Here is a 144,179-nt window from a genome sequence, read left to right as displayed (position 1 = left end):
TTTCCCACGGAAATATTAAGTGAGTAAATTCTGGTGTCGATATTATTGCTTCAATAGCGTCTGCACGATGCGCAAGTTTTCTGTATCTTGTCCGAGATATAGTGGCCACTTCGGGAAGGAATGACAATATATTGGCCCTTCCAATGTTGCTCGTGCTAGAAAGTCGGCGATTCCTTTGCTTCTAAGCCACAATGCCAAGTACCCATACTAATTTCAGTAGCTGCAGGTGAAGAGGGACTAGCATATGGAGCGTCTTTAAGGCCACCAATTTTGTTGGCGCCGTAATCAACGTACATACTGACAGGGAAGAAAGCTTACAACTTGCTCTCAGCATGTGGCCAAGAAATGAGTTACTGTTGTTAGTTAATTGATCTATCATCGTTTCTTACAATGCAAAAGTTGTTTGATAAGTATTTTTTGTGCAGTTCAGACCAGACAAGCCGCCCTTTTCTTCGCCAAGGCCAGGGACTTTTCTTTGGTCTGCTTCTATGGATCCGAAGGAGGTGCCAGTGGATCTTTTTTTGTCAATAGAATATAATCTGTTCCAGTGGCTCTAGTACCGACCAATGACACAAGATTTGGATGAAAAAGCCGAAAATCATTCAGGCGGAATCACGGTCAGTGACGGTCCATTTCCAGTCCATAACGGAGGTCCACCAGTTCGGCAGAGGAGGCATACTGTGCTTTTCGCCAGGCCAGTTTGGTGTTCTAGATCCACTGAAGCGCTCTATGTTTGCATCCCAGCCGGTGAGCGCGTTCATACCTTCACAGTTAGCAAGTACCCGAGGCCTAGTGCGTGGCGTCGATGGCAAAATGCCACCCTCCGAAATACTAGAGCTGTTTTCGCCAGGAGGGATATTTCAGTCTCTCGGTGTGGACGGGTGTTTGATAAGAACAAAATATCAACTGAGTCTGTAATTGTGACCTTTGCGGGATCAGTCTAACCATCAGAAATTAAAGCCCGGCCTTCAAGTTACAGAGTAGAACCACTCTCTCCTCATCCGCTAAAATTCAGAAAGTGTTGGCGTTATGGACACACAATGAAAGGCTTTAGGTCAGTGGTCAGATGTAAGGCATGCGGGGAAGGTCAAAATTCTAGCGACTGTCAGAGTAATAAAGATAAGTGTTGCTTATGAAACGAAACTCATGCTGCCGATAACTCTAGTTGTACGGCAAATGTATGTGAATGCAAATTCTAGAGATAGTAGAACGAAGACGGTGTTCACGGAAGGAAGCAGCACTTGAAATACAAGCACGAACACAAGGCTACGCCGGTGTCACAGCTCGTAATATGCCAACAATGGAAGCTCTCTCTGTTCCTATTATGGAAGCAATTGAGAAGCTAGTGGAGAAGGCAAAATAGAGTGCATCGCTGAAAATATTTGTGAGTCCTTGGCTAAAATTCTATCGAACCAGAAGGATCAAATGTTGGGTACAGCGGAAAACAATCTCAATGCACCACCTCACGATAGTGACTCCTCGATGTTTGCAAAGGCGTATGGCTCTGATACGCCACAGCAGGCTACGGAAGCCCTTCACATTCGTGACTCCCCTGAGATTTCAAAGGAGTATTGCTCCGATACGCCACAGCAACCTGCGGAAGCTGCAGATTCAGTAGAGGAATGGAGCGTGTCTCAATGCGAGCTTACCAGGAAAGTGGAGGACTCAGATGAAAGGGAAACGGGTCCCTTATCGATAAAGTGCTCGAGATCCCCTTTGTACAAAAGAGGCATCGCACCTGTCAATTCAAAAACCAAAAAGTACCAGAAGAACACCCTGTCTAGAGCTGATTTTTTAAAAGAAAATATTCTAAGCAAGGCCCTCACTGAGGCTATTTTAGAGCAACAATAAGGTCACTTAGAATCCTTTATTGGAATAGCCGTTCGATTCACTCTGCAGCAACTGATCTTATATATTTAGCATCAAAATTTTCTCCAGATATAGTTGCACTAAAAGAAGCTTGGCTTTCAATGCACCAGTCTTTTCAATTAAATAGATTCAGATCTTTCCGTCAAGACCATCTATAGAAAGGTGGATGTTTGGCATTTTTTATTATTAATAGAATAAGTCTCAGAGCAAAAATTGAGTATAAGCTCATGTCACTTAACAGTGAAATTGTCGCCTTAGAAATGATCTTTCCAGGCTGCATGCATTTTCGGTGGTAAATGCATACTCTCGTAACGATGTAATAGATACTCAATATTTAGACGCTGCAGTGACATCTCGTTATCAAAATAAATTTCTAATAAGCGAATTCAATTCTCATCATACGTGCTGGGGTTTTCGAACTGATCGATGTGGTAAGAGTTTGTGGGAGTGGACAGCGGATAACAACAGCTTGTGTTGCCTGAATTCAAGAACACCTCCTTACATTAGTGATAGGTCTCGTTCAGCCTTAGATTTAAGTTTTTTGAGTTCATCACTCATTAGTTTGTCATGAAGTGCGTGTGATTGTGCAACGAACAGCGATAATTTGCCTGTATTACTCGAGATTGCTTGCCAACATAAAGTTGGCAAGCAACATAAAGTACAAAAGCCATGAGACTAAGTGCACCGATCAAAATAACACATAAAAAGGCAGTATTCGTTGTGTCATTCGCAAAGAGCACAACCCATAGTCCGTAGCAAACCTCGGACTGTCACCGGGATTTCCTAAGAAGAAAGGCAGCTTGCAAAAAACCTATGTATAACCAGTGCCCCCAAAACTGGTCTGATTACAAGTATTACGCTGCAAGTTTTAAACGCACAGTCTCTTTAGCTAAGGAAACAATAAGATAGAAAACATTATGATCACCTTTCAAAACCTAGTAAAAAAGGCGCTGTTCAGAATAATGAGATCAGGTAAAATGTTGTCATCTCCAAATAATATAGGATTTGAGATGATGTCCTTGGAAGAAACAAAGAAATAGTTAGAAATTATAGCGAAAGTATTGGAGTGTAGATTGACATCAACTAAGCCTTACGATCTACAAAAACCAGCGTTAACGATTGAAGTTACTGAAGTTACAGAGGATGAGTTAGCACAAGTGATACAAGGTTTGCACATGTCAGCTCCTGATCCAGATGAAATCACAGCTGCTATGATATAAATATAATCAAAATATCACCATGTTACCTAGTAAACACTGTAAACACGCCACATGGTGACATATCGTAATTATATCAAAATCTACACAGAAATGTGAATATGCTGTAGAGATGGCTAGATGCAGTTTGCATGACCTTAAATGTAAATAAGAGTGCAGCATTAATATGCCCGTTATCAGATCCCATGTCAATTTCCATATGTTATAAACAAGAGCCCATTCCGCTGGTGGAATCTCTTAAATAGTTGGGAGTAATTTTTAATGCCAACCTAAACGAGACTTCTCACCTAGAAAGCATGGCACTAAAGCACAACGCGCCTCAGAAATTCTTCGTAGACTGAGCAGCCGTCGATATGGTCTACGCAGAAGCATAATGGTGATGATATACAAAATGTATATGCGACCAATGCTAGAATTTGGGTGCGTATTGTTCTCAGGTATCCCTGGTTACAAAATAAGGCCTCGGGTTATGCTTCAACGAGAAGCCTTGAGATTGTGTCTAGGACTTCTTAGGTTTGCAACAAAAAATGGTTTGTATCAAGAAGCACAATTACCTACATTGCTCTGCTGTTCAGACGTTTCTGAAATTTTATAGCTATGCGCCAATACGATCTGATTATGCTTTTATCATTGACCCAGACATCTTTTTTTCTTGCCCAGTGGCCACGGTTTCAAACACCTCAGAGTGCTTTTGTCCAGAAACAATTAGGTAAGATAAATGTAAAACTTCGAGATGTGATTGCGGCGAAGCTTACAAATTCAAAACTGAAGATAAAATTCGATAAGATTTTTCCCTCCAAGCTCAAATTACAATTTGTATAGTGTCTTAAATAGCCGAATGAAGGATCATCTTGCACACGAAGAAACGAATAATATTGTATCCACAGATGCTTCAGTAATGGATAAAAAGACAGGTGTAGGTGTATACTCCTGTTCGCTTGACTGGTCTCTTTCATTAGGATTTCCGGATTTCACCCCAGTTTTTGAAGCTGAACTGTTGACAATAATTCTGGCGCTGCGAAAGCTACCTTTGAATGCCGGTAACGAGTTCATAATCACAAAAGAGCAGCCGCTTCGACGTCGTCTTCCTCGGAGCAACCGCGGGTGCTGTCCACGCGCATTACTTCGTCATTCTCTGTCTTCTTTCTCAGCCTTTAGCCGGGACAATATATTTAGCGTCATTTCATGACGTGTCCCTCAATAAAAAAATTGGCCCCGTATCTCCAAGCAATCTGCAAATGTCATCGAAACGAGTCTTTCATGTAGATGGAGTGGAGAAAACATTTATTTGATGTTCTGCGCAAGAAAATCGGTGAATAGTATTCTGGAGGCGCTGCCTTAGAGTGCCTCGAGCGTGCAGCGGACGCAAACGAGCGCCTCAAGTTACGTCACACGTGAGACATGAGCGCCATCTGGCAGTTCTTTTTCGAAAACAAAGCGCTGGCACTGAGGCGGGCGTGCACGCCCGTCTCAAAAGTGATAAGGTGTAGAACGGAAGGCGAGGGGTAGGTGCCACCACCGTGTCATCTTAGCAAGGCATTGGAAACTCGCTTTTTCGTAAAGCGTTGCATAGTAAGCGCAGCGTGATAAGTGCTACAGTCCTTAGAACTACTTATGTATGCCTTTTCTAGTATAATACGAGCCTGCAGCATATGTATGCGTTATTACGGCATCTCAGATATGCGCAATAATTGCTTTGTTATTGAAAATCGCACACGTATGAACGCTGATTCTTGAGCAACATTGGTGGGTCCTGCGGGTGGGGTCGGCCGTTCTAGATATTGGCTGGTGCGGCTGGTGCTGAGTACCCGGTTCACGGTAACTGTGAACATACAGACAAATGTACAGGCAGACAGACAGAGAGACAGACAGAGAGACAGACAGACAGACAGACAGACAGACCAAAGTTTTTGTGGGGAAGGTCCCCAATAAAAACTATCGTCTTTAAAAACATGCAACATGGTCACCTTTCCTTCGCATGCTTCACATAACGTCGATTCTCAGGTACTTGGGGTCTGGCAAATTTTTTCTGTATTTTTTATCGCGCGCGTGACCATTGAGCCCTATTATAGGATGTTATTGGTTGCCTTTCATGCATCTCTTTTGCTCGAGAGTGAAAGCAGCGTTTTTCCCAATATATGTGCGTCTATTTTTTATTGATAAATACCGTTCAAACTGCATAATATCGATTTTTATGTCTGTTTCTGTTTATTCTGTTTGTTTTGATGAAATATGCATGTCATCAGTGTAAAAGTGTAAACAAGTGCATTTTTTTCTTTTCTTTGAGGCCTTTATAATAGTAAGAGTCCTTCCACTGGCGCTGCTGTTTGGGTAGCACGGCCCATGTCAGACAATGTTTGCATTAAACCGTGTCTTTCTGAACAGTTTCAGTGATTGTTCGTAATGAACTGATAAAAAAAACATCTAAATTTGGACTGTAAAAATGAAGTTTTGTTACCTAATTTGACCTGTTCGAAGCTGAGATTCTCGCCATATGGCTGGAAGAGAAAAAAAGGTGCTGCCTTTCTTTTAATTATTCATGTCCTCGCCAAACCCCCAGAGTAGGTGGCACCAATCCACATCGGTCATCATGATCATCATCATCATGATCGTCATCATCATAATCATGCATTGGTTGCACCTGCACGCAAAATAACATTTTCGCCAGCACCGTGTTGCTTTATTCATGCCCGAGGAGATGTTCCAAATGTGGCAGCCGCTTCACCAAAACATGGAGTTTTGGCCAAGCGAGGAGCTGTGCCAGAACTTGAAGAGGCGGCGTACTGGCACGCGAACCATCATGACCATTGAGCTACAAGTTATTTGCGATCTTCGTTCATGGTGCTGAGAGCTTGGTGAGAAGGACAAGTTCAAGCTTAAGTGTTTTCGGCATGGTGTAATGATTGTAGAGGAATGTGACAGAGCAAATTTAAACACAAATTTAGGCTATTTCTTTCTTCTTTTAAGGTATTTTGCGCAGGTAAAGCTGTAACGATGTGATAGATTGCGACAGTCATAGGAAACGAAGTTTACAACTGCTGTTTAGTTTTGTCAAAGGTGATGACACAATTAAAGGGGGGTAGCCTTGTCGTGGTGGTCTAGTGGCTAAGGTACTCGGCTGCTAACCCGCAGGCCACGGGATAGAATTTTTGCGGGCTGCGTTTTCGATGGTGGCCAAAATGCTGTAGGCCCATGTGCTCAGACTTGGGTGCACGTTAAAGAACCTCTGGTAGTCGAAATTTCCGAAACACTCCACTGCAGCGTCTCTCATAATGATAAAGTGGTTTCAGGACGTTAAAACCCACACGTCTATCAATCAGATGAAGGAGGGGTATATTGACCATACTATCTGATCGTGGTGGATCTTTTACTTGAAAAATGACTTGAAGGAATGAAAACCATACATAGTGTTTGCACCACAAAGTCAATGATGTCAATATGCCGACATGTGGTGACAGCCACAATTAAACGTAAAGCGATGAAAGTTGCGCTTGGCATTCGTCGCTACAAAAATGAAGGTGTTGAATCACAATGTTAAGGTTATATTGCATATGGCTTGTTGTATTGCTGTTGCCGGCTTCCTTCTAACCCACAACAAACTATGCACGTGTGTGACACAACCCTTCGGATCACTGCACTGGAGCCCACATACTAAGGCTCAGTGCTCCACGCATTTGTGTCGAGGCTATCTACCTTAGGCCGGGAGTTCAGCGCTGGGACTCGTGGCCAGGGTAGTAAATTCCTGTTTGGCATGCAAATTTAGTTAAGCTTGTGTGTGTCGTGTGTTAGCGCAATAGAGGCGTCAGTCATGGTTATTTATTTATTATTGCGGACGCCTCTCTTGTATTGAAGCGAAGAAAGGTGTTACGAAAGGGCACTGGGTGAAGGAAACAAAAAAAAACAATGTTGTGATTAGTCATATTCGCGGAAAACCGATAAACATAGGCTCATGTTAGATATGGCTGGGCGGATGCCTGTGTTGTCCTCATGCTCATCAACAGTACTGGGAACACACTTGTGGTTCCTCAGGAGTTCTGCAAATTAAATAAGAATTATATCTGGCTTTTTCTAAGGTATCGAACGATTGATATTATTGAACCATGTTGAAGTATCTGGGCAAGCAACTAAAAACGTACTAAAGTTTTTGCTTTCCACCTACCAACTTTGAGCTTGCAACAACTTTCAACTTGCCTAACTCCTTACAAAGATGGTGGATGGCACCCTTCAGCCACAGAAGCTAAATGCAGGAGTTAATAATGTTAGCTGTTTTGCTGAATTGATTACCATCTGTACATTCTGTGTCTGTTACACTATTTATGATATCTGCACAAGCTGTTGTTCACTTTATGCCAGAATATTTCTTGATTTCTTTCCCTGTGTGATCTCCTCTTATTTTCGGCAGCATTTTTAAAAAGTTTGGTACATATTTCGGCAGTCTCAAAGATGAGCGCTTATCTGCCTTTAGCATTCAACATTTACCCAAGTCACCTTTTCTTCCCACTCACTCAAGATTACTAACCTTTCTTTGTTGCCTGATTTAATATGCTGTCTTCTTTTGGGTCAAAATGATGTGTCTGTCACGTACTCTTCCTTCATATGCTTCGTGGTTCTTAACTTCTCAGTTTCTTTGTTGTTCTCCGTATATCAGTACTATCAGGGCACTGTGGTTGCAGAATAAATTTTGTGCTAAGAATCAGCGTTATGAAACCTTTGTCAAAGGCAGAGAGCTTTCGGTGCTATCGGAATACAAGTCGTATAGAAGCAAACTGAATAAGAATTTCAGAGCTGCTAAATCTCAGCATTATGCGGACGTTTTCTTGCGTAGCAGTGGCTGTAACGACGCTCTTTGACGGTAGCTATTCATTCTACTAAACCCTAGATGTAAAAGTGAAGTACCCGACAAAATATTTTGTGGAGGAATTTAAACAAGGGGCTATTCGCTTGCGCATTCCTGCAATAAATATTTTCTTACGCATTCCTAGTTTTGCCGAGTGGCCAAGACAGTGTTTTACGTTTTTCTGTTGGTAGCCATGAAGTTATCACGACATTTCGTAGCCATAAAAACAGCACTTCGTTACACAAAGACGACTTACAGATATCGCCTAATAAACATGTAATGACCTGAATATAGCTCCATTGACTCATTTTAAACGTATCTCGTACGTCGTAAACTTTTTTTTCCAAATGGAAGTTCTAAGGTGATGCCAGTCTTTAAAAAGGCAAAAAGAATAAAGTTGGTAAATATAGGCCAATATCACTGCTCCCTGTTCTCTCTAAGAAATTAGAAAAAGTAATTTTCATGCGTTTATCTACTTCCAATCAGCGACATAACGTTATGAATCCATTGCAACAGGGTTTCAAATAAAATCGATCAACTGAAACTGCGCTTCTAGCACGGTGAAAATTCATTCGACGAAACTTAGAAGAAAGATATCTGGTGTTAGCTCTTTTTATTGACATTAAGAAAGCTTCCGACACCTTGAATCGCAAAATACTGCTTGTTAAGTTAGAAAGCTAAGAGATTTGAGGATGTATCACTGAGCTTGCGAAGTCTTATTTGTCGCGTCGACGTCAGTACGTTAGCGTAAAGGGGCACTCATCAGAAGTATTATGTTTTAACTCAAGTGTTCCAAGGGGAAGAGTACTGGTGCCGTTTTTTTAGTTTATAAAATATTGACATCGTCAATATTCGTGATAACAAATTTTAGTGTCAATTGTGCCGATTCCAGCAGCGTTTTTAAGCAGTCAAAACACAGATGAATAGATATGAAGGGCTAATAAAATTATATTTGCCCTACAAGACTGGTCGAAATTAAATGTGCTAGAAATTAAAGTGGCCAAAACAAAAACAACCATTTTCCGCCCTAGGCGTAGAACTGTATCATCTTGTGAGTCTTTGACTTATGGCTCAAAAAATACAGATATTGTACCAGTAATTAAAAGTCTGAAATGGAATGTGCATATCAATCACGGTTGTTCAGCTGTCTCGCGTTTTGTTGGTCTTTTATACCGCAATGGTTACTTTCTTACAACTGATATGAAGTTGTTGCTCTTTAAATCTTTATGTCGCAACTGAATTGTTGTCAACTTGTATGGGGCACTGGCACATATACAGTCTTGAAAAAAGTTCAACGTTGTACTAAGAAAGGCTTTGCCTAACGTCTACAACTTAGCCAGAGATCATCCTTCCACACAACTCTTCCAAGCTGCTGATAACCCAATGGTTGTCAAAACCTCTAACTAATGCCTTGTTCTTCATTATCAGTATAAAATAAAAAATTTATGCTGGCCGCATTAGCAGAGTTAGCTGAATATTCGTCTTTTTATCCCTCGCAGCTTGAGAAAAAGTTTGGAACAAGGACATTACGCACTAACTATGGGGCCCAGATGCTACGAATAACTTTGCTTCTGTATTGAACCTTTTATCAGAAAACAGTTTTTGTATGTAATCTTGCAGACTGGCGCTGCAAGTTTTTTTGTGAGATAAATGAAATGTCAGTTTTCAGCTTTGTCTTTAATGTAGTAGTCTTTTTTTCTTATTACTTGCATGTAACTGTAGTGCTCTTTCGGTGACTATGTGCAAGAATAACGTATGCTTTCTTGTTCTTGTAATTCCGCGCATCAGTTTCTGTATGCTATCACTGCTTGATGAACCGGCTGCGAAGCCTAGTCAAACTCGCAGGAGCTTTTTCTTGCCATGCTGCTTACTTGCGTAAATGTAAAATAAAATTATTGATCGATTACCACTTTAAACTTAGTGAGCTGATTTGACCCTATGGGCAACATAGCACTCTCCTGAGGTTTTTAATTCACAACCATTCTGATTGAAGATACTTTAACCGGACAAGCAGGCATATATAGATGAACAAAATTTTCAGTGAAATGGGGGCGATACCTGCGGTGGTGTTACGGTACGGTTGCTATTGAAACTGTGCTGTTCGACAGGAAATGACCTGAAATGCACATATTTCAGCATCTTCCTTGGACATATGTACAATTTCTTTTGCTCATTAAACGTACATATATCTGGTTCATTCATTATCACAGAGGGATGCTGTCAGATTCCCGCCCGTTTCTGGGCGTTTTTAGGTAGCATATGCTTTTCAAGCGCCAGCAGACACTGCTGTCCTTCCACCAGTTCAGCAGCAACCACGTGTCTTGTCTGAACTCGCGTTTGATGGACCGGTTGTAGTAGTGGTGGGTGCCTCCCTTGTTTTGGTCTCACTGCTGCACAGAGTGTATGATGCCTTCACACCAGGTACCTGAATCATTCAGCCGAACATTTTGGGGTACTTACTGTTTGTTGGTACAGCACTTCTTAAAGGTACTGTCTACCATCCTGCATTGCTCTCCTGTTTTGAGTCGCAATAAAAATCGTACCATGTGAAGCGTCTAACCTTGCCGTGGTTTTTCTGGAAAGTGCGTAAAAAATTTAAAACAAATTTTCTGTCTGCGTTATGTCTCCTTCCATCGATGGGATGAATGCCCACAACACTGGTTTTCCTTTGCTTCTTCTTCTTCTTCTTCTTCTTCTTCTTCTTCTTCTTCTTCTTCTTCTTCTTCTTCTTCTTCTTCTTCTTCTTCTTCTTCTTCTTCTTCTTCTCCTTCTTCTTCTTCTTCTTCTTCTTCTTCTTCTTCGTCTTCGTCTTATGGCTCTTAAACAATGCAGGGGAATGGCCGAGTGTTAGGCGCATTTTATTTTGTTTCTTCGCTATGCTACTCGTATATGCTAGGGATAGGTTACACAACAAATAGTTACTGAATAATAATGTTCAAATGTTTAAAACAAAGAATAATTTAGCTCGATATTCTTTTAGTGTGACTGATTAATTCCTCTATGGCGTAGTAAATATCCCTGAGACAGTGGCCTAGAGCAGAGGCGCCGAACGATAGAACAACTGATTTGAATATTTCCAGACCCAAGTTTCGAAGAGGTGGTGCTATGAATCTTTTTCCTCAATGACGTATACCAGTGACAGGATGCAAAGTAATGACTGATTGTTTCCTCCTCTTTACAGAAGAGACACAGAGGAGACAATGCTTGACTTGCTTGCCGGTGGTAGTAGAAAACTGAAACCACGTGTGGTTTCGGCAGGCTTTATCAAGTTTGGTTATTATTAAAACAAATACATCAGTGGTTGTTTTAGGCACGCACACACGTTTTTGTTGTTCTCATGAGCGGCGGTGGATGCCATGGTCGTGTTTCTCCGCCATTTGCAGGCGGGCATGCCGGAAAGTGACACACTGCTGGAAGCGCCACCAGGCGCCTATTTCAATGCTTGTAAAAAAGCAAAAGTTTGTCTCTGGCGCAACGTGAAGCTGCCTCAAGCGGAGAAAATACAAATTTAAGGTAAACGTGCTTGTTTTCAAGATAAATAGGCCTACCTGCGCGGATTTTTTATTCTAGATTCATTCATCAGATACCCGCAGCGCCCGAAGGCGTTATAGCAGGGGGTACGATCCTACAAATGGATTCTTAAGATTAGCACAATTCGCTGGTGGGAGGCGCTAGCGGTCACTTTTTATTGACTTTCAATATCAAGTTGAACTTATAATCCTTTTTTTATGCCACAAAACACTGACTTGATGAGCGATCTTTTCATTTGCGCCACAATCAGGAAAAGCTTTCCGGGCGGTAGACAGTCCCTTTAATTAAATTCTGTCTTGCTAGTATTAAGCGAGACCTGCTTCAATGATGAGTGCCTCCATAATGTCAACAAGAATGTACCACTCGGCACTCGTAATTTGTTTTAGCTTTCTCAATCAGATGAATGAGCGACTGACAACCGCAATGCTATTGGTTAATTAATATTCCATTTCTATACTGGTTTTCAGTACACAACGTTGATTTTGTGACACTTTCACATGCTTAGTAACAACTTCATTCGATTCCTAACTATTATGAATGCATGACATTGCGGAAGATGTAGGAAACTGATATCAGCCAGAAAGCTTTTTGCAGAGCTAGTACGATTCTTTGCTTTGAGTCATCATTGCCATTCAAGACTGATGCGGTGCATTGCTTAAATTGCGCAATGTGTTGTGCACATAGGCATGTCTCACATTACAAAATATTTTGAATAGCTCTATGGCCAAAACTTCTCGAAAAAAGCAATACCACTATCCAATAGCAATGATGTGTATTTTACCCGATATTCATCTAAATTGTAGTAATATTTATTCCTAACATTAAAATTTGCTGTATTCTATATTTTACAAGAGCACCAATCAAGCTTAAAAACAGCATGATTGATACAAGTTGTTGTGAAGCAATGTTAAGAATTCATGCAGTAACGGGAAAACTGTCCTGATAATTATATCTGAGGTTTTACGCCCCAAAACTGAGATATGACCGCAAAGTGCTGTAGCGGAGGGCTCCGGAAATTTGTACCATCTGGTGTTCTTTAACGTAGACAGACCTCGCACAGTAGACGGGCCACTGCCACTTCGCCTCAATCGAAATGCAACTGCTACGGGCCGCCATTGAACATTCGATTTTCGGATAAGCAGCCCAGTACGCTAGCCACTGTTTCACAGAGGCGGAAAAGTAAGCCAAAGAATGCACGTTCAACACTGCCTGTTCAAAAGGCGACAGGCAAAGCGCGTGTGTCGTTTTCGTTGCTTTTTTATTGACCCTGAGTTTTCATACTGAAAAAAAAAATGCAAAACGCAAGGACGTTGAGCACTGTGAAATAGGCATCACTTTCGAATAGTGGTACAAACAGAGAAAAAGAAAAAAAACACAAGAACGAGAGCTCTGGCTGTTCACCTTTGTGTGAATTGAGTGCTCCTCATTTATTTTGCTGCTCATTGGTCATATGATTTGTTTCTGTGCTCTTGCTTATGAGCTCAGTTTAGGTTTTCTATGTGTTAACGCCAGTGTACATTATTGATGAGCATGGAAAACCCCGTTGTGCTTCGCCGAGGTAATCGCAGCCCAAGAGGTGTTCGGGCCATCCTCAAAACTCCCCTCCGGCTTGGCACTGATATGGGGCGGGGTGCTCTGACAGATAACAGTGCAAATTTCAACAAACTTTGTGTGTGTGTGTGTTTGTGTGAATGAGTGTGTGTGTGTGTGTGTGTGCGTGTGTGTGTGTGTGTTGATGGCTTGCGTATTTTCATGTAATGCAACTTTGGCACAATAGTAGTGAGCGCGAGCCCTGTACGGCGGCACCGGCGTGTACACCAGCGTTGCCAGTGTGCACTTTTCGCGTCGCCACTCAACGTCACCACTCTGATCACTTCTTCGGCGATTCCAACAATGCTCGCCAGATGGCGCGCCGCTTTACAAGGCGTCAGTTTGGACTGGCACGATGGATGGACGTGTTTTTCGAGGGCTCCCTCTCGACTGCGCAGATAAGTGTATTGCATGTTTTGAGCTTGCTTTTAAAATTAATAGGGCAGTAGTGTGAACCATTATAGATATTATTACATTGCATGGCTTTTGGGGGTGTCAGTCATCTGGTATTTACTTGTTTAGTATGTGTGTTTTTTTCCTCCTGCGACCCCGTGTTTGGGGTGCACGTACACGGAACACGCAAACTTTTGTGCTTGAGCTAATACTTTTTTTGCTTAGGCAAGGGTTCTTCGCACACGGCGTTTGGCACTTACCAAGCGCGACGATTCAGCGAGACCATTGGTGTCAAAAAGAGAAAGTTAAAAATACTGTAAAAGGCTCAGAATGCGTGGTGGGTTTGAACTCGGAGGCTAGTGCAGACGCGTATGCAGAAAAGGCTAACAACAAGTGTAGGCAATGTGAGGTCGAGTGAAAGAAGGAGAAAATGATGGATGAAGAAACAGCTGAAGAGAATCGCTGGGCGGGAGACTGCGTTAGCGACAAAGCAGGAAAAAAAAAACGAGGGCCATGGGAAAAAGGCTTAGGTCAGTCGAAGAGGCAAAAGAGAAGATGAACAAAGAAGCGGCCGATGTGAAGAACCGTATGGCACTGCCATCCAGAACGGCGGAGAAGAAAGAAAAAAAGGTTCGGGAAAAAAAGTTGCTTAATCGGTTGAACGGTCACAAGACCCAACTTCAGCGAAGTAGTCGTAGGGTAGGGAGGGTACAAAGTAGCCGGAGGCACAAGTGCATGCAGCCTCCACCTGCTTAATACTTGAACAGAAATGTTGAATCCCTCAATATCTGTCAGATACACGAGTTTAAGTTGATGCGGAGAAGCAATCAAAGAGATGGTTAAAGGCGACCTGATGGTTTGAGTAGGAACGTTCCCAGGACATTATAGAAGCAGTCATGAGACAGGCGAGTGCAAAACTCACAGATAAACCTCATGCAAAACGCCTCGTGATGATTGCGAGGGGTCTAAACGTAGTCTTAAATCAAGAATCGGCAGGATTAGCGACCATACTGGCGAAAAGAGACCATGACATGCGCGCCGTTTCTCTCAGGTACAGATAGTGATGTGCACGATACCGGAGATACCGGTGCGCGCCGGCAACCTGAAAACAGCGATTAATGATGCAGACGAAGAGATATAGCAGATGAGTTGAAAGAAAGGTTTTGAGGTAGTGAATATAAACGAAGAGGTGCATAGGCGACGTACTTTTCAACGAGACAGAACTCACTTTGATAGGGGCCTAGATAATTAGGTGGGTTCTCGACTCGCAGGACGCGTAGTAGATTTTTGGGTTGCACGTGCACCCTACGGTGTCCAGTTATCTCGTTACTTTGGTGTCCAGAAACGAGGAAAATAACTAGGGGGCTGTTTGACAGGTGGTACTGAGAGATACGATTTCAAAGTGGCACTAATGTCTAGGACACGTAGAGTGCGGGGCAGCGATCGACGTAGGCACGAGGGTCGAGCAAATGGAGATGTAGTGTATATTAACACGCAGGGTGGCAAGATTATGTTGAAGTGGGAAGAGATAGAATAGCTGCTGAAGAACCGAAAGCTGTTGGTATATGGGTGTGTAGAGAGACATCTTAGAAACATGGAACAACCACCTAACAATTCAGACTACGCATGGAATTATTGTAATAGAACAGAAGGCAGCAGAAAGAGGGTGGTATTTGGGAATTTCTTTCTAAAAGTACAGACTGAAAAAAGGTCAAGCAGGAGTGCCGGGAAGATTTATAGCTAAAAGGGAAAGTGGCAGGCCGAATGACGCTCCTGGGTTTTGTGTACTTATGGACAGAAGCAAAAGCCAGATAGGAAAACCAAAAAATGTTGCAGAGCATAGAAAATGGCATTGAAGAATGAGAGGAGAGTGTGAGGTAAATATATTAAGATATATGTACGCACAAATACAAGAGATGAATGCTTATACTGACCAAACAGGCGGAATGCTTATGTATGTGTGTGAAAGGCATGGTTTGATTATTTGCAACAGTACCGAGATGGGCGAAGGGTAGATAACATAGGTGGTGGCAAGGCTGCAGTAGAAGATAGATTACGCAATGATGTCACATAGGACGTATCATCGGCTGAGGGTAATGAATATGGATGAATATGGGTCCAGAAGATTAGGTAGTGATCACAAACGCATCAAACTTAGTTTAATAAGAGAAACGAAAATGTCAATGACATATTTTGAGCAACCACTAGGTAATATTTATTCAGAAAGACAAATAGTAGCAGCCAATGATGTGATTGAGAAAATAATCTCCGAAGACACTGAAACATATTGGAACTGTACAAATCTACCTAGATTGTCTGAGTTAGAGTTTGCTAAAGTATGAATCAAATCAATCGAGAAAACGAGACACAAAGTCAAGTGCTGGGCGAATGAGAAAATTAACCAAACCATAGTAAGACGTCAGGAGGCCTCCAGGGAACACAAATATGCTAAGCAGAAGGGCAAACTGGAAGACGATGTCAAAGAAATGGGATAGCTTTTTGAGTTACAAAAGGGAAGCTTTCAATCTGAGGAGTGAACAGAATAGAAGAAATGGGGCCTAATTAATGGAGGAAGTAAACAAAAAGGAGAGAAAGGCAGCTGTAATGTTTTGAATTGTCTGAATAATTTGAGTATTAAGACATGCATGGAACAGAGTTTTATAACTACAGCAAAAAGCGTCAGATTAAAAGAGGGTGAGGCATTACAATATATAAGAACAACAATGAGAGAAAAATTTAAACACCAGAAAAGCGCTCCTTGTACCATACCAGATGAGGGTGGACTAATTAACGCAGTGGCTCCACTGGGACAACGACAGTGGGAAGGAGCAGAGAAGAGGATTCCTAATAGCATAATAGAGGCCCGGACGGCATCTCAAACATGCTAAATAAGAAACTAGAACCAAATTAAGCAAACATTAGGAGAGGCAGCCCGCAAAGCAATAATGAATGGTGAAGCCCCTTTCGGGTTGAAACTAAGCTGAATGAGCATGATCGATAAAGGAAAGAGGGTTAAAGCTGATATGAAAGAGTACCGTCCTATAACAGTCACATCAGCAGTTCACAGACTGGCGATGGAGATAGTAAAGGAAACACTACAGACATGGGTGGAGAGTTAGGGATTGCTGGGTGAACTCCAAAATGGGTTCCGTGAAAGAAGGAGGTTGGAGGACAATCTATTTTCATTGATGCAGTGTATTGAAATAGCGGAAGAATGAATACAGGCTCATGTGGCTGGCATTTCTAGATAACAAGGGAGCTTAGATGGCGTGATTCAAGAAGACTTAAGAGTACTGGACACACTAGATATGCAAAATGGAATAAATAGTCTTTAAAAGGATATCAATAAAAGTTACAAGGTAGTTATAAAATAAGAAGAACAAGTGTCTGAAGGTATAGAAAACAACGCGGGGTTCATCAGCTATGTCCCTTTTCACCTTTCTTATTTATGCTGTATCTACAGAGACTAGAAACTAAATTAGAAGGAGTCGACTCGACTGCAGCCTCTTTTTTGCCAAGCAAGGGAAACACGTTGAACAGTCATTGCCAGCATTGATGTATGAAGATGATATAATTTAATAGCCTTGAACAAGGAAGATTGGAAGGGATTGATAGAGATCTGCGTAATGTGGGAGGTAGGTTAAATTTGATGTTCAGCAGAGAAAAACTGCCAATCAGGATTTTTAAAAATAACAAAAACTGTGAGACTAAGATAAAAAGATTTTTGCTAGAAATAGTTCATAAATATAAATATTTGGGCGTAGGGATAAATAACGGGACTGAGTACCTAAGGGAGCACGAAATATACGTAATGACTAAGAATAACAGGGAGGCAGCTCTAATGAAAAATAGGGCAGTCTTGAACGACAATATGTATGACGTTGTGAGAGGGATTTGGAAATGTGTCATGGTCTCGGGTTTGACGTTCGGAAATGCGGTCTTGTGCATGCGATCAGAGTTTCAAGCAAGATTGGAAATTAAACAACATGGCATAGGTAGAGTTGCTTTGGGAGCACACGGGAACACCTCAAATCAGGGGGTACAGGGTGACATGAGATGAACATCATTCTAGGTCAGGGATGCTAGCAGCTAGAAAAAGTTTGAGAAGTGACTTAGAAAAATGGGAGAAGAGTGGTCGGCTAGGAAAGTTTTCAACTGCTTGTTCATGGAGAAAGTTCATACTAATGGGAAAGGCGAACTCGAAAATTGTCAAGCATATTTAGACAACAGCAGAATACCAAGCGAAAAGAAAACATCGGTTAAGAAGAAGATGAAGGAAACAGAGAGGAACGTATGGAAGATTGGATTGCTTACGAAATCGTCACTGGAGACCCACCGAACTTTCTCGGGGTTGTTCTCTGCCGTTCTAGGCCAGGATGGGAGTATTGAGGATCAAGACGTACCGAGCCGAATACGAAGACACAGGCACGTTATTTGGTGCATGTGGAGAGGAGGAGGAAAGGGTTGAACATTTGATATTGTTTTTTAGAGGTTCCACTCTGTAGTCCCAGAAAATGATGCAGAATTTTTCAATGCATTGCGATGTAGGGACAGTGCAACCAAAAAAAGAGGTTTTAAACGCGTAGAAGTAGCCAGGAGCAGGTTAACTGAATGGTGGCTACGAACAAGGCGCCAATGGAATTCAATCTTTCAACACATTGTGATAGTACCTAACTTTATGGATAGGTGGCCTTAGCCACCGCCTGATCTAAAGGGAACAGCCAGATACTTCCATCTATCTTATCCATCCGTCGGCCCCCCACACGTGCCTGCTTGCGACTACGTCCACTTCGTTCTCGTTGCGCCGGAGGCACAGCAGTGCTTGACAAGTTTCTACGATGAGTGTCACGCAGGGGTCCTGATATCCTCCCAAGCCCCCTCACGTGGCTGCTGTGAATCCCATTGAAAACCGCCATATAGCTCCACGTTTGTCATTTATGAGCGGTAGGTATTTGACTCCTGGCAGGAGCCAGTACGGCGAAAAGGGGCAGGTGGATAGCGTACCGATCAACGTGGCCAACACTGTGTAGGACCAGCCACAAAACGTGCCCGACAACGCTGCCTTTGGCATACACATCACGTGTCGGCTCAGTAACGAGACTTTCTTTTTTTTACAAAATGGTCTCCCTGAGAAACACCCCATGCCCTTCCGAGCAAGCTCATCTAACATCATTCACTTTGTGGATATGACAGTGATTTTCTTTAACTGTTCTTCTCACTAGTGTTGTTTTTTGTCATCTTTTCTCTTTCTTCCTTTCGCGAGGAGCAGCTCCAGTTTTTGATGATGATGATTGCGGCTCATATGCCCTCTGCGAGATTTTCCAACAAATTATTCATAAGCAAAAGTGAACAAATAGAACTTAAAGACTAGTTATTTACAGAGTCGTGAAAAATAGATCATAGACGCTAATTTAAATACTTGCTAATCACATTATCCTGAGTCATGGAAAAAATTCAGTTAATCGCTAAACAAATGTCCCAGTGGCCGTAATTTTTGCTCTGGTGGTCCCATGCACGGACGTACGGGGAGACGGAAGCAAGAACGAATGGACGAACGGAAGTGCGAATGAACTGACGCATGCTTTGCCCCACTCATCATCATGCCCTCCGTGAATGTGCTGTGATTTTTTATGGACAACGACAATGGTTCTTACTGAATGTCCACTAAACTAAAAACATTAGGAGGAGTATTGACCAGTGTACCCAAATAAAACACAAATATTATTTCAATAATATTTAGTGTCCTTCGAAAATATTTAGAGCAACAGAATTGGGTAGCCTGCTTCGTTTAGACGCTTGCTTTGGGTCTCGAAACTGGACGCCATCTTGTGGTAACACGATTTGGTGATCACAAAATATTTAAAGCAAGTTTTTGGTGGCTGAATTTTAAAGTTGTGACTTAACTTCTTACCAAAAGCAATCGCAATGAACGCACTGGCTTGTACTTAGAGAAAAGCTTTGTCACAATATGCATATTGTGTTTTCATTTTTATTTTATTTAATCGAAACCTGAGAGTAAAAAAGGTTCCAGCAGGGAAGGTAGCCCTTGACGTGCGTTTGCACGCAGGCCAAAGGCTAACTTATATAATTAACAAGAAGATAGGGGGAATTCAGGCAGTTCTTTTTTCCTCTTTGGACAAGTGTTTATGTGTTTTCAGCAGTCTTGAGTTCAGTTGGTGAGTCCGCAATTTTGATCTCAAAAACAAACCTAACAGCTTTTCTTTGTACTGCTTCAAAATTGTTTTGTTACCTTTAGTACAGGGGATCCATAAAACACAAAATAGTTAAAGATTCGATATTTTTTACGTAAAGTAACTAAGCAGTTTATTGTTAAAACGAGAGTTTGCAACATAATGTTTTAGCAAACACAACCTAAAGAAGGCAGTAGAAAGTACGTTGTCTTGATCACATATGAAGCAGCGCACAACGACAGGCAAAAAAGAAATAATAGGAACACCGCTACCTTGTCTATGTGCAACTTCTGAGACAAGTCATTAGGTACTGTTACGTCCAGTTATTTGTGGTTGTTAACATGTTATAGCAATAACGAGCCGATGTTATAACTTAAGTGAATTGTTCCTATTTCTGATGACCACCCCTCACGTAATGTCTCTCGGGACCATTGAGGTACCAATATTTGAATAAATAAATAAATAAAATGAAGAGGTGTCTTCACCTTACAGAAAAATAAACAGTTTATTGTGCGTTCAGTGTCATAGCAAAGTCATTACAACAGCTTAATAGGTGATAAATGCAGGGTATGTTGATTATTACTACTCACGAAAGAGTACACAATCGTGCACCATCAGTCTGATCCGAGTTCCTGGCAGTACTGCGTTTACGACGCCTTTTACAAAAATTGATAAATAGTAGCGGCTTCAGAACACTACTCTGTGGGACACATGATGTTAGCGAAAGAAAGTTCGAATCACTCCCATATATTGAAACACACTGGGAATGTTCTGTTAAATAGTGTTAAATTTAGGCAATCAATTAGTGGGGGGTTAATTTATGACCATGAGTTTTGTATTTAGTTTGTGATGCAAAAATTTAACAAATACCTAACAAAAATAAAGAAACAAGACATTCGTTTGGCCATTTTATTGAAAGTTTGTAAACATGAATGAGCCACTGAGACTCAGTTACGGTTGAGTAGCCATATGTAAAGCCATACTCAAAGTTGTTTGGCGCATTGTTAGAGAAGTGTTTCAACACGCTTTGATAACACATCTTCAACCCTTTTACATTTTGCTGACGGTAATATGATGGAGTGGTATTTTTTTCACAAGTAAATGCTTGCCTTTGTTAAAGATGGGAGCAACATGAGAACTTTTTTAGTCATTGGGTAGTTTTGCATTCAACAGCGAACTTCGAAAAATCGCAATAACAAAGAAAATGACTTTCAAGTAAATGATTGCCTGGCTTAAAAACGGGAACACGAAAAATTTTCCAATCAATGAGTAGTTTTGCACTCAACAACAAACATAGAAAAAGTGCAATAAGAAGAACAGCTACACTTTCTTCATAACGACCAAAAAAATATGAGGGATATTATGCGGACTACACGAATATTGAGTGTTCAACTTCAAAGTTATTGCAAGGACATTAGAATACCAAATAAAGTCCACTTAATTAGTCGGAAAAAGTCTTTGTGGAGGGGTATACCAAGATTCGCATGCTTTGTTTTTTTTTTTTTCTTCTAAAAAGGACGTTTTTAAGAAGCAGCTGGCGACTTTATTTCAACTTCTTGAATGATGCTGATACTGGCGTACCATTTTTTCAGATGTTTTTTTTGCGTTTATATTGAAGATTTGGTGCGTAATACGTTGAGTGTTTTTATCACTCTTTTTAGATTTTGTTGAAATAAATGACCCTATGCAGTGATTGTACTCTTTAGTGAATGTTTCCCACAACCCGTCAACATAACGTTCATTACAATTAGTCATTCTTCACACATTTGGTGTATTTTCACTGGTGATCTGAGAAGGAACAAAGGCTGTCTTCATAGTAGGAACGAAGCTATAGGAGCACTGAATTTTCTGAAACGTTACCTTAGGTGATTGCCACCGCAACTCAGAAAGCAATTGTATTTTACACATACCCGCAATATACTCGACCAGGCTTGCGTAAGCTAGGACCCCTACATCAAGCAACTGGTTCATAACCTTGGAGAAGTGAAAAATAGAGCAGTGTGGTTTGTCAGTGGCAATTATAGAAAAATGCTTAGAATTTCAAAAGTCAAAATAAGTATGGAATGGCCAGCTCTTCAACATTGCCATGGTAACGTCACAATAAAATTTCACCAAAGCATTTGCCATTCTAAAAGAGCAGTAAGCAAGGAATTGTAGTTTCAGCTTTTCAACTTTGTTACCCAAAGCCGATTATCAGCTTCAAATATCTGGGATACCTTTCAAGGGTGACGCTTTAAGCTACTCTCTCTTTGTGAGTACTATAGGAGATTGAAACACCTTGCAATCTTGAGCTGTGGGCTTATACTCAAATGACGCTTTTTTCAAGCTGTCTGAATGTACTGATTTGTGTTTATTTATATGTAATGTACCCTCTCGGCTGTAATTCCCCTTGGTGAAGAGGTACTCAATAAATGAATAAATTGTTAAATAAACAAACAAACAATATATAAAACAACTAGTATTCATGTACTCTTGCCTAATCTTTGCAGCGTAAAGTGGTTGAGCATTTGGGACCGAATGTGTTGGATCAAGGAATGGTAAGAATTTGAAGATGACGATGAGATAGGCCACTTTCAATTGAAATGGTACATTTAAAAATATTGCTACTTAGGAACGCTAACTCTAAATAGCACTAGACCAACGTTGTTTTCGAGTAGGTGTCCTAACCACTTGAACGAGATCGTGAGTAAGCATAATGTCAAAGACCATATTAACATCTTTTTTCGATTAGCGGCTTGTGTTAAAGACTTCCCAATCAACATTAGGCAAGTTGAAATCTTCGATTACAATATTTTACTCTGAAATTGTGTCAAATGTACTTGGAATTTCAGCAAATGATCGGTAGCAGCATCTGGTGTTCACGCGTATAACACAAAGCAGTGAATACAACAAATTATTTCGAGGCACCCACACTGGAGATCAGTTACATCAGCTGAAACAATCGCTTGGAATGAAGCCTTCACAAACATAGCAGCACCTCTACCTTTAATTGTTCATTCTTCGAACGACTCTTTAATTCAGACGAAAAACCTAAATAACGATTATTTCAGTTCGGAACCACATTTAAGTGAGTACATTAATATGCGAGTAGTGTTCAATTAGGTGGCCTCAATAGAATCCTTTTTTTGTTTTTTATGTTTGTGTGGTTATTACGATGCTTTTATTACAATGGTTTGTGCTTTAAAGGAGGAAAACAATAACGTTTTCGTCATCCTCCTCTGGGTGTCATTTCAGCTCTTGTGCCAGAGGGATAGCTCCATACACGTGTCAATATTCAGGAGCGACCAGTTCTTTTTCACAGTTTCGTAGGGTTGCTGCCATTCTGATCTATTTGGCGAAATAAAAGAACTCATTCATTGGATCTAGAAGGGCCGTCATTATTATCCCTCAACTCCTGCTTTGCTTCAGCGTGTAGCCCCGTATATCACGGTGCTTTGTTGGAACATTATTCAGGCATATATATGTTTGCATATTGAGTATATTCTGCATGTGGGCTCATGTTGCCCTTCTTTTGCGCTACATGATCTTATAAACACTTATATTCACATTCGGTCCATTTAGTTGTTTGTAACATATACCCACTGCAAGTATGTATAAAATTTTATATTATTGGGAGAAAGTTCTTTCTAAAAAATTTCATTACGAACAATGACATTGTGCATAAAACTTCTTGAATTACTAACTGAACATATGTTCTATCGTTTTGTTTCAACCTGTGCACCCCAGCGGTGGTACGTAGACGAGAAAGTCGATTGCAGGGCTGTGTTCGCGCGGGGTACAGTGCTCGTTGTGGTAGAAGTTCTCGTAGCTTTTCCGGTTATAATGACGACTGAAAAAGAGTTCGACGAGATCCGCCAGACCACCAACGAGCTTTTATGTGTGGACGCGTTCGCCAGCACACACGAGGCTATTGTTAAACAAGAGGTCACCACGTCGCCGCAGCTTGGTAAGGGTGCTTGGCACATTCAGTGCCCTTGATCTGCTTTATTGGTCTTTTCCACGCGCGGTACAACCAACAAATCTACTAGCGGTGACACACATCTCATAATCCAGCATTGGTGTTTGCTTTTAGAATGATGAAAACGGTGAAAAGCAGTATGACCAATGAGCGATTCGACTACATCAGCAAGTATGACGGTAGATAATTTCACCAATGCGAATTGTGCGTGATGGCGCTTCTGACATAATTGACAAGCTTAAGCTTGCCACTAACACCATCTTTCAGGCAAACGTGTGCCTTGGCTCACACTTACCTTTTCCTGATGCATACTCGTTCGTAGATATTATACACCATTTTAGTGATCTCTGCGCATACACGGGAAAAAATTGTCGAACAAGTTTATGTTTCGTGCTTACTGGACAACTCTTAAAACCTTATAAAACTTCTTGCTGAACCAGTTGGCCCACGCTTATAGATCAAAACGCGAGACGTAGACCAAAAAAGTGTGCTTGTTTTTCTTGCCTCATCCACAACTCTGTGATCTTTCGCACCGTTTCCTAAAATTTCTCTGAAAAGCGCTTCGGGAAAGCACCAACGTGCAAAAATAGGAGTGAATAAGTCATATTTTAGCAAAATGTGCAGCAAGTAAACTGACGTCCAATTGACAACACAAGAATACCGCATTGATAACATTTATAAGAGTCATGCCATTGCAAATTGTACACGCAGGCAAATTAAAGTACAGAAAGAGAGCGTATACATCAATAAAATGCAACAGATCTCAATGAAGCAGGCAAACGCACACACATATACAAAAAGCGATGTCATATCCGAAACGACTGATCACCTACAAACCACTGATTGAGACACCACTCAGAATTGGGGTGCAGAGCATAGAATAACGCCAGTGAGCAGCTCTTCTAGAGTCGAATTTGTCAGGGCTCACGTAATTCAATATTTTTTATATAACCACGACGACATTTGTCCGGCAACGAAAGCAATGACTGAATTAATAAACATGAGCAGGTTTTACAGACTTGCTCGAACACTTGGCTTTAAAAAAGGCAAGAAACTTACTTTTAAAATGCTAGAAATTCAGCAAATAACATACAATAATGAAAAAAATCCACATGAAGGAAAAAATTCGGAAAATCCCACGTGCCTTGAGAATATATGTTATGGAAAGCATGCACATACACGGTAACTGTGTTGTAATTTTTTAGTGAGCAAAACGTTACTAAGGGGTGCTCAAGATGTGTAAAAATTCTCGCACAGACATAACTTAAACAACCACATAAGTTTTCTATCACAAGCTGTTTACAGTTGCGTAGCAATGCCGAAAGCAACACAGGTATTAGCCACACCAGACTCGGTAAGCTGATATAAAGCGCTCCTTCTCACAAGGAACGTAGCCCAGGACACTGCTAATAAACATGCTTAGTTGGATGACAGCTGACTGCAATGCACCCGACGTGATGGCTGTATCGTGAGCAGTACATGTGTAATGTTGATGAAATAGTAAGCTAGAACTGCAACCACAGTTTGTGTTTGACTAACATTAGGGTCCACTTAAAATGTATTTCCGAGACCTTGCCTGGTTCTGTAGTAGAATGCTAGAATTCTATTTCTGCTGAACCAGTGACATTTATTGTTTCCGTTCGTCCCGTCAAATCTTTTTCTTCGTCCGGTCAGCTTTTTCTTAACGCTCAAGCGTTAAATTTGCCTATGTGTGTCGCTGACAGGTAAAGATAGCAAATGAAAGAACTAGTATGCCACCGTAAGCGATTCCTTCACGACACCTCCAGTCGTGGATATCAACCTTCACAGAAAATATCACGTAGACCATTGTGCAAAATGGCACCTATACGTGAGGTTCCTAAACGATGAACGCACCCAGCGACTAGGTATGCCAAGCACGCTTTGCATAGCTTTCTTCGAATCGAAAGTCCCCCGGATAATCAATTAATGTAAAGGAGTTAGATACAACAATTTACTATGCAAAATCCATGAGCAGCCGACAAAAACTCATGGAAAGTACCAATAATTATATTAGTTTTCAAACTCGAGTTCTGTTCTTTCAAAACAGCAGCATGGATTCTCAAAAGTTTCACAATCGCGAAAAAAAAAGACCCGTCGCATATCGCAGCTTTTAAGGCCAAACCTCATAAGCGCGAAAATGCACGCGACAGCGACAAGTGACGCGAAGTAGATCGGCTTCCCGCGATCAGTCACTAGCGCAGGCAAACCTCATTCACGCGACGGCTTCGGCGAGCGAATTCTACTGTTGCTGGCACGAGGCCGTCTATTCGCACCAAGAAAATCGCGTAGCGAGCGGTGTGCAATTTAAAAATAAGATATATTGTTGTGTAATGAAACGGAAAGTGTTTATTATTGCCTTGCAGCATTTTTTATATGCACATGCGTAATAAACATTGCATTATTTCTTGTTGCGCATACGTGACTCGGGCAGGGTCACGTGCACCTATGTAGTCTTTGTCTTTTCTGGTATTTCGCTATTGGCTGCTTGAGCCCAGCACTTCCGGGCGATGAGCGACGGTTTCCAAATCTGGAGAACCGAGCGATCGCGCGAAAACGAGCACGCGACACGTCGAGCGAATGCCCTGTTTCGTCGCTCATAGCGTCGCTCGTTGCTGTCGCGTGCATTTTCACGCTTATGAGGTTTGGCCCTTACGGTGCAACTTGCTGATTGCGTATTTTCAATGTGCCATGACTTCGCATTGCTTCAAGGGCTATTCAGGGAACGAGTAATCTCTGACTGTGCAGAAAACAAGGTGAGACTAACTATAACCGACTGTATGAGTTACAGGAACAAAGAAAACAACATACTGAAGCGCACTTCTTTTGTCAACAAGATCAGCACCATAGGAAGCGACTGGCACGCAAAGAAGCGCTCTACGACATCAGTTCTTATTTCACCATGTAATTTGATCGCTCGACTGCAGCATAACTACACTTTTAAAACAAAATGTTTCCTTATTGATCGTTTGAAACCGACGACTTACACCCTACTCATGCGGGGAAGCATATTTTATGAACACAGCTTGACGGCGTTCGATCGATTGATATGTGGGGTTTAACGTCCCGAAACCACCATATGAATATGAGAGACGCCGTAGTGGAGGGCTCCGGAAATTTCGACCACCTGGGGTTCTTTAACGTGCACCCAAATCTGAGCACACGGGCCTACAACATTTCCACCTTCATCGGAAATGCAGCCGACGCAGCCGGAATTCGAACCCGTGACCTGCGGGTCAGCAGCCGAGTACCTTAGCCACTAGACCACCGCGGCGGGGCAGCTTGACGGCGTTACAGACAAACAAAAGTAAGGATTTACTTGTTACATCTCCAGTCTATCCAGAGCTGCAGTCAGTTCTTCTCTTGGTGCGTTCAAATGGGTGCACTCGTATAGAAGGTGCGCGATAGTTTCTTCGCAGCTGCAGTAAGTGCATGTAGATGAGATGGCCATTTCATTGAGATAGGAGTATGCGTTCGTGAAAGCCACTCCAAGCCACAGGCGGCATAAAAGAGTCTCCTCAGCTCGAGACATCCCTGAGGGAAGACGCAGCTTCAGATCGGGATTCAAGTTAAGCAGTCACGCGTTTGTGAAGTCTGCTGAGTTCCGCTGTAACGGCGTGAGGTGGCGTGCAAGCGAACGAAGTCTTGTAGCTGCGTTGGTTCTTGAGAATGGGATGGCTGTGTATTGTGTACCGTCGTGTGCAGATCTAGTGGCCTCATCTAAGTGATCATTGTCATGGATACCGCAATGGCCTGGCATCCACTGATACACTATGCTGTGCTGTTTCTCGATTGCTTGGTGATGAAGAAGCCTTATTTCAGCTACTAACTGTTTATTAGGTCCTTGGAGACATAGTGACATAAGACATTGAACCTCATGTAGCTGCGACCAAATTCCCGAAGGTTTTTTAACTATAAACTCCAGAGCTGACGTATGGCGGCAAGTTATGCAGCTGTCAATGACGTCAAATGTGACGTCATGAATTTGATTGTGAAGTGCCTCGCGGAAATAACCACCGCTCCTCTTGCGCTTACTGAAGAGCTTACACACACACACACACACACAAACACACACACACACACACACACACAATCACACACACACACACACACACACACGCACACACACACACACACACACACACACACACACACAGTCACTGCAATTAGCATTTCATACGATGTCTCTTTCTTTCTAACCAATGCAACCAAACAAAGGCATGTACTTTGAAAGAAACATTTACTGCTTTGTTTGAGTTTCCTTTAGTAACTAACTATATTTTGCAGTAAAATCTTCAAGATCAGTGGTGATGCGCTGCCGCGGTGGTCTAGTGGCTAAGGTACTCGACTGCTGACCCGCAGGTCATGCGTTCGAATCCCGGCTGTGGCGGCTACATTTCCGATGGAGCGGAAATGCTGTAGCCCCGTGGGCTTAGATTTGGGTGCACGTAAAGAACTCCAGGTGGTAAAAATTTCCGGAGCCCTCCACCACAGCGTCTCCCATAATCATGCGGTAATTTTGGGACGTTAAACCCCACATATCATTCAAGATTTGTGGTGATAAACACACACAGTAGTGTTCAAAGTTATGGAGCCCACTCAAGTATGTGGCAAACAGCACAGCGCCATTTCTAGCGTCTACCAGAGAAACTCAAAAACTTTCGTTGCGCCCGCGATTTTTTTTCTACCTGCCCGACTGCCCTTTACCTCCATTGAAGTACGCACACGACGGGACACCAAAGAAAGTGCTTAGTGTCAATTTTACTATCGCTGCGCCGAGACGAAAATACGTAGCTTGTACCGGGAGCGATCAGTGCGCGCCTCTTCTGGGCCTTCAATGAACGCGTTCCACAGCGTGAGAGGTCGCTGCCCGACACTTGTGTCCAGTTAAGAAACACTGATGCCTATGTGTGCGTGTGAATGTGTGGTGCATTTGTGTTGTAATTATTTTTTGGCTATATGAGCTTGACGGCCGGCAGCCACATGGTCCGTGCAGGGCTTCATAAATTCTGTGGTGCAGAAAGAGCGGGCTGTTTTGCACAAAGGAACGTAAAGTCGCTACTACTGAGAGCATTTAGGAAGGCGGTTTGCGTCTATGCAACATCAGTTCGTTTCCATTTTTTAACACAAAAATGCTTTATGCCAACGCTCACCATGGCACCAATGACGAATTTTTGTGATGAATTTGCCAATGTAAAATACACACTAACAGATCGAAAAAAAAAAAGCCAGGCCTGTGGGGAACGTGCAGCGTAGTAACAGCAAATTATAAGGGCGACGTTTCAGAGCCGTTTCTAAATACTCCATGGAATGCTTCAAGCACATTGCTAGGTACCCACGGCACCATAAATATTCATAAATTGCGCGCGGTAGGCCAGGATTCACAATGCTACTCTTTGACATTCTTCGGAGAAGCGTTGTATCCGCTACACACTTGTTGTACACTTGGTGCCATTTTATTTTGCAGGAGGCTGAAGACGATCAATAAATAGGCGTGAAGTCGGTAGGCGCCACTGTTAATAGGTCATCAAGAGCAAGTTTTCTAATGAGGTCTTGCATTAAACGACCCAGTCGTTACGCAAGTCGTATTGCGTGATGCCTGGCTATTTCTTTGATGTCTTAAAACACTTTATTACTCATATGAACGCGATAGCTTTCCTGACATCAAGCCCGCCTAAGGCCAGTTAAAACTAGTTCCAAGTCCTGGCGTGGCTCAGTGGTATAATACTGGGCTGGTACGCAGTGTACCCGACTTTGAATCTCTCTATGTCATTGGTGTTTTTGTTAGCTGATTTATATGTTCTAGCATGGCTCAGTAGTAAAATACTGGGAAGGCGCGCAGCCGACCCGGGTTGATATTCCATTGTGTCATTAGTGTTTTTATTAACGAAGTTTTGTTTTTGTTCGATACTAGTTATGGACACCGGCGGCGGCGGACAACTACAGCCCCACGCGTAACCCTTGTTATAATCTCATAACAGCATTCACAGTAAAACAAGAAGGGAAACTTGGTCGGGTATCAGCTTGCTCAGACTAAAATGTCGTCGATAGGCGATAATCTTTAGCAGGCCGTAGCACATAAGTAATGATTGCATCCGCGTGAAATATGGCACTGCGTGAGGTATGGACACCATCTGGCCGTGGCATGAGTAAATATGCTGGTGCAGACCCCAACACCACTTCCACGTGGCAGCACCTTATCATCTGCAGAGGGCTTTTTCGTGCATACCATACATTTTCATGGGCCATGGGATCGCATTGTCAGCGTCGAGTATGAAGCAATCTGGTCTCTACAACTACATATCTACGCAATTTCTATTAACGGAACACACTTCCTAACCTATAATTATTCATATTTCTTATCAGATAGGCGTAATATATGCTTTTTGAACGACAATGTTCACAAGTACGAACACACCAACCAGTTTAAGGTGGCTGGGCGGTCAGCAAATGCCTAAACACTGACCGAGTGGCTGAATCATCTGAGAAGTAGACAGAACGGCAGACCTGAATTTCTGCGTCCAAGTATCCCAATAAATACTATTGTCTTTATAAGTCTACGAACCTACGAGTCCTCGCTCCGCAGCGCGCTGCGCGCAGCCACTAAACTATAGAACATACGTTGTTCAACTTGCTGACGGTGACACATTATATACGCCATATACCGTTGGCAGTCCTCGGTGCTTATCAACTTCAACGTGCTTTCGCCATCAGCAGCAAGTTGGTGCGAAGAACGCGCATCGGGCGCAAGCGCTCTAAGGCCGCCGCTCCGCGGGTTGCTTGCGTGTGCGCGCGCTTATCCCGGACTTTGGGCGGTTCGTACAAGTAGCGCTTTCACCGTGAGCTTTCTTTGAAGTTACAGTGGTTAAAGAGTGAGCTAAGGTCAATTCACTTGCTCCTGCGACCCCAATTACGAGTGCATGCCACCGCTCACGCAGCAGTAAGAATTACGTGACATTTTCGCACTCGTCCTGAGCGTACTTCTGCATTAGTTTCATCCGTCTTTCTGTTTGAGCAGAGTGTTTTCGTTATTGAGTGGTGGTAGTTTGTAGATATGAGCACCACTCGGTTTGTATATGCTCATTTCGTGCGTGCTCCCTGATTAAAGCGCGCAATACAAGTTTAGAGCAGCATGAAACGTTAAGCCCCACATATCAATCAAGTTAAGAGTTGCTCGCTGTTCTTCACTTCACATAACCATTTGTTGCTGTAGGATTCATTCATTCGCCCTTCACGTAAAACTACGCACAACAAACGTTCAACATCCTATGTGAAGAGATGTTTCACCATAGTATTATACCGATTCCTAGATTGATTCCACTTTGTTTTGAGTGAAAGAGGTTAATACCATCCATTATAAAAAATGAGGCTTGTTGCTTTTCCTGGCAGTTATCTGGTCATTAGCGTATAAGGTGGCCTGCAACGGTTCGTCTCTGCAGAAAGCAACTAGTGGTTATAAACTGAAGATAATCAAACAGCCACATTGGAATACCCAATTATTATTCTAGTGCGTTCATTCGGTACCAGAAATTTGAATCATTCGTCCCGACAAGGAGGTTCGGCTCGTGGTTCGCAGCAATGTTCAATGAAGCGTTTTTTTTCGTAGATTCCTCTAATCAAAGGAAGTCGAGCAAGTAATACATGTTGGTGAGATGCAATGTGAATAGAAGGACGCGTCCAGACATAAATCCTAATGACTGTTTATTTAAGGTGGTAGCAGCAGCAGGGTCATCGTGCCGACGATGCACTGGAATGGTTAGAGAGACCAGTATCAAGCCAAGCCTGACAGCTTGCGTTTTAAAGATGGTTTTCAGGAGTAGCATATGTGCGCTGCCACGTTTGAACGCGTGATCTAACGGCCTTTTCCTTTCGAGTTCGCCTTCTCCGTCACCGGCAAGCCTGGCGATTTGCGCCCTGCACTCTCGGGTTGAAGGCTAGAAAAGTGAGCGCAGTGGTTACAGGGTTAGGTGTTGACATGGCAGGGAGTACGGTGAGCGCCGGTGTTTTACGTGCTCTCACATCGTCACCCGGCAGCGCAGTGGGCTCGGCAAACTTCTAAGGAGACATATTTCCTTCCTACGCTCGCCCGAGCTCGCATAGTTCGCGCGGCCCATTTCTCGCCGTACACTGCAGTGTGGCCTCCGCCACACACCACTTCTCGGCAGCACCGCCGAGAAAGGCCGCGATGCTTTGGTGTGTGGCGCCATTTAGTTTTGCTTGGAAAAACTATCTGTGTAATATTGTCTAATTTCAACAATAGTGACTTGAGCCTCTGATGAATATACTGTCGCTGCGCTGTACCTTATCGGAAGGGTGTTTCAGAAAGTGGCCGTGCCACACCGAGCTAACCATCGACGAGATGAAGGCTTAGCAGATTTGTGCGCAGTGGTCGACACAAGTGGGATGCTTATATTCATATATATGACGTCGTTTGGTCTGTTATCTCTCATTCGTATTGTGACAGGGTGAGAAACAGGTCAAGCGCTTAACGTACAGTTGTCTTTTTCATCTTTCGAAAGTACCCCGTTTGCTCATGTCAATAATATACCGTATAAATACTTTGTCTAACAGAGAAAACCGGCCCTTGAATTTACAGCTTCCATCACTGTTTCATTCCAGTTACTTTTAAAGTTGTAAGACCTATGTGTGTATGCATTCTTTACTGTTAATACATTTTGCTCGGCGTTTTTCTCTTCACAGATATTGCTGAAGCCAACACAGCTAGCAACCGGGAGGTGACATGCATGGACCCGCTGCTCTTAGGAGCTGATTCTCTGTGTGAGTGGTGTGACCAGTGTTTTGTGATTTTTACTTGCTTTTGTCTCTCTTCGTTCACCAAAACTACAAGTACCCTGCAGGTCAGCGATGTATTTTTCATAACATATCTCAGTTTCATTGTCTCAAAAATTTCAACCAGTATATTTTGCCACATTACTATATTAAACAAGTTCTGCCAAGTTCAAATAAATGAACTGTTCAGTTGTAGGAACCTATTGTTCTCCACGTAAGCGCCAATGAAGCTATGGTGACGCGATTCAGTTTTACGGCCTAAATACATAATGAAGCGGAACAAAACGTGTGGAGAAAGATCCACACAGGACTTGAATAAAAATTTTATTACGGACACTTGACCGGGTAAAACTTTATTCAGTTGTAATATAATTATGTGAAAAACAACTATCTCGAATCACAGCTTTAACAATCGAATAAATTTTAGTGCCGAGATTTTTTCAGTTCTACGAACATAATACATGACATCATTCAATGCATCTGAAGTCATATGTATCACTTCGCTTGAAATATAGTGCCACACCGTTGTTCATGCTAAATAAAGTAAAACATCACGTCATCATTTTTGTCGTTGGTGTGCCACGTTTCTCGTAGAATTTTTCCTTTATAAAAAACAATTACGAATACAGTGTTTGTATCAAAAGTTTGACGCTACTATTATTTTTTCACGCTGAGAAAGCCTACACCGACGATCAAAATCCCCTTCAATTCACTTCTTCAATGATGACATCCTTAGTGAAAGAGCGAGGGCACCATTAACCGAAACAATGCGGACATCTCGTGCTCTCCATGATAAGTTGCTGTTTGGTGCCAAGCTGAACTGCTGCTACAAGCAGTTTAGCAGGAGCGCTGGACAACAAACAGTACAGCACTCCAATAGCTTCTTCCCGCACATGATTTGTTGTTCATGTCACAGAGCTAGAGAACAGCAGTGTTAATTCTAAAGGGCACTTGTTGGTTTTCTTAGTGCACTCGCAAAACTATCACTTCACTGTTCCTCCAAGAAACAGCAGCTGACGTTAGACGCAATGACTTTTTTGCAGTTTGTGACGACTGCAACATCAGTTACCACCGTGAATGTCCTGTACATGGACCAATGGTACATGTCAAGGATACGTATGTAAGCACACTATTTATTTACTTTAACATACTGCAGCCCTGAAATAACATTGCAGGAGGGGAGAAGTACTATAAGGAAACAAGCATAACAAATTGCGCTGAACATTGTTAATTATTAATGTGCAATAAAAATTCGGCAGATACCACGTACCTGGGAATCGACATTATGCGAAGCATGCGGAGTGAAGGTGACTACGTGTTGCATTTTTTTATAAAGTGACACGTCATAAAATGACGCTAATTATATGTGCGAATGTTTCACGCAGAGACATATGTCGAAGAGTTGCAGATGCTTATATAAGAAGTTGTTTTCACTTGCGCAACGATGTCAACTAGAACATGCGTATTAGCAAAACCGGAAGCTGATATGATGCGCTGATGCTCGCGATGATGCTGGCCCTCAGTAGTGCTACATAAATCAACTTCAACGCATGCCATCAAATCACAATTGGCGTAAACCTGACGTGACGGCTCTATCAATGCTGTACATATGTAATGTTTATAAAATTGGGTAGGCAGCACTACAACCACCACTAACGTTTCATGAAGATTAGAGTATACTTAAAAAGTAGTTTTGAGACCTGGCGTAGCTCTGTAGTAGAAATCTTCATTTCCACGAAGAATGCTTTGGTTCGATTCAAGCTAGAACCCTGACATTTATTCTTTGCATTTGTCGGGTTGACGCTACCTATGTCGGGTATTTCTTAACGCTTCCGGTTTAAAATTGCCCATTCTTGTTGTCGTCGTTCCGGGGGTAGATACTAAGTGTCAATCACCTATGTCACATATTCGCATACCAGCGGCACATACCCGCCCAGGAGTATGTGCCACTGCCTGGCGGGAAGTGTTTTACGACGTACGCGACGGGAGTGTTACATTAACCAGGTCCGGACCAGCACGTCATGTTCATCAAACTATCTTGCCCTCCCATGCTAATTTTGGGTCACGCTAAGTTAAGGGGTTGACCACAAGAGCACGCACACGTAAGCGGCTAGATAGATAGATAGATAGATAGATAGATAGATAGATAGATAGATAGATAGATAGATAGATAGATAGATAGATAGATAGATAGATAGATAGATAGATAGATAGATAGATAGATAGATAGATAGATAGATAGATAGATAGATAGATAGATAGATAGATAGATAGATAGATAGATAGATAGATAGATACGCAAAATGTCACCGAAGTTCACTAAAAAATGCATCGCAATCAAAAAGTCATCATATGATGCAGATCGCAAAGACCTAGACAGAGTGATCAACCGACCAACGGACATGGACCGTTGTGCCTGTCCATGACGTGGACTGAACAAACGGTCCACGTCATGTTATCAAAATTAGAATCCGGTCAGGCGGAAATTTTTACAGAGCTTAAGTCTATCAATGCACGACTCACTAACGCTGAACAGACCCCTGCTGACGTTGTTGCACGCACAGTGAAAACCGAGGACCAATGCAAACTATTACCGGACTTGAGGTCAGATGTTGACAATTTGTTGACAACATTCGTGCAGACGTCGGACAGACTTGTTGGCAATCAGGACCGACTAAATGACGCCGAGGACAGGTCGCGTCGCTGCAATCTTGTCTTCTATGGCGTTGAAGAAGGTGAATTGGAATCTTGGGCAGATAACGAAAAACGTGCAACTAATATTTGCAGAGACACTTTGGAACTAACACTGGAATCAAAGGATATTCAAAGAGCTCACGTATCCGCAGAAGCGCCCACAAAAATGTTTGTCCGATAATTGTAAATTACGCATTCTATAAAACTAATGACGATTTGTTATCTAAAGCCTTCACGCTGAAAGGCACAAATATAAGCATATCAGTGGATTGTTGTTCCACAACGCGTTCTGTTCGTTGTGAGCACATTCGCTTTGCTCGCGAACGGAATACGGTCTGCAAATTGCGCTACAAAAAAAACTCATCAATGGGAAAAAGACATACTTCTACGACACTGTTCATAAATTGGTGAAAGAAACGACAAAACGAGGCAGCTAGCAAAAGAAAAATACCACAAAACCATATCTGCCACATTCAGCCCTCTGTAAACCGCCCCAGAATGCCACTATATCTACTACTGACGTCACATACTCAATTCTTTATACTAACATTTGTAGCGTTCTTCCCAAGCGCGTAGAACTATCCGCCGTAATTCAATCAGCTGATTGCGATTTCATCATTCTTACAGAAACATGGCTTTCATCGCATATTGCCGACTCAGATGTTACTCCGTACCTGCCCGGTTTCACTCTTTACCGTAGAGACCACTTACTAAGCTGAAGTGGTGGTGTCCTAATTGGAAAAAAACTTCAATAGGTCACTTCAAAATAGAACTACAAAGTCCCCTAGAGATAACCTTCATAGCTTGCCGAACCTGATCAAACCTCACTATTATCGGAGCGTGCTATCGCCCCCCGAAACCGGATGCTGATTTTTGCATGCAATTAAATGATTCTTTTGACTTTATTTGAAAAAATATTACGCTGCAAATTTATTATTATGCGGCGATTTTAACTACCCTGCTATTGACTGGTGTGATCAGTTAAGTGGAGCCATTGGGAATTCTGGCCAATTCCTAGCTACACTCCAAGATTTTCAATTAATGCAAATAATAACTCAAGCCATGAGGAAGACCACTCACACCACCAACATTCTTGGCTTGATTCTCATGTCCAATCCAAGCTGTATCCAGGCAGTTCATTACCTAAAAAAATTCAGTGATCATAAAGTTATCTTGGCTATTTAACAATCATCAGTTTAGACAGAAGACCAAAGAGGAAGCAAATAAATCTTTATAAAAAGGCAACTATGAAAGATTTACCACTGAACTTGAAGAATTCTATACTTCTTTCGAGCAAGGTTATTGCTACCGCTCAGTAGAACACAACTGGAGGCTACTTTCTGATAAAATTCAGGAAATAACTAACAAGTACGTTCCAATGGTAACTATTCAAAGCAAGCAGTCAGCGCCATGGTTCTCTAACTCAATTAAAAAAGAAATAAGCCGAAAGAAAAGATTGTTCAGGAAAGCAAAGGCAAGAAATGATCAACCCACGTGGCAAGCATATCGAAGTGCAGTAAAGAAGCTTTCAGAAACCATTGGCTCTGCTAAATGACATTTCGAGATAACACTAACAAATATGTAAAAAAAAACCCCAAGCAATTTTGGAAGGCCGTCAACTCATCTCCCCCAATAAGGATAACACTCTGTGACGACAAGAATGATGAACTAACCAATAGTGACATTGCTGTCACACTGAACAAGGCATTTTTTTCAATGTTAACAACAGAAGCAGATATGAACCTTTCCCTCTCCTCACATCCAGTAATTTCAGAGCCAATGCCCCCCCCCCTCCATTCGAATCACACCCAGCGAAATTTTTCACATAGTTGAAAATATGAAACAATCGTCCGCCACCGTACCAGCCGAAATAAACTCCGAAATCTTGAAAAATGTTAAATTTCCTGTCAGTGCCATTTTTGCCTTGCTTTTTGCTCAATCGATATCAGCCGGCTGCTTTCCCACTAAAAGGAAACTACACTACGAAAATGATAACAGATCATCACCTTTGAAATATCGCCCTATCTCAATTACTTACGTTCCATCAAAAGTTATGGAACATATATTTTGCACAAATATCATAAATCACCTTGAGCACAATAACTTCACTTCCATCGCACAGCACGGGTTTGGTAAAGGGCTATCGTGAGAAACACAACTTGCCGCCTTCACCCATGATTTACACGCAAATCTCGACAGCAAAATTAAAACAGGTGTATCTTTGCTCAATTTCGAAAAAGCGTTCGACAAGGTACCCCATCGCTGTCTAATGTACAAACTATCACTGCTAAATCTAGATTCATTTGCATTCAACAGGATAGAAAACTTCCTCAGAACAAGAAAGCAACTTGTCGTAGTAAATGCCACGCAATTTAAAACAACAGCTGTTCTTTCCGGCGTGCCACAAAATACACTACTTGGCCCGCTGCTGTTTCTTATTTATATTAATTATCTGCCTTCCGACATTACTAACAACATACGTCTCTTTGCAGGTGATTGTGTGCTGTATGCTTAAATTACTTGTAACCAAGACCAACTTACGTTGCAATGGGATTTAACTAGTATTGAAAACTGGTGTAAATGATGCCAAATGCCATTAAACGTTTCAAAGTGCAAATTAATGTCTTTTTCACGATGCGCGAGTCCGCTAACTTTTAAATACACTCTTTTAGGGTCGTCTTTACAATCCGCAAAGTCTTATAAGTACCTAAGTGATTATATTGCGAATAATCTCTCCTGGACCATCCACGTAAACAAATTAATCACCTGCGCTACTAGATCTCTTGGGTATCTGCAGCGTACAATTATACTTGCTCCTCTCCACTTAAAATAACAGGCCTATAAAACACTAATCCACCCAAAATTGTAGTATGCAGCCGCCATGTGGGTTCCGCATCGTAAGTACCTAACTGATAGCGTTAAAGCAATTATTAACCATGCCGTTCGATTCATTTCCTCTGGCTACTCAACTTTTACTAGTGTCACAGACCTGAAATGACGCGTAGCACTTTCTCCCCTCAGCCACCACCGGCAGCTTTCGAGACTGGCGTTATTTCACCGGTTTTATCATTATTTATCTGCCAATACTGACATCGTGTTAAAACCGCATGTATCGAGCCGCAGAATAATGAATTACAAGTAACATACCCTCGCCCCCGTACTAACACATTTCCGCAGTCATTTTTTGTGCGCACTACAAAGAAGTGGAACCATTTTCCAGATAATGTTGTTCAATTAAGAAGCCACGACCAGTTCAAGTCGTCGATTACAGCGTCCGGGATGGTGTGATATATTCGTGCCGTTTGTTTGTTTGATGCCCTTCACATTTATGATCGCTATTTCAAGCTCATGTGTCCACTGAATTTTTAATTTTTGTAGGAGTTCTTGACCACACGAATGTGTATTTTTTTCGTAATTATGGAGCTCATGTCACCTTTGTATGCTCGTACCAAGTGTATCTTTTCAACCACCCAAAACGTAATGCCTGCACTGCAGAGGCCCTTGAGGTAATAAAATAAATAACTCAATCAATAAATTGTATAGAAAGAACCAAAAAATGCTATTTCGAAATGCCACCGTACGACGATAAAAAGTAGACTTGTTGAACGCATGGTGATTTCGGGTATAAGAAGGAGTAAGACAAGTGCATAAGACAAGGATATTTATTCTCCATAATGCTCATAACCGCGTGCTTACAGAAAATATTCAAACACCAAGAAGTGCCGAGATTTCGAGAAGTCTTCTCGTACAAATTACGGTGCCCAAATGTGAAGAATTACTTTTTCTCTGTTTCAAATGTTTTAGCACGAATTGATGTTGACATTGATGTATGTTGTATGTCTGGGCTTCTAGCACTTTTCTGATGAATTCTATATCTGGTCTTTCAAATGTGTGGTGGCGTTTCATGAAGTATTCCAAGTGCTTATTTTGTTTCAAATGCTGATGACTCAGCATGTAATGAATGTTTTTTTTTATTTCTTTTTATTCCACAAAATGTGTGTACTGCGACTGCATGACGATGAACTGTAACGGCCTGGGAAGACAACTCAAGCTCTCTCGAGCTCTTTCGTCCCATGCCCTCTGCTCTGTGAAGTACTAAATAAATGAAATGAAAGAAAAGAATGGAAAGACTTATACGAATAAGATTTAATGAAATGTATCGTAGTAAACTGCGCTTTGCCGATGGCATTGCATAGCCAAATAACTAATGAGACAAACTGCAATTCATGATCACTGAATTAGACAAGGGGAACAGTAATGTAGGTATTTAAATGATTATTCAGGAAACGAAAGTAATGTACAACAACATTGGTACAGAACAGTGCTTCGAAATAGGTAGCAGTGCACTTGGAGTTTTAAAAGATTACGTCTGCTTAGGACTTGCAGTATCTGCGGAGACGAACCACGAGATAGAAAAAAAAAGATTGGGCTGGAGCACATTCGACAAGCACTGTCAAATCATGACTGCTAGATTGCCACTATTCCTCAAGAGGAAGTTATATAACAACTGCGTCTTGCCGGTACTTACCTATGTAGCTGAAACCTGGAGGCTTACAAAGAGGGTTCCGCTTAAATTGAAGACGACGCACGAGTGAAAGGAAGATAATTTATGGTTGTAACCTTTAGAGACAAGAAGAGCAGAGTGGATCACGGAAGATACCAGGGGTAGACGATATCATAATTGATATCAAGAAGCATTGTACATTGGCCGGGCATGCAGCGCGTAGGCAGGATAACCCTTGGTCTTTAAGGATAACTGCCTGTAGTCCCAGAGAAGCGACGTGGGTAAGGGAGAGACAGAAAGTTAGTTAAGCAGATGTGATTAGGAAGTTAGTGGGTACAAAGTGGCAGCAGCAAGCACAGGATCGAGTTGACTGGCGGAACGTGGGCAAGGCCTATGACGGGCAGTGAGCGTCGTCAGGCTGATGATTGTGATGATGATGATTTCAAGTGATTGTTTGTCTAGCAGGTGTGATGCACTTGTGTAGTGGGGTGAATCGTGGGGAGGTAATTGAATTGTAAATGAACTTTGAACATTACACGTGATAACAACAAGAGGCACTGGTAAGCTGAAGAGTCGCAAGATGAGAACTAGGTGAAAAATACCTTTAACAACGACGATAAATGAAGCGTATAACTTTCTCCTGAACATATTCTATTTTGTTTATATCAAAAGTTTGCTGTGGGGCTAACACAACAGACCCATATTTTATTATTTGAGCAACGAAAGTTTTCTATATAAGGAGTACATTGCTGTTGTCAATTTTCAATGTCCTTCGGAATCAGCAACAACAATACGAATATTATTATTATATTTTCATATATAATGAATATAATATTTCTAATGTTATATACAGTTTTACGTTCCAGAACAACCCTGCAATAATGAGGCCCGCCATAATGCAGGCATTCAGAAATTTCGACCACCCGTTGTTTTTTGAGCGTGCACTGATATCGTGCTGTACACGGGTGCTTAGGATTTCTCTTCTGTTGAAATGACACTGCCGCAGCCGAGCTCACACCCGAGGCCTTCGAATCAACAGCAGAGCACCGTAACCGCTACACCACAGCGGCGGATCTTCGGAATTGCGGAACACGTGTTACCGTGACACTGTCACATTTTCATTTTTTTATACTAAGGGTGACGCTCAGCATCATTCTTTGCTTTCATAATAGCACCTATATTCGTCGTAAAATTCAATGCAGGACCTTGCGCATGACGCCAACATTGCAGTTTCATAAAATTTGAGTTCTTGCTTTACATTCATATATGTTCCTAATGAATGAAGGGCTGCTGCTGGGTTCAGTGTAATATTGTACTGCTGAATACCGCACAGATGTTTGAACGAGTCACTGAGGTTTCCCAATGTAACTACTCCAGAAGCTCGTAGGCAAACGTGGCCTCTTCATTGGAACCCTACAGGTAACAAGCGTAGAAGCAAGAGCGCATGGTACTGCATCAATCAAAGGGAGCAAAACATATTTACGACCCGATTGGTCCCTGCTGCCTCTTCTGATTCTAACAAAGTAAATACTGCGAAACGGTGACTGACGAAACGCTCGCTTTATAACCGCATAGATTACATCTTATATGCGCCAGTGAAAGGGGACACGGAAAGTTTGCAACGTAGAATGTGCCAACGTAGTATGGCCTACATAATTGTACACAGCAAAGCAAAAAAGCCACTTGGAAGAATTACAGAAGATTGTATTGTTCACGCATTTGTTCTACGGAAATATTTTACTGATACTACCTTTTGTCCTAAATAGACGCGTAAAAAACGTAAAAAGCAGGGAAGCGTCTTTCCAGGACCATTCTCTGTAATTACAATCACCATGTATGAGCGTGTAAAGTAATAAATTTAACGGGGACGAATTCACGCTTTACATTCCTAGGCCGAAAATGGGTGTGCTCAATGAGGGAGCACAGAGCCTTCTGGATCTGTGTGCCAAACATGTCAGTGGACGCTCTTACATTGCCTCAATCTGGGTGACTTCCTAAATCACTGACATCAAGTACCATTGTCAAGAAGTTCATGCAGAGGTCTGTCTACTCCAAGCGGAGATTCTAATTAGTACCTAGGAGTCAATAGCAGATATAGTTTGGAAATCTATTAAATTCATCGTCACCAAGATTACACGTCATAAAACTCGCATTTACCTCATGACGTAGGATAAATGCTCGACTTTTACGGGCGTCAGTGCTCACGAGGAGTTGCGATTATGGTGCATTCTTGTGACCATTTTCTAGCTCCGTTGACTGCTGTCATAATGATTGCCAAAACCAAGCGCTTTGATGTAGTTAGGCTGGTTGTTTTCCAGCACCTCGTACCTACTTAGAGCGTTCTTGTACCTCGGAGTGCTACTGACATCTGATCATATCACCCTTGAGCGTGGTTCGTGCGCAACAGAAGCAGTAACGTGATTGCTATTTTGGTATACGATTGCAAGCTGGGACACAATCTGCTCGAACACTCGTTCTCTGGCTCTGACGAAAAGCAGGCGCCACATTGTTGCAGCCTGAGACAGAGTATGGTGGCATCTGGTCGAATGTTTTATTAGATATAGGTGCGTCTGCCCTGTGCAGAATTCTTCGCCACCTATCAGATGACTGCTGAACCTTGAATGTCACAAATGAATGTTTTTGTGGCAGTCCCTAAAAATCCATCTGCGTTATATTGCGTTTTTTAATGAACCAGTGTCTTTTACAGGTGCCCTACGGAGACCCTCAGCGCGCGAACAAAACCTTGCCAGAAGGGCTGTCTATACGTCGTACCACGCTAAGAGACTCGAAGCACACCGTATTCACGACGAAGCCTCTGTCAGAAAGAACCTTCTTCGGACCCTACGAAGGTGTCCTCATGGATGCAGCGAAAAAGCCGGGAACCGCATTTTCTCGTCAGGTATATAACTACCGACCCCTTAAAGCATTAAACTTCGATGTCTGCGTTTTTTTATTCTTGAATCAAATGTAAATAAGGACGAAAGCTTTCTTCAGATGTCACATCAAATATTCGTGCGTCGTCTGAATTAGATAAATTGGAGGTGAAAATAGCTTGCACGATTTCTTTTTTATGTATACATATATAGTAAAGAAGCGAAACCTAAGCCCTTGCAATAAGCGCGGTAAAAACAACACGACAGTTCTCAGACTGATATGCAATTAATCAAATGCCAGACATTGAAGATACTTTTAACGACATAGTTAGTGAAAAGGGTGAAAAATCTAAAGAAATAACGATAAGCTCCACATTTTTTTCTGGGGGGAATGATCAGGATGCTGCAGAGGTTATTTTAAGAATGATGCACAAGAGCACAGGGGCTAATTGCACAAATCTGATTGATTGATTGATTGATATGTGGGGTTAAACGTCCTGAAACCACCATACGATTATGACAGACACCGTGATGAAGGCTACGGAAATTTTGACCACCCGAGGTTCTTCAAAGAGCGCCTAAATCTGAGCACATGGGCCTACAACATTTCCGCCTCCACCGGAAATGCAGCCGCCGCAGCCGGATTTTGATCCCGCGACCTGCGGGACAGCAGACGAGTACCTTAGCCACTAGACCTCCGCGGTGGGGTAATTGCACAATTCTAAGCCTCCAGAATTGCTATGAATGATCTCCAAAGTACATGCATAGTCACATTTAAATCTTACAAAATATTTATAACGTTAATATGAGAGACAGTGGTAGCTTCAAAAGTTACGTCGTAAGTAACCTGACGTGCGATTATGATTCATAACGATGTAGTTAACACGGTTTTGCCAAGGTAAGTTGTCATAGCATTAATGTGAACACTAAGGTAATTAGCTGAGGTTCCTTCGCACAGTAAAAACTATCTATGTAATGAACAGGAGTGTTACAAATACGTCGTCGAACGTCAAGCAATTATTGTGTTTATGCGATTTAGTGATAAAATTCTTATGTCATGCGTTGCCCTACTTGGTTATAGCATTAAGGACAGCATTATGTGCCGCGAAATCAGTAACTCATATTATTACGCAATAAACTACGCAATCAACGGCATATACCTTGATAAACTATCAAACATCATTCAATGCCAATTTATCCAGTGTTTTTGCGACCATCACGAATATGACTGAAAAAATTTCCACGTGTTTCTGAAAGTTACAAACTCGTCAATGTTGTATGTTTTCGTTGTCAAAAATGTTTTTCCCTCTTTATGAGAGAGTATAGTTTGGCGCTGACTGAGCTAGAGGGCATCAAACAACATTTTTCTAAAGACGTTTTTAGGGTGCACTCCATAAAATAGTATTTGCGGCAAGCTAATGAAGTGATCTAACGGTAAAAGTAATGACTTGCTTAAGGATGTCAAATCTTTGAAAGCTTTTCGCATGGGCAAGATTGAATATAGTTACCGGACTTGGATTTTTTTCGGGAATGTAGTGAGCTCGAGAGACACATATTTAGGCGCTGAAGTTATGGCATATAGTCTAAAGAAATTCTGCACGCAACTTTTTTAGGGACAAGCCCTGTAATCAGCGCCAAAAGACTCCCTTGGTGGTCAAACTAAGAACATGCACAATATTTCATTCGAAAGCCCTATGTATTAGCCTAAAATGGGTGCGCTACTAACAACTATTATTTTTAAACAAGTGAAGTCTTTTTTAATCATGTGTCTTACCAATTGCTCACCGACGTAACTCAAGCAGCATGACGCACTCAAAGGGCAATCTTCAGCGGAAGCCCACTCACCTAATATGTGGACGGCGAACTTGGTGCTCTCTAGAGAGCAATCGAAATAAGAATAGGTTTATCGTCTATACGTTCAACTGTCGACAGAAGTGCACTACAAGAAGTGCGGTCAGTGTAATAACTTCCAGGTGAGCCATAGAGCTTTAGAGATTCAAAGTCACAAATTCTACTTTTCTAGGGAATTATAAAGATTTAGAAAATGTGTTTTCTACACCTAGTAAAACATTTTACATTATTCAGTACAGCAGTATTATAGCACGCTTGTAATAACGTTGATGCTGTACACTAATAAACGCTATTGCGATACAAATGCTTCATCTTTTCTGGCTTTTAGGAGAGCACCCTGCTCCCTGAGACCGAAAGCCTCTCACATGACTACACAAGTGAAAAAGAAGTTTATTTTAGAAACTGGTAGCCGAGCTGATAATCTCATTTGGGTTGTAAGGTAATAATATATATTGTATACTTTGTGACGGCTTGATGGCTCATCTGGGGGCCGTAACCACGGGCTAACCGTGAAGGAAGCAACGAGGAGCTGCTTAATACCCCCCCCCCCCCGCGCGCGCCGTCAATGTATTTTTAGTTGTGCATGTGCATACATATGGGCGCACAAAGAAAAAGAAATACACATATGAATGTAGATAAAGTATGATTGTAATCACTTCCCCATTAACACACCATCCTCACCTGAAAAAATATGTTTGCTATGCTACTGGTCTCCACCCACAGGCCACATTCATTGTAGCGCACCGCTTTCGGCAATGAAACGCAGATGATAACTTCATTTATTTCTTGGTTGCCTTAAAGACAGAACCAAGGTTGCCACCCACAAACCTGATGAGTGGACTTCTGCTGAAGATTGCCCCTGCGAGTGCGTCATGCCGCTTGAGTTCTGTGGAAAAAAAACTGATGGAGATACGATGCCTAATAAATATTTTTCAAGTTTAAAAATATTATCATTTAGTAACTTCCTCTTTTTTAGCTAATACATACGAATTTAGAGTTAGATATTGTGCATATTTTACTCCAACCATTAAGGCAAGTTTTTTACGCTGAATACGAAGCTATCCCCCCCCCCCAAAAAAATGAACATAGTCTTCCCAAAGATAACCCTGATGAGATTCGAAGCCGCAGCGTTGTGCACGGGTGGTGCACGGGTTGAACGATGATAACGCAGGCGCTTCGATTGGCGCTGGAAGATTCGTTTGAAGCGATGGCTGACGTAGGTCTCGTAGGTGGCACGTACGAACGTGTTTTAGCACGATAGGTTAGACGGGCGTTAGGTTTCTCGCACGTGAACCAATGAGTCTGTGGAGAAGCGAGTGGTGGTCGCAGCAGATGTTACGGGCGAACGGACAAGGCGGCAGCTGTGGGTGCCGCTGAGAGCGTGTGGCAGGCGAGGGAGAGAGTGACTTCAGCGCACACTGCGAGGGTAGCTTGACGTCAACGCATAGCAGTGGCATGACCGACTTGGCAACACGCCCACACCTGCAGCTCGCGGAGTGTTCGTAATAAGGGACAGCGTTACATAGGCTAGTTAAAAAGCTGCTTTGTATCAACAAGGAGAATAACTTTTACGGACTCCCTGCTACAGCTTCAGCGTCGAAATGAATATAGTTCGGTAGCATGTCAAACAGGCCACAGCATTTATTTTATTTGTGCAGTTGGAGCTTGGCGAGTTTCCGGAAAGAAATTGGTTATTCGGCATATTATCCAATATTGCTCTTAAGAGAATTCCCTCAAAAATTGATCTACAATATTTTTACGGTTCGATCACTTCATTACATCGCCACAAATACCATTTTATTGATTTAATTCCGAAAACGTCCTTTTGAAAAAAAATTATTGTGTAATGACCTGGAGCTCACTCGGCGCAAAGGCTCTCACAAATAGAGAGGAAAACGTTCGGTATGGGAAATGAACGAGCCGGGCGAGTTTCAAAATTCAAGAAATATGCGCAAACTTTTTCATTCATACTCGTAATGGTTGGAAAAACACTGAATAATTCGGCAAAGATTGACCCAATAACCACTTAAAAATTTTGGTGTGTGAGGAAGAAAAACAAAGTAGTAATGCTACTGATTACGTCACAAAGCACCATAGAGAGCGATGGCACAGATGATGGGTGGTCAAAAGAGTGGAGGAAAACTACAGGTGGCGTATATCGTGATTCAACATGACTGCCAGGGCACTCAACGCCTTCTACTTTAACCTGAGCACACAAAATGAGTTGCATTGGACTAAACCATATTACCGCCCTAAATCGTGGAATGCTCACCACGTAATTTTCTGCCGTTGTGTAAAAGGTCGAATTTCAGCTCCGTGGCCATGCGTCAAATGTAATTTGAGAGATATTCTACGTTCTACAGAAAATAGTGTGAACTAGAATTGACGTGTGTAATGAACCGCGCTTCGAAATACGTGTAGCGTAATAATGACTCGACACTTGAAAAAATATCTGCAACTTCTATTCTACTGCTCGTGCAGCACATCTTCCTTTCTACCGTGTCCTTTTTCTTGTTACCGTCTGTCCTTTCACAGGAGCAACATAGTCCTTATGGTCCAAGGTGACCACAAGGCAGTTCATCATCGACAACTTGCTTCCAGAACTTGCGCCTTCTTAATGAGACATAGATTGCCTAATTGCACTGCATTTACGCATGCAATTATGCAATTGCACTGCAACTAATTGCACTGCATTTACGCATGCAATATCGCTTCTGTGTGGCTGCACCAACATAACTCCGTTCAGCTACACGTGATCACCACGCAGCATACGCAGCTAAAAAATAAAAAAAAGCATACCACACTGGTTCGGAACAATACTTGGGATGGAGTGAGTGGTTGCAAATTGTGAGGTTTACTGGAAAAGGGCAGAAGAGGTTTGTTGCCGATGAGGACTTGTACTTCGGAGGTCGCAGTAGCAATGCCTTCAGAGTTGAGCCGGAAGCCTTCCTGCAGAAGAATTGCTTGTTAGGCAAGTTGGTAGATACATAGGGAACTACAAATGAAGCCACAAAACGTTCAAATAGTAAAAAAAAACAGATGGAGAAAGAGAAACGGAGAACAGATACATGTCAGAGGCGTCTCTTTCTGCTCTTCGCATTTGTTTCTGTAGCCCTGTTTTTTCGGATGTAGACATTTTGTGGCCATCTTGGTAGCTGCCTACAGAAACCATTTCGCCAAGAAACGTCACATGCATCTACCGGAAAGCTCTGCTCAAATCATTCACTTTGTGAATATGGCGGTTATTTTTTTTCTCGGCCTGGTGATGTTCTGTGATCAGCCTTTCCACCGAAGATGCTCTACTTGCCACAAGATTCCCCGCGTTGGCAGGTGAGCACAGGAAATTGTGTACCAGCTGCATAACTTTCGCGTCGTTCTTTATATCTTTAATCTGGGGATAATTGTTGCTGGAAAACAGAGCGCGTGCGGTGAGGCGTCAATCAGAGCATGAAATCTTGACGTGGCGCCATTGTCGCGTATTCAAGACCCGAGCACTACACCAAGAACGTCCCTTTATTACGACAGCTCGTGCCTAACCATTCTTCTTTCTCCTCGGTTATCCTGCTCGTTGTTGCGCGGCCGCGGTCATCTGCAACATACTCCCAAAAGGCCAAGACGATCACGAGGCAGTTTATTCGTGCTGGCTTGCTTCCAGAATGCTTAACTTTTGAACGGGTCGTTTTATGGTGTGTGTTGCATAGCGGCGTCAGTCTGACGCAGCTCTGAAAGAACGGATACGTTGACGAGTCTGTGTCAGCCGGGAATGACCCAGAAAGCGTTTATTGCACGCATGTATATCAGCAAAAGTGGAAATAGAAAGGTAAAAACGAAAAAAATGAAAAATGCCTGGCAAATGCACAAGGACAGTTCGCGCATGACGCCGTAGTTTGATATTGTATTTATAACATTTCTTCCTTCTTATTAACGAAGAACTGCCTTGCGTACTCTTGTGGAGCGACGGAGGGTTGTGTGGTTTGTTGATCTGTCCCGGGTTGAGTGGGCGTTGGGACAGCAGCCGGCGAATGCTGGTCGACATCTGGAAGCACCTCCTGAGGTGAAGCTTCCGCAGCGTCGTCGGGGCTTGCGGATAGCTGCGGGCTGAGGGGCGTTGCAGTCAGACTATGGTCCTTGCTGTTAGTGTCCGGGTTACGTGAGCTAACATTGAGTCATTGGTGGTTAGGTCCTTAAGCTCGCATGTTGTGACTGTCGCTTCATCCAGACTTTAAAAAATACGTACTCTTCAGGTACGGGATCCGTAGCGCGATCTGTGCACGGCAGTGGCAGTATAGCTGCCACTGCATTGCACACTAGCTGCCTTCCATTCGCATTCAGTAGCTGCCTTCCTGAAAAATATTGTAGCTTATAGCGGTAACCACCCAGGTACAGGGCCCACCACTGGATGCGAGCTGCGGCCATGGCAGGCGTCTGGCGGTCGGGTCACAGCAGTCCCAGAAGTGGCTGGTGGTAGATGACCAGGACAAACTCTCGACCTAAGAAATAATCCCGAAATTTAGTAATTCCAAAAGCGAGTGCCACCGTTTCTCGTTCTATTTGAGAACAATTTCTTTCCGCTTTTGTCAAAGTTCTTTACCGGAATCTGACAGACCTGTTAGTGCCTCCGATTGTGTGAAAACGAATGGCGCGTATACCGTGAGCGTATGCATCGCATTCTAACTTGAGTTGTCTCGATGGGTCAAACTGCACCGATACCTCGGATTCTTTAGGACAATGCTTTGACTTGCAAAATTCCGATTCCTGAGACAACGTCCACTGCCATCACGCGTTTTTTTTCAACAGTTGGTACAATAAAAACAACATGTCAGACATGTTCGGCAAAAACGAACGTAGCTCATTCAAGTTTTTGGGACTGGGCGCATTCACGATAGCCTCTGTATTCTTCTCAATTGGGTGAAGGCCAGCTTGATCAATGCAATGCCCAAGATGAGTGACCGATGGCTGGCTATACTTGCACTTATCGCGCCTGAGCTTCACGCCATCCTCTTGTAACCATTTCAACACACTTATTAATCTAGCTCCACAATTGCCCACTGTTTCAGAGACCAGAACGGCATTCAAGTAAGCCTGAACACCTGGTAGGCTAGACAGTATCGTTTAATTTTCCTTTGAAAGATCGCTGGGACTGAATAAATGCCGAAAGGAAGCCTATTGTAACATAACAGGCCTTTATGAGTATTAAGAACGCAAAGCTTCCGAGAGTCATCATACAGAACCACCCGATTATATGCATCCCACAGTTCGAAAGTACTGAACAACTGGCCTCCTCCTAATAAGGCAAAAATAGCCTGAATTACCGGAAGAGGGTACTGCTTCGTTGCACAAGCAGGATTCAGAGTGGCTTTAAAGACTCCACATATTCTGACCGAGCCACCTTTCTTCATAACAGGCACAATAGGTGTCGCCAAATTAGAATGCTTCACTGGTGATATTGATACGCAACAGCCGGCACAGCCTGTTTGGAAGAAACAGAAAAGACGACGTTGGTGGCTGGTTGTTGATGAACTGTCGCCATCTTGTTCGCCGAGCACATTGCATCGTATTTAATTTATTAAGTTACCCGTAACATTATTGGTGGAGGTGGACGACTCCCGTACCTCGATGGAGACGCGCAGCGGTCGCAACACCGGGGACTCTTCGGCTACTTCAACTGCCAGTGCCTCATCCCCACCGGTCTCTCGATCCGAGCCGACAACCTACGTCACCCTGCCACCCCTGCGGGATCCTGGAACTTTCTCCGCTGACGGCACCATCGACGTTGACTCCTGGCTGCACCGGTACGAGCGAGTCAGTGCTACCCACCGCTGGGATCCTACGCTTATGCTGGCCAATGTTGTGTTCGACCTCGACGGCACGCCGCGGACATGGTTCGAAACCAACGAAGCCGAAATCACAAGCTGGGATCTTTTCAAATTGAAGATCCGTGATCTTTTCGGCGATTCATCTGGTCGTCAGCTCGCTGCCAAGCAGACTCTCGCCACTCGCGCCCAGACGTCTACTGAATCGTACGTGTCATACATTCTTGACGTCTTGGCGCTTTGTAGCAAGGTCGACCAGCGCATGTCAGAAGAAGAAAAAGTTAACCATGTCCTAAAAGGGATTGCTGACGATGCCTTCAACCTGCTGGTTTTTATTAATGTCACGAGCATCGACACGATCCTGACAGAATGCCGCCGTCTAGAACAGGCTAAAGCCCGCCGCGTCACCCACGGCATCACGCGCCTACCTAACACAGCTGCTACTTCCTCTTGTGATGACTCCGTCCGCCCAGTTCCCCGATGTGAACACCTCACCCGCATCATTCGTCGTGAGGTCGAGGCAGCCCAACCAGTAGCTACTACATTTCAAACACCTGATCCTTCACCGACCACTATTTCACTGATACAAGCCGTCGTTCGTCAAGAATTATCGAACGTCAGCCTACACCCCATTTAACCAGTCTACTCTGCCGAGCCTTTTTATCGTCGTCCATCCGCTCCTCGATTTGGTACCAACTACTCTCGACAGCGCAATTTGTCCGAATGGCGTACACTGGACGACAAGCCCATATGCTTCAACTGCCGACGTGTCGGTCATATTGCTCGCCACTGCCGCAATCACTGGGCTCCGCCGGCACGCTATGGGCCTCCTACCCAAGCCACTTCTGACCACAAGTCGTCCTCAACGTTTGATTTTGGTTCCCCTATGCCGACCACATCCTCTGATTCTGGCGCACCTCTGACGAGACCTCACTACGCCCGCTCACCATCCCCTGCTCGCCGTCAATCTCGTTCGCCCCCACAACGCCGGCCTGCCTCCCCGACCTATTCGCCGCGACCCCGACCGGAAAACTAGGCAGTGCAGCTTCTGGAGGTGAAGCTGCATTAATGACGACCTCTGCGAAAAATCCTCGTGTAACATTAGCGACCACCCGGAATCTGTTGAACGTTACTTTAGACAATGTACCTGTGCGCGCATTGATCGATACCGGCGCGCATGTGTCCATAATGAGTGCTGCTCTTCGTCGCCGCCTAAAGAAAGTTGTCACACCCGCCTTGAACCGAGCCGTTCGAGTCGCCGACGGGGGAACTGCCGCGATTATTGGCATGTGCTCTGCCCGTGTGACTATCGCCGATAGAAGCACTGCTGTTCTTTTCACCGTTATAGAAAATTGTCCTCATGAAGTAATTCTAGGCATGGATTTTCTAATCGCCCACTCGGCCCTTAGAGATTGTTCAGCTGGCTGTCTTAACCTTGAAATGCCTCTACTTTCTGATCTGACCAACCCACCTCAAAGTCGCCTTTGCTGCATTGATTTCGCACGCCTTCCACCTAACTGTGTCACACATATCGACCTCTTCTCTACACCACCTGTACCTGACGGCGATTACATTGTGGCACCAATTCATACCGTGATGCTTACGCATGGCGTCGCTGTTCCGCACACCATTTTGACAATCGTTGAAAACCGCACATGCCTTCCTATTGTCAATTTCGCCCTCACTGCCCGAATTCTTCCACAAGGTATCTCCCTGGCCGAAATTACTGCTCTACAAGACCATAAGGTTGAACCCTTCAGAGTGGATCATTGCTGCACCTCAGACAATGAACCAACTCTATCACGTTCATCGGGCATCGACGTTGACCACATGGTACCATCAGACCTCGCTCCTGATCGAGGGTAAGCCCTTCGTCACGTCCTGAAGCCCTATAGTGACATTTTCGATTTCGCCAGCACGGCTTTAAGCCGAACGAATGTTGTTACTGATCGCATCAATACCGGTGACGCGAGTCCCATTTACCGACGTCCATACCGTGTTTCCGCGTCCGAGCGCACAGTCATACAACAGGAAGTCGAAAATATGCTTGCAAAAGACATAATCGAATCCTCTTGTAGCCCCTGGGCTTCTCCTGTCGTCCTGATCAGAAAGAACGATGGAACATGGCGCTTTTGTGTAGATTGTAGGCATCTCAACAAAATTACAAAGAAACATGTTTATCCGTTGCCTAGAATCGACGATGCCTTAGATTGCCTTTACGGTGCTACGTATTTTTCCACTATCGACCTTCGATCTGGCTATTGGCAGATCGCTGTGGATGAGATGGACCGTGAAAAGACCGCATTCGTCACTCCTGACGGGCTTTATCACTTCAAAGTTATGTCCTTTGGTCTCTGTAATGCGCCGGCCACATTCGAAAGAATGATGGACTCGTTGCTCCAAGGGTTTAAATGGTCATCCTGCTTATGTTATTTAGACGACGTTATCGTTTTCTCGCCCACATTCGACTCCCATCTCAAGCGTTTATCGGCTATTCTTGAAGTTTTTCGTCGAGCCGGACTTCAACTGAACTCGTCGAAATGCCACTTTGCTCGTCGTCAAATAACCGTATTTGGCCACATCGTCGATGCCACAGGAGTCCGCCCGGATCCCGAGAAAATTCGCGCCGTCACGGACTTTCCTGTTCCGAAGTCAACAAAGGACGTTCGCAGTTTTGTGGGCTTGTGCTCCTACTTTCGACGGTTTGTTAAGGACTTCGCCATCATTGCACGCGCACTCACAAACCTCCTGAAGAAGGACACCCCGTTTTTCTCGGGCGCTGATCAAGCCTCATCTTTTTCCCAGCTCACGACGCTCCTTACAACACCGCCGATTATAGGCCATTTCGATCTGTCAGCTCCAACCGAGGTTCGCGCTGACGCTAGTGGGCATGGCATCGGGGCAATGCTAATGCAACATCAACGCGGACATGAACATGTTATAGCATATGCAAGCCGCCTGCTATCTACAGCCGAGCGCAACTATTCAATCACGGAACGTGAGTGTCTCGCTCTCGTGTGGGCAGTCGCCAAGTTTCGCCCATACTTATACGGGCGTCCATTCCGGGTAGTCACCGACCATCACGCTCTCTGCTGGCTGGCCTCACTCAAGGATCCCACAGGACGCCTCGCTCGTTGGTCCCTACGATTACAGGAATACACGTTCACCGTAACGTACAAAACAGGGCGGTCACACCAAGATGCTGATTGCTTATCACGCTACCCTGTGGAAGAGGCTGCCCATACTGACTCCTTTCCAGACCTTCTGTCTGTGACGCAGCTACTCAACCTTGGCCACGAACAACGCCTGGATGCTTCCCTGCGAACCATCATTGGCAAGCTTGAGTCAAGGCCTCGCGACACATCTCTACAAATGTTCCTGGTAAAAGACGGCATCCTGTATCGCCGTAACCTCGATCCATATGGCCATGACTTGCTCCCCGTCATACCAGCACATCTTCGTGAGACTGTTCTCAACCAACTTCATGACGCTCCTTTGGTGGGCCACTTGGGCGTCGCTCGCACATACGACCGTGTACGTAATCGTTTCTTTTGGCCTGGTCTTGCCCGCTCTGTTCGACGCTACGTCGCCGCTTGTGAGCCCTGCCAGCGCCACAAAAAGCCATCTTCCCTACCAGCTGGATTCCTTCAGCCGATCGACATTCCCATTGAACCTTTTTTTCGAGTTGGCCTCGACCTGCTTGGCCCATTCCCGATCTCCTGCTCAGGCAACAAATGGATCGCTGTCGCCACTGACTATGCGACACGGTACGCTATCACACGAGCACTTCCGACGAGTTGCGCAACCGATGTGGTGGACTTTCTGGTATATGATATTATTTTAGTACATGGAGCTCCACGCCAACTTCTCACTGACCGGGGCCGCACCTTCCTATCAGCTGTCGCTGATGAAATCCTGTGCTCTTGCTCTGCCAAGCACAAGTTTGCCACTTCGTACCATCCGCAAACAAACGGTCTTACGGAGCGCCTCAACCGCACCATAACCGACATGCTTTCTAAATACGTAGCGGCCGACCACCAGGACTGGGACGTTCATTTGCCATTTGTGACGTTCGCATATAATTCGTCCCGTCACGACACTGCCGGCTATTCACCATTCTATCTTCTATACGGCCGAGAACCCGCCCTACCATTTGACACCTTGCTGCCCTCGGTCACGGAGGATGCCGGCGAAGCCATCGCGCGAGCCGACCACGCACGCCAACTCGCCCGCAGAAGCCTGCAGGCTTCACAGGAGCACCAAAAACAGCTCTACGATTCCCATCATCGAAACGTGCACTTTTCACCGGGTTTCCTTGTCCTCCTCCGGTCCCCCACTCGGCGTGTAGGGCTTTCTGAAAAACTGCTGTCACGCTACACTGGACCATACCGCGTCGTTCGCCAGGTGACTGACGTTACATACGAGATCGTTCCAGCCGATTCAACGTCATCATCGTCACCTTCGAGTGACATTGTGCACATAGCTCGACTTAAGCCCTATCACTTTCCTTCTACCGCATCCAAGTTGCTCAAGCACCGAGACGGTGCTTCTACCACTGGGGGGTTATAATACGCAACAGCCGGCACAGCCTGTTTGGAAGAAAGAGAAAAGACGACGTTGGTGGCTGGTTGTTGATGAACTGTCGCCATCTTGTTCGCCGAGCACATTGCATCGTTTTTAATTTATTAAATAAATTACCCGTAACATTATTATACCTACGAACGTTAACCAGTTCAGTTCTTGCAACACTTTGTCATGCAAAGCTTATGGAATGAGTCTCGCCTTACGGAATTCGGTAACAGCTTCATCCTTCTGCAGGAAGCTGGCTGGGGGTCCCTTGATCAACCCCAAGGTTTCTGAAAAAAAAAACATCCTCGTATGTGTTGTGTGGGGCATTGACAATAGATCACGCTCATTGACAATCATTGACAATCACGATCATTGACAATAGATGGTCCGTATGAACAGCCGTCGCCTCGCCTTCCTGTGCCACACGCAATATTGAGGCGCAAACTTTTGCCAGAAGATTGAGCAGGTCACGGCCACACAAGCTTGGTCCAGGGCAATCTAGAACCACAAGCGAGCAATCAACAGAAACGTCGTGGTAAGTCACACGAAGTTGTAGCTCGCCCATCACCGGCAACCTTCCACTGTAGCAGGATAGCTTGACGTGCGAAGGCTTCAAGATGGGCCAGCATTTGCGATGTTATCAAAATGCTGTCGTGATATGACACAAACTGGTGAACCTGTGTCAACTTCCATTGATAAGTTCAAGCCTCCCCAACTAGACGTTCGTCAAGTGGCGGCTCAAGTGAAATTCATGATAATAAGGGCTGCAGCGCGAGCACGAAGGTGCTAGAATAAAAGTGAAACGAAAGGCGAGGCAAGGAAAGCAAAGAAACAACACGCTTTTTGTTTCACTTTTCTTCTTGCACCTTCGTGCTCGCGCTGCAGCTCTTATTATTATGAATTCCAACCAACTAGCCCAAATAGCCGTTCTTCTTCAAGTGAAATCTGCCGCGCTGACGTTAGCATACAGATTTGAACACTATCGCTGGTGTCTTCTTTTGAAGTAGCCTCTCCTACCGCCAAAGCTCTCGCGTGAGGGACACGCTAATGGGCGGCGTCATCTTTACCAATGCGACTTTGACACGCTTTAGCCAGGTGCCCCCTTAAGCTGCAAGCGTAGCATTGTGCATTTTTCCATCTGCAGCTGTTGCTGTCATGCCTCGTACTGCTACACCTACTACACTCCAATCGCTCTTAGCTACCCCTTCATGGTCCCAATGGTAGCTTGTGACTCGCTTCCACATCAAGAACAGGTGTTACATGCACCAACATTGTCCTGGCGTCTTTTTTTGGCAGTTTCAGAGGCCTTCGCAATCAGCTCAGCGTCCCCCAGAGTTAAATCTGTCTTTGGAAGAAGTCGCCTCTGAACAGCACTTCAACGTTAGCCACAGACAATTCGGTCATGAAGTAACCTCTTCAGAGAGCTTCCGAAATGGCAATTGTCTGCAATGTGTCCAAATCCTGAATGGTTTCCCCCTACTGTTGGCAATGGTTGAAAAACTGGAAGCTTTCAGCGATTTCATTACGCTTCGGATCGTGGTAGTTATTTTACACCTTGACTACGTCGTTAGAACTCAAAGTGTTGGGCTTTTCGGGAGCTATCTTTCCCAGCAAGATTTGCATCGTCAATGTGCAAAGTGCAGCTATTAAAAGCGCCTTCTTCTTTGCGCAATCCGAAATAGTATTCGCTTCGAAATACTCCTCAACTTTGATGATGTACGGCTTCCACTTATCTGTGGTGTCGTCGAAGTCCGGAAGCATGTAGGAGGCCATCGTTGTCAGCGGTACGCCTTTCACTGAATGCTTAGCATTGCGTTCCTGCTTGATGACGTGGGTGTTTTCTTGGCTCGTCGCCACTGTTGCATAGCGCCGTCAGTGTGACGCTGCTCTGGAAGAACGGACACGTTGACGAATCCGTGCCAACCGGAAAAAACCAGAAAGTGTTTATAGCACGCATGTATAGAAGCAAAACTGGAAAGGGAAAGGTAAGAACGAATAGATTAAAAAAGCCTGGCGCATGTGCAATGAGAGTTCGCGCATGACGCCGTAGTTTGATACCGTATTTACAACAGTGTGACCTGATGCTATTCGAAGGGTGCAGATGCGTGCATTGCCGTCTCTTTCCAGGTGCACTGACAGAACCTTACCCAGCTTCCATAGTAGCGGACGTGTGCCTTCGTCGTGCACAAGCACCACGTCACCTTCGCAAAGTAGAGGTAGTTTACGACGAGGTGCGTTGTGCGCGGATCGAAGTAGAAGAAGGTAGGACCACCTCCATCGGCTCCATAGCTCCGCTGTAAGACGCTCACGATAGCGCGCGCAACATAGCAGGTGCTCTTTCGTTGATGATATGCCATCACCATTGCTGTCTTCTTGCGGAAGGCACATGAGGCATCTGCCGATCAAGAAGACAGACGGAGTCAGCGGTTGCAGTTCATCAGAGCTGCTATCAAAATACGTAGGAGGTCGGCTGTTTATGACCGCTTCCACTTCGCATAACACCATAGCGAGTTCCTCGGCGTCGGGACTGTTGCGCCCAAGCGACCGTTTCAATGCGTTCTTTGTTGATCTGATGAGACGCTCCCACCAGCCGCCCCACCACGAAGCTCTCTCAGCAATGATCTTCTACGCGATCTTGATGTTGGCCGATTATTCTCGCAGAGCTGGCAGAATCGTCTTGAGAACTCGCGCTGAGCCGTGAACAGACAGCGCGTTATCCGAGTATATAGTGTCCTGGATTCCACGCCGTGAAATAAAACGGTGGAAGGCAAAAAGAGTTGTTGTCGTTGTCATGTTGGTCGTCAATTCCAAATGTATAGCTCGAATGACAGCACAGGAGAACATATGTATGCCTTTTTGCTCGCAGCAGCCGTGTCACGCGTGTAGAGAGGTCCGCAGAAATCCAACCCAACGACTAAGAAAGGACTTGCTTCCGTGATGCGGTCTCGTGGCAATGAAGAAAATGGAGATGTCTTCACGACAGTCTTGTAGTGTTTGTAAGGCAAGCAATTTCTCAGCAGACTTTTAACACTCTGTCGTCCCTTCACAACGCAAAACTTCTCTCGAAGCTCGCAAAGCGTGGCCTCTCCTCCACTATGAAAGATGCATTTATGTGCGGCTGAAACCACAAGATGGGTCTAGGTGTGCATTGCTGCCAGCACGGCTTGACATCAAAAGATTTGGCTAGTTCCCGCAGACGACCTCCAACGCGAAGCAGACCACTTTCGTCCACGAAAAGATGTAATTGAAGAACTGGGCTCGTAGACGGTAGTTAGTTTGCTGCGCGGATCGCCTGAACTTCTTCAGAGAACATTTCTTCTTGGACTCTTTGCAACCAGTAGTGTTCTGCCTTGCGAAGCTCTGCTGTTGTTAACGGTCCGGCTGTAGAACACTGTATTTTTTGACGTATTTGCGGCGTAGCGGTACACCCATCTGGTGTCTCTCAGAAGTCTGTTCCGGTTGCTGTACTTGCGCACAGATAACATAGTGTTCGCAACAAAGCCCGAGGAACACACCGATGTTTGTTCTGGACTTTGTTCGAAGACTGCAAATTTTTCTGTCAATTCAGCGTGCTCAGTAGGCATTGGCTCTCCAGGAACTTAAAGCCAAGTTAGACCATGCCACCACATTCTTTACGCAAGAAGATAGGGTGATGAAACCCCTCTCTCAACCAAGTCAGCGGGATTGTCCTTTCCGCAACAATGGTGCCACTGGGTCGGCGATGTCGGGCTATCAATCTCCGAGATTTAATGACGTGCAAACATTTCTCTTTTGGCGGGCAAGTTCCGATTCCATTGCAATGTCACGAGTGAGTCGGTCAAAAAGTGTACAGGAACAGAGCTTAGCACTGGCACTGTCATCACGTATGCGCACAACCTTGGGCCCACCGCGCATGCCAAGAGCTCTAGACATGGAAGCGAAATATGTTTGAGTGGTGCCACGCTGCTTTTGCTTATGAGGAGCTGAAAGTTGCAGCCACCATTTATTGAAGCTGCGCCCGCACATAGACGCAGCTTCCATACGCTGGGAGACTTGCGTTGCAGAACACGTGCAGTTCGATTGACATCGTCGCATAAGCTGCTTGCAAGAATACGTAACAGTCGACACATTAGAGATTCATGCTATCCAGTTCAGTGCGCCAACTGTTCCTGCTTGCTTGCTTTTGTGGTGGGAGGGCATCGTCCCATGCGCATTTCTTCCTCCACAAGTATGGAAATGGTAGCTTTGCCCTGTGCGAAAATGGGGCTAGGTACCCCAACGAATCATACACTCTTGCTAACGTCTGAAGCATAACGCGCTTGGTTGAAGGCTTGTTCGCAACAGAGTCAGGTGCTTCGCGCACTATGAGATTTATTCTGTCGCCTTCGCGTTGCCAAGGTATACCGAGGACCTTGATTAGAGTGCTCTCTCTGGCTTCCTTTTAAAAAGCAATCTTGTCTCCAAGGAAGATTTTCCGTATGGCATGTGCATTGGAAGCCTGCTTGCGCAATTTCATGCTTGCTTCCAAGATAATCTTGCGCGCTTCATTGTAAACCTTGGCAGCTTTGGCCACACTTGGAAGTCCAACGATAAGGTCATCGACGTAAAAGGCCTTCTCCAGTAACGCTACAGTCTCCGCATATCTTTCTCGACAAAACGCTAGATCGCTATCGTGCTATCGTGCTCGACAAAATGCTAGCAGAAATGGGCCATACGAGCTTCCCAACGCAATCCACGTCATTTTCCACGTCACCCCAGATGGAGATGGATCATTGTACGTGGGCAACCGATCAGTCCAGATGAATCACAGCACATCGCGGTCTTCCGAGTGAATAAGCATCTGCAAGTACGCTTCTTTGATATCCGCGATGAAGACCACCGGGTGACATCGAAAGGTGAGCAGCAGTTGCACAATGTGTACTCCCACCTTCGTACCCTTGAACAAGACATCATTCAGGCAGAAATAGCCAGGCTGCGAGGCAAGCGTCAAACACCACCTAAAGTTTTGGCGTAACCACCTCTCTTCATATGATGGCATTATGATGCATATAATACACATTTTTTCTTCGTAGTGGCTCTTCTTCCTGTTGCTCTGCGTGCTCCTCATTAAAATACGCCTTGATGGCCCCGTCATACGGCTTCAGGAATTCAGGCTGTGGTTTGAACCTATTTAATTGTGCTTCCAGCTGGCGCCCAACCAACTATCGTTGTCACTGCTGGCAAGTATTCCTAGATATTTTAACATTAGTGGCACCTGGTAGCGCCCGTTTAGCTTAATAATTCTTTCTTCAAATAATGCCTCAAGTTCTGGTGGATCATTGCTCGTTTCCTCAGCAGGCGTTTGATCCCCATGACTTCGAGACGACACACCGCAGAAAGATCACAGTCTGGAACAAACTTCATGCTACAGTGCAGGAATAGAGCGCACGTGGATGCTGAACTTCTCTCGCGTTCTATAGTTATCGGAAAGGTTCAGCCGACCTTCGTTTCCACGGCCGTCAGGTTGCTGGTTAAATGATCAACCTTTCCAGTCGCGACTTTCCAGTAAACGTCGGAAGCAAGTAAGACGCTTACTTCCTGTGCGTGCGAGGTGTCAGGATGAAAGTTGTCTGCAGCATCATAGTTCTTGTCACACAATAGTTACAAAACATTAGTACTGAGTGACGGGCTTGTAACTGCACACACTCGGGTACCTCCAAGGTATTCACGGTTATCGCTGTGTCGCTAAGTTGGCCTCGTAGCATGAAGGCTACCCGTCGACTGCGTGTTACTTCGTGGGGCTTCGAGTGGCCAAACGTAACCAAGAAAAGTTCTTCGGTTCCGATAAGCGGGCATCTGGGGTCCTTTGAAACATCTGCTCGGATGAATGTGCACTGAATGCCGCTGTCAACAGAATTCCGCACGAGACGCTTTCGGGACCCGCACTCGATCCAGGTTCGTCCTGAAGAAAAACGGCGTTGATTGCGCTAAGGACGCGTAGGGCTGATGGTACTGAAGGCATGTTAGTGCCTCGCCCGGTGATGCACGGGTCGTCCTGTTTCACTGTTGTAGCGTTTGTACGGGTTGGGGCTGCCTGTGTGAAGGATTCTCAGAGGATAGTGAGGTGTCGTCGGTTGCACCTACTGCTGTTGATGCTGCGCGCACGTCGGCGAAAATGCGCCATGTGGTTTAGCAAGCCGCAACGGTAGCAGCAGTGAGCCGAGCGCAACCAAGCCCATTTTTCCTCAGCCGAGAGTTGAACGTTGCAGTCCGCGATGGTGTGCTGACAACTGCTGCATAAAGGGCACACCTCTTCCGTAACTGTAGCAGACTCGGCAGCAAGTGCGGACTTCACAGGCAAATCTCCCATTGGTGCCGACGGAGGTTAGACCTCTTCAGGCCGCGACTGCGAGAAACCAGACGCCGTTTGTTCTGGCCTGCTTTACTCTCGTACCTCAATCCGAATGCGCAGAAAATTGAGCGATTCGGCAGCCTGGCGAGCTCTCTGTTCAGGTGTTGCGATGCCAGACGTTTTCTGCGGTGCTTCCTGCACCTTCTGGCGGAAAAGAATAACGAGATCAACCGGCAGACATTTTATCAGGACGCGGTTGAGGACCACGATGTACTGGTCAGGTGGGACGCCTAAACCGGTCAACGCGGGGACTCGGAAGTTGACCCTGTCGTAGAGCAGGCGAAGCTTCTCCACGTCTGCCAACGACTTGACCGGCGCTAAGGTGAGCAGGTGGTCAACGTGGTCGTTGACAAGCAAATCGCATCGACCAAATTGATCCGTCAAGATTTTGATCGCGCTGTTGCAATTGTCCTCAGTGAGTCGGATGCCCTCGATTGCTCTTTGAAAGGCGGGACCGGGGGGGGGGGGGGTTCGGCACCAGAAAGATGTCGCGTATTCAAGACCCGAGCCCTACACCAAGAAAGTCCCTTTATTCCGACAGCTCATGTTTAACCATTCTTCTTTCTCCTCGGTTCTTCCGCTCATGGTCGCGCGGCCGTAATCATCCGCAGCAACCATTTTCGTTGATGACTGCACGATTAGGCGTGTAATAGACATCCTCTTGTGGTTGTACTTCAAATCACCTTCTATGTTTTTCCTAAGCTAAACTCCACTGCGGTTTTCATGCCACAGAGTACCACAAACGTTGGGGTTGTTCTTGAACTTCTTGAATGGCGCTTGCAGATAGCTTTTCAAGTTTCAAGTTTCAAGTTCATTTTTCAGTAATTAGAACTGAAAAAGGAACAGCATACAAAGCTAAAAGTATCTCTGGAACTTGAGTCTCCAGCTGCCTTTTATTCCGCCCTTACATGTCAGCTAGGCTCGCTTCGAGCGTCTGAAATAAAAGTGAAGCCTAACCGACCAAATATGTTTTATTTTAGGAGCTTGCCCGGCAAACATCTATTGCTCTCGGTTTTTCCTTCAGTAGCTGCCGGCGTGTGCAGCGGTGTAGCTACTGTGTGAGTTTATGTGACTGCTGCTCAGGTCACTTTTCAGGTGATTCGAACAATGCTCACTAGATTGAGCGCTGCCACCCAAAGCATCAGTGTTTGATGGCCCACGGGCTCGCCACTTTGAAGTGGCTTTGAAAGAAAGCGAAGCGAAGAGAAAAGTGTGGTGTCCTAACTGTCTCTGTCTCAGGAGGTCGCCTCTACAATGCCACTCGGGGGATAAGTAAAGAGCAGAGAAAGGAATGTGGAAGACAGCAGAAAATTGGAAGGCATAGGTGGTGTTTGGTTTGGCCACGCGTGAACGCACATCACATCCAAGCCAGGAGGAGTGAACAAATTGCCCGATATCTGCATGTTACACTGCAAATGTCGTCGAATGACGATAGCGTTGCGTCTGGAGAGAGTGAACAAAACGTTTCTTTGATGTTCTGCGCGCGAAAATCGGTTATTGTTATTCTGGAGGCACCGCGTTGAAGTGCCTCGAGTGTGCTGTGGAGGTGAACGAGCGCATCGTCATAACACACGTGAGACATGAGCGTTAACGGGTAGATGTTTTGAAAAACGAAGCGCGCGGCGTGCGCACCCGTCTCGTAGGTGATAAAGTGTAGAGCGGAAGGTGACGGGTAGGTGCCACCACCGTGTAGTGTTAGCAAAGCGTTCGAAACACTTGCCTTCCGGTGCTAGCGTTGCACGGCCAGTGCAGCGTGCTCAACTATACACTTGTTAGAATTACTTACGTATGCCTTTCTAGTGAAAGCCCACACACATAATATTGACGTGTGGTTATGTTGCCTCAGATATGTCAATAATTGCTTTTTGATTAACAATTGCACAAGTATGAACGCTGAATTTTGAGCAATATTGGTGGGCACTGCGGATGGGGTTAGCCGTTTGGGGTATCGTCTGGGGCCTTTTAGGGTACCGTTAAGGGTGAACTAACAGACAAGTGTACAGACAGACAGACCAAAATTTTTGCATTGAAAATCCCCAAGAAAGACTATCGTCTATAAAAAACCATTAGGCTGACCGGCACGGCGAGGAGATTCCCGCGGCTAGGCCCACTTTGTCCTCGTCGTTTGGTAGACATGGTAGCGCGTAAGAAGTTTCTACGATTACTGTTATGCGTGATTACTGGTATCCTCACATACACCTTCACCCACCTCCTATCAACCCCATTGAAGAACGCTTGACAGCTCCATGAGCGTCAGCCATTGGTCTCGCGGCAGCGGCCAGCATGATATAAAGGGGCAGGTGGTTAACGTGCTGGTAGACGTGGCCGAGACTGTGCAGTGGCGGCTTCAGAACGTGCCCAACAACCCTGCCTTCGATGTACACATCATGCGCCAGCTCGTTAACAAGCCTTCCCACAAAATCGATGCTTGACATAGGGGGTGTAATGTCCCAAAACCACCACATAATTCTGAGAGATGCTGTAGTGAACAGCTCTGGAAATTTCGACCACCTAGGGTTCTTTAACAAGCACCCATATCTGAGCACATGGGCCTACAGCTTTTTCGCCTCCATCGACAATGCAGCCCCCGCAGCTGGAAGCCTTCCTACAAAAGAGTTGCTTGTTGGACAAGTTAGTACATACTTAGTTAACAACAAACGAAGTCATAAATTTTCAAAATTGAAAAAACCCAAGCTGCAGAGAAAGAGACATAGAGCATATAAGTGGCAGAGGCATCTCTGCTTGCTGTTTCTGCACTTTTCTTTTTTTTCCGACTTCAACAATTTGTAGCTTCATTTGTAGCTCCCTACATATACTGTCATGCTAATAAACGTCCCGTGCACGTCGCAGCAAACTCCACTCAGGTCATTGACCTTGCGGATACGGTGGTGATTTTATTTTCAACCTGCTGACGTGCTTTCACCAGCCTCCCCACCAATGGTGCTCTACCTACTACAAAATTTTACGGGACGGCTGGTTAGCACTGGCAGAAGCGTAGCAGCTGCATATCTTCCGCGGTGATCTTTGTATTGTTCACCTTGGAATCATTATTGCTGGCAAGACAGAACACGCACTTGAAGGGTCGATCACAGCACGAAGCCCTGACATGACAGCATCTTCGTGAATGAGTGCATGATGAGGCATGAAATTATTATTTTCTTGTGGCTGTTGCACTTCAAATCACCTCCTCTGTTTCTTGCGTTGCAAGAAACGCCGGAGGTGATTTGTGTTTCACAGTATGTAGCTCCTGGGCCACTGGGCCAGAAGTCAGCTGGGCACTGCGGAACTTACCGCAGTGACGTCCGCGGCATGGTACCACAAGGGTTTTGTCTGTTCCTTGAACCTGTTTATTGGCGCCTGCAGGTAGCTTTTTATCGCTGCCTGAATGTATCTCTGGAACTTTGGTCTTCAGCGGCACTCTGTTCTGCCAATATAAGTCGACTATGCGCACTTCAAGCGTCTGAAATGCAAGTGTGTAAATAAATGACGACTCCGTCCAAATAAATGACGACTGCGATAACGTTGAGACGTCTTGTCGCAGAAGAATCGCCGTCAGAAAGGTAAAGCGGGCAGCAGTTCATGAAAAGAGCGCTCGTAGGGGAGCTTCCTGCGAGTGCTACTGTCCCTTGAGTGGTTCGTCTAAACGTAGTTTCGATTGCCGTTATTTCACTGAATAAGCATCCAATACTTCCAGTAAAAAACCTTCTAATACATGTCAGAACCATGAAATATGGTCTTTTTTTCGGGTGCCCACATCGAAAAAAGGTGCTCTGCAACGTCTGAGTTATCTCGCAGATGACCGAAGACAGTGCTGCTGAGTGGCGGCCTTGTGATCGTTTACACTTCAGGTACCTCCAAGGCTTTCACGGTCTCTGCTATCTCGCTACGCTGGCCATGAAGCGTCAAAGCTACGCGTCTGCTGCGCACTAAATTGCGGTGCTTTGAGAAGTTGCATGCTATTAGCGAAAGTTCGTCGGTTCAATTAATGGGTCCTCTGAGTTGCTTTGTCATATCCGCAAAAATAAATGTGCGCTGGCTGCTGGTGTGGAGAAGATTGCGTAGGAGACACCTTCGTGACCAACGTTTAACCTTCACTCGCCCTGTTGAGGGGGACTGGGTAGATTCCGCTCAGAGCCGCTGGACCAGATGTCACCGGAGGCGTGTTTGTACTTCACCCGGTGACGCGTGGTGCGTCCTGACTCTCTGTCTTCGTGAATGTATGAGTTGGGGCAGCTGGCTAGAACAACTCACAAAAGATCACAAAATGTCGACGATAGCACTTTCTACAGATTACGTACCACACACATCGGCAAAAACATGGCACGTGATTTGTTCTACAGCAGCAGTGGCAGCATTCAGCAGGGTGAAAGCAAGCCATTTTTTCATCCGCTCACTCGTCCTGTTGCAGGCGGACTGCGTAGATTTCGCTCAGAGCCACTCGGCCAGAAGTCACTGGAGGCGTGTATCTATCTGGCCCGGTGACCCGTGGCTTGTCCTAACTCACTGTCTTCGTGAATGTATGAGATGGTGCAGCTGGCTGGAGCAACTCGTAAATGATCAATAAATGTTGACGATGACACTTTCTACACATAGCATATCACCCACGTCGAGAAAAACATGCCACCTGATTACTTTTGCGGCAGCAGTAGCAACGTTGAGCAGTGCGCTCGCGAGTCTTTTTTCATTCGCCATGAGCTGAACGTTGCATTCAGCGATGATGTGGCCGCAATCATTCGACCAAGGTCAAGCTTTTTTCGTAACTGTAGTAGACTCAGCAGCAAGTGCGGACAACGTTGGTAGATAGCTTTCTGGCGCTGAAGAGGTTTGGACGTCTTGTTCGAGCAGCAAATGCGAGAAATTTGACACCGTTTGTCTTAGCCTGCCTTTCTCCTTTATCTCAATCTAGATACTTAGGAAACTATTCTTGTAGCCTCGCGAGCTTTCTGTTCTGAGGCTCGCGAGAGCGCACGTATCGTGCAGCGCTTCCTTCGCCTTCTGGTGGCTGAGTATTGCGAGGTCATCCAACAGGCACTTCAGTAGTGCGTAGTTGAGGACAATGTTGTACTGTTAAGGTGATATGCCCAAACTGATTAATGTTCAGGCTCTTTACGGGAGCTTGTCGTAAAGCTGGCAAAGTTGCTCAGAATCTGCTGAAAATTTGATTGGTTCGAAAACAAGTGGTTGGTCGACATGCTCGTTAATGAGAGCAATTGCATTGACCCAATTGCTCAGTCAATCTCTTGCGCATAATGTCGTGTTTGCTTTTTGTCAGTCGATGGCTTTCTGGGCTCAACCGCTGAAATGTGAGAGCAAGTTTTGAACTTCTGAATCTGCACAACTTCTTTATTTAGGTGCACCATGGCACCACGTGATGCTAGAATGACGACCGATCACGTAGAGTGCCGCAAATGCAGCAATCTGTAGCTTCAACCAGACTACTCTGCGATGACCTGGCACGGTTTCTTGATTAGGAGTCACATCTGTTATCCGAGGTAAACAGCCACTATCCACGTTCTGTGCTGAGCTGCTGTGCGTAGGCAATTATTGATGTAGCCTCCGACCTCACAGTACATGTTGTTGTCGCTTTGTTGGCAGTCTCTCGGAGAAAAACCTGTGTTCGGGACAATAAGTTGGCAAACTCGCTTATGAGTCGGCTCACTAAGACTCACTGAGACTCAGATCGAGGCTTGAATTTGAATGAGTCCGCCAGAGTTATACTTAGGTAATCGTTAAGGGACTCAGAGTCTGAGTGAGTCCGATGGAGATGCACCTTGGTTGGCCTGAGTCCGAGTGAGTCCCATTGAGGAAACTTTGGTGAGTCTGAGTCTGAGTGAGTCCGGTTCTTGAAAATATTGGCGGGTCCCTACCTGAGTCCGACAGAGTCATATCTTCGTACGTGTAAACAAGTGAGACCACATGCAAGAAATTTCTGCTAGTATGAGAGCGATTGAGTGTGGTTGGCAAAAATAATCATAAATCTGAGTTCGAGTGAGATTGCTTCAGTATGAATTTGGGTACACTTGGTCCTAGCAAGCCCTATGCGGAAAATAAAACTGTCAGTTTGTCCATAGCTCTAGATTTTTTTCTGGGGAGGTCCTTGACGAACTTCGCTTATATCTTTAGCTGGCATAAATTTGTGTGATAACTATTTATAACTTATTTAAAGACACGGAATCAAATAGCACCACACATTGAACCAATAAGTAAGATAATTTTACTAACAAATATTGCCAACATGACTTAAAAGCTAATTCTACATTAACACAATGCGATCTAGAATATTGACGACACCACACCTTCAAAAGTACATGCGATGTATATAGTAAACCTGAGAGACGCACACCTATCACTAGCACGTTTTCCAGTGTATTCGGTGATGGAGCTGATCCCGTTCGCGGAAGGCTGATTTCAAATTTTTAATGAAAAAGTTTTACGAGACATTGGGAATTTCTTTTTGTGAAACCCTTTATATTTTGGTGGTGCAGAAGTAGTTTTTGTGCATTGCACTGGCTCGCTCTTTGGTGTTAGTAGGTGATGTGTTTAGCGAATGTGCCGTTGAGAGTCTGTGGCAAAGTAGAGAAGTATAGTAGTGAAGTAGAGTAACGAAGTAGAAGCGAAGTAGGGAGCGAAGTAGAGCAAAGTAGCGAAGAGAGATACGTAGAGAAGCAAGGTACTAACGACAGGAAAAACTGAAAAATTCTCGGTGATTCTACTATTCTATCTCTAGTATACTTCACAAACGCTACAGATTGTGGTGTTGTCGAAATAAATGAACATATCTGTTCGAGGGCATGGAACTGGGCTGTGCAGAATGTTCTGAATCATCACAAACTGCAAGCCACCTTTATTACCTGATATCATAATGAGCGTTAAGTTTGACGTACTGTAATAATCACAGTGAGTGGAATGCTTGCAAAACTACAAATCAGCAGGATTCGCAAGCATCTAGCGCCCCTTCCCTGTCCTTTGCATTGAACCGCTTGTGTCCTCAGATGCAACTTTCTGTGAATAACCGGGGTGATCGGGAAAGTTATGGACGTTAAACAAGTTATTCACAAGAATAAAATAGACAGGACGGGCGCTTTTGAATGCGTTCTGAAGTCATTATTTTGTGCTTATAATTTCACAATAGCTGCACCACCTCGCTGAATTTCAAGTTATGTTAAAATGTAGCATCGAAATAGACCACCAGCTTTAGTCATCTACTTAGCTACAGAGTAAACAGTGGTTGGGTTGTTTACGGGACAGCGAAAGTTGAAGCAGCCAGGTGTTAAAATGAAACAAAGTATAAGCGCACTGTTGATGCCGTACATGACGCTTTATCACTCGCAAAGCAAATTTATTCGAGCTTTATTGTGGTAAAAACATTCCGTTAACGCTGGGTAATCAATCAGAAGCGTGTGTGATTTCTAATGACATGTTTGAATTCGAGTCTTCAAATGAGATATTACTTTATAATTTTCCCAACATGTCTGCAGTTCAGTCGTAAGGAGACAACATAACAGCACCAGTGAATTTGTATTTGTATTTGCATATTCGAACGCCTTTTCAACCAACGCTTTGAAGTGCGAAAGCACTTTTGGTGGTCCCCCCCTCATCATTTTTGTCTTGAAGTCCAAACTGCAAATGCCTTCAGGGCACAGGCGTTCCTCGGGGACAAGTTTATCTATTACCTGTGTTTGGGGTATTTGTACATTCAAAAGAATGCAGGGAGCGTACAAAATAAAGCAATGAGCTTGACACCACGCCATCAGCACTCGCTTGGTGGTCAAACTGCTAGCAGTGTTCTGCCATAGGGCTCTGTTCGCTGTTCTACTGACGGAGGACTTTCATGTGCTTCCGCTTTTTGTTTTCACGGAAATGCTTAATTTCTCCAACGGACGAAGCGGGGTAGTCGGCCTATGGGATCTGGCACACTATAAGCGGCACTTTTTTCGCATGTGCATGGTCTTCGGGCCGAGGAATGAAACTGCCGATGGTGACGGATGGGCTACGAGAAACGTTGACCTTGGCCATGCTCCGTATGTGCTATCGCTGCTGGTGCCTGCAATGTAGGGGGTTGAAATATGTAGTCAAGTTTCCCTATTTATCCTCTTACAGAGCTCTGCGAGTAAAAGTCTCTTTATAGTGTTTGGTGGCATGGTCTCGGGTTATATATTTACTCTGGCTTCCACCACTGTGGTGACGATTAGAGGTTGAATGATCGGTTGGTTGGAGTTTTCTCTCCAGTGTTCTGTATTCTTGCCCGAGAAAAGTGATTTTGAACATTTGTGCTCCTGGGAATGGTCATGGATATGTGCGCATGCGGTTGCTTTTTAAGAAATGCTTCTAGTGTCTCATTTATAAGGCTGGTGGTGTTCGCTAAAACACCTCACTCAAAGCTGTCGAGCCCAAGAAAGAAACCTCATCCGAGGGTCATGACGCATGAGAAGGCTCGGAGGTAGCCCAGCAAGTTGAGAACAGAGGATCCTTCACTTAATGAAGCATTGCCAAAGCCATTGCAGCAACGCTATTCGTTACCACAAAGTCCCCTTCCTGCCGCACATCACATCTTCATCCCTCCAACCCCCTTCCCCGAAACATTGCAAAAAGAGATTCCCCTTGGACGCTCAAAGCTCCCTCGGAGGGAGGGTTGGTTGGGGACCGAGTAAAGGAGAACACGGACGTAAAATATGTTGCAGGTTGTTTTCTTTCTTTCAACAGGTAACTAACGTACGACTTACTCATATATTTTTTGAACAAGCAGCTCATAAAAAAGCACGGTCTAGACTACATAAAAAGATGCCTACACAAGGACTGAGGTGCACTTGATGAATTATTGACCGAAGAACAGGCCTATGTATGATAAAACGCACATGCGTGTTGACCCAGTGAATACAACGAAGACCCGCTGCAAAAAACTTCACAATAACCAGTTACTCATCATTTACCCTTACCTGATTCGAAACTGAGAACAAATAATAGACTTGAAGCATTTTGAAAAAGAAACAGCAGTAAATGGCAGATGACACCCGTCTGTTCCAAGTTACTCGAAGTACTGTTTATTCAACCAAAGACCGCTACACAGATTTGGCGCAGCCGAAGGAGGTCATGTGGATTAAGTTCATCGTAGACCAGATAACATGGCAGCATGTCATGTGCACAGGTTTTGACGTTCAAGGCTAGATGAAAACAGACCTTGATCTTCATGTGAGCTGTGCAGTATTGACTGAGAAAGTGATGAAGTAAACTCCATGGGCCGCGAGCAGCTTTTTCAGATAGAATCTGTGAACATGGCACTGAGTCTACAGGCACTAGAAGAGCTGGTCCTTTAACCTATGCGGTGTAGATGACTCTCGCAAGAGACTGCTGCAGAGGTGGTGAGCCTGCTCATAAACATTATTCAAGAACAGCAGTGACAAATGCTAGAATAGTCAGCTAATGAAAGCACTCGTTCCACATTGAACAGAGCTCCAATAATGCAAAAGCTGGTGGGCCGGATATTTTCGAAAAAAGCGCCCAAAGCCCTCAACAATAGATGTTACTTTGTGATTATGCATTGCAGAACATTAAGTGGCTATCATACGGCAATAAATTTCAAACCTTGCGCCATTATCTTGATGCCACCATAATAATTTGTATGAATTGGTACTGTTTTACAAGAAACATTTTGTTTGAAGCAACGAAAATTGTTTTTGCTGCATTTGAAGTTAGTGCTATGCAAAGCAGGGATGATGTGCTAACTTATAAGTACGAATCTCTATCTTTCTTATAATATTACCTGGAGAAACGTTGTCTGCTACACGTAGTGGAGCTTAACTTTTGTACCCTGTCCCATACGGCTACTCGGCCATCCTAGACCGTTTTTTCTCCATCACACTGAGCAGTAAAGAAAGAGGAGTCGGTCACCTGGAGGCAAATTCAAGCCAGCACGTTTTCAAGCTTGCACCCCCTGAGTAAAATGCATCCCTCAGCATACTGTCCTCTCTTTCAGTGGTGCTAAGTGAAAGCCACCCTGAACCACGACACGTGAAAATGTCAGGATAATAGAGCTTTAGTACTAATACAGGATCCCACAGTGGAGTGATGGGAGGAGCTGCTAGACAGCGAGAATCAGGAACCAGGAGCCAAGAACCAGGAACTAGGAGCCAAGTCTGACAACCAGGTCCGCAGAGCGGCTGCTATGAACAAAGCCTTGGACGAAGCCGCCCCCCCCCCCCTCCTCCCGATTCAAGAACCTCGAATTACTCGAAGCTTCTCTGCAAAACTTGTACACTAAAAATAAACAAGTATTCGCCACCACCATCTTCTCGTAGATTGTCTTCCACAAAGTGATGCAAGGGTTATCAAGAGAAATTCGAAGAGAAGTTGCGTTGATGGCCCAAGGACTCTAGAACAGCTTGACAAAAAATTTCGTGAGTGTGAACTCGAGTGAGTCCCCTCAAGAAAAAAGTGTAGTGAGTTGAAGTCCGAGTGAGCCCGGTTGAGAAAAATATTGGTGAGTCGAGTAGGTTTGTCAGAGAGAAATTTAGTTAGACTGAGTGCAAGTGCATCTGCTTTCACACAATTCGGGTGAGTATGAGTCCAAGTGATCCCTAAGCAAAAAGTTTACTTATTGAGGGAGTCTGAGTGAGTTGGGTCTAATTCACGACCTATGCTCGGGACACAGCATAGGCCACCTCTAGGTCATATTCTACCACAGCTTCGAGCTCTTGCTCTTAAGCATGGTCGTCAGTCGCATGGACATTGATTTGTTGAGGTTCTCCAGCTTGGCATTCTTCATCATATAGGCAAAGTTAGTCCATTAGGCGGCGTCGTGAACGGCGAGCTGTAGTTCGTCGGTCAGGAGCGTATTTTCTGCATGATGCTGGCCCAGACGACGCTGCGGTTCTTGCGCAGCCACTCCAATGATGTCATCGAAGCTATAAGTCTTGAAAGGGTGATGACCGGGTTATTTGGGCAGCAAAAAGAACGTTACGCAAAAATTACTGAAGCCCTACAAGAGCTCGACCATTTTTTCTACTGCTCGTGCACCAATTGTTCTTCCTAATTCTCTTCCATGTCCTCTTCCTTATTATGGCCCGTCTGCAATCATCAGCAACAGGACGTACTGAGCCCACCTGGCGAATCACTGACGTAGTAGGCTGCTAGCGAGTCTGGAAATCGTTGCATATTGCGACCGAGTGTAGAGTGATAATATTTATAAAAATTGTGTGCCGTCATCACATTCGTGGTCTTAAACGCGCGATTGCTTCTTAAATGGTATGCAAACACACCTTTTTGGCATTCAATATCCCACTCAAAAGAGCTTGGATCGCTATGAAGCGACCAAATTTCTACACTGTTTGCACTGTTCGTAGATGGTAGTGCTACCAAGCCGATCAAGAGAAAAACACTCGAGGGTTATCAGCTGACGACGCAGTGCTTGCACATGACCATTCAGGTTCTGCCAACACCTGCCATGCAGACAGAACACTATTGTTAGCCATTTTCTTGCTTCAGTGACAATATCCAACACACGTGGGCCTTGCTCTAGCCCGCAAAGCACGTTCTCTGCAAAAATAATGTAATTGTTTTTGTAGTAAAATGTGTCATTGCAAATGCATGGTGATCAGATCTGTAGTAATCTGTATGCAAGACTGCACCGCTTCAGTGTTTGTCATCCTAAGAAGCGGAAGCAGAAGAAAAAAAAGAAGGCACCAACCAGACGCGTCCAAATAGAAAACTCACGCACGCGTGTGCTACGTTTTAGTGTGTCTATTTTTATGTTCTGGGCCTCATTCAGCAATAAGGTGTACGATGTTACGAGGTCTTCTTGGTCAAACTATTTCTGATGTAGTATTATGGTTAAGGTAAGCTTATACATATTAATATATCCTGGGCGCTTCCTAGTTCCAGCCACCCGACCCACCCTTCAGCCAATCAACATGTAGCCAATAAGCATGTAACAAGACTACAAAATCTTCCCCACGAAACGGCCACCCGACCCTAGTGAATACCATCGTGTATGTCATAGATGGTGCCCCTCTTCTTCTTTCCTTTTTCTGAACTGCCCATGATGTCTTGCAGGACACAAAGCACACAACCTGCGTCACACTTCATGAAATTTTGCAGCTGCTGTGTTATTGGTAGAGAGAGAAATGGCAGCCGCCGATGGTGTGGGTCATCGCAAAGTTTATTCATGCGAAACTGGCGCGACATCTGACGACAGAAGCGAGTCATTGCTGCAAAAAAAGTGAAGAGGCACTCGGTGCTCCTAAATTGTACTGTGCAAGTTTAGTCTTTGCCACCATATGAACGATTGTTTTACAAATATACATTCATTTGCCCTAGATCTTGCCCGCAATTGTGATATACTTACACGTGCAACGTGGTGCCGCGTATTTAAAGTCGCTTGGCATCATTGCATTTGTCAAAACAAGTTACATCATGCTCCCACACCCTCCTATTCACTCGCTATCCTCCTACAGACCGCCATGTTGGTTTAATTTTCCTATAGGACGCGAACAAACCAATAGAACAGTGCCAACATTGCCAATCCTCAGATACTGTTGAGCGTAGAACACTTCTCTTGGAGACTGAATGTTCAATCAGTACCTCAAAACAGCAGTCTGAAAACAATGCTCACGCGTGCTTTTACTACGATCAAGCAATATACGTTGCGAAAATGTGACGAACAGTGTTCAGACAGCACAGGTGAAGTTCATTTCACAAGACTGTGATGCAGGCTGTGATTGTGACTCCACGTTTCATCGTTTCGACATTCTCGCATCCACTTGTCGGTAGTCTCTTGGTGTAGACATGACGCTGGCCCAGAACCTAACCAGTGTCATCTTGAAGTGATTGGTGGTGCAGTATACCAACAAGATCCTCATAGCTTGCCTGAGAGTGTAATGAAGATCAAGACAAAAATTTGAAACACATAGTGAACTGTCTATGTTTATTGCTAGGAGCAACATATGTGGTTGACGTTTACTTACATACAGTGAGTTTAATTAAATAAACAGTGGTTTTTAAATAGAACGTAAAGGCTCTACCAACACATCGCTAGCTTTGCCGTACAGCCGCGTACACAGAGTAAATGACCAATGAAGTTTTTGTATCAGTACCATGTTATAACAAAATTATTTTTTATCGTAGACGCGTTTTTCACGAAAATGAGTTCAGCTGCATTTCACACTCTTTGTAGCAACTGAAAGTGAAACACCGCCACACACTTGCTGATGAATTGATCATGATCAAGTGTGCAATAGTTTCGCATTAGTGATAGCTCATTGATGCGAAATAAATGAGCGTTAAGAAACGGGGGTTAAACAAGGTAGTTACACGACAAACGTTCAACTTCTTACGGGGATCGTCGAAGCAACATGAATATTTACAATAGTAACCGGCAAGAGTGACCTTGTTCATGGTATACCCACCCGATCATCTGTTCTTTGCGGATGATCGGATGTACGTTGGTAGCGTGACTTCCTGTTTCAGAACTGGGATCACGCTTGCATAGTGACAGCTAGATATGACAGCGACATAGCAATGTGGCAACATAGGCCGTGGCAGCTCAAGGTTAGGTGCGATTTACACACGTTGAACGTCTGCGGCTGCATCTTGATAAACCAACCTAAGCGTTAGAGCGCTTTTTAGCAATCGAAGTGTCTCATGAAGTGCTACTTCATGAGACACACCCCCCAAAGATGCACACCCCAGGGAATCATTGCCAATGAATATTCTCATCTAAGCCACTCCTAAACACTTTCAGCAAGTTAAGACAGTCCTCTGGCTGCCAGCGCCTTCTCTGCTGGCGCAGAGTGCACCGCTTTGCATAAATAGCCACCTGTTTAATGCACCATATTAGTTTATAACGCAACTTTAAGTGAATACTGTGTAGTAAGAGAGGAAGGAAAAACTGTTACAGTGTGACACTGAGCGAGACGCTGCGCAGTAATGTCATCACTCGATCCCTGTATAAGTGCTTAACGTTGTGCAATAAATAGGCATTGCTGGCCGTAAGTTCTAAACACAAGTCATTACAGACCGCTTGACGTATTTTGTCGACCGACTGTATCCTGCGCCCCAAAACAGCAAAATATAACAATATTGAAGGTTGAAGTAAACTTCACACTATGACGTGACGTGGCTCTGAATTTGATAGCAACATGAACGATTTCAATATAAGTTTTGTAGAGAGACTGACAAACGTCAAAGACAGTATATAAAGGAAAGTGGCACCATTTTATTGACAAATAGCTAGAAAAGCAACTACCAGTCACATCAGAAAATGTACAGCTGGCGGCGTGAGCGAAATGGCAACAAAGAGTGTTAAGCGACACGCAATCACAAAGGTTCAATATTGAAAATCGTCCATAGAAAAAAAAAGCTGCTCTGTGTAAGTACTGCGTCTACGCTAGGGGATTTGCCTACATGAAGCCGAGGGCTTTAGAGCCAACAGGAAAGGTGAACGAGGCGGTGATAAAAAAAAAGTAAGACTACTTGACGATTGAAGGCGAATAAGTTGGCAGAAGTAAAAAAAAAGAACAGGAAAAGTGAGCTGATTCTGGAAATAGGTGCACTGGTTTGAGCTGTGCACTTCTAAAAGTCCTTGATCGGATAATAACTTTAACTGAACTAGTCAACATTAGGTCATCGTGTAATGATAATAATGCGGATGGAATACTGAGCTCGCTTAACCACAGCTCACCATTCCGTTATAAAAGGGGCGTTTTTTCATCGATTCATCTGTGCACGAAAATAGGAAATACTCACACGGTCTCTCAAGCATTTGCCTTATGTAACAGGAAGAATCGCACTATTTCATTTTTCTTGTCATTTGATTGTATTTACGCACCTTCCCTCGACCGAACTATGGCTCTGCCATAGTTTTGCACGACCTCAGAGATCAGAGACATTGCACGCTTGCTGCACCTCATTTGCCTTTGGGTTCCGCTCAGGCATGACCAAAATTAAGATTTCATGACGTTATTGATGACATTCATCACATTGTGATGTCACGGATACGTTTCCACGATGACATCACGGCATCTCATATTTCCGCGATATTTGGCGTCACCAAGACATCACGAGGTGACATCACTCCATATAATGATGATTTTTAACATCACTCGCGTGGACGCATATGGTCTTTTTTGTAATTGACGAAACATTTAGGCTTTCACCTTTATAACTAGAACCAACTGTAATCGGAACCTTTAAACGACTCTACACGCAATGAACGGATGGGAGCTGCCTGAAAAAGAACTATGCATCAGGGTGGCAATATTATGTAACCCTCTATATTGCCAAGCAGATGATTTACATTTTAACCTGATCGATGACAAACAAAACGTGGATACGTTTAAGGAGAAAACGCAAAGACGGCCCCTAGGCAGGTCGGGAAATTCTGAAACTACCCTACAAGTAGGGTAATCACTCTTCGGTTGGCAACACTGCTACTAGCCAGAAGTTGACAGAATCCAAACCCGACTGCTGTGGACGCGTTTGCGATGGATCGGAAAGTTTGTTCTTAGATTTAGGTGCACGTAAAAGAACCTCATGTAGAGAAATTCATGAAGCCATTCACCACTGCGGCCCTCGTAATCATATCGTCATTTGGGACGTAAATCGGCAACAAATATTACTCGAATGTTGTCCTCACAATACTATTTTTTATCACAGGGCATCGATATAGTAAGCATAAATTCGTGTTTCTCCTATATCAGTCCAGCCTATACACTGCTTTATATACTCTTTTGGCTTGTCGGTTGATTGCAGGTAAAAACCAGCGCTGGGCAGACACTACTGGATGGTCGTCCCCTTGCGTGGTCCAACTGGATGCGCTACGTTAACACCGCCACAAGTGAACAACAGCATAACCTCGTGGCCTTTGAGCATTCTGGGGCTCTCTATTACAAGACGTGTAGGGCTGTGGGAGCCTTTGAAGAATTGCTGCTCTTGGACGAAGCAGCCAATCCGGGAAAGGCAAGGGCCTCAGGAGCTCAGAAAAGTGGTAATAAAGTGCTTCAACTCGTGTTCAGTGGGGCCGTTATAGATAACTGCCGGCAATAGCAGCCACATGACATCGGAAACATGCATATTCTACGAGAATGGAGACCCGCATAACAGATAATAATAATTGCTGTGCTATGGCATTTCATTTTGTATATGACAGCAAGTCGCAAAGTAAGAGATGTACCAAAATGTACTCCTCTGACTGTTCACTGAAATGGTAAAAACTTTCATACAATCACTAAACGTCGCAAAGAGGACATGAATATGCCGAAACATTGATGCTAAATCGCGTCCCTTCTGAAATATTTGTAACTATGCGGGTTTTGTCAGAATATCTGGGTTAACCCAATTTATTTAAACTAAGGGGGCAATGCTTTTTGGTATAGGCATATTCATTGCGCGAAGCTCTAAAAAGCAGCTGTGCCCCTATTTCCTTAGGGGTTTTTTGGTACTGCTATGTTTTCAAAAATCTCAAATCGTAGTACCCACGCAGTTAGTCAGGTTGATTGTTATTCCAACAGTGACACACCTGCGCCTGCAACATCTTGCTTGCCCATTTAACCACTTACCATCATAACTACAGGGTGGTGACAACTGAATGCAGATTTCCTGAGCAAGTATATTGAGTCCAATATTTTCTATTCTGCCCCGCCGCGGTGGTCTAGTGGCTAAGGTACTCGGCTGCTGACCGGCAGGTCATGGGTTCGAATCCCGGCTGCATTTCCGATGGATTGATTTGTGGGGTTTAACGTCCCAAAACCACCATTTTGATTATGAGAGACGCCGTAGTGGAGGGCTCCGGAAATTTTGACCACCTGGGGTTCTTTAACGTGCACCCAAATCTGAGTATACAGGCCTACAACATTTCCGTTTCCATCGGAAATGCAGCCGCCGCAGCCGGGAATCAAACCCGCGACCTGTGGGTCAGCAGCCGAGTACCTTAGCCACTAGACCATCGTGGCGGGGCTGCATTTGCGATGGAGGCGGAAATGTTGTAGGCCCGTGTGCTCAGATTTGGGTGTACGTTAAAGAACCCCAGGTGGTCGAAATTTCCGGAGCCCTCCACTATGGCGTCTCTCATAATCATAAGGTGGTTTTGGGACGTTAAACCCCACATATCAATCTAATTTCTCTTCTACATGAACGACTTCATTAGAATTTATGGTCACTGTCGGTACGGTATATAAGCGTGTGATTGATCAATTTTTATATCATAGATGTTATCTGCTGTTACGACATTTTATCAGCATCTAAGCGTGAGTTGCGAAACAAATAAGTGCAATCTGAATGGTTTATTCCACTGAGATGTTCCGAAATAGCATGTCGCCATATAACTCTAGGTCCTTACAAAATCAGCCCTGATCATTCAGTAGAACTACTAAGTTATCGTTATGGAGCACGCGTATTCATCCTAATGAATGCATAAAAACCCAGTAACTAAATTTGGTAAAGCTCGTAATGTGCTGAGTCACTGTCACCAAATTTTTCGGCTAAAAGTAAATATATTACATGCTACGCTTCGGTAATTTCTACTTTTTCTACTGCAAACTAGTGCAGACAAACGGTTCACTTATACAGGAATATACGCTTACGAGCCAAAAATGCGTGCACCATAAGTTTTATAGAGAACGCACGTGTCTAGGAGCATAGGCATGCACTTTTTTGTAAACAACATATTACATATTCGCAGAAATGTTACACCAACAAATTACGAACACTGTAAAGAAGTAATGCAAATGTAAGCAAGAAACACTGAACACTTGAGCTCATCCTTTAAGTACAAATCGCCATAAAAATTTCCTTCTCGCAAGCATAAGAAAATTGAAATGAGCTCAACACACAATGACACTTGTGTCCATAATTAGGTTGACAAACTCAGACAAGCTCATGACGTATTTTGCGCTTAGGAATCCCATGGACTAAAACTCAGCGAAATGTTTCATAGCTGAACTCACTCAAACTCACACTCTGGCAAATTTTGTTGAAACGAAATCACTCTGACTCGCACCAACCAAAACATTCCTCACCAAGATCACTTCGGCTCAGACTCATGATTTGACCTTAGTCTGAGTGAGTCCGCAATGAGTCGACTAACGAGTGTGGTAGCCTAAAATAATCTTTCTCAACCATAGTGTCAAAACTCTTTTAACACCAACATCTCACGTAATAGCTGCTCTTCTTGGTTCTCTTTTATATAGTACCTTCGAATACGAGATATGAGTGCTCATAAACTACCAAGGCGAGTTTATTGAATAGGATGAGCCAACAAAATATATTTATCAAAAACTTTCTTAAAAAGTCTCGCAAGGGGGGGAGGGAGATCAAGGCCCTTCCTATGTGATTCGCGCCTCTGATCAATAACTAATGAAATTGTACATTAAATATACTGCTTTGAAATACCTGTGAGTAGGCACGAGTATAAATGTAAATTTAAGTAAGGGCTGATGCTAATGCTCAATATAAGAAAAAATGAATTGTATTAAACTCCCGTGTCACTTATATGTTAGAAATATGATATGTCTTATTAAAGTATGCAGAAAAACATGTCACCTTGAATAGAACCCTATTATCTACTGCCGCAGTGTCAACATTTAACAACATTTAAAAACTTGCAGAATTAAAATAAGTTGTCGAACTAATGCTTATAGTATCTAGGCAACACGTGCCGTGATGCCATTTCTGTTTGTTTTTTTTATTATTTTATATATTGTTTTGTGTTAAAGTACGCAGTGACCCCGTGACGCGGTTGAACTGTGTGTTGCTGTATGTTGCTTACAAGCGGGTGGCTGGAGCTTTGTCAATCTGACGAAACAGTTTTTTTCTTTGGCAGGCTTTTTTGTTCCCTTGTGCCTGTGGTAGACTAAATAAAACAGATTCAACACTACGTTGGACTGAATGACTCATTGAAATAACTGACCTACCAAGGTAATTACAGACCTAATAAACCCCAAAAGAGCGTGTAAAGTCGTTATATGAAAAATAAATAGAGTTGTGGAGTTTAACGTCCCTAAACTACCATACGATTATGAGAGACGCGGTAGTGAAGAGCTCCGGCAATTTCAACCACCTGGAATTCTTTATTAACACCTAAATCTGAGCACTCGGGCCTACAGCATTATCGCCTTCGTCGAAAATGCAGCCGCTGCAGCCGGGACGACTTGCGGGTCAGCAGCCGACTATCTTTGCCAGTAGACTGATCACATGAGAGATCTGGTGCGAAATCTCTATACAATTTTACATTATCGGCCGTTCACCAGAGCAGATGCTTTCGCACCAATTTTCCTTTACACCTCCTATGTGATACTTAGCCGATATACTCGTTTTCCTCCGAGGCCATTGCGACCTATTGCTGATTTCAATCCTGAATAACGTGTTTTGTGGTATCATCTGTATCTCGAAAGCTACGAAATATTGAAAACGATTGCATGTAACTGTCACAGAACAAATTTGTGTGGAAGTGGAAGACCGAACGTATGTAGCAGGTCACTACATACGTTTTATCGATGCCCCATTTTACTGGGGCATCGATATAGGTAGCTTATAGTGAAATCTTCGAAAACATTTTTTTTGGTGAGCCCATGAAGTAAACTGTCATTTCATATTTCGCCCAAATATAGCTGCTTACAAGTTTACTTTGATTGTGAGATTTTTATAGCAGCGATATTAAAAAACCTGTTTGCGTGTAAAATATACACGCAAACATGTAGCAGTACAGAGGTGTTTCAGCGGCCCACTGACAAACAGTATTTGTGCAAAAGCATGTTGGTCACTTCAACCAGACGTATATGTGAGAGTTTCTGTCAGAGTATTTAGGGTAAACCTCGCTTGCTCAGGATTTGAATAACTAAAAACGTAGCTGCCGCTGCACAGAAAAAAAACACGCAATTTGTTTTCAAAACGAAGTCGATCACTCTGACCAACGCTGTACCAACTGTCACTCACTATATTATTAGAATATATTTATACATTTCTTCCAACACTTCTTTTCACTTTACAATATTCAGACAATGTTAGTTGACGTTTCGCTTGGCGTAAACTTCATGCAATAAATGTCTCCTTTGCACGGTTATATATGTGTTACATCGTAGCAAACGTCTGTGAACGACGGGTTATAGAACTGGTACCTGCCAGTTGAATATATGACTTTTTTAAGATCATGTACAAGTTAATCATGAAACCTAAGTTCTTTTTCGGGATATTGCGATCTATGTGCATAAAACAAAGCACTCAAGTAGGTCTAAAATATCAATTTTCGGGACCATGTCGATTTCTCATGAAATCAGCTGTTTGCGACAAACATGAAAAATACCCCTGTCACACGGGCACCCGCCAAGACCGTATAACTCCCTCGTCCTTACGACAACGAAGATGCGGTCCGCGTCACACGGCCACCCTTACGCAAACGAAGGTAAATGGAGCATTTCGCAAAGGACGATCAACGATCTCCCTTCGTAGCAAAACGAGGTACTCTCGTCCCGAGCGGTCTAGAGGTCAGAGAAAAATTTCGAGCACTAAGTGGCCGCAGTGAAAGAATAATACATTTTGGCAATATTAAACGTTCTTTTGGTACAGTACTCATTCACAACGGGTGTTTGTTTACATATATTTACGCCCGCCAGAGTTCACTTACTCTCAACACTGATGCCCTACACACCGTGCCTCGCGAGTCGGGCCGGCCGGCGCCAGCCGATCAACGTCATTACCAGCGCAATATCGTACCACTTCCTCACGTCGTCCGCTGTGTCAATCATGGCTGAAGAACACAAAATGTGCGCTCACGAGGCAAGGAAGCATAGGAAATTTCGTACCGGGCATGTACACAGGCAACAAAACAACTAAAAGCACAATGTGGCCAGCGTTACTAGCAGCACCGCTACATTTAGCAAATGCGTTTTTATTTGAAATTGTTTTAATGATTTGTTAGTCGCATACCTACTTAATAGTGCTTTTTGTAAAAACCGCACAATGATAATTCTTAAAAAAATCAATAGAGGTGAAATTAGAGTATTTTTCGAAAATCAAACAGCGCTAGCTGAGCCCCCTCGCGGCAACTGTTACAACCTCGTCATTGCCGTGTGACACTGCCGCAACTCCTTCTCCGTTGAACCCCCTAGGGGAGATATACGTTGACGGTGTTCAACGGAGTTTGGTGGTGGCCGTGTGACGGGGGTATAAGAGACCAACGGCGGTTATGGCTGACGTGTGTCTACCTGTTCCACTGGTTCCCCATAGTGTTCGTGTGTCAGCGGTATTAGTGGGCTTTAGGTGACACAGAGGCACACGAATCAAGGGAGCGAGAGAAAAGAAAACTTTTTATTCCTGCAGGAATAACGTTTCACGTTCCACTCCCTTAATGTTTATTGGCTTTTCTTCCTGCCTTAGAATCCCTCTATTTTTCATGATGCCCGAAGTTCTGGTGAGGCATACTCTCGATCAAAAGCACACCTCTAGACCGGCTTTCTCCGGGCTTGGCCACCGGTTCACAAAAAGCCGCTCATAGTAATTGCACATAACCTCGAAGACACGTAACTCGTTGAATTCCATGCCGTGGTCGTTTACAAGGCTAGTGCACTTCCTTTGCACTGGAAATCGCCGACATCGTTCGCATTTTGCCCTCGGAGAAGTGATTTCCTTCCCTCACAAACTAAGCGTAACAGAGAAGGCGTGATAAGAAGTAAACTGGTTCATGCGCTTTCTCTTCGTGCAGGCTGTCAGGTTCGTGTTCCTGCTATAATCCAGTTCCACAAAAAGCATGTCCTTACCGCTTCTTAGAGTAGTATCCATTGATTTCTGCAAGCTTTGTGCCGAGATGGCCCACCTTCCTCACAGTACGTTCGTTATGTTAAAACATTTCTACCTGTGATTTCTGCAAAAAAACCGATTCCAGCCCTGCATTTTTTGCCCATGACTGGCTGGCTAACAGCTGGCCAATGCTGCATTGGAAGAATTTGTTGGGGTGAGCTCTGGAAAAATTGTACCCAGGAGATGCAAAAGTAACGAGTAACGTGACAGCACAGGTTACCAAAAATATTGCGTAAGTTCGTTACCAGTTACAGTCCCGAGGTTATAACGAGGACGTTACTAAGGTACCAATCAAAGTAATTCATTACCGGTAACGGCGTTACATGTAACGCATTACCGCCAACACTGGTAAGTAGGCGAGACTATGAATGTTAGTGCTTATGTGCGTGAGTATTTATGCGAGAGAGCGCTTATGAGAGCGAGCGTGAGTGATAATTTTGAGAATGAACTTGAGTAGCACTCAGTAGTCGTCAGTATGAACGTCAGTGAGTGCTGATGAGTGTGAGTAGGTGCGAGTATGAATAGTGTGAGTGGGCCTGAGGCTGAACGTTAGTACTTATGTGTGTGAGTAAGCGTGAGAACTAACGTGAGTGTGTGCCTGTGAGTGTGCGCAGGCGTGAAAATGAACATGAGTGAGTGCTTACGCATGTGAATATTCGTGAGCGTGAATGTGAGTAACTTGTCATAATTGGGAGTACTCTTGAGTGTGAACGAAAGTGAGTACTGATGAGTGTTTGTAGACATGAATGCGCACTTTAGTGAGCACATAGGATGATGAGTAGGCAAGAGTGTGAATTTGAGTGGCAAGGATAGGAAAACAAAACTGAGTGAGTTAAAAAAGTGGAACCTTGGAGTGCCGATTTGTGCACTGCACAGAGCGTGTAAGAAGTGAAGAAGTGAGTGATGATGAGTGTAACAGTGTGCCCATCCGTCCGTCTGTCTCTCTGTATATTTGTCTGTCTGTATATTTGTCTGTCTGTCTGTCTTTCTGTCTGTCTGTCCGTCTGTTTGTCTGTCTGTCTGTCCGTGCGCTCCTATAGAAACAGAGCACACATTGGACGTCTGAACGGACACTTTTCCCCACTTATCATCATTAACTCCATGAGTATGCTGTGAATTTCTTATAACGGGTCCACCTATCATCTTTATTTGTCAACTATACGTAACCCACCGGTGCCATCGAGTGACAATAATTGCAAGGACATATACACACTACGCCATCTAGTGAGCAATTCATTAGTTAAACGTGCCTACATAGGTACATTCACGTCAAAATCTTCGGTCATCTTTACAAAATCTTTGGTAGTCCGTTCACGTCAAAATCTTCGGTAGTCCACTGGCATAACGTAGCGGAGCAAATGTGTTCAAAAGCAAAGAAAGAACAATGTCCCTTCATACCACAACATTTCTTATAATGGCACCCTTTATCTTCTCTGGCTGGTCCGGTGTAGCTCTTTAGTCTTCCGGCTAAGGGGATGTTCACGTCGAAATCTATGGTCGTCTCTACAGGCTTCTGCTAGCGTAACCCGCCTAAAACGAAAGTGTTCCAAAGAAAGGCGAGCACTTTGATCCATCGTGTCATATTATTTGGTAAAAAGCACCCTTGCTCTTGTATGGTGGTTCAGGTGTGGCTTACCCTTCTTCCTGCTAACGAAATGCTCAGGACAAAGTCTTTATTCAATTCATAGATTTCATTTCACCCTCAAGACCGAAGTATTATGGAAGGGAGTGGTTAACTACACGTAAAAAATAAAACAAAAACAAACCACAGAAGTAGCTAGGGAACACAATCAATAATTGGTCAGTTTAGCCTGGTACTGATATCCCAAATAGTCAAGCAAAACTTTTTGAGGTTCTTCATAGAAACAATAGTGCCAACAAGGTGGTTTATACTTGACATGTCCAGGGAATCAATAATTCGTGACAGGTTCTGGTAAGGCGGTGCGAAATTTCAATCTTATGAACATGATTATTGCGAGAAGAAGTTTAAGAAAAAAAATTACAAATCAGGAATTGTATAAATATAATTATGGAATGAATCAAGGCACAAACACTTACGTAGGGAAAAGAGGGGAGGATGTAGTAATCAGTTTTTTTATGAAATTACGCTTGTTGTTACGCTGTGAATGCTGAGAAGAAAAATAGCACAATTATTTGAGAATACTTTAAGCGATTGAATATAGGTTATGGTGAGAGAGTCTGAGATGGATGATGCGTAGTTTAGTTCACTCGTAATGAGTGGTTTATAAAAGATATTTTTCATAAGAAAGAAGCAGAAAAAGTTTGCCGGATATATTCTAACATGCGGGTAGCATTGCTAATTAGCTCGTCAATATATAAAAACTAGCAAAGCATGGAGGTTATGCAGACGCCAAGGTACTTCTAGAATATGATACTTGAGGGGAACAGCACGAAATATGAGACGGAGAGAAAATGAACACACGACACAAGCTCTGACGAACAACTATGTGTAAATTTATTACACCTGTAAATATTGTCACGGGGTCGTGACGTGGCTGAAAACAGGAAACTTTATGTGGGGATTTAAATGTTTATTTGGGCGAACCTGCGCCCTGAAAACGGAAAGTCCGATTACAGTAGCGGTTTTTCGCAGATAGCAGTGAATGGAGCATCGGCCCTCGATCAGCTACCGACAAGCGGCAAAGTGCGTCGGCAGTTATACTCTTGCCATCGATTGTTCTAGCGTTATCACTGGCGGTGACGAGTGTTCCAGAATAATATGTACAGTTCGCGGAGTGAGCGTGATCTTATCGAAATGATCTACTACAGTCCCGAAGCTTCTCAAAACTGCAGGCGTGGTTTGCGCTGAGAATTGTGTAGTGTATTGGGGCAATAACAAACTTGAGGAATGGAACGTGGTATTGCCCCCCTCTGAAAAAGGCATCCTCCCGATGCTTTAACTAAAGATGAAGGTACAACAATTATGCAAGAAAGAACAATAATGAATACGATACAGCATTAATACAAAAACTCTGTTTCAGTTTGTTAACGCGCATGAAACGGCTTGAGGCCCGCGACAGAGACGACTTCAGGTCGCGATCGGCGTCGTTGAGAGTTCGTGATGCCGTTTGGGACAGCCTCGTAATCAAGTGAGCCGAGACGTCGAACAACCCTGTACGGTCCGAAATACCGTCGCAGAAGCTTTTCACTTAGTCCACGTCGGCGTATCGGCGTCCACACCCAAACACGTTCACCGGGCTGGTATTGCACGAAGCGTCGTCGAAGATTGTAACGGCGGCTGTCGGTCGTCTGTTGATTCTTGATACGGAGACGCATGAGTTGTCGGGATTCTTCGGCGCGCTCAAAGTACTTACTCAAATCAAGGTTTTCTTCGTTTGTGACATTGAGTAACACGGCATCGAGTGCCGTTGCCGGGCTCCTTCCGTAAACCGATTTGTATGGAGATATCTGCGTCGTCTCCGGCACCGCCGTGTTGTATGCGAAGGTCACGTACAGAAGAATGGCATCCCACGTCTTGTATTCGACATCGACGTACGAGGCCATTGGTCTGTGGCTGGTACGCTGTCGACTAGCGGTGGTTAGTCTGGCTGTATGCCAAGATTGCTTGAGTTAGGTCAGCAGCAAATGCTGTTCCTCTGTCGGTGATGAGGACCTCTGGGGCGCCGTGATGTATGACAATATTTTCGACGAAGAACTTAGCTACCTCAGATGCACTGCATTTGGGCAGGTCTTTTGTCTCGGCGTAACAAGTGAGGCAGTCGGTAGCTACCACGATCCAGTTGTTTCCGAAAGCCGACGTCGAGAACGGCCCCAGTAGGTACATACCAATCTGCTGGAATGGTCGGCGAGGTGGCTTAATTGGCTGCAAAAGTCCCGCTGGCCCTTTCGGTGCTGTCTTGCGTCGCTGACAGTCCCGGCATGTCCTCACATAACGAGTGACGTCGGTGCTAAGACGTGGCCAGTAGTACCTTTCTTGTATCCTCGGGAGCGTGCGGGAAACATTGAAGTGCCCTGGCGTCGGTTCGTCGCGCAGGGCCTGCAGAAATTATGGCCGCAGAGCTGAAGGCACCACAAGGAGGTACTTGGCTCGGAGCGGTGAGAAGTTTTTCTTTTGGAGAAGGCCACTTCGCAGAAAGAACGACGCCATTGTGCGTTGAATACCTTCGGAACTTCGGCGGTCCTGCCTTCGAGGTATTCTATTAGGGCCTTAAGTTTCCAGTCGGCCCGCTGTCGTCCAGCGAAGTCACCGGAAGATATCGTTCCTAAGAAGTAGTCGTCATCCGGGTCGTCGGGCGGTGGTTGGTCGACAGGCACATGAGAGAGACAGTCGGCGTCGGAGTGTTTCTTGCCGGACTTGTAAACGGCGGTAATGTCATATTCTTGAAGTCTGAGGCTCCATCGTGCGAGGCGACCTGAGGTATCCTTCAAGGTAGTTAGCCAACACAAGGTGTGGTGATCACCCACACCTTTGAAGGGCCTGCCGTAGAGGTAGGGGCGAAATTTCGGCGTACCCCAGATGATGGCTATGCACTCCTTTTCTGTTGTGGAATAATTGGCAGATGATGGCCAGGCACTCATTTTCTGTTGTGGAATAATTGGCTTCTACTTTGAATAGCGATCGGCTGACGTAAATAATAACCCTTTAGAGTCCGTCAGCCCTCTGCACAAAAAGGGCGCCGAGGCCTACGCTGCTTGCGTCAGTGTGTATTTCTGTCTCGGCGAATTCGTCGAAATGGGCAACAAACGCAGGCGTCTGGACGCTCCTGGAAAGCGTGTTCCTGCGACGTTTCTCACTTGAACTCTACGTCGGCCTTGGTAAGGTTAGTCAGTGGATCGGCGATGCGGGCGCAGTTTTTCACGAACCACCTATAGTAGGCGCACAGGCCCAGAAATCGGCACACCGCCTTCTTGTCAGTGGGCGGCGGAAAGTCGGCGATGGCGGCTGTTTTCGTGGATCAAGACGAAATTCAGACTTGCTAATCACGTGCCCCAAGAACAAGAGCTCTTTGTACGCAAATGTGCACTTTTCTGGCTTCAGTGTGAGACTGGATGTCTTGATGGCTTGATGGCTTGAAGTACAGCTTGAAGGCATCGAAGATGCTCGTCGAAACTCGAAAAAAACACTGCGATGTCGTACAAGTACACAAAGAAAGTCTGCCGCTTCAATCCTGCCAGTACCGTATCTATAACGCGTTGAAAAGTTGCAGGCGCTGAGCAAAGACCGAAGGGCATCATATTAAACTCAAAGAGGCCGTCCGGTGTTATAAACGCGATCTTTTCTCTGTTTCGTTCGTCGACTTCGATTTGCTGATAGCCAGTCTTGAGGTTCATTGACGAAGATTACTTGGCGTTATGGAGACGATCAAGTGCGTCGGCTATTCGTGGGAGAGAATACATGTCCTTTCTTGTGATTTTGTTCAGGCGGCGATAATCGACGCAGAAACGTAGGGTGTCATCCTTTTTCTTCACTAACACCACGGGGGACGCCCATGGACTCTTGGACGACTGGAGGATGTCATCCCGCAGGATTTCATCAACTTGTGTCTTTACGGCCTCGCGTTCTCTCCTCTAAACCCAGTACGGACCCTGATAGAGTTGTTTGGCATTTTCCTCAGTTATGATGCGATGTTTCGCGATCGGCAACTGCCGAATTTTTGACGACGACGAAAAGCAATCTTCAAATTGCAGCAGCAGGGTCTTGAGCTGTTCTTGCTTATGGTTGCGAAGGCTGGGATTGACGTCGAAAGCTGAGGGAGGGGCTTGGTTTCTCTGGAAAGGTTCCGCAGAATCGGCGAGGGCGAAAGCACTGGTGGCTTGCACGATTTTTTCGATGTATGCGACCGTCGTTCCTTTGTTCACAAGTTTGTACTCATTGCTGAAATTTGTGACCATAACCGTTGCTTTGCTTTCCCGGAGCTCTGCAATTCCTTTTGTGACGCAAATACTGCGGGTGACCAACAGATGCTGACTGCCTTCAACGACGCCGTATAAGTCAGGTGATTTAGGGGCGCCGACTGAAATAATGACGCTGGAGCGAGGCGGAATGGTAACTTGTTCTTCCAGCACATTCAATGCATGGTTTCCTGACGACGTGCACGGCGGTAGTGCTTCCTCTGTGGATAACGTTATCCACTCTGTTCTAAGGTTGATGACAGCACCATGGAGGCATAAAAAGTCCATTCCAAGGATGACATCTTTCGAGCAATGCTGTATTACTAGGAAGTCTGCAGGATAAATACGGCCGGTAATGGTGATTCTCGCTGTGCAGATTCCTGCAGATAACCTCGGGCTGTGTGGATTTCGGGGCCTTCCCAAGCTGTCCTAACTTTCTTCAACTTCGTGGCGAACGACTCACTAATGACGGAATAGTCGGCTCCAGTATCGACGAGAGCGGTCACACTGTGGCCGTCGATAAGAACGTAGAGGTCGCTAGTTCACCGTCTCGCGTTGAATTAGGCCGTGGCGTGGGGTCACGCCTTCGTCGGCTTGTTCCGCTGCTTCTGTGTTGCGTCGTCAGGTCACCCTCGGTGAGTAAGGTTTCGTCGTCAAGACTTTGCCTTGTTGGCGTGGTGTTCAGAAAGCTCCGTCGCGGCGTCGTCGCCGTCGTTGGAGGATCGTCGGTAGTTCGTCGCACAGCAACCGCACCTCCATTAGTTGCTGCCCTTAGTTTCCTGGATACGGGCTAGGAAACCAGCCCCGCGTTTGGAAAGAGTACTGCCAGTGGTGCGCTGACATGCAGCGGCTGGGTGACGGCGAACGGGAAGGACTTCGTGGTGTCCACTGACTTCCTGTCAGGTAATCGGCGACGTCACGTGGCCATTCCCCAGGCTGCGGACGTGGTGCATTGACGGCCAAGCCACGCAGTCGCATATGTCGGTACTGGCAACGGCCGTTTGTGTATCCGGCCTCACCGCAGCGGTAGCAGAGCGGGTGGTTGTCAGGTGCACGCCAAAAGTCGGTTTTTCTCGTCGCACTCGCTGGCCCACTGGCGAACGGTAGGATGTCGGTCGGGGTGGTGGCGGCGGTGGCGTCTTGCAACGGAAATGCGATGGGGTGGCGTTTTGGAGTGGACGGGGAGGAGCTTTGTGGCGCACTGCAGTGGCGTAGCTCATAGCTTCCGGCTCGGGCAGTGGTGCTTGGGGAATTCTAAGCGATTGCCGAACTTCTTCTCGCACAATGTCGGCGACTGAATCCACTTGAGGCTGCGCCGAAAGCAACAGCTTGCGCAGCTCTTCCCGCACGATCGCTCGGATCGTTTCACGCAGGTCTTCGGAGTTACTGCCTTGAGCAGCAGCGGATTCTGGAATCAGGCGGCGATTGTATTGTCTGGTGCGCATGTCCAGGGTCTTTTCGATAGTGGTCGCTTCGGATACAAACTCTTGGATGGTGTTCGGTGGATTCCTCATAAGCCCCGCGAAGAGCTCCTGTTTGACCTCTCGCATGAGCAAACGAACTCTCTTCTCCTCAAGCATGCCTGGGTCAACGTGACGGAATAGGCGGGTCATCTCTTCTGTGAAAATGGCAACATTTTTGTTTGGCAGCTGAACCCGGGTCTCTAGTAAAGCAGCGGCCCTCTCTTTGCGAGCGACGCTCGCGAACGTTTGCAGGAATGCGCCGCCAAAAACATCCCACGTTTGGAGTGTGGACTCCTGATTCTTGAGCAAGGTCCTTGCGGTGTCTTCCAAATAGAAGAACACATGACTGAGCTTTTCGCCATTGTCCCAGTGGTTGAGGGCGGTCACACAGTCGTATGTGTCTAGCCAGGTCGCCAGGTCTTCTAATGATGACCATGGAAAATTGGTGGTTCCCTGGTTTGATGCATGACGATCGTGGGCTGGGACGCTACGGCTGTCATTGTCGCTGCAGTCGCGGTCATGGCCTTGGTCGTCCGCGCCTTGTCTTGTAGAAGCCCGTACTCCGGTGGTAGACCTTGCTGTCGGCGGCTTGTTCGCTGCTCCTGGTTGGCGTTGGTGTCTTTTCCGCGACGTGGGCTGGGTTCACGGCTTGACGGGGGCGTCCGCTACAATAACGAAGCAGCAACTCCACCAGATGTCACGGGGTCTTGATGTGGCTGACGTTAGGACACTTAATGTTAGGATTTAACTGTTTATATGCGCTAACTTGTGCCCGGTAAACGGAAAGTCCGATTACAGTAGCGGTTTTTCACAGATAGCAGTGAACGGAGCGTCGGCTGTCGATCAACTATCGACAAGCGGCGAAGTGCGTCGGCATTTATACTCTTGCCACCGAATGTTCTAGCGTTATCGCTGGCGGTGACAAGTGTTCCAGAATGATCTGTACAGTTTGCGCAGTGGGCGTCATCTTATCAAAATGATCTACTACAGTCATGAAGCTTCTCGAAAACTGCAGGCGCGGTTTGCGCTGAGAGTTTTGTTGTGTATTAGGGCGATAACAAAGCTTAAGGAATGAAACGTGGCAATATATAGCTGAAAACTAAAATCAAGAATAAAACCATCACACGCACATAAGTATGAAAAGCAATACAAATCTGCCACGAGTCTAAATGTCTAGGATAACCCCTCGAAAACATTATCTTTTTTTCTGTAGGGTGAGTGAAGGCTGACTGACGCGTATCTTTTCTTTCGTCTTGATATGAAAAGCTTCGTTTATTTTGTGCTCTGCTCTGTTACAGTATCTAGAGTTGCATTCATGAAAGAGCGAGCCACTGCCGCACAAGGAACAATTGGTGAAGGTGCTGCTTCTTGAAAACCTGAATTTATTTGTCTGCTCTCATGTGGCCAGTCAAAGAGCGACCGCTGACACCAGTATATATAGTAACAACCCCAGAACAACATTATATCGTTCACTACGTCGCTCACGTTTTCAGCGTACTGCGTCCTGCGTTTCTTGACGCGCACATGCTCCTAGGGATTGTCATCGTTCATATCACTGCAAAGGTGACCAAGCTTACGAGTAGCCGAGAACACAAACTTTATGCCTGCTTTGCTCACAATCTTCTTGAGCGTATGGCTCACACCTTGTACGTAAATGATGACAGAAATCTGTCTTTCATGCGCTGGGCGTGTCTTCGTGACACGTTCCGAAATCTCGCCGAGAGGTGCTGATTGATTCAGGCAGCTAGTCGGTGTAGTTCACAAGGTTTTTTTTAGCTCCTAATTAGCTCAGCGGTTTTCGATAGAAAGTGAACGATGACAATCCCAAGGAGCATGCGTGCGTCAAGAAAGAGAACGCAGTGCGTTGATTGCGTGAGGAACGTAGTGTAGAACATTTTGCTGTCCTGTGGTCGGTCCTATACTTGATTGACACACCGGTCGCTGTTTCGACGACCGCCTGAGAAAGCATGCAAATAATCTCAGAAATTCGACAAGCAGCGCCTTGGCAGCTCATAGCTCTTTGTGCAGCTGCGCTCCACCGTTCGTCTTGTCTAGATGTTAAGGTATGGCTTACTAGTCTTCCAACTAACAGGATGTTCATGTCAAAACTTTTCTTTGTCTTTACCTGCAAGTACTAGTACAACGCATCGGGGGTGAAAATGTCAGTGCCAGAACTATGACCCATCATATCATGTTATTTGTCGTAATGATTTCCTTCCTCCTGTCTGGTTGCGTGGTTGTTTAAGTATGGCTTATTAGTCTTTCTGCTGACGGGATGCTCACGTAAAAATCTACAGTCATCTTTAAAGACATGTCCTAGAATAACGCACTGAAAATGAAAACGTTCATAAGCAAAGCAACAACTACAACCCATCTTACCTTAATATTTGTTATAGCTGCACCCTTCCTCTTATTGCATTGTTCAAAGGTGGCTCACAAGTATTAGTGCTGACGGGGTGTTCGCGTAAAAATTATCGGCCATCTTTCAACAAACCTAGCGAACGTTTACCAATTGAATAATAATGCCTCAAGGTACCACTTGTTTTGTTTTTCTTTCGGATAAGGTGATAACGCTGGACACGTGATAAAAGGAGGAAAAAAATCAACCAGAGATTAATGTGTCGGCTCAGCGAAACGATGTATAAAATATTATTCTTTTCCCAAAATGCAGATACGCTCTGGCCACGTGAGGTATACTCATGCGCAAAATGCGGGGACTGTTTCTCTTCCGAACTGAGCCTCACAAAGCACCATCACCACAGTCATCCAGAGAAACGGCGAGGCGTTCACTGTTGCTCCCAGTGTGACTACTCCACTAGCATAAGGTACATGATCGCAATCTTCAAACCGGACCTAGTCAAATGTTGCCTAAATCGCAGAAAGCTATAGCGGGCATTTATATATCGTTAGCATAGGCTCTAAAGAAATTCAGTTGGGTATATTGCCATAAACGTTCCACATTTACACTCTTGTTTTATTCGGGATTTGCTCACAAAGCTTCTGAGGAATGCTCAATGCGAACTGCACTGCATTGTTCGGGGAGCTTCGCGATAATTTTAAATCATTGTGTTAAGAACGCCTGCAGAATGCTAACACTGCAGATTATCCCAGAGTTTCCGCGACGACAAGTGATAAGCCTGGAATATTGCACGCCGCATGTATACACGCCGACGGGTTTCGACGCTTGTCAGTTGATAAATGGCTGACGCTGTGTTCGCCGCTATCAGTGCCATTTTCTTTTCCTTTAGTGTGACCTTCAATTGCTTGGCCACAATTTTCTTCAAATAAAAAGTTCTCTCTTTGACTTGTCTACTGTTGTCTACGTTGACGTCATGCCCGCGTGATATCCGGTGGAGGTGCTTCCCGGTCAATATACCGTACACCCCCTTCAAGCTGTGAACTTAACCCACGTCCTGAAAATTACACAAACACCCTTTCTGAAAATTGAGCCAGCTGCAGACTGCCGGGCCTACCCTCCGATTCGTACCCTTTTCATAGCAGACACGAGCATACGAGCTACGATGACGAAGCAAGCTCCGCCAAAGACATCTCCGTAACCTACACCTCTCCTGCTTCATTAGCCGAAGGAGCCGCCGAAATTTTGAAGGTCATCGTCCGAAGACCCAGAAAGCTGGTTAAAAGCACATGACCGAGTAGCAGTTTTCAATCATTGAAACAAATTGGAACAATCAAGACAGGATCAGACATGCGTACTTTGCCCTTAAATACGCCGCCAAAACGTGGTTCGAGAACCGAGAGTCAACCCTAACAGTCGGCGACGTTTTCTGAACCCCGTTTTTAGCTGTCTTCGCCAGCGTTGATCGCAAGAGAAGGCCTAAAATCTTCTTTCTCCTGGAAACCCTGAGTTCAATCGTACAACGAATGCATCCTGCTCTTCACGGAAGAAATGGCAATACTCTTCCACCAGGCAGAGCCCGAATTGCCTGGAGATAGGAAAATTTGGTTTCTCACGCGAAGTGTCAATCAAACAGGAACATTTCGTGGGGCTGATGCAGAACCCACCACACAGTGTACTAGAGTTTCTTTCGGAAACGACCACTATCGAGAAGACACCACTGCGCAACCATCAGTACCATTGTCTTTTCACGCCGCAGTTCGCCGATACACAAAAGATCAGCTCAGCCAACTTGCGTGAAACGATCATAGTTATCTTACACGAAGGCCACGCTCACACTTGAAAAGTGAGGAGAAAACGAAAACGCCAGAGCGGCCGGAAAACCAGAACCATGTTCATATTCGTTCTGCCTCGTTCCGCCGCTGCTGCTGTCGCTACCTTGGCAATCATTTTGATTTTGCCTGCATTCTGAGAAGGGAAGTTTGTAATCAAGTTACTAGAACAAAGTAGTTAAATATAGCCTATCCCACGTACAGTTGGAATCAATGATAAGCGAAGCACGAATGAGAAATGTTGATATGTCAGTTTTAAATCAGCACAACGTTACGAAGTGGAGGTAAATGATGCGGTATATGACTTCCGTGTCATGATTATCATGTTTGGATGGGTCATTTACCTTCTTCATCTATTCACGTCACGGGACACTAAATTTAGTATACGTGGAGCTAGCAAAACGGCCGTGAGCACGCTATGAGCGTGGTAAATTGTCATGTTCTTACGTGACATGCGTGTAGAATTATCATGTTTGCACTAGTCATACATTGCGCCATCCATTGAAGTCAAGTAACCAATATTTGGTATGTGTGGAGCAAGCAAAACGGCCACGAGCGCATCATGAAGGGCCAAATATACTGCAATAAAGCGTTGACGTTCGTGCACGCTGGGCACAGAGACGCTACGTTAGCAAAACGCGAGCACTCTATAGTCTGACGCCAGGCGCGACCGGCGTGGCCAGCTTCGGTTGGCGTGGCCTGACGGCAACCGGCGCGAAATTCATGCCGATGCGTTACCCAGACAACACTGCGTCGCCCTCTATTCGTGACAGAGGGACGTCGGATGCGCTGGAACGCAAATGCGTCCAAGCAACGCAGCACGGGGCCGCCTTCGAGTACATGGCGAAACCGGCCCCTGGCATCGCAACGCCGGCGTGACACGGCGAAATGAACGCCGACGAGCACGCACACCACGTCACGCCAAAACGTATTGGCGCCTTGACTGTGGTATGTAGTCATGTTCTCACATGACACGCACCTCATGATTATCATGTTTGCAGCAGTCACATATCTTTGTCATCCATTGACGCGTAATACCAGATTTGGCGTGAGCGAAGCTAGCGAGGCAACCACGAGCGCATCATGGGGGTCGCATGTAGTCATGTTGTGAAATGACACGCATGTCGTGATAATGTTGGAATGTATCATTTCATTATGTCGTCCGTTTGCGTAACGTAGTACTAAGTTTGTACATGTGAAGCTAGCGAAACGACCGCGAGCGAATCATGAGCGTAGCATGTGGACATGTTGTTATGACACGCATCTCATGTTTATCATGTTTGCGCCAGTCACATACCTTCGTCAGCCAATCACGTTCTGTAATACCAAATTTGGTACATGTGATGCTAGCAATACAGCCGCGAGCGCGGCATGATCATGGTATGTAGTCATGTTGTTACATGGCACGCATGTCATAATTTTTATGTTATGGTTTGTTGCTTGTCTTCGCCATGAAATCATGCCACACCAAATTAGTTTTGCTGCAGGCCATGTGAACAAAAGTACTGCAAGAGCTCCAAGACCGTGAAATGTATATCATGACAATCACGACATACATCTCAGGATTTTCATGTTATGACTAGTCAAATATATGTTCATACAGTCATGTTATGTCATACCAAGATTGGTATCGATATCATTAGCGAAACGGCCAGGAGAGCTAAAAGTCGTTGGCGGCTAGATAGATAAATAGATAGGTACGCTCAATGTCGCTGAAGTTTGCTCAGAAACGCTTCGCAATTAAAAAAACAGCTCGCACCTTTTCAAACGTTGTTTCAGGAAATACGACAGCAGAAACACACGAGCGAATGCACTGGCAGCCGAGGCGCGGTTTCAACCGACTGTACACAAAAGCGAAACGTGTTGGGGCATGCCGACTCACTGCCGCTGCACCGTCTACTTCCAGAGCTCTCGGCGATTGTAATTTAAGGCTTCCGATAAATGCGTGCTTGTTGGGGCCATCAAGCTTCGTCGGGATGCACGGGTAGTTTGCGATTTGAGCCTATGTGAGACACCACTGACGCCTGTGCCGCCACGTCGAATCTGTGGCCAGCTGGTTTGGTCACGTGACTTGATCTAGCGCAGCCAAGGCTGTGAAGCGGAAAACAGAAGGCCATTCGCGTGGCGGGAAAATCGGGCTCGGAGCGATTATTGCGCGCCGACAGCGCGGCATGGTTTTCCGGCCGCTTGGGCAGCGAAACGAGCCAGTTTCCGGAGAGTTTTCCGGGCGTCGTTCTCTTCAGGGTCAAGTGTGAGCGCACCCGAAGTGTCAAGGTTGGTGCACAGCGGCGGCTAGCAGTGGTTGCGCGAGCATTTGCAACTGGCGACCAAAAAGCGACTGGTGTTAACACTGGCAGAGGCTGCATGCAAGTGACTGGAAGTCGGAAAACCGGAGATTCACGTCCGGATCTCGTTGTCCGCGAGAACTTGACAGAAAAGTGTTTGCCTTGTTTGCCTTGTGCTTCTGCCGTGCCCACGGTCATTGCTTCTTGCGTACTGTGCCGTTTATGAATGCCTGGTTAACTTATTGTCGTCGTGTGGTGATATTGAGCCTAATCCGGGCCCCACAACAGAAGCAATGCTGAAAACGATTATCAATGATTGATATTCGCGAGCTGAAAGACAGTTCGAGCGCAGTCAAACAATTAAGTAAAACGGTTGATACGCTGACCAGTATCGAAAAAAAAAACTGGACGACCTTTCTCAAACTGTCGCTTCCAACAAAACCAAGGTAGATGACCTACAAAAACAAGTAGACGGGCTGACAAAAAAAAATCGACGACCTTGAAAACCGCAGTCGACGAAATAACTTGCTTATTTTCGGCGTGACAGAAGAGAACGATGCTGATCAGCCTTTTGGTGAACAAGTGGCAAAGGGCATCTTGGAAGACATAATTCAGGTGCCAAATGTCGCCATCGAGCGCATTCACAGGATTGGCAAGCCAGTGGCAAACAAGTGCCAGCCAGTCATTCTGAAGCTAGTTGACGGAAGAGACAAAACTAGGATTTTAAAGAACTGCGGTAATCTAAAAGGCACAGAGTTCAGCATTTCGGAGGATTTTTCGCCTCGAGTTCAACAAATACGAAAAAAGCTATGGGCGAGCGCACGAGAAGAACGGAGTAGTGGAGCAAAAGTTGCTTTGACCTTTGACAAGATCAAAGTTAACGGCAAGCTTTATCGGTGGGATGACTCACTGAACTCAAGGGTTCCGGTAGCTGTGCAGTGACAGCAACACAGCAGCAATCTGGAGCATCAACGAACGCTACCGGCTCCACTTTCTCACGCGGTCCCGTCAACATTTTCTGTAATAAACATGAATGCTCGAAGTGTCGTCAACAAATCGGTCAATCTAGAAAGCGTCCTCATTGCTTATGATCCCGACGTCACAATCCTTACTGAAACATGGCTTCCAAATGACATTCCCGACTCGGCAGTAATTCCCAGCTCTCATGAAATCGTTCGTCACGACCGAGGTGGAAAGGGGGGCGGTGTAGCGATAATGCTGAAAAAGGACATGGATTTTAAGGTTTTGTCGCACGGGACGTGCGTCGAAATGACTTGGATAGTTTTTCGGCATAAAAGTTTGAGCATGCTCATTGGCGCTGTCTACAGGCCGCCCAATTCCGATATAGCGGTACTCGAAGCTTTGCAAAATATTTTGCTCGAACAAAGCAAACGTTATACCCACATTCTTGTAGGAGGTGATTTAAATCTGCCAAAAATAAACTGGGATCACTTTTGCGTTGCAACACCCTGCCAGCACTTCGAATTGCTACTTGATATAGCGTTTTCCTGTAGCATGACGCAACTTGTAAAGACTCCTACGCGTGTCACTGCAGGCACGAGTACGATTCTGGACCTTATTTTTGTTTCTGAGTCTATTTGCAAGTTTAACAACACAATTGAAGTTGTACCAGGTATATCGGACCATGAACTAGTAATATTTAAAACCAACATGTTGTGTACTCCCTCGGCTACCCAAGTATGTAGATTCCTCAATTTTAATACTGCTACGGACGAAAGTATTTCGGACCTCCCAGAGGAGGAGTATGACAAAATTTTTAACAAACATCTTCATAATCGCTGTGACGTTAACCAGCTATGGTTGCACTTTAAGACAACCGATCACAAATGTATAAGTTCGTTCGTTACGGAGAAAGTGAAAAAAATACACGGCCGTAGTCCTTGGATTACGCGCGAAATACTCCATCTAAAACGCAAGATAAAACGCCTGTCACGCTCAAAAACATAACCACGTAGTGCTGCTCTGACGAGCCTCCGCGCCGAACTGCGCAACAAGATTTAAAGCTCCAAATTTCATTTCTTCAACGAAAAAATGCACAACTTTCTCACAACCAATCCAAGAAAATTTTGGATGCACCTCTCCGACAAAAAAGTGAAAGTGACAAAAATTAAAACCAAGGACGCGGACGTGACTGATGCCAGCTGCATAGCGACAGCATTGAACGACTACTTCTCTTCTGTTTTTTTGCGAACGGGTGACACCCCTCCTGATTTCCACGCAAACAATCTCGAACTGCCAGACTTGATTGTAACAGATCAAGGCATCTTGTCAGCTCTACTTCATCTTGACACAAAAAAATCGGCTGGGCCGGATGAAATACCTAATGCTTTTCTTTATCGGTACGCCGAGTGGTGTTCCAAACACTTAGGATTAATATTTAGGGAAAGCCTGTTACAAGGCGAAGTTCCAGTAGATTGGAAGAAGGGTAAATTGGTACCCATTCATGAATCAGGTGATAAATATGACGTGAAAAACTACCGCCCTATTTCGTTGTTATGTACAGCCGGCAAGGTTATGGAACACTTCCTTTTCAAACACTTAAGTTCATTTCTGGAGAGTAACCATTTTTTTCCCCAAATCAACACGGTTTCCGGCAAAGCTTTTCAACCACCACACAGTTAATTCACACTACTGATGACTTTCTAAAAACACTTGACAAAGGCGGACAAATTGATGCGATTTTTTTAGACTTCGAAAAAGCTCTCGACCGAGTTTCCCATTCCCATTTGATGTTTAAAATTCGCCGAATCCTAACCAATGAAAGAATTCTTCGATGGCTTGATAGTTATCTACCCCACCGACACCAACACGTTCGGATAGCAGATAAAAATTCTTCTTCCGCTCCCGTGCATTCTGGGGTACCGCAGGGCTCTGTCCTAGGACCACTTTTATTTTTAGTTTATCTAAATGACATGTCCTCCGAATCTACTGTGCAGTGTCGTTTTTTCGCGGATGACTGCGTTGCGTACCTGCCCATTCAATCAAGAACAGATCACGCCACCCTAAATGAATACTTATCGGTTATTACAGCATGGTGTAACTCCTGGAAAATGAGCCTCAACATAGCAAAGTGCGTCAAGATGACCATAACACGTAAAAAAACCCCTCGGAATTCACTTACATGTTAAACAACACTGCTATAACAACCGTTAACCAGTACAAATACCTTGTTCTGACAATCACTTCTAATTTGAGCTGGAAAACTCATATCGAAGGCATAACATCAGCAGCACTGCGGCGATTGTGGTTTTTAAAGCGTCACATGAGGCACTGCACCAGCAAAACAAAACTAGTCGCATACACTACATTGGTACGCCCATTGTTGGAATATGCTGACGTTGTATGGGATCCTCACACACAAACAGAAATATACTTACTAGAACAAGTCCAAAATAAATCCCTTCGGTTTATTTACCACGCGTACAGTAGACACTTTTCAGTCACTGAACTCCGTAATAGATCCGCTCTTCCCACATTGGAGTCCCGTAGAAAGCTACATCGCTTAAAATTCCTTTATAACATAGTCAACGGACACTCAGGACTCGCCTTTAACACTTACATGCAGTGCAATACATCGCGAAAAACTCGGAACAAGCATGATAACACCATAGTGGTGCCGCTTACAAAAACAAATTCTCGGCGATATTCATTCTTTCCACGAACAATTTCCGACTGGAATGAACTACCTCATGACGTAACCAGCATCGCAGCGCCCGACGCATTCTTATCAGCTGCCACTGCCTGTTTGTAGTAAAAGCTGTCTGGTCGTATGTGCAGATTTCAATTCTTCTAATGCTGTTTTTACACTTCGTGTTAGGAACAAAATTTGGATTGTATTTTCGAGACCGCTCTTGTGTTGCTCCTGTAACCCGAGTATCCATGTTCCACGCAAACCTGTTATGTGGTGATTTTATTTCTGCGCCGTGAAGTGTAGTGTTATATGTGGCTGCAAGTATGAAAGTTTGTATCACTCCTGCCTTGGCCCCCAAGAGGTGGCTGGCAGTATGCAATAAATAAATAAAAATAAAATAAACTTTGAAGACCGGCACCGATCAGCTGATTGCCGTCAGCTGAGTGAGTGGAGCGAACTGTGCGCACCACATTTATCGTTTCCGTCCGTTCTCACACAGCGTTCCGAGCAGCGTGAAGAGGTTCGATTCAAGCGAAGAACAAGAGCTTTTCATGGCGCTGGTGTGTCATGCTGTGGTGTCAGGGCTGGCAGAACAGAAGCCTCCAATGAAAAAAGTATTGGCAGCATATCCATGGAGTGGATGATGGAGAATGGAGCGAAGCATTCGTCCGTCCATTCGTTCTTGCTTCTGTCCGTTCATGCGTCCGTCTGTGTGACCGTCCATGCCTCCATCCACCTGTCTGCGCGTGCGTCTGTTCGTGCGTCCGTCCATGCGTTCTTCCATGCATCTGCCCCTGCGTTCATTCATGCGTCCATCCACGCATCTGTCTGTGTGTCCGTTCGTCCATCTATTCAACACTTCAAGTACCACCATCTCGCTTCTCTTCATCATATACGCCCCCCCCCCCTCCCCGTGGTGGTCTAGTGGCTAAGATACTCGTTTGCTGACCCGCAGGTCCCGAGCTCGAATCCCGGCTGTGGTGGCTGCATTTCCGATGAAGACGGAAATGTTGTAGGCCCATGTACTAAAATTTGGGTGAAGGTTAAAGAACCCCAGGTGGTAGAAATTACTAGAGCCCTCCACTACGGCGTCTCTCATAATCATATGGTAGTTTCGGGATGGTAAACCCCACATATCAATCATCTTTTCATCATATATTCTCCACATAGAAGCACCACCATCCGCACTTTCCAATGATTAAACGGAAGGTGGCACACGCGCACTTTCTTAGGGCTTGCGCTTCGGGTCTACTTCCCACCTTTAACCACTTCGAGTTCATGGTATATACTAATTCACTGAATTCATGGCACTGCGGCTCAACGCTCGCTAAACCTTTCTAAAACTAAGGAGGTTACACCCAGCGGTTATAACCTAGCAACCCTTTCTTGTCAGATAGTGCTCAATGTACATGCCAATGGCTGCTAATGGGGATCGCAGCTTGCGCGTTAACTAAAAGCCAACTGCTCCTGTCTCGCATTCCCCATTAGCAGCCACTGGCTCGTGCATTATTGAGCACTATATTTTACTGTTCAACAACGCACAGAAGAAATCTTTCACCGGCACCACCTTGAAGGTTACAATGTTACACTTGTTATATACTACAACGGCTACGAGGAACGAATGGTTGCCGCTATAAGGGGCTTCGCCCCTAAAGAGCTGGTGGTGGGTGTTACCGTCCCTCCGCTCGCGAAAGTTGCCCAGCCATATAAGCCGCCTGCCTCCCGAGCTACGCTGAGGCGATGAGGAGTATTTCCGAGGGTAGTACGTACTCACAAATGCTCCTATATTTAACTTGACTTGACACAGCCTCCAATGAAGAGCGAACGCGTCTCGAACGCAGCGTTTTTAGTCAGTGCTAAGGCATGAAGCACAAACGCGTTCCAAACGCGCTGAATTGAAGGTGGTGGCAAGTCAAGTTGAAAAAAAAAACAGTTATGAATAAGGGGGAAGATAGTGCACAATCCACCTTCTCCTTACTTTGGCGGTGTTTAGCTTCTTGCGAATGCTACGACGTAAATTTGACACTTTGCTCGAGCTGCTGCGCACCGCCATCTCTAATTCAAGTACACCGTGGGGGCCATGGTGCCAGAGACCCAGAGAAACGCACTCGTTTGTATCTGGCGACACAAGGCCAGCGCGACGAAAAAATACAAGAAAACAAAAACTTGAGCCTGCATATTGTAACGTGCTTGTCAAAACGAAAGACAATGGCAGTTGTGTATGTGCCATGAAGTACAAAGAAATGGATGAAAAAGAACCCTCTTGCGCGTTCTAATTAAAGAACCGACCTGCTTCTGGTGTCTCAATCTGCGGCAAGACATCTGTTTTGACGTCGTGACACTGGTGGAGGTGCTGGAACCTACAACCTGATGCAGGACAGCCTTGCTCGGACCCGTTCACCTAGTACAGAGACTAAGCCCCTCGTCACGACTCCAGTGCACCGATTCAGTCGGCGCCTACTAGGCCTAAGTCCGGAGTCCGCACCTGTTCCGTCTTTTTCCAGCATGGCAGCTCCTACGACATCCACGGTTATCTCGCCATCACAGACCACTCTTTTCTTGCAGTTGACTCTTGAACATTTTCGTGTTCCTGAAGTTTTCCGATGGGAGGAGTACTAGAATGTCGAGGAATGGCTCAAACAGTTCCAACGAGTCGCTGTACCCAACCACCGGAGTATTTCGCACTGAAAGACAGCGCTCACACGTGGTATGAGAACTGTGAGGCTACAATCCAATCTTGGGAAAACTTCTGTCGAAAGCTACTGGCTACATTTTTTAATTCGCACTGACGGGTTCGCGCCCTGCAACTGATTGAGGCCCGCGTGCAAAAGCCAATGAATCAGCCACCATGTACCCAGAGGGTATGATCCGTCTGTTTTGCCGAGCTGACCCTGACATGTACGAAGCGAAGAAGGTGCTTCACCTAATGCAGGGTGTTGAGGAACAAAAGTTTGCAGGCCTCATACGAAATCCGCCTACAACAGTAGATGAATTCATAAGAGAGGTGACTGTCATCGAGGCGCACACTGCAACAACGATGCAGACACTTTGACCGCCTGCCGAACCACACGGCAGTAAGCGCTGCAGCTCAGTACACTGCCGTATGCGAAAGTTCCCTGCGACAAATAATTAAGGAAATACTGCGTGAGGAACTTCGGGCCCTCTGCGTTCCCTCTACCCATCCGCCAGTCGCATCTGTTGCCGAAATCGTCCGCAAGAAGTTGAGGCAAGCCATTACATCACCCGCGCCAAGTCCTGAACCACATCCCGCGAGCTACGCTGATGTGGTCCGTCGCCCTCCACCGACTTTTGTGGCGACGCCCTTCCAGCCACGACCCGCTGCCGGACCTTGGTGGCAACGGGATTCTAAGAGACGACCACCAGTTCGCCGAACTGACTTATGGCGCATGGCCGACCGTCGACCTATTTGCTTTCGCTGCGAAGAACCCAGTCATATTACCCGCCATTGCCATCATGGCGATTCCAGGTTCGGGAACTTTGTTCGTCCCGCTTCTTTGCGCTCCGAAGAGCGTCGTGCCGACGATGCCGATCAACTATCGCCTGGTCAAGCAACCGCACCGCGTCGCTAGCGATCTACATCACTTGCGCGTCACCGTGACTTCCCTCAGAGCTATGCGGACGTCACCAGAGGCCGTTTGCCTAGCTCGTGCCGGGTAAACTAACCGCTGTGACCTTGGGGGGCAATGTTGCCAATTTTTGAGACACTAAAAAGTTCCCCCTATCATCGCAAGAAGGTATGATGACAAAAACGACGAGTACGACGACGAATACAATGACCAATACTAATGCCGATAGAGTTGTTTGTGCTGATCTTAGCGTTCTCAATGACGGGCATCAAGTTACAGCACTGGTCGACACTGGCGCCGACTTCTCAATCATGCGACAAGAGCTCGCCGACTGCCTTAGAAAGGTCAAGATACCGTGGACAGGGCCGCACATAAGGAGTGCTGTTGGTCAGCTGATGACTCTCACGGGTAAATGCACCACTCGAATTCGAATCGGGGATTCTAGCTTCGTGGCCACTTTCGTCTTGTTGCTAGACTGCTGTAAAGAGTTTAATTTTGGGCATGGATTTTCTTCAAAATCTTGGCGCTGTCATCAACATCCCTCAACGTATGGTGAAGTTTTGTCAACATCCGTATGCCGACAACAGCAGCGACGAACCACGCCGCCCTTTGCGAATAGCCGATGATGTGACACTCCCACCGAGATCCTGCTGCCTTGTGTCGGTGTCCAGAGGGTGACCTTGCTATAAAGATATGATAGCGGAGAACATAGTCGCTCTTTTGTTCACTCAAGGCATTTCAATCGCGAGGGGCGTCCTGGCGCTTACTGGTGGACAGACAGAAGTGCTCCTCACAAACTTCAGCAACGAGCGCCGTCAAATCCAGAAGGGTACCGCAAGTGCCTACAACGCCGATGTAGACCAAGCCGGGGATTGTTTTTCTTTGCAACCAGATGACGCGACTGTCCCCGCCTCGACAACTTTGTCGGTGGAGATCTGTTCCACGCTACTGCCCTCTGATAAGAAGCGCCAGTTTCAACCTTTACACCAATTCGACGACTGCTTTTCGCGTACGTCAAAGTTCCAGCAAACACCATTGACCAAGCACCGCATCATTAATGAAGACAACACGCGACTGATTCGGCAAAAGCCCTACTGTGTGGCTCCGAAAAAGCGCGAGGAGATTCAGCAGCAAGTACACAAGATGCTAGTGGATGACGTCATAAACCTTCGAAAAGTCCTTGGGCGTGCCCCATGGTTTTGGTCAAGAAAAAAGACGACAGCTCGTGCTTCTGTATTGATTATCGCAAGTTGAACCAAGTCACAAAGAAAGACGTCTATCCACTGCCCCGCATAGACGGTTCACTCGATTGGCTGCGTCATGCGCGCTATTTCTCTTCAATGAACCTCCGAAGCGGCTACTGGCAGATAGAAGTCGACGAGAGAGATCGTGGAAAAACGGCATTTGTGATGCCCGATGGCCTATACAAATTGCTTGCTTTTGGGTTGTGCTCGGCGCCAGCCACTTTTCAGCGTCTCATGAACACCGTACTATCAGGCCTGAAGTACGGTGTTCTTACCCCCTCCCAATACTGTAGGAAAGCAAATCAGTTCAACCTTGTTAACCTTTCTGATTTTTCATCACCTTTGTTCTCTCTTTTTATTTTTTTTTCATTTCCTGTAGCTGTGTAGTTGAAAAAGATATTATTATTGTGTATCAATAATACCAATGCTCTATAAAATAGTAGAGAACAGAAACACATTTCTTCCACACGTGTGTACTTATAATTTGCTACTTGATAACTTGCTTGCTCGGTAACTTGAAAACTAATGACCAATCAGCTTGACACGAAATTTGCGATCTTCAACTCAGAGCTTTTGTGTAATGAAGCATAAGGATTATGGGCCAACTGCGATTGGAACGGCATTAGGACACTATTTTTTACTTAGTTCATGTCATTTTTTCTAGTTGTACGTGCTGGTACATAAATTTAAGTCAAAGGTGGCACGTCTAGTGTATAAACCACGTACACTTGCTACCTCAAACTGTGATCTCTGAGATATATTCAATGTGGCCCTTTAGGCTGAATTCGGTGTGTGCAAGGGACAAAAATGAGTGATGGAACGATGATGATAGGGACCAAAAATAGTCACGAATTTCTCTGATTGCACATTGCTGACAAAATATTTGTCTCACTTTGTGTTCCCCCACCAAGTCAAAAGAACATTGAAGAACGCATATTTTGTCATGACACTTGAAGTGGGCAAACATGCCATAGAAGAACTGCTGTTTCAATCACTTGAAAACGTTCGCAGTTTGGGCTGTTCAAATGGCAGCTAAGGTGCAGACAGTGGTGAGTGAACACAACTCCCAGAACAACCCAGTGTAGCAAACTGGCATTGCATCAGTTCAATATAGCAAAGAAGCAAAAGTTTATTGTCCGCAGATGCTTTGTAATGTTGGTCTGGCTCAGATCAATCATTATGCACTCTTGCATGGGCATGTGTGCAGGGTTGCCCCGTCAGGAGGGACGACCGACCATCACAGCACCCTCTTCCCTTTTATGACTGTGGAATGGTCTCTTTCTCTGCATAAGGTCAAATACTTGAATAAGTTTTGGGGCTATCGTCTAATCTTTTCCTCTTCTCGAGCAACAAAAAATAGCTTGTAACACAATTTTTGTGTCAAATTATCATAAGCCATCTTCAATAGCTGCAGAACTTGATGCAATAAATACGGGAAGTAATCCAATTCATGTATGGTGAAACAGCATGTAAATTGGCATTACTAGGCCTAAAAGAGTATACGCTAATGTCAAGTGGTGTCTGTAACGCGATTATGAACACCACACTGTACAAGCAACTCTAAATGAATGAAGATGAATGAATGATCTTTATTGCACTCATATCTTATACAATTGAGCACAAACTTAATGGTCCCATAGCCAAAGGCTAGTGCGGGTCCCATTGGAAGTATACATGACTGAAGCTGTGATAGCTCTAATTAAAAACATACAGAAGTAAACAATTCAAATTTGATATCACCATACAAGAAGTAATGTTTATCTGCAAACAAGAGTCACTTGAATTCGATTGAACATAGAAAAAATGGAAAGTACATATCTTTTATTAAACACAAATGTTTGATAATTCGTGGCGTACAGAACTGAAGAATGATACTTGTAGTTGCAAGTATCAATGGTAGTTCTTTTATATAGCTTAATAAAGAGAACAGGGGTATTGAAACATCTTTCAAAGAATACCCTAATTACATGAAGGGCGATATATATACATAATGAAAACTTTCAACCTATAGTATCAGTCAAAACTCAAGCAGAGAAAATTGCTTCAAAGTAGTATTTTTCAAACTATCTGAAAAATTTCTGGGTATTCTTTATATAATGCGGTATGCCATACCAAACTTTCACTCCGGCATATTGTAGTAGACGATTGCTATAGGCGTCCTTTGTGGGTGATATATTGAAGATGTTAAAAGTTTGGTTCCTCGTTTGCGTCGGGTAATACACAGTAATGAAATTGGGAATGGTTCATTGTTCCCAACGACACCGTTAATACATGTAGCTAACTTTAGTTCCCACATAAAATCAAATGGTAAGATCTTTAATCTAGAAAAATGTGGTTTGCTATGTTCGTAGTAAGGTGAGAAAGTAATCGTACGTATAGCACGTTTTAGCAGCCGTCGTATTGGCTGATAAAAGTCATACGTCAAACACCACGACTCTACGCAGTACAGAAGATGGCAGTTAACTAAAGCAAAATACAAAATGCGCAAAATTGTAGTGTCAAAATATTCACGTGCTTGCAAAAGGACGTAACAACTCGAAGCTAGTTTCGAGCTGACTGCTTCTATTTGACTCTGCCAATTAAACAGCTGTCTAAAACAACACCAAGGTAAGTAAAATAATCAGTACATTCCAGGGAGCAATTATTGATGTAGAATTGTATATTATGTGGAGTAGGATTTGTACGGGAGTGTATTAACATAAATTTTATTTTTTGGCATTGATGGTAAGCCTGTTAACTGTAAACTAATCGGCAAGCTTAGCTAGTTCAGTATTCATCTGTTCTTCTATGTCTGACAGACTTTTGCTGGTGATAATTAGGGCAGTATCATCAGCATACATAAGCATCTCGGCAGCTGTTAGTACTAGGGGCAAGTCATTTATGTATAGCAAGTAAAGTAACGGACCTAATACGGAACCTTGTGACACACCTGTTTGAATGGACTGGAGAGAAGAAGTAATGTTACTGATAATTACCATCTGTTGTCGACCTTGAAGGTAATTATAGAAAAAATTCGACATAGTGTTGCGAAAACCATATCTACGTAATTTGTAAAGTAACATGTCATGGTTTAGTGTGTCGAACTCTTTTCTGAGGTCCAGAAAAACCAATGTGGCGAATTTGTTATCTTGGAGGCCAGTATTTAAAGCTTGGCTTAGTATGAGCACTGCTGTTCTTGTAGAGCGCATTGGTCGAAAGCCTTGTTGGTGCGGACATAACACATATTTGCTCAAAAAGGAAAGCATACGTTTCGAAAATATTTTTTCGAAGATATTGTTAACTACACTCAGTACAGAGATCGGGCGGTAGCAAGAAGGATCGGACCTATCTCCTTCTGTGTAAACAGGGGTGACTTTGGCTATCTTGAGTATTTATGGTTATTGACCGGCATATAATGAGTGGTTGAATAGGTTACATGATACTTCTCCAATTAAATCAATGTTCTCTTCTATAACGTGCGCTTGAATCTCTTCGTGACCCGGCGCTTTGATAATTACTAGTTTACTCACAATAAGTAGAATTTCTTTAATATTTATGTTGTTTATAACGAAGCTATTTGATAAGGATGTTGGTTCATACAGCGCTTTGTTATGAATAGACAGCATTTTGGCTAACTAAGGACCAACATTTGTAAAATAAGTATTAAAATAGTTGACAGTGTCCTCAGTGACATTGTCGGGTAGCGTTTTTTAAGCACGAATTGCCCGATTACTTCGTTTATTATTTGGCAAGTTTTGCGCGAGTTACCTGAAGCTTGCTCAATAAGCTTCGAATAATAGTCTTTTTTACATTTACGCGACATGGCTACCGATTTGTTACGAGCAGTTCTGTACTCATGTGCACAATTACTTCGTTCTTGAGTTGCATTTTTGTGCTGATTTTATTTGTGCTAATAAGCAAGAAGCATCTGTTTACTTTAACCAATTTGAGCCTATGAATTTGTGCTCTCCTGGCCTTTTCGTTAACAGGATATATACCAAAATTGGTATGACATAGCATGACTGTGCATCTATTATAAATTTTCGATCATAACATAAATCTATGACAGGTATTGCATGACTACCATGATTATTATACCGTGATCTTGGTGCTCATGTGGTCATTTTCTTACCTTGATATATCACAGAATTGGTATTGCATGACATGAGTGCAGGACTAACATATATGGCCATTTAAACAAAGGAAATTATGTCAAAATTAGCTTTACATGACATTTCTGTATAACGAACATACTGACAGGTGTTCGCATAAAATAATGATAGGCATGTTGTACACGACACGAAATACATGTTACTCTTATGGTGTACTCGCAGCCGTTTTGCTAGCTTGACATATACCAAATTTGCAATTGCATGACGTGAGTGCATGAAAAACATAAACGACAGGGTGTTGCTTGAAGATCATGACATGCATTTTATGACTGCTTACCTGCTTGCTCACGTTGCACTAATGGCAGTTTCACTAGCTTGACATGTAGCAAATTTCATAATGTGTGACAAGGCTTTATTAGGAACGTGATTAACAAGCCCTAACATGGAACGCATGATATGCATGTCGCGTGTGGCCTGAATGACATGACTGTCTTGGTGCACTTCGAGCCGTTTTGTTGTTATGGCTTCGCAAGAGTGCCATATGAACATAAATCATTGGTCATGCATTGTACATGCGATACAATAAGCTTTATTAACTGGATTTATACTAGATTGTACATGCATGTATACATGACAAACATATTCTAAAGAAAGCAGACTAAATGGCACAACTTTGATGACTTCGTTTGTTTACCTCGAAAACAAACAGGCGCTGTATGTATGCTGTAATTGCGTTGAATAACATCGAAGCCCTCCGTGTATGCGATTGATCTTCCAGATTTTGGAATTTTTCTATAGGCTATTGTTATTCGTGCGTCACCTTGATTGTTTAATAGCCGAATATGGTCGTTTATATTTATATAGTTCAGAAATAAATATATATTATAGATATTCCATAGGCAAGCTTGGGTACTGAAAATTGTCTTTTGCTCTGAAAATATTGTCTGCAAAAAATACACACCCATGTGTCTTCCTTAGGTTGAACACCGTACGTTTTTGTGGCACTACAAGGGTCTTTTCATTAGCAGATGCAAATTACATTCTTTCCATATCTGTAGGATTCGTTTTCCTTATGGTCCGCGTGATTCATAAGTAGTTACTGGATCACCATACGGTCCATTCGTGTAACATAAGGATTTCCTGATGTGCCATATGCTTCTTTCTACACTTCCTTACAATATCTATAGGATCCATATCATAGCTTCCGTATAACGGTATGGTCTTTGCAAGTAACTTCAACAGATACCCTTTTGTATCATAAGCTGATTTTCGCACTTTCTTACAACTTTCGTATGCATCCATATACTTCCGTACGAATTCCGTAAATTTTATGCGAAAAGTACACGGAGCTCGTGTAATTTCTGCACAACGGCATACGTTTTTTTAGTAGGGGCATAGATGGTGTGCTGGGTGGACTCCTCAGCACGAAGTATTTTTCATTGATGTACCTGTATACTAGCTATTGGTAAATCAAAGTCGACGAGAGAGATTGAAAAAAGACCGCGTTTGTGACACCAGACGCCCTTTTATAGTGTAGGATCATGCCATTTTGTCTTCTCTCGGCGCTTACCGTGCACCTTGCAGTGCGTTATGGACACCGCGCTGGCTGCATTGAAGTGGCAGACTCGTCTCGTGTAGCAGGATGTCGTCATCGTGTTTTCCTCGACCGTCGACGAGCAACTCCGTGGCCTTTAACTAGTATGTCAAGCTATCTGGACTCATGGACTCATGCAGAAGTGTAAAAGGCGCTGATCCGCCTGCAAGTAACTCTTATTCCTTTGACATGATATCAGCCAGTCTGGAGTTGGCCCTGACCAACGCAAAACATCCTCTGTTAGCGACTCCTCTAGTGCCTCCAGCGTTGAACCTCTGACAAGAAATGAGCAAGTCGATTCCTCAGCCATTGCGCCTATTACAAGCTTTTGTCAAGGGCTTTTCACTGATCGCCGAAGCCACTAACTCACCTCACAAAAAGGGACATTGAATTCAGGTGGAAAACGTCCAAAGATGAAGCATTTCAGGAATTTCAGTGGCACATGCAGACACCGCCGATATTTGCACATTTCGACGAATACGGCGAAACAGAAGTACACACAGATGCAAGCAGCGCAGGGCTCGGAATCGTCCTGGTGCAAGGGACCTATGACTTGGAAAGGATCATAAGTTACGCTAGCTGGTGGGTATCTAAGGCCAGGCACAACTATTCGACAATCGAAAACGAGTGCCTTGCCATTTTCTGGGCAGTGTTAAAGTTTAGTCCTTACCTCTATGTCAGACCGTTCAAAGTTGTGAGTGAACACCTCGCCCTCTATTTCATAGGTAACTTGAAAGATCTCTCTAGTGATCTCATAAATTGAAGCCTAATACCTAAAAAACCGGAAGGAAGCACTTCAAAACACATTGCCTGTCTCGCGCCACTGCTGGTCCTCAATCACAGGATGACCACGTAGACGAGTGCTTTATGGGAACCATATTTTCCGGTGAATTCACCAAGAAACATCAACCCTACCTGGAACTAAGGGTCTGGTAAAGTAGCTGTAGGGCTGTACCAACATTGTTCCAAAACTATTCAGGTGAAGTCTGGTTTCGTTTTTCTTGAAGAACAACGTCCTCGTATAGAAGAACTTAGCTCCAGCCCGAGGAAGCTACGCTACCATTGTACCTTCGGCAATATGACTAAAATTCTTACAAGTCCTGTGCGACTACCTAACGGGAGGTCACCTCGAATTTGCCAACACGCTCGCGAGGATAAAAGAGCAATGCTACATCACTCGTTACGTGAGGACTTCCCGGGACTGTGAACGGTGAAAGACATCGCCGACTAAGCCAACTGGATTTTTCAGCCCATCAAGCCATCTCACCGACTGTCCCAGCAAAGTAGCATGTGTTTTTTTGCTGGGGCCGTTCCCAACGTCGAATTCCAGAAACAAATCAATAGTCGTTGCTACTGACTACGTCACGGCTGAATCAAGACAAGGGCCCTGCCCGAAGGCAGTGCTGCTGAGGTAATAAAGTTCTTCATCCAGAACATCACCATCACGCAGCTCCTGAAGTCCTGAAGCATTTCAAATATGGCGAGCGCGGTTAGCGCTGACAATTACTGACAGTGTAATGGGCTATACTAACCGTGTAACTTGATAAAAAAGCCATGCCTCTGAAAAAAGATAGTCCCGATGCTTTAACAAACGCGGAAGTAAAAAAACAACAATTTGTACGAGCACTGAAGCACAGCAACAACGACAAAAATGCAGTCCTTAGGCTCGTTAACGTGCCTAAAACAGCTTACTTTCTGGTGGAGGTGCGGGGTGTGATTGGAAGCCCCCTTGGTGAAAGTGAATAAAGCCCCGATCCTCAACGATGGTAACCTGGCGAACTGACTCCGGTACACTAGTGTTCAAGCTGCCGCCTTCAAGGAGAGCCGCCTGAATACGCACCCCTCCCCAGTGCTCCAGGAACGCAAGCAGCGGCCACAGACAACGGAACGATGGCTTGCCAGGTGACACAATCGGAACTTATTCTGTCTCCACCGTGCTTGCCTGAGCCCTTCCACGGCGACACGTTCGAAGATGTAGAAGATTGGTTAGAACACTTAGAGCGGGTTTCGAAGACTAACGGCTGGGATGAAGCAAGGAAACGGCGTCCCGTGTACTAGGCATTGGGGGAGGCAGTGAGGACGTGGTAGGAAAACCACGAAGCGTTCATACTGACATGGGAAGAATTTCGACGACAAATAGTAACTACATATGGCAGCATCGGTCGTCAGGAGACGGCGCATATTGCTCTACATTCCGGGAACCAGCGCACGAGCGAAAGCGTTGGCATGTATATTGTGGACAAGTCCCACCTTTTCAAACGCGCTGACCCGAACATGAGAGAAGAGCAAAAACTGCGTCACTTGAACGAATTGTCAAACAGTAGTTATTTGCCGGTTTGGTACACAACCCACCTCGTACAGTTGCCAAATTCCGCACTGAAGCTACCTCCATAGAGCGCGAATTGCAGCAGTGCATCAGTCACTACAGTCATGATATGATTAGTGTTCCTGCGGATGTCCTTTCAGCAAACCTTGCCAGCAGCAGCTAAGGATTGAGGGAAATAGTGCAATCCATTGTAAAGGAAGAGCTCCAGAAGCTGCTGACCCCACAAGTTGCAACGCCAGTTTCATCTCTCACTACCCTGATCAGAGATGAAGTTGGCCACGCCCTTCTACAAGCGGAACCCGAGGCGCAACCTGTTCGACTTGAGCAGCAATTGCAGGAACGCCATGTACTGACTTACGCCGATGCTGGGCGCCAGCCCGCCATGCATGCTGCGTCGTTTGCAGCTCCCAGTGACTACCGACCGGCTTTGCGTGGTTTAAACTATCCAGCTAATTCAAGGCCACGGAAAAGCGGCGTGTAGCACACACCCGACCGGACGCCGCTCTGTTTTCACTGCGGCGAAGCTGCACACCTTTACAGAATGTGCCCATATCCACGAGTTGGTCTCTGTGGGTTTTTCTGCAAACGTACCATGCCCCCGAAAAGCGAAAAGCCCACTGAAATCAAATTTTACTTGTCCGGCCAGCTGTTTCCAACTGCTAGTTTCCAGCATCAGCCTACATCACCAGCCTCTGCTCGCTATCGATCACCAAGCTCTCGACAATTAAGTTCACCTTCTGCTCCTTCAACTTCAACACACCGTAGTTCAAGCAGTCCCCATCAGGAAAACTGAAGCCAGGAACCTCTGGAAACAAGGTCACTGATCTCCGATCAACTGAACATCCTCCGTCGAAGTCCCAGTGCAGCAACGACGAGGGGAACATTACAACTAGGTTAGGTAAAGACTAAATTTCTTCAGACTAACGCGTTACCCTAGATGGGTGTCAGTTTAACGTTTTAGTTGACACAGGTGCTGAATATTCGGTTGTAAGTTACGCTGCCGCAAAGGACTTAAGGAAAGTTCTCACGCCTTGGAGGGGACCCCAAATACGCACGGCTGGGGGTCATCTCAATAGACATCTGGGAAGATGTACCGCAAGAATCGGAATTCAAGGCGCTACTTACGTTGCTGACTTTGTCGTACTTCCGGAATGCTCAAGAGATTCGATACTCGAAATAAATTTTCCGCTAGAACACGGAGCTATAATCAACCTGAATTGATTGATTTGGGGGGTTTAACGTCCCAAAACCACCATTTGATTATGAGAGACGCCGTAGTGGAGGACTCCGGAAATTTTGACCACCTGGGGTTCTTTAACGTGCACCCAAATCTGAGTACACGGGCCTACAACATTTTCGCCTCCATCGGAAATGCAGCCGCTGCAGCCGGGAATTGAACCCGCGACCTGCGGGTCAGCAGCCGAGTACCTTAGCCACTAGACCACCGCGGCGGGACTATAATCAACCTGAAGAATTCTAGTGCCTCTCTTTCGACGAAACTGGCCATAGACACAAATGAGCCAGAGTACACTGCATTACGTGTTATAGATTATGATGTTACCATGCCGCCTCGATGCAGCATAATATTCAGCGCAAGAAATGAAGCATTCGTTGATTTTGAAGCTATAGCGGATGCAAACGTCGAACTATTCCTCAAGAAAGGCATTTGTGTATCTCGATGCATTGTTTAATTACGTAGTGGATGTGCCGATGTATAGATCACGAATTTCGGAAATGAAATTCAGCATGTTGCAAAGGACACTGCTATCGCCTTCCTGCACGGTTTTGAAGCAGTGACGGACTTACGTGGTCTGGTGTCAGGGCCGCTTGCTTAGGAACCTGTGCTAATGTCGTGGCAAGAGTTGCAATCAGCCTAAATCTATCACCAGCCGAAAAGAAAATTATTCAAGAGCTCATAAGAGACTTCGCTGAATGTTTGTCTACTTCGTCAAAAGTACGGCGGAGCCAGGTTGTTAAACAGTGAATATTAACAGATAAAGCTACAAGGCCGGTACACCAATATCCTTACAGAGTATCACCGCAACAACGAAAGATCATAAAAAGCCAAGTGAAAGAGTTGCTGGAAGACAATGTAATACAGCCATCCAATAGTCTGTGGGCGTCGCCTGTGGTCCTTGTGAGTAAAAAGGGCTACACGCTGAGATTCTACGTTGATTACAGAAAGCTGAACAGCATGACCAAGCGGGATATTTACCCTTTGCCACGTATTAATGATACGATGGATGGGCTACGGCGTGAGGTATTTCTCTTCATTTGATTTAAAAAGCGGTTATTGGCAAATTGAAGTGAACGAAAGGGACCATAAAAACTGCTTTCGTAACCCTGGGTGGTCTATATGAGTTGAAAGCACTCCCAGTCGGCCTCTGTTGTGCGCCTGCAACATTCCAGCGTATGATGGACAGCGTCTTTTCAGGCCTCAAATGACAGTCGTGCTTAGTCTACGTGGACGACGTTGAGGTGTTTTCAGTAACCTTTGAATAGCATGTAGAGCGACTATACGTTCGGTACTTCAGGCTATCACTTCAGCCGGCTTGACGAATAAACCGGAAGAATGCCAGTTTGGATTTGAGGAGCTTCGTGTTCTCGGTAAAGTAATCAGTGCTCAAGCTGTTTGCCCACACCCGGACAAGACTGTGGCAGTGGGGCTGTTTCCCAAGCCAAAAGACAAGAAGGAGGTATGCCGATTTTTGGGTTCATGTGCTCATCATTGACGGTTTGTGAAAAATTTCGCCAAAACTGCTGAACCTCCAACAACACTCACGAAAGAGGACGTGCCATTTATTTGGTGCACCGAACAATGCAGTTCTTTCAACTAACTAAAGAAACGTTTGCAAGCCCCACCTATCCTGACCCACTTCGGCAAAACCCCGGATACGGAAGTTCATACAGATCCAACCAATCTGGCCTAGATGCGGTCCTGGTGCAATGGCAAAATAGTAAAGAGAAAGTGATAGAATATGCTAGCCGCACCTTCTCAAAAGCGAAAAAGAAACAACTCTGCGATCGAAAAAGAGTGCTTGGCAGTCATGTGGATGATCATCAAATTCAGGCCATACCTTTACGGCAGGCCGCTCCGTGCCGTAAGCGACCGCCGCCCACATTGTTGGCAGGCGAGCTCAAAAGACGCGTCAGGACAGCTTGCGAGATGGAGTCTGAGGATCCAAGACGGTGAATTTACGGTCGTATAGAGGTCTGGCAGAACGCATGATGATGCTGACTGCTTATCACGTTCACCAGTCGACTCGATTCTTTCAGAAGAAGAGGGCTTCCCACTCCTTTGTGTGATAAAAAAATTGGCAGCATATCCACGGAGTGAATGATGAAGAGTGGGGCGGAGCATTCGTCCGTCCATTCGTTCTTGCTTCCGTTCGTCCATGCGTCCGTCTGTGTGACCGTCCATGTGTCCATCTACCCGTCTGTGAGCGCGTCTGTTCGTGCATCCATCCCTGCGTTCGCCCAGACATCCGCCCCTGCGTCCGTTCATGCGTCTGTCCTTGCATCTGTCTGTGTTTCCATTTCCATCTATTCAACACTCCAAGCACCACCATCTCGCATTTTTTCATCATATATTCCCCATATAGAAGCACCGCCATCCAGCGGACATTCCAAGGACTAAACGAGAGGTGTCACACGCACACTTTCTTACGGCTTGCGCTTCGAGTCTACTTACCACCTTAAACCACCTAGAGTTAATGGTATATACTAGTTCACCGTATTAATGGTACTGCAGCCCAACGCTTGGTAAACCTTTCTAAAACCAAGGAGGTTACGCCCAGCGAGTATAACGTAGCAACCTTTTCCTGTCAGATAGTGCTCAATGTACATGCCAATGACTGCTAATGGAAATGAGAGACAGGAGAATTCGGCTTTTACTTTCTTACGGCTTGCGCTTCGTATCTACTTCCCACCTTTAACCACCTCGAATTCATGGTATATACTAGTTCATTTTATTCATGACACTGCGGCCCAACACTCACTAAACCTTTCTAAAAGTAAGAAGGTTACACCCAGCGAGTATAACGTAGCAACCCTTTCTTATCAGATACTGCTCAGTGTACATGCCAATGGCTGCTAATGGGGATCACAGCGTGCGCGTTAACTAAAAGCCGAATGCTCCTTTTCTAATTCCCCATTAACCGTCATTGTCATGTACATTGAACGCAATTTTTTATTGTTCAACAACGCACAGAAGAAATCTCTCACCGCCATCACCTTGGAGGTCAAAATGTTATACTTGTTACACACTACAACTGCTACGAGGGCCGAACGGGTGCCGCTATACAGAGTTTCGCCCCCAAAACCTCAGAAATCGCCGAGCATCAACGGGCTGTCATGGAACTGCTTCCATTAATAAAGCATCTTGGGGGGCACGACAAACAAGTTCCTCGCGCATTTAACAGAGGGTTATCCTCATTCTGCCTCGGAGATAATGCACTTTACAAGAGCAATTTCTAACACAACAAGGAGAAGCTCTTTTTTGTTGTACCATCAGCCATGAGGCATGAAGTCTTAGAAGCCTGTCATGATGAACCGCCTGTGAGTCACTTCATCAGAAATACTACTCATCAGAAATAAATCTTTATCAGAAATAAATTCATCACAAATATTACTGGCCCAGGTTGCTAGCGTCTGTGAAGCATTCCGTCAAGACTTGTCGCGAGTGTCAAAGGCGCAAAACACCACACTTCAAGACGACCGGCTTTCTCCAGCCTATAGAGCCTCCTGTGACTCCATTTCGACAGGTTGGAATGGACTTCCTAGGACCGTTTCCAATTTCAGCATCAGAAAAAAGGTGGATAAAAGTTGCTTTTGACTACTTGACACGACATGCTGAAGCCGACTGCCTTGAGCGAGGAACGGCAACGGAAGTCGCAAAGTTTTTTGTTCAGAATATTGTACTTCACCGTGGAGCCCCACTCGTAGGGTATGCCGATCAATGAGCAGCGTTCACAGCTAATTTAATGCAGTGCCCAATGACAATGACTAACACCAGTCATAGGAAGACCACGGCATACCATCCCCAAATCAACGGGTTGACAGAACGCCGGAAGCATACCATCGCTGTCATGCTGTCGATGTACGTTGACATTCAGCATTAATTGTGGGACGAAATCTTGCCATACGCAACCTTCGCCTACAATACAGCCGTGCAGGAGACCGTCCGCGTCACACCATTTCAGCTGTTCTACGGTCACACTGTCACTGCGACACTCGATGCCATGTGAAGTTGACGACTTTCTGACCACGACACCGAATACATCAACAGCAAAACAAGGACGCGAGCTGTTACAACCTGCGCCGCAGAAAAGTTCAGTACAACCCAGGCGAGTGAGTGTGCATATGTATACCAATCCAATACTGTGGTCTATCAGAACAGCTCTTTTGTCGATAATTTGGCCCCTGCAAGGTTCTTCGAAGAATTAGTGACCTAAACTACGAAGTCATCGCCGATGGACACATCCGTTAAAAGCGGCAAAATAGTGCAGAAGTCACACACGTCGTTCGTATGAAGGTCTATTATGAGAGGCAATGAAAAAGCTCCCTTTTTTGTTTGCCTCTCTCTATCGCGCATCGGGACGACGCCTATTTTGAAGTGGGAATAATGCCACAGAGACTAATTACACTATCTGATATTATGAAGAATCAGCATCCACAGTCTTGCGCACACTCCTACTTGTGGCTGAACGATTTATGCCTTGTTCACGGGCACGAGCCAGTGTGGATTGGAGCTGCGAAGAAGAAGAAGAAGGCGCGTTGGTGCATGAAGAGTTTTTTGTTTTGGAGCGTTCCAGCAGACTCTTCCATTTTTCTTGCCCATAAATTTAGGGGAAACATTTCGCCCTTATTAAACTAGATTTTGTGTTTCTTTTTTTGACCTGTCACAACATAAATAGCTTGCCGTTTGAACCTTCAAAGGAGTACCCTTCGGTGGCTCAGGTCATTCCACTTTCGACTTCAGTGGGAGATGGACGTGTGATGGCTCGCTCCGTGTGAGGTGCTTCGGCGGCCGCTGCTGACCGCGGTGTTAGGTTTCCTTCTGCCCCATCGGAATACCGGTTTTTGTTGCCTATATTGCCTTCGGGTGACAGTAGGGAACAGTGTGTAATTCTGCATGGTGATTTGAAAAAAAAAGACCATACCGGTTTGGAGACTTTCGGGCCCCGTTAGAAGAAGTGGGACTCATCAAGGCGATCGCTTGCATTGGAGCCTTCTAGATGAATCACATCTGGCTGGTGAAGATGCGAAGCAAGGCTGACAAAGATGCATTACTTAAAACGGGTTGACTCCAAGTCAAGGGTGGCTTCTGTGCTATCATCAACGCTATCCAACATGATGTCACCGTGGAAATCTACTGGGTTGACTTTGCCGTCTAGAATGAGAGCATTCGACAAGCGTTTACTGACTTTGGTGAAGTTCTGATGGTTTCTAAACACAACTAAACCGTCGCGGGCTTTGAACACGCGACATCGATGACGGCGATGGTGCGACTGAAACTGAACGAAGGCGGGTTGCTAGAACACTTGCCCCACCTTTTTAAGTTTGGAGGGGGCACCGTTCTTCTTTTGGCCCCGAGGCGGGCACCGCTTTGCCTAAGGTGTCACATGCAAGGTCATATACGACGACACTGCCAGACTTCCCGCTGTGGTGTATGCCAAGCGTTTGGACATGAAAGTCAAGATTGCGTCAGGAGTTATGCCAGAATTATAAAGACCGCGCTGCCAACAGACGACACCTACGATAATCTAATGGACGCCAAGGAGGCTGAGAAGCTGGCCCCTGGCAGCAATGCCATGGTACCCGCAATGGCAGCAATGCCTTGATTCAGGCAACTGGAGAAGAGACAGCCGACGCGCCAACGAAAGATGGCAAAGACTGAACGAAGGAATGAGGGGAGTGGTCCGCAACAGGAGGCCAGCGGGACATTTAAGAAACGATCGAGGAAAACATGGGTACCAGTGGTGAGATCGCTACACCAGAAGCCAGCGCAAAGTCTCCGGAAGCGACCACGGGACGCGGCAAGCGTAACCAAGTGGAAAGCACGGAGGCCACGTAAAACGCCCGCAACGTCTGTGGGATTGCGTCACGGGCGCTAAGAGTAAAAAATATGCCTTCGAAACCAGGTCGGCGTCATCGTCATCGGTCGAGTTTCGAGACACGGAAGACCCAGGTTTTCCCACTGCACGGTATACGAGACACGGTAAGCGCAGTATTGTAGTTTCATCCTTGTCATCAACATGGCTAGCATGACTGTGCCTTTACGCATTGTTACTCTGAATGTACGTACCACTGAATTTACGCATTGGTTCACTGAATGGCCCTAGAAGATTGTACGTATACTGCTAAATTAAGTGAAGAAAGCGTTGGTTTGATTTGAGATAACCTTAACAAGTACTTTTTTCATGACGTAGCTCTATTTGCGAAGAGTGGCAGTTGCGAACACTTCACACATTTTCAAGGCTCGTGTCATGCACGACTATATCGAGCATATGTTTGTTCTGAGAGAGTACCTTTATGTGACAGCTATAAAGTGTATGCTGTTTTTTTCCAAAGATCATTGCTTAGTCTCGTTTGAGATAGGCCGAAAGCGCAAAAAAAAGGGTTGTATGGGAAACATGGAAACTGAATACTGAAATAGTTACGCACGGAGGGTTTGTAGACAAGACAAAGAAGGAGATTGAGAACTTTCTCAAAAACGCAGAAAGGAGTTCCACGCAAAGATGGGAATTATTTAGGCAAAGGATAAAAATAAAGGCAATAAAGTGTGGTTGTTACATGCAGTATTAAGCTCGAAAACAGGAACGCGATCTACAGGCAGATTCAAATGATTTGGCGAAAATTGAAGCAGATAACCCGATCAACTGCAGGTTGTCAGAAACAAAAGTGAATGTCTTGAAGAGTATAAAGGTAAAGGCACAATTAAACGAGCAAGAGCTGAAAGATACTTCGTGGGTGAAGCCCCGCCAAAACCAGCCTTGTCAGATGAAAAGGCATATGCGCGTGCTCACAACATGCTAGAGATAGAAATGAATTGTAAAATATTGAGAGAACATAAAGATGTCATGAAACCTTTCGACAGCTATTATCAAGACTTGTTTGCTTATCGCGAACCAAAGAATGCGGGTTTTGTCGATGAGTTCTTGAAAGAAATGCCAACAGTTAATGCTGAGGATAGAAATTTATTGTAAATGTATATTAGTATAGGGAAATTTGAAAAGGCTATCGATGATCTTGGCATGAGCAAACTACCTGGTCCAGGTGGCATTCATGTCACCTTTTACAAGGCGTTCAAGGACAATATGGCCACTGCATGGCATGAGGTTTTTCAGAATCTTTAGATAGCGGAACACTGCCTCCATCGTGTAATCGTGCGCACACTGTGCTGATTCCTAAAGTGAAAGATCAACATGTTTTACACAAAGTGACAGGATACAGGCCAATCACGCAAACAAACGTAGATTATAAGGTGTTTATGAAAGTTCTGGCTAGGAGGTTGCAAGCAGTTTTATACAAGTTGGTCGGGCCACGTCAGACTTGCGGCATCAAGCGTAGGAGCGTATTCACGAATATTCAATCCGCCAGGAGCATCTTGCAGTATTGTGACGCTCCACTTCTTAAAGTTCCCATGTTACAAATTGATCTAGCCAAGGCTTTGGACATGGTTCCACACAATATACACTTCACGCTAGCTGAGTACGTTGGTCTTGGTGCGATAATATGTAAAGGTATTAGATTGGCAGACAAAAGTTCAACCACATATTTATTTGTAAATGGAGAACTCTCACAGCGCATGCAATTACTTTTCTCCGTGTGGCAGGAGAGTCCTTGAAGTCCTTTGCTTTTCGCTCTATTTTTGTAACCACTGTGTCAGAAAGTGATTCACCATGCAGGGATTAATGGTATCAGGTTTCAGTCATATGAAGTGCGTGTTTTGGCACAGGCCGACGATATTGCCTTTTTTGCTGTTGATAGAGAGAGTGTCACTTCGTTATTAGAAATCACTCAAACGTTTTGTGACACAAGTGGAAGTTTAATGAACAAAAAGAAAAGCATTGGTTTATGGATGGTAATTGGGACCTGACACCCAGTTCCTTTGAAAATATTCAGTGCCTCACGACACCTAGTCGTTACCTAGGGGTACCATTCGACAGCTATCAATACAGTAGTTTTGGCTTGAAAAGCCTGATGAACTGTGTGCGAGAGCCGAAGGATGCGGTGGTCGTGCCTCATCAATTTTCTCTCGGTCAGCTATATGTAACAAGTTTCTGGTTGCTAAACTTATGTACTTTTTGCAAGTACTTAGTTGTGTGCGTAAGAGCATTCGTATTGTTACGTTGTCACCACGTTGTCTTCTTCTTCCTTTCGGGTGCCATTTCAGCTGTGCCGAAGCGAAGGTTCTATACGCGTATCAGTATAATCCACAGGATATTCACCACTTTCATCTGAAGCTCTACAAGGGAGCGAGCCTCTAGGACGAACTTGTCTCGGCGTGTTAAGCAAGGAGGGCTGTCTTTGTTCCATCTGTTTCTTAACCAAGTAATATCACGTTTCCTGCTGATAAAAGACCAGAGATACTCTTATTTTATGTTCTTCGTTTGAAACAACACTATTACACCGCAGGCCTGACTTAGTATCTTCAGACAGGGGAGAACATCACACCTTGTCACCATTCTTGCGAGAAGTTGTGTTCTCATATCGTTTCTTAAGGGCACGGTTTTCAATAGTTTACCTAACTAATGTGAAAAGAAAGTGCCTTATGAAAGAATTGATACAGAGTGTTTTTCCTGTGCCCCTTTATCGTTCAAAGTATGAAAAATTCAATGGACATGACGCACTAAAGAGAGTGAAAAACATGTGTACACCACCCAATGTTTAAACTTTCTTTTTCACACTTCATACGGGAATCTTGCCAGTAAAAACGTGGCTTGAAAAGAGAGGGATGTATGTACTATCGGAAAGCAGCTGTCTCCTGTGTAACAAACCTCAGACCATTGAACATGTGTTTTGTGATTGTAAGAATGCTATTTTCTTTTGGGACATTTTACAGAGGACATAAAAAAAGATTTACCTCTTCTCCATATAGAATCCGTTTTTTTTGCTATTTGATAGTTCTGTGCTAAATTTGGAGGTTATATCTTTAGTTGGTATTCATTCGGTTTCGCGTAGCCTGAGTATGCTGTCGTACAGACACTGTGATGTGAGAGTTCTATCTGTTAATGAGTGTTTCGTGGAAGCTGCTATCAAAGTTCGAGATATGTATAAAACTACCGACTCTGTTGAAGATGTAATATTTCTGCTTGATGCGTTATCACACATGAAACACCTGTGATGGTGATTGTCAGATTAGCTTGATCTGTAGTCAAGAAGGCAACAAAAAAACCCTTGGGTGGCTTAGTAGTTAGCGCCTCGCATTCACGGCGCAGAGCTCCCATGTTCGATTCCGCACGCTGGAGTCTTTTTCTGGCTTTTTTTTCTTTCTTGCGTTTTCAGATATATAGATACGCATACATATACGGTGCATGACGCGTGCGCCGGAACCGAATGAAGTCAGGGTGTCCATATCATTGCTATCGCAAAAATTAATAATATTGCTGATGTGCATATTAGGCAAATGTGGCAGCAGTATTTACCCAATAAGTGTTTAGAAAAGGCTCTGAAATGCCGCTCTCCAAGCTTTCGCTGCGACTGCGCTGCACCTTACGCGCAGGCCTGTAGGTTTTTGCTGAGTCCGCAACGGCGTTAGACGTAAATTCTCAAAAGCAGTCACCGGGTCCACGAAGCTTCGTCGAAGATGGTATCAGTGGCTGTTGATGGTCTGCTGAACTTTATGCAAAGACGGGTGAGTGACGAGCTTCTCGAGCACGCTGAAGCTAGGTAGTGATGTCGACGTTTTCTTCTTTAGCGTTGTCTGGAAGCATAGTGTTCAGATTTATTGCCTGGCTCCTTCTATGGACCAGCTTGTACGGCGTGTGTGGTACGTTGTTATGCGGCGGTGGCTTGTCTGACTGTAAGTCAGGATTGCCTGAGTCAGGTCAGCAGTAAGCTCTGTATCTTTGTCGGGCATAAGAAATTTTGTGGCGCCGTTTCCAAGGACGATGTTCTCGACAAAATTTTGGCTACCATGGTGGCACTGCTTTTCAGCAGGGCTCTTGTTTCGCTGTAGTGGTTGATGTAGTCAGAAGCTACAAAGATTCGCTTATATCTGCAAGTCGATGTCGGGAACGGCCCCTGGAGGCCCATCTTCATCTTCTGAAACACTCTTTGTGGAAGATCGATTGGCCAGAAAAAACTTGTTGGTAGGGTGCTATGTTCTGTCTCCGGAAGTGTCGACATGACCTCACGTTACGAGTGACGGTGTTAAGGCTGGGCCAGTAGTACCTTCGTCATATCCTTGCGAGCATGCGGAAAACACCAAGGTGTCCTGCCATCGGTTCGCCATGCAGGGCTTGGAGGAATTCTGGCCGCAAAGCTCAAGGCACAACAAGTAGGTACTTGTCTCGAAGAGGTAAGAACTTCTTCATTTGAAGATGGCTGTATCGCAGCAAGAACGACGCAAGTGCCCGCTTGAATGCGTTCGGAACAACCGCGATCCTGCCCCGGAGATATTTTACTAAGCCCCTCAAGCCCGGGTTCAATCTCACTCGTTCGGCAAAGTGGTAAGCTGTTATCGTTCCCTGGTAGCAGTAATAAAGTGCATTGTTGGGCGGTGGTAAATCAACGGGGGCACAATACGCGCAGTCGTTATCAGAGTGTTTTGGTGGGCTAGTAAACGACACTTATGTCATATTCTTGAAGTCTCAGGCTCCATTGTGCGTGTTGACCTGACGGGTCTTTCAAGGTAGCTCGCGAAAGCAAGGAGTGATGGTCCCTCAAAACATTGACGTACCTGCCAGAGGTTGGGGTGAAACTTCGACGTAGCCATATAAAGGCAAGGCACTCTTTGAAATAATTGGCTTCTGCCTTGGATAGCAACCGGCTAGCTAGCTAATAGCTCTCTCCAGTCTGCCAGTCCTCTGCACAAGAACGGTGCCAAGTGCTACAGTGGGTATGTCGGTGTATATTTCTTGGTCGGCAAATTCGTTGAAGTGCGCAAGAAATGCAGGCGTCTGTAGGCGTCGTTTTATGTTGAATTCCAACAGCAGATTGCCAGCGCTGGGCAGGATTGCAAATATAGCACGCAGATCCGAGCCGGATTGATCTCACTAAATCTGCAAATGGAACGCGCGCGTCCTAACGGGATCTCTTGGTGAGTGGAAATTCAGAGTGGAAATTCCAATCCGGAGATTTTGGCGGGCTGAGCATTCTCGCTCCACGGAGCAATCTGTGATCTGTGGTTGCCCTTAATCTGCCATTGCAATGCACAATTCAAGCTCCCAATCCGCCATTGGAATGTGATTGCTTTGGTTAGGGCAGAAAAACTTGATCTGAATCTGCCATTAGAATTCAACATTAGTTCCAGAAATTTCTCCTGCATCAGCGTTTCGCACTTAAACTCTGCGCCACTCTTGGTAAGGTTAGTGAGTGGCTCAGAAATGAAGGTGAAGTTTTCACGAATCGCCTGTCGTAGGCACACAGGACAAGAAATCAGCGTGCTGCCTACTTGTCGGTGAGCGCTGAGGAGATGGCAATGATGGCTGTTTTCTGCAGATCGAAACGAGCTGCAGACCTGCTAATCATGTGCCCAATGAAAAAGAGCTTTTCATACGTGCATCGGCTCTTTTCTGGCTTTAGAATTATCCCGGAGGTCTTGATAGTTTGAAATACTGTTACAAGGCGCCTGAGATGCTCGTCAAAGCTTGAGGATAACACAACGACGACGTTTATGTACACAAGTCAAGTCGCCAGTGCACTCCTGCTAGTACTGTATCCGTAACACGTCGGAAGGTCACAGGCGCCGTGCAAATACCAAAGCCTTGTCGTGGTGGTCTAGTGGCTTAGGTGCTCTGCTGTTTACCGGCAGATCGCGGGATGGAATTCCAGCTGCAGCGGCTACATTATCTGCAGTGGTGAAAAGACTGTAGGCCGGTGGCTCAAATTTGGGTGCATAATAAGGAACTCTAGGTGGTCGAAATTTCCGGAGCCCTCCACATCGGCGTCTCTGATTATTATGTGGTGGTTTCAAGACGTCCAATTTAACATATCAATTGAGCGAATACACAAGGGTTTCAATTTGAACTAGAAGAGGCCGTTTGGTGCTGTAATTGCAGTTTTCACTTGGTCTCTCGGCGACTTTGATTTGCCAATAGCAAGTCTTGAGGTCCATCAAAGAAAAGTAATTCACTTCACCTGTACGTGGAAGAGAGTACACGTCCTTTGAGATTTTCCTCAGGCGGTAACAATTGACACAGACACGTAAGCTTTCATCCTTATTTTTTAATACCACAACAAGAAACACCCAGGACATCTCGGAGGGCTAGATGATGTAATGAAATAGCACTTCGTCGAGTTGCCTCTTTGCGGCCTCATGTTCTTCCGTTGAAATCCTGTACAGACTCTCACAGAGTGGTCTCGGTTTTCTCTGTCAAGATGCATTGTTTCGCGACTGGGGTCTGCCGAATTCAGATAACGACAAAAAGCAATACCTGTATAACAGGAGCAGGGTCTTCAGCTGTTCTTCCTTATGCTTCGGAAAGCGCAAATTCCCGTCGAAAGTTCAGGGAGGGGCTTGGTTCCTCGGAGCTGGTTTAGCAGAGTCAGTGAGAGTGAAAGCACTCGCACCTTTCACCAGTTCCTTGATGTATGCGACCGTCGTGCGTGTATTGACGCGCTTTTGCTCGTTGCATCGATTCAGGAGCATACCTGTTGCTTTGCCATCGCGCAACTCGGTGATTCCTCTTGCGACGCAAATATCGCGGGTGACCAAGAGATGCTTTCACCGATGCTTTCGAGGTCTGCTGATTTCGGAGTGCCGACTAAAATAATGACGCTGGATTGAGGTGGCATGGGGACTTGTTCTTCGAGCTCATTTAAAGCTACTTCTCAGGTGGCGTGCGTGGTGGTAGTGCTTCTTCCGTGGATAGTGTTACCGACTGTGTTGTCACGTCGATGACTGCACCATGGTGCTATAAGAACTCAATACCAAGCACGACAGCTCTCGAGCAATGCTGTGGGACTACGAAGCTTTCGGAATAAATCCGGCTACTAATTATGACGATGGCTGTGCAGAGTTCTGCCTTCATTACAAGGTGATCTCAAGCTGTGCATATTTCGCCACTTTCCCACGCCATCTTAAAATATTTTGCCTCGTGGCGAACGACCCACTGCTGACCGAACAGTCAGCTCCAGTATTGACAAGAGTGGTCACGTTGTATCCTCAGAGAGATTGTCAAGATCACTAGTTCGTTGGCTTGCGTTGACCTATGTCGCGCTGTCGGATCGCGGCTACCTCGGCTTACTGAGCTGTTACTATAGGCTGCAATCTGGTCTTCCGACCACGACGCTTCCACCTCAGGTCTCGGTCCTGCTTGCAGCGTGTCACTATTTGTTCGTGGCCTCTTCGACCACATCGAAGGAGTATTTTAGGTAGTTCGTCATTCAGCAACGGCACATCTGTCGATTGCTGCAGTTATTTTTAGTATTAAAGGCTCGGACATCAGCCTCAAGAAGGGCCGGTGTACTGCGTGCGATGCGGGGACGTGCAGCAGCCGGGCGAGGGCAAAAGAGATGACTCTTACGGTGTCCGCTGAGCTCCGGCAAGAGAACCAGCGATGTCGTACGGCCTATCGACTGGCTCTGGAGCCAGCACATCAATGGCGACACTGCGCAGTCCATCTGATGGTACTGACATCGGCGTTAGGTGTGGCCAGCTTCTCTGCAGTCGTAGTACAGAGGTTGGTGGTCAGGCACGCAACACACCTATTTTCTTCATAGTGTTGCGCGGGCCGGTGAGTGGATAATATGGTAGTAGTGCAAAGTATGTCTGGTGGCGGAACTGCGCCAGCGCGGCCACTTGACGTGAGCGTAAAAAAGCGTAGCGTCGGGCTGCGGCAGCGTAGCCCATGGCATGTTACTGTAGATGTTCATGGGTGCAGATCAACCGGTGCATTTCTTCGCGAACAATGTCAACATTAGAGTCCGCGTGTGGCTGTGATGGGGTAAGAGCTTGCGAATTGCCTCTCATACGACCACTCGCATTGTTTCATGCAGGTCGTCAGAGTCAAAAGCATCAAAAGCTGGGATGTTTGTATCGTTCATCGACTTTACTGGCCGGTTCAGATGCCAGTGACTTTAGACCTCTGATGCTTCCGTCAGAATTCCTGGATGGTCTACAGGGGTTTTATTTCAGTCGAGCGAAGAGTTCTTGGTTGACCGCTCGCATGCGAAAATGAACTTGCTCATTTTGGGCATGTCAGGGTCAGAGTGGCGAAACAGTCGCGTCATTCTTTCAGTGAAGATGGTCACAAATTTCTTTCAGCGTTCTATCCACGTCCTGATACTGATTTTTACAGTCGTATTTTAGTGCGTGCTAATCGCCATAGTTCTAGCAAAGTGGGCTTTTACAGTTTTAAAGGTTGCGGTCTGTCTTTAAAGGAAGCCTAGTGTTATATCTCTTTAAAATAATTTTTTGTGATAGGTTGGCATTTTTTTAATTCGCACTGCGCGCTCTGTTTTGACACAGAGCGCGCAGTCTTTGTGAACATTTTTCAAAGTACTCAATGTATGAGCAAGTATTTCTTCAAGACGAACAGCTTCAATCTCAAAATAAAAAAGTTAACCACGAGTTAACGAAATAAATGAACAATAAAAGATACAAACGTTACGCCACGTAAGTAAACAGCATTTTCACAGAAATAAGAGAAGGCCGGACAGTTTTCTGAAAAAAGGTCTGCCCTGGGGCCACAGCAAGTGATGCACGTGGAAGCTTCACGACATTCCTTTGCCTCCTTCTTGATGAAATTTTCTTTTCCCTTCTTCTGCTCACAGGCCAGCATTGTTCAAGTCAAAACTACGTCTCAGCACTATTCGCATTCCTGTCTTTTGCAAAAAAACAGCAAAAACTGCAGCCACAATCACGACAGCACAACTGAAAGAAAAAAAATGCAGCACCAGGATAGTCATCTCTCCCTTCAACAACACAGAATATACAGCTGATTTTTCGAAAGGGTGCCTTCTCCTTTCTTCCTTTCCTTCACTACAATGTCGCACCTAGTGTTTGTATGGGGTGGCCCCTTAAGGACCGTTCCCACCCTCCGTGTGAATAACATCTGTAAATAAATGTTTTTAGCAGCAGCAGCAGCCTCTGTCTTAGAATGTTAAGCTGGGCTGTCATGTGCGTTACCTCGCTAACCCCCCATTCCACAGAAACGTTGAGTGCTGCACGACTCGTTCTGCCAAGCAACTCCTCTTCTTTATTTTTTTTTTCAAATTCCTCGTTTCTAGTATTGTAAGTTTGTTTCAGCCTTCTCCTTATTTCTACTGAGAGCACCACGTCCCGCGAAAAGTCCAGTATACTTTCATATTAATATCTTAGATGTTACCTATCCAACCAAAATAACGTTTTTACAAGTATGAGTGCATGTATGCGTTCTAAAAGTCTGTACCAAACACAATGCCCTCCCTCAATTCCCTACATTTTTAAAGAACTAACAGTGACTTCAGTTATTCAAGTTTAATTAGTTGAGCTTACATATTGAAATATTTTTACGCAGTAGTATACCTCAGCCTGGCCCTTATTGATATGGAAAGCGGACAAATGTTACCGTTTATGTCTACTGGGAAGACCTAAGATATCTTTTGACCAGTTAGGCTCACCTATAACAAATATACTGTTTCATAGAATCAATCTAGAACTATATATTCTACTGTTGCATATCTAATCAGCACTTTATATATTACAGCTACTTGATTCAACTAGCCGAAGTTATCACGTCGTATATTCAGCCCCAGAAGGACAAGTACAAGAAGGTGAACAACCACAAGCGCTTCTCATGTTCACTCTCTTTATCTCGTCTTTTTTGCGCCACACTTACGCTATGTTGAATAAGCACCAACACGCTCACCTCTCCGTTTAGCTTTACCGAAATTATGTTAAGAAAAAAAACCGGTACTGCAAACGACGCATTATTGAAATTTTGCTGAGTTTTCACTGACATCTTCTTAGACCATCTTATTATTGATCACTTGATTGGTTTGATAACACAAAATTATCTAGTCTTAGCTCTACCTGACAAGGATAACACAGGCAATTCAAAAAAAGCTCATCATTTTCTGCTGCACCAGCAATCACCGGGTCGCTTAACACTCGTGAAACCACAATTCGTCCTTCGCTGCCTGGAACCAACAAACAATTTAGGTTTCCACAGCACCCTTCTGTCAATGACAATATTTTTTACTGCTTGTAGTCGCTTGTGACAATTAGAAGGTGCGCAGAACAATTTTTTTCTCGAACGCGGCCGAACGCTTCGCACAATCGTCATTGCACTGGCTTGATCTGCGCCATGTTGGTTTGTGGGCAACGGCCTCCCGGTGGCGAGGCTGCCTACGTCACTCCTCGAACAGCCAATTAATGCCGCTGAGAGATGAGGCGGAGTGATTGGGGAGTATGCACCGGGACAAAAGTGATGTGCCGTAGGATTTACGAAAAAGCGACAGGAGCCTAATTAGAGGATGGGTCCCGTTTTCCCCCAGTTTCCTTCGTTCGGCGCCCTCCGGAAGAAGACGATGGAAAACGAGAGTATTTGCTCTGGTACAATCCGGTTTGAGAGAGGCCACCGGAGCGAAGCGGGTGCACTATTCCCCGAATCCTCCCAGCTGGGTGTATTATTGTTTACACTGTAGCACTTGCGCCGCATGTTTAATGATATTGAAAGCGGACGGCAACAACCGACACAGAAATACAGTGCTAGGGCCAGCAGCTCGCGCTCGGCGCTTCTCGCTGAAGAGATGGCCAACTACGGAGTATTGTTTTTTTTCCTCCTTACACCGAGATTTTCTCGCTGGTTGGAGTACAAGCTCCAGAATAATCTCAAGTGTTCGCGTCATGCACGCAATCTTACAGAATGATTTAAAATAATTGCGAACCATCTCGAACCCTGAGGAGCAGTATGCGCTCAGCATTCGTGACAGGCGTTATAGGCGAAAACCGAGTGAAACAAAACTGAAAGTAAGAAATGCGCGTGAAGTTAGCCCAGCTGAAAATCTGCCACTTCAAACTAGCCAGTACTGTATCCATAACGCACTGGAAGGTAGCGGGAGCTGGGCGAAAACCAAAAAGCGTGACCTTAAACTCAAAGAGGTCGTATGGTTCTATAAAAGCAATCTTTTCTCATAAAAAACAACGCCAATAACGGTATTGGCGCTGTTTTTTAGTCCGTCCAGGGAATCGTCTATCCAGGGAAGAGGATACACGTCCTACTTTGTGACATACTTTAGGCGACGATAATCGACGCAGAAACATAGGGTTCCATCCTTACTTTCCAGCAACGCCATGGGAGACGCCCCGGATCGATTCTATGGGTGGATTATGACGGTGCGTAGCATTTCATTCATTTTGTCTATTTGTGGCTTTGCGTTTTCGCGTCGAAACTTGATAAGGGCTCTGGCGGATTGGTCGCGTGCTTTCTTCTGTTACAATACGATGTTGCGTGACTGTGGTCTGCCTATTCCTTAATGACGACGAGAAGAAACCCTTGAATTGCAGGATCAGAGCTTTGTGCTGGTTTTGCTTGTTCTTCGGACAACTCAGGTTGACATTTTGATCGGGTAGAGAACGTTTATTCGTCTCGGTAGGTTTCCGAATACGAAAGAAAGCAAAAGAATCTCTAGCGTCAATGAATTCTTCTACGTAGGTGATCATCGTGCCAATGTTGAGGTGCTCATTCATGGCTGAAGTTTGTCTTCACTGCTTTCCCTTTCCCATGCATCAGCTTGACGATGTGTTTTGCAACGCTAATCTAGCGGCTGAAGAACAGATGCTTGATGTCCTCAAGAATGTTTTCAAAGTGTGCGGATGCCTCAGTGCCGACGGAAACGATCATACTTGAGCAAAGTGGAATAGTGTCTTCATCTACGAGTACGATCCATGCGTAATTCTTTGACCTCGTGGGAGTAAGCTGCGAGTTTTTCGTTTAATGTTGTTGACGCAAAACTCACGTCTGCACCATATTGACTTAGTAAGTCCATACCAAGTACGACGTACCTGGAGCAATGTTTAGGACTGCAAAGCTCTCGGGATGAATTTCATGACTCTCACTATGCAGATCCCGGCCAGCGTTATTAGATGACTTCCAAATGTTTGGTTTTTAGGACCTCCCCAAGCTATACTAATTTTCTTCATTTTTTCGGCGAATAATCCAATGATGATAGAATAGTCGGCTCTAGTGTCGACGAGAGCAGTGATGTCGCGGTCATTGAATATTACGTCGAGTTCGCTGGTTCGTCATCGCGCGTTGCATTTGAGTCGTTGCGTTATCTCACGGCTACGTCATTTAGCTCCAATGGTTTCACGTTCTGTTCTCTGACCATTTTCAGTACGTGAAGCTTTGACGTTAGGTCCACGTTGTGGTTGCGTCGGGTTCTTCTGTTTTCAGCGTGGTTTCAATTTAGGCAGTGGAGGATCTTGGGCACCTCGTCGTAGATTAACCCCACTTCCATCGGATGCTACCCGGAGATTTCCGAGTATGGGCTCGGTGATCGGCCCCAAGCAGAGCTCGTACACTGCCTACAATGCAGTGATGCGTAGCGACTTGCTGACGGTGAACAGTGAGGTCGTCGAGGAGCCGACTGCACCCCTGCGAGGTGGTTGGCGATGTCATGTAGTCGCCGACCACGCCGTGGAGGTGGAGCTTTGACGGCGAATCTCCGCATGACCATCTGTCGTTAATGGCAGCGTTGGTAGTTGTGGTCTACCTCCCCAAAGTGGTAGCAGAGCGGGCGGTTGTACTACGTCAAACATCAGCTTTCTAGGAGCATAGCGCTCGTCGGCAGATGGGTGGTGTGGCGTCCACGGGGGTGGTCTTAGATTATGGTGGCCGAAGTGAGGCTGGGCAACGTCTTAATGTGGCCTTGCAGAAGCGTTGCAGCGAACTGCAGTGGCGTAGCTCATAGCTTGTGCTTGAGGCTGCGGTGCTTCTTGGATATCGAGCGATTGCCGAACTTCTTCGGGGACAGTGTCGGCGATCGAATAAACTTTGTGACAAAGGTAATAGCTTGCGCAACTTCGCCTGCATGATCGTTCTGATGGTCTCGCACAGGATGTCGGCTCTGAAGGCGTGGTCTTTGGCGTAGTTGAATAATGAGCGGTGATTTTACTGCGTTGCTCACATCTGAAGCACCCTTTTTATAGTCGTTGCCTCGGGAAGGAATATATTGACAAACCTAGGTGGGTTGCGGACAGGTCCCACAAACAGCTTTTGCATCACTCCTCGCATTAGGAGACGGAGCTTCTTCTCAACCATGGGGGAGTTGGCATGATGAAGCGATTGCGTGATTTCCTCGATGAATATGGTGACGTTTTTTTTTTCGGCACATTTTCTCTCGTTTAACGTCACGGCCCTTTCTTTACGGGCAATGCTCCTCAACATGTCCAAGAATGTGCCTTTACAAAACTCTAGGTTTGCAGTCCTGACTGCCGATTCTCAAGCCAGTCCTTGCCGTGTTTTCCAGGTCGAAATACACGTGACACAACTCTTTCGTCGCTCAGTGATCGAGGGTGACCACTCGGTCGCATGTCTTCAGGGAGGTCCACGTGTCCTCACTAGGCTATTCATTGAAGCTGTGTGCACTTAGGTGGTGGCGAAGCTGCTGTCATAGTTGCTATAATCGTCATCTTGATCTTCGGCATGCGAGTCTTGTACTCCGGTGGTAGATCTTGTTACCTACGGCTTTCTCGCTGGCCGTGGTTGGCGTCGGTGTTTTCTTCACAACGTCGAATTGGCTCATGGTTAGAGTGAGTGTGTGGTACATTGATCCAGAAGCTTTAGAAGCATTGATCGAGAAGAGAATGAGTTCTCTCAATAGGAAGTTTATTAAATCACTGCCCCCTTCCCCTTCTTCATTATCATAGCCATGTGACAGTGTAAAAAATTGACATTCCATGGCATTAGTATATGACGAAAACAAATTACAGGTCGTCACCGAAAATAACTCTACGCATTCGTGTATGCCATGATTAACATAACATGGTCTTAGTGAGTGAGGTGTCATTTCATAGGTTTTATTTGTACCAAAACTGTTACTGCAGGATGTCACTGTACGGATAGTGCAGCGTTGGCAATAAACCACTATCCCCCGCCCATCCCCTTATCACTAGTTAGCATGACAGCCCCGATGTACTCCGCTGTTACTCGTGTCTCACGTGGTTTCAGACTATAAAAAGACCATGTATGAAGGAATCAAGAGTTCAGTTCGTGTTGCCACTACGTTGCGTCACTTCAGTGGCGATGAGCATGGGATCGAGGTCGCCGGCATTTGACGAGGTAGCGAACAGCTGGGATGCCTATCGGATGCGTCTCGAAGCCTACCTTGAAGGCAATGATATCACGGACTCACCAAAGCGTCAGGCACTCTTGGTGCCTCACTCAGTGACAGCGTGGTTCGTGTCAATTCAGGGACGATGCCCGTTGACGCCCATGAACACCCTAACGTACGAAGACGTCTAAAAGGTGTTGGAAGAACACTACAAGCTGCAGGTGAACAAGACTGCGGCAAGTCACGCATTTTTGTGTGGAGGCAAGGAGACAACGAGACGGTCAAAGTTTTGTCGCAGACTTGCAACGTCTCGCAAAAGACTGCAACTTCGGCAACTTTCTGGACAGAATGTTACGTGACCGGACAGTATGCGGCATACGGCATGATGAGGCCAGGCGGTTTCTGCTGACCCAAAGGAAACTGACAGCGCAGGAAGTTGAGGAATTCGCCATGTCGTCAGAAACAGCTGACCGTAACGTCCGGTCTATGAATTATGGAAACGGCGAGAACGAAGCGCGCAACGTGCACCTGGTTCAAAGCGTCGTATCAATGAACAAAATAACAGGCAGTGGGTACGACACATGCGCACCGCGTCAGTCGTGCTGGAAGTGCGGCTCCAACTACTCAGAACACGAATGTCAGCATGTCGGGAAGGTTTGCCACCAGTGCGGCACTAAATGAGACTTGGCTAGGATGTGCCAGCACAGGCGCAGTGGCCGGCAAGGATCGTACGCGCTCAGAGAGCTTTTGGACAGAAAGGACATTAAGGAGGAAATGCTTTTCGCCCTATCTGCCCAGAACAATGTTGACCAGCCAGATACACGGCCCATCGAATGGAGCCTTGTCTGGGGCAGCAGGACACTGCGGAGGCTGATTGACACGAGTTCACCAGTTAGCATGGTTCCAGAAAAGCTCTTCAGCAAAAAACCGTAAGTGGTGGCCAAGACTAGAAAAAACTCCACTTCGGCAATCCTGCTTCCTCGGTCCTCTTCCAGGGGTCGGCAGAGTCGTCATGAACGTCGAATTCGACAAGACTCAAGTGAATAGTTGGCTCGTAATAGTGAATTGTGACGGTCCACTACTGTGCAGCTGAAACAACATTCAGTCTTTCCGTGAAGCTGGCGTGGCACTTTTAGAAGAAAGGGCTCTTCCGAGTGGCTACGTGCTGCAGGCGGGCGTTGACTTAAAAGAGCGGCTGGAAGAGTTCCCAGACTTATTTTAAGATCGGCTCGGCTGGTACAAAGGTCCACCTGTCAAGCTGTACAAGAAAAAAGGGGCCGTGCCTCGGTTTTTGAAGGCCCGCCCGGTGCCCTTGGCGCTTCGCAAAGCAGTATCAGCAGAAATCGACTGCCTCGTGCAGCAAGGTGCCCTAACTACAGTGAGAGTTTCCAAATGGGCTGCTCCCGTCATACGAGTGGTGAAGAAAAATGGAGACATCAGATTGTGCGGTAATTTTAAGCTCACCGTGAATCCAGTCACTCACCTGGAAGAATACCCTTTGCCTAAGGTGGGCGATATTTTTGCCACGCTTCACGGGGGAGAAGTCTTCACTACCCTGGATTTGAGAAATGCCCATAACCAGCTCCCGCTTGATGAAGAAGCGAAGACGATGACTGGTTTGGTCGCCTCATCTTGAGCAAGATAAAAACAGGTTAGAATCTGTGCATAATAAGGCTATACGGTTCGTTTTAACCGTTATGATCGGGACTTCTCCCCGTCTTCACATGCGCATTTGTTGTCACTTCATTCACTGGAACACCGCCGTACACGTGAGAGTATTATCTTGTTGCACAAGATTGTACACGAAATGACCCGCGTTCACGCGCCCTTATCTTTCGCCGATATACCAGCGCGTACAATACGTAGTACAGACGCTTTGAACCTTGTACCCTTCAGGTCTCGTTTGGATTGTTTCAAATTCTCTTTTTTTCCGCGTGTGGTAGAAGTTTGGAACAAGCTTGATGGTGCATTGCGTAGAATGAACACTGTAGAGTTCGGGAAAAATTTTATGTGTTAGTCACATAAATTTGTGCGCACTATTGTTTGTTTCTGTGCTTTCGTTGATTTTTCTGTACCCGCTCCTGCAATGTCCCAGGCATGGGACAGCAGTATTTGTAAATAAATAAAATAAAATAAATAAATAATTCAACACGCACCAGGGCTTGTACTCGTACAACTGACTAGCCTTCGGCATCTCTTCGCCTCCCGCATTGTTCCAGCGGCGCATTGAGTCGTCATTCCGGGACTTGCCAAGAGTACGTGTATACCTAGACGACATCATAATCGCCGAGAAATAACGAAACACAGCCACGCTTCGACAAGTTTTCCAGAGACTTCGTGACAATGGCCTCCAACTGAACAAAGCCAAATGTTGGTTCCGTGAAAAAGAAGTGCAGTTTCTGGGGCACATGATTGATGCGACCGGCCTTCACCCACTGCGGGACAACCTCGAAGCCGTAACAGCTGCTCCAAAGCCAGCATCGGTAAGCCAACTCAAGTAAATTCTGGAGCTCATAACCTATTACTCGAAATTTTTGCCGAATTCGGCCATGACCTTGGTTCGATTCTATCGCTTCCTGGGCAAGGGACAATGCTGGAATTGGGAAAAAGAGCATTAAAGAGCGTTCGAAGGAGCGAAACGCACCTTGTTAAAGGCGAATTTTCTGGTTCACTACGATCCGCCGAAAGAGTTGCGGCTGGAGTGTGATGTTTCATCAGATGGCTTAGGGGCTGTAGTATTGCATCGAGTTCATGGCGTAGATCACCCGATAGCTTTTCGTTCAAGAACGCTGACGTCAGCAGAACACAATTATTCCCAAATAGAGAAAAAAGTGCTGTCCTTGGTGTTTGAAATTTGTAAATTCTGCGATTTCTTGCTGGGAAACCGTTTCACACTGGTGACAGATCATAAGCCACTCACCGCGCTTTTTCACCACAAGCCCATCCCGAAGATGGCGGCAGCTCGAATTCAGCGTTGGGCGCTTCTTCTATCAGCTTACCAGTACAATCTAGAATACCGCAAGGGAACCCAAACGGTAACGCGGATGCCCTCAAGCGCTTGTCTTTGCCAGGAGACCATGAACGTGTAAGTCAAAAAGTGACAGAATATGTGCTATGTACGCAGGGTCTCGATGCAAGTGCACTTCCGTCTAACCAAATCATTACTTTGACCCAGGAGGACAGCACACTTCAGCAAATCCGGGAGTGGATCGAGCAGGGCTGGCCATCACGTCTTGCAGGGCAGCAGCAGCATCTGCAACCGTACATCACGCACCGACATGAACTCGTCGTGAGCCATAGCCTCGTTTACTGGGGTCATCGTGTGGTTGCGCCAGAGGCAGCCCGTCAGTGCCTACTAACGACCTGTATGACATGCCCCCAGGTGTTGGGGCCATGAAGAGGCTCGCTCGCACGCTGTTCTGGTACCCAGGAATAGACAAAGATATTGAAAGGTTAGTGGAAAACTGTCCTCAGTGTGCGCAAGGGTGGTCCACGCCGGCGGCGCAAGTGCCATCACCTTGGTCTAAGACAGGGAAGCAGTGGTTTTGAGTTCACATGAATTTTGCCGGTCTTGTTAATGGGTACCTAATTTTTGTCCTAGTTGACGCGGAAACAAAGTGGACAGAAGCAATGCCGCTAAAAACAGCTACCACAGACACAACTATTCACTTGCTTAAGGAAGTATTTGCTCGTTTTGGTATCCCACAGAATGTGGTTTCTGACAACAGCCCCCAGTTTTCGAGTGCGATGGTGGCAGAGTTCATGCGTGAAAATAGCATACGCCATGTCCGGATGGCGCCGTACCACCCTTAATGAATAGAGCTAGCGAAGCGAGCGGTGCGAACAATAAAAGATGGCCTCAAGAAAAACAAGCATGGCACAAAAAAATTGTCTCGTCTTCTGTTCCGTTACAGATCTATGCCTCTTGAGAGTCGCAAATCACCAGCTCAACTGCTGCTGGGATTTGAGCCCCGGACAAGGTTTTCCACCCACTTTCCAGCAGGGGCAGTGCCTGCAGAGGCCGAGGCTACCCGAGAACGACCTTTGTTTGTCACAACGCCACCCTTGTTTCCACCCGGAAAGCCCATCTAGTCTTGCCAATTTCAACAAAGGCCCAAATGGCTGCCAGGGACAGTAATAGCAACGAACGGCAAACGAATGGTGAAGGTGGAGACCCCCCTGGGGTCCCAGCGCCGACATGTCGACCAGATCAGGGCACGGCGGACATCAAGCACGCCGAAAAGGAACCCATCGGCAACCGGCACAAGTCCAGCGGAAACTCAGCCGGCCCCAGACGCTCGAGAAGCCAATCCAGCGACCATTGACTCCCTTCCAGCGACCCCTCGGTTGCCCGTCTCGGCGCGAGCAACCAGGGCACCGGAAGCAGTGCCGAATCTACTCCATCCTCAACGCGAACATGACACCCTCCGGAACGACTGGGCTTTTAAAGTGGGAAAAGATGCAGCGTTGGCCATAAACCACTATCATCCGCCCATCCCCTTATCACTAGTTGGCAAGCTAGCCCCGATGTACTCGGCTGTCAATCTTGTCTCACGTGGTTTCAGACTATAAAAAGACCATGTATCAAGGAATGAAGAGTTCAGTTCGTGTTGCCACTATGTTGCGTCACTTCAGATAGCTCAAATAGCAATGCATAATATGAAATTCAAGAAACGCATGTTGCCCTTCATGTTCACTAGGCATAGTCATTGGGCTCTCGGAGTCGTTTCATTACCGACCGCATGCCTACAATATTCATGACCCTTCCCCGACCGAGAAAAAGGTGCGCGCTGTTCGGCAGGGAAGACCAAACGTGGCCTGCCTCGAGCGCAGCTCGGACTAAACTAGGAACAAAGAGCATGCTCAGAACTTGCGAGACCTTATTTTATTTCTCCTGAGGTATGAATCACCTCCGAATAACTGGGTGATTGGCGTAAGGTTTCGGGGTACGAGCTATTATTGACAAGAGATTGTCGCCTTTGACAGGGCATTTTTTTTAATTGACGGCTTTTCCCGAATTCCCAACTCAGCCAACTAGGAGCTTCGCTTGAAAACATCGCTAGATTTTGACAAATGTAAATACCTTCTAGGTAGTTTGAGCTTTGCCGTCAAGACTGCAACACAATAGTGCGATCATGGCCCGTCCGCATCTCTTCCTCAAGTGATAGCCTAGCTTCAGTCTGGGTGCGTCATTTAGTCCTGCTGGAGGAAATTGGATGCATACCATTAGGCGTTTGCAAAAGGAAGTAAAGTCGACCTCACGTCCCTCCTCCCTTAACGCAAGACTCTCACCAAGAAATATGATTGTGGTCACTAATAATTTAGAATTTCAACACACTGGCGTTGTGCAACCTCAATGCATAGAGATTTTTTTGTGCTTGAGTCGACGTGTGTACAAGTGTTAGTAGAAATACTGCTGATAGTATACTGCTGATATAAGTACTGGTAATGAATAACATAGAACCATTGAAAAATTAGCGCAAACTAAAGCTCCCTCAACAAGCATATTTTTCACCTATTGCTAACTCAGCGTCACAATCTCAATATTTTCCTCAAAAGGACTCACCATGACTCACACTCAATTAATTGTTTTTCAGCCGAAATGACTCAGACTCAAACTCACAAAAATATTACCAATCCAAACCATACTCACGGCCCCATCTGAGCGTGATTGAGTTAAAATGCGTCGACTCATAAGTGTTTTTGCCGATCTGTGATCCAGATAGTGGAAACATTCAGCCTTTTACAGCAAACGTTTCGCTAGTTTTTCCTTAACCATTGTTGAATATTTTATATTCGGTCTTATCACACTATACATATAAAACGTGTTCGATATTAGTGCTTTAAACAGTGAGAAGTTTCCCTTGAGAGAATAACTTGTGAGTTTGGTGCCTTTTTGCGTCTCTCATAATCATAAGGTGGTTTTGGGACGTTAAACCCCACAAATCAATCAGTTTGGTGCCTTTTTTCACTGAAGTGCCATCGTTATTGCCGATCGCGAAACTGACTTCTTGGTAATCGACAATTTTCCCTTTGCTCTCTCGTTCGCAGGTCACGTCTGAACCAACATATGCTGACCCACACAGCGGAGAGGCCGTTTGTGTGCGAAATGTGCAAAAAAGACTTCACGTGGCGTTCCGACCTCAACGTTCACCTCCTTACGCACACTCAAGAGAGACCATACGAGTGCCCCGATTGTGGCCAGCGCTTCAACTGCCTGTCTCACATGAACCGTCACCAAAAAAGCCACTCGTGGGACCCAAGACCGCACGTCTGCCCTCACTGTGGCAAATGTTACGCGAGAAGAGATTATCTCAAGGTGCATATGACCACGCACGAGACAGAGCGCCGGCACCAATGTCCGGCATGCGGTCGGAGGTTCACCGATCCGAGTAACGCGAAGCACCACTATAATTTTGTGCACCTCAAAAAGTATCCTTTATCATGCCCTCATTGTGATAAAGGATTTGCAAGTCGACGTGACGTGCGACGCCATGTGCTCGCGAAACACGAAAACTATGAAAAGCGAATAGATGTGTCGTAAGATATACTTCTAAGCTGAAGACCATTATCAACGCGATGAGCATGAACCGGACAAAATTCACGTAACAACGCTTTTCTCAACCAAAATGCTTGGAAATGTATTGTAGGTGCGCTATGACTTTTTACCCTTCGCCACCGTGATGAGATCACTCAAAGCTTAAAAAATAAAGTTCTTGTGATTCATTCTACAAAGTTTTCAAACCGAGTTGAGTGTTGTTTTTAGAAAGTGTAAGATCATTCACCGGCGATGTTTGCTGTGTGTGAGTGAAGAGGAATAAATAAGTTTTAGTAACTGCTCGGAGAAAACGAGCATGGGAATACGAAAGATGTCTCATGGACTACACAGATGTAATGCAGCAACACTGATATATATATATATATATATATATATATATATATATATATATATATATATATATATATATATGTATAAGCTTGCTGACAACGTAACGTGACACTGATGCTGAGGCTTCCAAACCGGCACTTCTTGGAATTAATCTGGAGACCGGCTTTGGCTAGACATGTGAGCATCTCGTCTAGACGTTCTAGGTGGTGCGGGAAGCTGGATGAAAAGATGATGATGTCGTCAAGGTAACAAAAACAAGTCTTTCATTTTAGGTATCAAAGCACCGTATCAATCTTTCGCTAAAATGTGGCTCGGGCCATGCGGGAACCAAAAGGCATCACGTTAAATTCTAAGAAACCATCAGGAGCACCAAACGCCGTCTTCTCTGGATCAGACTCATGCATCGGGATCTGGCCATAGTAAGATCGTAGGTCGATGCTTGAAAAGTATTATGCACCCTATAAGGTGTATAGGGCATCGTCAATCCAAGGCAAAGGTTATACATCCTTCCGGGTAGTTTTGTTAGTGTCCTGTAAAAAAATGCAAAATCGCACTGATTGGTCTTTTTTTAACTAAGACAAGAAGAGAAGACCAAGGGCTTTTTGAAGGCCTGATAACGTTTCGTGCGAATAAGTCATTAACTTGTTTCTCAATGACATTGCGTTCTGAAGACGACACATGGACACATGGTACGACACCCGTCTGTGGTGATGTGATGAGAAGCCGCTGTAGTTTGACCCAAGCTATCCGAAAGAAATGTCTAGACAAGTCTGGCGTTTCGTTGAAAGGGTCTTTAAGTCATTAGTTTTCGCTGGAGTAAGATATGGACGCAAAGTGGCTTTAAGCGCAATAAATGAGCCTCCTGGTGGCGTACCCTTAGGAACTGAGGATGGAGACGATACAGTGACGACACATACCAGTGCTATGTCGATAAAGCTGGCAGCAGTGGACCCCTCTCACTGTAGTGGCTCTGTTGTCATGTTGTAATGGGTGAGACTGGCATGACCACGCGAAAACCACAGTTAACAAGAGGCGATGGCAATTTCTCGGAACATTCAGCGCTGATCAAGGAAAACCACTGCGTCGCCATTGATGTTATCGCTTGACCTTATGATGAAGATACGTTCTCAGGGCGGAGGCAGTTCAAAATCTGCAGCTGCGACAAGGTGGGGCAACGATAAATCATAAGCACTAGAATGCTCGGTGACCGTGAGGCGAAAAAGAGGTGGACGACACGAAATTACAGCGGAAGCAGCTGACAGGAAGTTCCAGCGCAATATGATCGGATGAGCACACGATGATTGATTGATTGATATGTGGGGTTTAACGTCCCAAAACCACTATATGATTATGAGAGACGCCGTAGTGGAGGGCTCCGGAAATTTATACCACCTGGGGTTCTTTAACGTGCACCCAAATCTGAGCACACGGGCCTACAACATTTCCGCCTCCATCGAAAATGCAGCCGCCGCAGCCGGGATCCGAACCCGCGCCCTGCGGGTCAGCAGCCGAGTACCATAGCACACGATGAAAGCATCGCAAGTTGCATACGATGGCTAATTCTGTCGACCAGAACACGAGCAAAACACTGTTCAATAGGGTAAAGTCGATTGTCATTACCACCACAGAACACCGGACCAACATATGAAGTAGACGATTACATAGTTTGTGATCAATTACGAAATGGCGGCTCCTGTGTCCACCGGTGCGTCAACCGAAGTGCCTTCTGCATAAATGATCAGTAAATTTGCAGGGTGCGCAGGAGGAATTGCGACACTTCGACGACATGCAGTTTCTCATGAAAAAACTCAAGATTTAAGTTTTTCGAGTGGTTGTTGAGGGGCATCAGGGCAGAACGTAAAGGCGAAGTAGTACGTCATATGGACGACAGTGAACGACGGTGGGATGAGCGGGTATAGCGAGGGTCACCATGGGACAAAGGAGGTGAAGGCGAACGTCGTGAAGAGGGAATGTAGGTTCCTGAACGTAGGGGTTGGGCATCAGAGCACGGTTACTCTCGTACAAAGAATAACGTCGTCGTTCATCCTGGCGCGGCAGCAAAAGCGGGAGATGTGTCCTCGTATATCACAGTAGTAGCAGACGGGGTGCGTAGGGCGCCAGGCAGGGAAGTGTGGTCGTAGTGGTGCCTTGGCTGCATCGCAACCAAACAGTTGTTTACGACGTCTACAGGTACAGGTGGAGTTGGTGCAAGAGGCCGTGAAACGGCTTTGGCATACGTAGGCACGTGTAGAGGCGCATTGGGCAGGGCACTTGCGACGCCCGTCATGGACGCCTATTCACCCGTAACAATTTCCTGCAGGTTAGGTGGGGCCAAGTGGACAGATGAAGTAGGTGCGCTGGCAGGAGCGAAGCTGCAAGTTCCTCTCATTATGGTGCGAATTAGAGCCCACAACTCATGCTCGCCAACAAGACGAATGTCACAGCAGTCACGTGGAAGGCGCATTGAGTAGAGTGCGTCTAGGCACTGGCAAGTGGAAATTATGTCTTGAACTGTTGTCGGCCTCTGCATGACAAGAGCAATGAAGGCGACGGAGTTGATGCCTTTCAGTACATGAAAACGACGATCGGCCCCCGACATGTCACATTAGGCGTAGTGGTAAAGGGCCAGAACGTCTTCAACGTACGATGTGTACGAATCGTCGGGCCCCTAGATGCGGGTAGTGAGCTTCTGTTTCAGAGCGTCCTGTA

The 144,179-nt window shown here is 45.2% G+C and overlaps 1 protein-coding gene across 1 annotated transcript; it reads left to right on the top strand.

Annotated features, from left to right (window-relative positions):
* Positions 1-23,393: 23,393 nt before the first annotated feature.
* Positions 23,394-141,458, top strand: LOC142803538 (zinc finger Y-chromosomal protein-like). Its single transcript, XM_075888665.1, has 7 exons — positions 23,394-23,574; positions 32,305-32,382; positions 33,438-33,514; positions 42,300-42,491; positions 76,813-77,047; positions 92,860-93,013; positions 140,633-141,458. Exons 1-7 carry the CDS (start codon positions 23,451-23,453, stop codon positions 141,123-141,125), a joined length of 1,353 nt encoding a protein of 450 aa, XP_075744780.1. The 5' UTR covers positions 23,394-23,450; the 3' UTR covers positions 141,126-141,458.
* The last annotated feature ends 2,721 nt before the right edge of the window (positions 141,459-144,179 follow it).

This window comes from Rhipicephalus microplus, chromosome 3 (genome assembly GCF_043290135.1).
Source record: "Rhipicephalus microplus isolate Deutch F79 chromosome 3, USDA_Rmic, whole genome shotgun sequence".
Taxonomy (NCBI): domain Eukaryota; kingdom Metazoa; phylum Arthropoda; class Arachnida; order Ixodida; family Ixodidae; genus Rhipicephalus; species Rhipicephalus microplus.
The sequence above is the reverse complement of the archived record's forward strand: the minus strand, read 5'-3'. Positions and strand labels throughout refer to the sequence as shown.

Coding starts and splice junctions, on each gene's coding strand:
- LOC142803538 (XM_075888665.1), top strand. CDS start 23,451: ATGACGACTGAAAAAGAGTTCGACGAGATCCGCCAGACCACCAACGAG. Junction 42,492..76,812: donor GAACCGCATTTTCTCGTCAG/GTATATAACTAC, acceptor GGTTGATTGCAG/GTAAAAACCAGCGCTGGGCA. Junction 77,048..92,859: donor CTCAGGAGCTCAGAAAAGTG/GTAATAAAGTGC, acceptor CCCAAAATGCAG/ATACGCTCTGGCCACGTGAG.